This window comes from Lampetra fluviatilis, chromosome 26 (genome assembly GCF_964198595.1).
Source record: "Lampetra fluviatilis chromosome 26, kcLamFluv1.1, whole genome shotgun sequence".
NCBI classification, from domain to species: domain Eukaryota; kingdom Metazoa; phylum Chordata; class Hyperoartia; order Petromyzontiformes; family Petromyzontidae; genus Lampetra; species Lampetra fluviatilis.
In genome coordinates, this window is record NC_136300.1 from 3,977,317 (window position 1) to 4,121,495 (window position 144,179).

The 144,179-nt window shown below is 45.4% G+C and overlaps 3 protein-coding genes and 2 long non-coding RNA genes across 5 annotated transcripts; 4 read left to right on the forward strand and 1 right to left on the reverse strand.

Annotated features, from left to right (window-relative positions):
- Window positions 1–2,588: 2,588 nt before the first annotated feature.
- On the forward strand, window positions 2,589–22,646 carry LOC144942135 (uncharacterized). Its single transcript, XM_078868895.1, has 14 exons — window positions 2,589–2,680; window positions 4,232–4,354; window positions 6,883–6,960; window positions 7,953–8,126; window positions 9,006–9,166; window positions 10,302–10,514; window positions 13,327–13,999; window positions 14,939–15,101; window positions 17,691–17,805; window positions 19,248–19,338; window positions 19,657–19,743; window positions 20,660–20,812; window positions 21,780–21,909; window positions 22,555–22,646. Exons 1-14 carry the CDS (start codon window positions 2,663–2,665, stop codon window positions 22,644–22,646), a joined length of 2,271 nt encoding a protein of 756 aa, XP_078725021.1. The 5' UTR covers window positions 2,589–2,662.
- A 2-nt stretch (window positions 22,647–22,648) lies between these two features.
- On the forward strand, window positions 22,649–24,304 carry LOC144942175 (uncharacterized). Its single transcript, XR_013639324.1, has 3 exons — window positions 22,649–22,713; window positions 22,908–22,940; window positions 24,278–24,304. It is a non-coding gene; the product is annotated as an uncharacterized LOC144942175 (long non-coding RNA).
- A 42-nt stretch (window positions 24,305–24,346) lies between these two features.
- On the forward strand, window positions 24,347–27,412 carry LOC144942176 (uncharacterized). The gene is made up of 3 exons (XR_013639325.1): window positions 24,347–24,375; window positions 25,504–25,587; window positions 26,333–27,412. It is a non-coding gene; the product is annotated as an uncharacterized LOC144942176 (long non-coding RNA).
- A 3,231-nt stretch (window positions 27,413–30,643) lies between these two features.
- On the reverse strand, window positions 30,644–41,947 carry LOC144942177 (receptor-interacting serine/threonine-protein kinase 2-like). The gene is made up of 10 exons (XM_078868935.1): window positions 41,746–41,947; window positions 40,124–40,559; window positions 39,047–39,166; window positions 38,362–38,513; window positions 37,814–37,863; window positions 36,993–37,154; window positions 36,067–36,146; window positions 33,980–34,043; window positions 33,254–33,328; window positions 30,644–31,627 (listed from the first exon to the last, which is right to left on the reverse strand). The coding sequence occupies exons 1-10, from the start codon at window positions 41,940–41,942 to the stop codon at window positions 31,326–31,328; spliced, it is 1,638 nt and encodes a 545-aa protein (XP_078725061.1). The 5' UTR covers window positions 41,943–41,947; the 3' UTR covers window positions 30,644–31,325.
- A 10,783-nt stretch (window positions 41,948–52,730) lies between these two features.
- On the forward strand, window positions 52,731–85,042 carry LOC144941977 (receptor-interacting serine/threonine-protein kinase 3-like). Its single transcript, XM_078868558.1, has 15 exons — window positions 52,731–52,754; window positions 58,109–58,321; window positions 61,209–61,506; window positions 62,377–62,522; window positions 63,139–63,188; window positions 63,741–63,899; window positions 64,395–64,477; window positions 67,673–67,949; window positions 73,871–73,959; window positions 76,081–76,150; window positions 77,728–77,804; window positions 79,085–79,127; window positions 81,388–81,485; window positions 82,685–82,712; window positions 82,883–85,042. Exons 2-15 carry the CDS (start codon window positions 58,146–58,148, stop codon window positions 83,008–83,010), a joined length of 1,722 nt encoding a protein of 573 aa, XP_078724684.1. The 5' UTR covers window positions 52,731–52,754; window positions 58,109–58,145; the 3' UTR covers window positions 83,011–85,042.
- Window positions 85,043–144,179: the final 59,137 nt, after the last annotated feature.

The following is a 144,179-nucleotide window of genomic DNA, read 5'->3' on the forward strand; positions in this document are numbered from 1 at the left end:
CATTATCCCGATGCATACATCCATCTTGTAATACGATGCACCAAATTTCATTGTACCAGCGAAGTTTGTTTGACAGTTCAATATTTGACAAGTCTAACACATTTAAGTTACCAACCAAGAGCCCCGATTTCGATTCCCAGCCATGGCGTTCACTGGTGACGAGTGAACACATTGTCCTGCGGAGGGAGCTGGTAGGAACGTTGGGTTGCTCGGTCAATGGCCAGGGTCAACGGCGGCGTGGTGTATTCCGCAAATATGCCCGACTGTGAGGGCGGGCACAAGCCGGCGTGAGTAGGTTAAACGTTGAGTTTTATAAGGGCACCACGGGGTGACCAGCCCCTCCCCACCCAGCCCCACCCCTCCTACCCCCCACCCTCCCCACCCAGCCCCTCCCCACCCAGCCCCTCCCCACCCTCCCCACCCAGCCCCTCTCCACCCTCCCCTCCCTACCCAGCCCCTCCCTGCACGCCCGACACAATAATCCCCTGTGGGCTTGTGTAACCAGGAGGTTCCTACCAGTATTATCTAAAGCGGTTCTGGCTCCCCACACAATCTCTACCATGTGCAGCACTGACGCACAGCGTGGTGAAACATCATCGTGGTCAAATAACCTCCATAACCCACACGATGTGGGAGGACTTCATCCAGCAGTGGATTGACAAAGCTCTTTGATTTTTTGTTACTTATTTAATTTACGATGTTCATGTAAAGTGAGATTTTTGTTGGTGTAAATATGATGTGACGTGAATCCATCACAACAGGCAGAGTACTGGCAATTATTTTTAGAGACACGTTTAGCTTATTGCATTACATTTGGTGAGAGTAGAGGAGTAGAGGGTTTTACCCACGCTTTTTCCTACCTCGAGTGTGCAATCAGTTAGGGGGTTACCCCACGTGTTTTTAAATAGCGTAATGTATGCAATTGCATAACACAACGCTGTGCATTTCGCAAGCACGGAGGCGCATCGATTCAAAATGATCAGCCAATGACTGGTGTCTATAGCGTGTGGAAGCAAAACGTTGTAGCCGTGGAAACCCCACACGAACGAGGTGGTGGGCAACACTCGACTCCACACAGATTGGACAGAGATGGAGATAAGTCCACATTCTCTGGACCATTTTCTCCTCGACCACCTACGGGAAGGGAGTTTCGCAACATTTTGCGTGGTCCACCAACCCTCGCCTACACAGCTGTGTGTTACAGGCATGTGTCCTCACCGCATGCCTCGTTTCATGTTCGATTTCACGATCGTTTTTCTGTGGAACTTGACTTTTCGGGCAGTTGACTAAAGTTGGCGTTTCGTACAGCTACACTTCTGCATTTCAGTCACAGCGGAAACCAAGCTGGTAACGATATACTGTCATTAAAGAAGCAGATGACTGGAGATATTTTGCTTCTCTGCCATGGTCAGAGATTAGATCATCATCGTCGTCGGCCATGATTAACGCTCCCCAAGCAGATGCTGCATCTTACAAAAACACAATAGACAGATGGCATTCATGAGAAATGCATGTTTATGAAATTCACCCCTCATCGATAAGGGATATTTAAAAAAATGTTCACTATTGTTAATTGATGATGGTGTTGTGATATAAATTGTTATGATGTATTGACTGTTGGTTTTCATATTTACTGTTTTTGTTTTGGTAACCCGGTCTCCCTTTAAAATGAGACTTTGTCTCGGTGGACTCCCACCCGGTTTAAACAAACATTGCATTCATAAAATGAGTTAAGCACTTGATAAAATTCTGATTAAGTGGTACTGGTCTCTAGATGTTGCGTGTGGGGTGTAGTTTAACATGCAGTTCACATTTGTGCGTAGTGCAGAGTGTAGGGAGCAGTAACGTAGTGGTTAGAATGCTGCGCTACAAACTCAGTGACCTAAGTTCAATTCCCGTGAAAGGACAACACCAATGACGATAATTCTAACCGGTTTTGGGCCTCTCTTAGGTCGATTCAGCCTCAAAATGAGTACGATGTGTAAACATTGCCAAGAGGGAGACAAAGGCGGCTAGGCGTGGTACTGGCCACCCACTCCCTTGTGTACTATGCCATCCTTCGTAGGTGCTCGCTCACAGTGCTTGCCCCAATAGTCTGTTAAGGCTATACGGGGGATCTTTGTCTTTGTATTGATACTGCAGTGAGAAGTGGCGGTGCAGGAAGTAGTGCCCTCTGCTACGAACCCAGAGACCTGAGTTTGATTCCCAGCCACTGTTAACACCAGTGCCAAGTGATGCCAACATCAGTCCTGGGCTTACCCTCGGTCGAAAAGAAAAGTGGCTGAATGTGGTGCTGGCCTCACTACCTCCTCGTGTGCCGTCATGCCCCAAAGGTCTATGTAATCTATACGGGGGATTCTAGATTTGAAGCTTTCGTGACTGCAAGGATTCATACTCTTAGGTTTTTTTGGTAAAGTCACATAGGTAGAACAATAAAATTACAAATTACTAAAAGTAATAATAGAAATAAAATAAAATAATTATGACTTTTAGTAAATTTTTATTTTATTTTTCTACCTACGTGACTTTGCACGGGACTTTACACGGGGATGGGATCTTTGTCTTTGTGATGCTGCAGTCGTGCCGGTCGCTTCGTCTTCACACGCCGCTCGGGTAGAGGACTCACAGGCTGGAGCTGCAGCTCAGAACTGACGGGGTCGCGATGTCTAAGCGCAATAAGGTACGTCTTTGTTGAACTCAGTATGTGCGTGCGTGGTGACGCAATCTCCATTTCTATAAAAGGCAAAGTTGTGATTATGTGTGTCTGTTCAAAATGTTTAGCGTACTTCCCGACATGCAACAATCTGGAAATTTGCCATGTGGGTACTTTCCAGACTGTACACCATGCACAAATAAAAATTAAAAACTTTTTTTGGGGGGGGGTGGGAGCTCAATAATGCATCTTATTTTTTGCACAGCAAGTGAGCTGTGACGTCAAATCTGTCACGTGACCCACGCATGTGGAAGCGTAACGCATTGTAGTGTCGTGGTTAGCGCGCTGCGCTACGAACCCGGCGACCCGAGTTCGATTCCCGCTCACAGCCACCGCCGGTGACGATTATTTCAACCGCTCCTGGGCCTCCCCTAGGTCGACTCAGCCTCAAACGAGTAATTGCTGTGGTGTGTGAACATCGCCACTGGGGAAACAAAAGCGGCCGGGCGTGGTGAATCCAAGTCCCGGACGAAGCTGGGTAGTAAAGCTAGTCAATGGGTGACCCAAATATTTTTCAGAATATCAGAACATTTATTAACGAGGGGGGTCATTCGATACATCCAGTTCAGTAAGGCAGGAAACCACAGACAAGTTGGAAGGCAGCCAGATACCCGCAACAACAATTTCCCGAGCTGTGATTCGCTATTCGGGGGGTGGGGGGGTTGGAAACGAGATATCTCGAATGTTCCCATTTAGAAAATGTGAACTGTGAGACTGGCGCACAATGGCCGACTCTTTGCGAAATACATCGCGGGATCTTTGACGTCCACTGCGATGCAGGTGGCGCATTAATTGTTTTGATTTGATTGTGGTTAATACATCGGCTGTATTAATCAGGGCGGCCGCTGGATTTGAACCGTGCAACGAGCAGTTGAACGCCCAACCGCAGGATGTCGCCACCCGTTTAATCAACAACTGGCTCTAAGATGTTAAAACAATGACCTAATGAGTCGGTAGGGGCCCCACTGCATTGAATTAAAAGGACAAAATGAAACATCTCGGGTGGCACATCTTGCGTAATTCGTAAGCAATGAAAGTTATTATCCAAGAGCAATCATGATTAGCAAGGGTATTCTTATTAAATGTAAGGTGGTTGCTGAGGTGGGAATTCACCATGTGACACTTGCCCTCACTCGAATGTCTGCTATTCCTCCTCAAAGGAGTGATTTGAGAACTGTTTCGCTGTTCCTGACTAATGGGGTCCTATGTTTGAAAAAAAATGAATACAACAAAAATATGTGTACGTGACACAATTGTTTAAAGTGCATAGTGAGCTCTCCAAAGGAAATCATTTGATCGAACAAGAAAAAAAGCACGATCGTTTCCGTACAACTCAAACGCCACACGGTCTCATGTGGCCCATTAACTGTGCCCGATGGCTGCCATGATTAAAAACCAAATGGTTACACCGCTCACGTCAGGCGCTGACGTGTTTTTCTCTCTTTCTCGCCCTGCATTGTAACTGACACACGCGCACGCTTGTCGCGCGTGTTTTTTGTTGTTGTTGTTGTTGTGTAGCATCCGCTGAACAATGAGGAACAGATCCAGCTGCTGGAGGCCGTCAAGATGGGGAAGATGACGGTGGAGGAAGCCGTGCGGATGGCCAACGGCCTGGAGCAGGACAGCAAGGCGACTGACATGGTCAACGGGCTTTTGTTGTTGTTGTTTAAACCACACGGAGACATTCCTCCCCCCCCCTCTTTCACGTGCCCCCCCCCCCATCACTGGTCAATGCATTGTCAAAAATAGCCGCTCTAGAACAGCGAAGCACATCACCAAACTTGGAACCTCGGCACGGCTTCTCCCTCCTGTGGGCATTGATTTAATGACCATCCAATTCGGGCATTCAGACTCCCCCTTCACCCCCACCACCTTTTATTTTTCCTCCTCCTCCTTCCCCCACCCAGTCCTTCCCCTAGAGCAGGGGTCGGCAACCAAAATAACAAGAAGAGCCATTTCTTTCCAATTCGGTACAAAATTCAGTATTTCAAGAGCCGCAATGCATCTGAGTACATACTGTACATACGTACATATCGTCAAGAAGCAGCCCGTAAAGAGCCGCATGCGGCTCCGGAGCCGTAGGTTGCCGACCCCTGCCCTAGAGGATTATCCGAGTTAAGGAAGTAGACCCCAGTGATGCACAGTTTAGTGAAACACATGGCACAGAAAGGTTCAAAACATAAACCGTTGGTAAATAATAAAACTAGGCTTTCACAGCTAATTTCATCCATGATACAGGTGTTTTTTGGGTTAGATCGCGTAAATATATATATGTTGTTAAATCCGCAACAGCAAACTAGTAAGGTTTGTCACGTAAACAGAACGTGCCAATTCGTCACTAGTACAGCTCACCGTTGTGTTGGAGAGCCAAGCCACAACATTTACAATCTGAGTACGACGTGTCGCCAGTAATTACAACCAGCTTCATCGGGCGGACAGCCAGATTTGTGAAGTCCTCCCGTTCCTTAATAATAATAATTTCACTTTGCATTGCGTCTTTGCTGGGTGTCAATTCCCACGCGTGGCCTCTCTCTGTGTCTACCTGAACCGTCTGTTCGATTAAATAGTTTTTATTTTTTAAGAGTGGCGGGAGAAGCTTCCCATGCCGTGCCGCATGGGCGCGTTGTTTTTTTTAAATCCTTTATATTAAGTTCGATTGCTTGCTTACGACCGTGCAAATCTTTCGGTCGTTTTTTAACCCACTTCCCGTGATCCAATCGAGCTGACATTTTCCACACAGACTCGTTGTGCGTGACAATTAATGTTCGTGAAATTTTTTTTCCAAAATTTCACACTTTTAGGACAAAAATATTATATTTAATTACCAATTGCTTAATGGTGCAATGCAATCATCTGACCCATATGTGGCAGCCATCTCAAGCCAGAGGACGAGAGGACTCTAGCCGCCATACATATAAAAGATTTATAGTGAAACATTTTTTTTACGGGTTATACTTGTTCCCGTCGCTGCGCTCGCCCCACACCTTTTTATTTTTCCGTCTTAAAGGTCATAAAAAAAATTGCACGCCGTTCATTTCCCCAAAGCTGTATTGTACAATTACATTGTGTGTGTTTTTTTTTCCGACTCGCTACGGTGTTTCTCACACGCGTGGGTCCTCGTATATTGATCAGGGAGAAAAGCATTCTGTCCGTCAACAGTGCCTTCTTCACTTCCACATGTTATCACTATAGGAAATAACAAAACACATATCAACACAGTTACCTACTGTCACTGGCGGAGATAGTGCGGGGTGGGGTGGCACGTGCCCCCCCAATGATCCGATCGAAATCCCTAATTTAGATTGGATCATTGGGGTTTATTGGTAATAAATCAGCATTTTACGACCGCCACTGCCACTGTGTAGCATATTATTAAGTGCCAGGGACTCTATGAGATGATAGGACAATAGTCTGAGTCCACAATTGGTAATAAGTAACGGCAAAGCGGTTATAAGTGACTCGCAGAAATGTGCGCAGTTGCGTATACGGCACACGACTTCCCTGACGGCATTCACCTTCAGCGAGCGCGATGCCGATCACACAATGCGGTTCGAATTCGCCCCTCAATCGATGGCTGCGCCATCGCCACACACGCGTCAAATAAAAAGCAAAGGACAAGTTCTTACTTACTAACTCCTATAATTTTTCATTGCTGGAGGGGTTCATGTCTGTTCATGATCTATGTCTCTGTGTGCGTGTTTATTAACACTTGTACAAAGATCAGCCTTAATAGATGCAGGATTGCAGAGCTTGGGCAGTAGTTGGCGGCGGTTCGTTGCCCGACCTTGCCACTTCGTCCATGGTTCCACCTCGCACCTCTTGAGGGCGAGTGAATACCGTGCGGCAATTTACAACTTGAAATGACGATGACGATTATGGACGCACATTTTGGCTTTCTCAGGAACTGCCGTGGCAGTGGTGCAGATACACAGGCCGCAAATACGTCGCAGGCTGTAATCAACAAGCACGCAAACGCTGTCTCGCACCGTCACTACAACCTCGTGGCGTGCCAGTTTCATAAGTTACACCCGCCCACAGCACTAGCCTCAACAGTCTGTGCGGTGGAATTTTAGATCTTATCGAGGATGTTGTCGTACCTTCGCTGTTTTTTCACCCTTGGCACACGCCGGTGTGCTCACCACAGCGAACGTGTCCGTTTTCCCCGCCAGGTGGGAGAAAGCGACGTGTACAACTTCAATGTTTACAAATACAACAAGTTCCGGCAGCGGCAGAAGAGGATCCTACAGGTGGGAGGACGTTCTTTCTCAAAGCATTCACGAAGGCGGAGCATCGAATAGCACCGCAACAATGGCATTTGGTATCTGAACCTGACTTGGGCTACCACTAGATCAGCTCAGCCTCAAAATGAGTACACGGTGCAAGTGAGGCGGAGACCAATATGTAAAGCCGTCTCTGGTGCTGGCCACACCACCTCCTCTTGCACCACGCCGTCATTGATAGGTGCTCGCTAACGGCCTGTTTGCATTTTTTTTTCGATTCGTTATACTTGAAAGCGTCTGCACGTTAGCTCTGTCTGCCTGTCGCGTTGCTATTAAGGCTTTACCCGATAGAACACCAACCAAATTGGTCAAGGGGCCTTCTTAAACTTTGAGACACAGACCGACGCAAAAACGGAGTCGTGGCCCTGTCTAGAAGAGTCACGATCTGAGCCCAATTGTCTCATCGCGGCTTACGGCCATACGACGGCTTCTTTTTGCCGCTGGTGTGAGCGCTGTCACTCTCGAGGCTGAATAAATAAATAAATACTCCTGAGAGACGAGCGCATAGTTGGGGGCAGTATTACGTGATCCGAGAGTGCGTGGATTGTTCTACCTCGGTAAGATTGAGCTTCGCGTCGATTGTATATCGTCAAGGACTCTGTGAATGAAAAGCACTGCAGAAGCATTTATGAATGATGAGCTCCTTTCTGCAGCCATCTGGAACGCTCTTCCGATATTAGGCAGCCATTGGTGCTATACACTTTTAAATCTTTCTTGAAAACTAATTTCCTTAGAACTGCTTTTTGTGTTTAGTTTGTTGCCCTTTCCCCGCATTTCCGATTATCACGGTTGGCTACGTACGGTGCGAAAGAAGTTCAACATACGTACACACGTGCATCCGTGCGCCGTACGCAGCCAACCCGTGCTAAAACGTAAAACAGTAACTAAACGACGGCGACGATTGACGGCAACGTTCTCTCACCGTGTGTGCGACCGGATGCCCCTCCACCCCGCCCCAGGTGGACTTCTTCGAGAAGGTCTTGTGCAACATCTCGAAGGGCGCTGTGCACAAGCGCTTCCCGTTTGCCGAGCTGGAGTCGTGCGAAGGCCAGGAAGGGCTGCGCCTCACGCTGTACTTCACGCAGCACCACGAGTACGAGCTCGAGATCACCTCCGACTTCGACAAGGCCCAGGTGCCCGCGTCTCCCTTTTTAAATCCTTTATATTAAGTTCGCTTGCTTGCTTAGGACCGTGCAAATCTTTCGGTCGTTTTTTAACCCACTTCCCGTGATCCAATCGAGCTGACATTTTCCACACAGACTCGTTGTGCGTGACAATTAATGTTCGTGAAAATTTTTTTCCTAAATTTTACACTTTTTAGGACAAAAATATTATATTTAATTACCAATTGCTTAATGGTCCAATGCAATCATCTGACCCATAGGTGGCAGCCATCTCAAGCCAGAGGACGAGAGGACTCTAGCCGCCACGCATATAAAGGATTTATAGTGAAAACCTTTGTTTTTACGGGTTATACTTATTCGGTTGCCACAGGGCTTGATCCCTCCGCCAAGTAATTCCCAGCCATGCCTGGTGGTGGCGGCAATTGACTGGTAGCCGCGGCCATGGTGGGAAGTAGACTCGATGCTGCTGGGAGTAGAAGGGACTTGAGTAGTAGCCACGGCCGTAGCGAGAGGTAAACTGGACGTTTGTGCGCCGGGTGTGGACATTTTTTTTCCAGGTCGCTGACCCGGACCGACATGTCTGGAATTTTTAAGCTCTCGGTGGGCGCCGGGTAGGCAGGGGGTAACGATTCGTGGATTAAAATCGAATTCCTGTGGTCACAATGAATGCGTTGAATAGTGCACGCACAAATCGATAATTCTCTACGATGTATGGAACTGCTATTTTGTGGTCACCTCTCGCAGCCCCAGTGCATTTTGGAGTTTTACACAAACTACTTAACCCACCCGCCCTCACCCAAAAAGTTCTGGCTCACAGCAACACGCCAGCACACCTTGTGGCCACGTGACAGTTCCGTTTGTTAAAACTTGCCGTTGCGCGTCCATCAGATCCTGCGACTCGCCCACCTCATCCTGAACCAGAACAAGGCCCTCTGCCAGGAGCAAGAGGTGACTTTGCCTGGTGCCGAACCCCCGACGAGTGCGAGGGTGGTCAAGGAGGGGCAGGCCCTGCTGAGAAAGGGAGGCTTGGCTTCGGTAAAGTGGGTGAGGTGAGCACCGTTTACGTCCCGTTCATTTCCAATGCTCGTTTCAATTCTCGCCGAAGGAACTCTGCTGACGTTTTAGCGGCTTTGTGTGAATTGTTTTGAGGTTGGCGGTCGCAGATTTGTTGTCAAACTACGTTTTGTGTCAGTTTTTCAACTTTGTTAAAGGTTTGGTGTTCATTACAGTTCCAAGCGTTTTGTTGATTACACGTAACAATTACCTTTGAACATTGTGAATTTGTGTTTTTCCTCTGGTACCAACCGTTATCACAAGTCTCCCTTGAAATATGAACACTTGCAAGTGTAGGTCATTGTGTGCAGGCATCGTTTGTCCAGCCTTGTCAACTATGAAAACCTACCCACTAATGACTCAATTGGAATGTACGTGGCAGTCATCGTCCCCATGCTCTTAGGTTTTTTCGGTAAAGTCACGTAGGTAAAAAACAATAGAAATAAAATAATAAAGAATGAAAATAAATAAATTAAATCACGACGTTTCGGAGGCAACACAAGTCTCCGTCTTCAGGTGGGACCATCACAACTAAATTTACTGCATCAAGATTTATTTTCATTTATTATTATTATTTTATTTCTATTGTTTTTTTACCTACGTGACTTTACCGAAAAAACCTAAGAGTATGAATCATTGCAGTCACGAAAGCTTCACATCTATCGTCCCCATGCTCTGAAAACTTGCCGTCGCGCACCGCGACCGGGGACCGCTACGCAAAGCCGTGGGCCGATGACGCAATACCCAGTGAGGCTTTCCTGGATCCACAGGCGTGATGCAATTGTGAAATATGTAAACAGTGTTTAAATCACTACATGCGTCAGACGGTAAATGTTTTCAGGGTATAATTGTGTTTTTGCAAATATACATTTACGCAATATATTCAGATCGTCAAAACTTTGTCCCATTGACACAGCGGACTGGTGCCCACGTATGTACGTACGTAAGCACGTTGAACTTAATTCGCTCTGTACGTAGCCGACCTCGCTCATCGGAGGTGCGCGGGAAGGACAACAAGAAGCATCACGCAGACAGACGCCGGAAGCGACGGCAGCAAATGCGATCACGCGGGCCATTTAAAAAAACAAAACTCTGTATTGTTGTCATCGTCTTCATTGGGAATGCGTGCAGGGTGTGGCTGGAGCTGTCTCGGTCAGACCTGAGCTTCTACCCGAGCGAAAGGCGGCAGGGGAACCTGGGGAAGCTCGTCGCCTTGACGGGAGAAGCCCCCCCGGAGGTCTGCGTGGCTCCGTGCATCGTGCACCTGTCCACGCCGGGGGTGGAGGCCTACGCGGACAGCCTGGCCGACTCCTTCTGCGTGTCCACCAACAAGAACCTCTACACGTATGGCAGTGGCGGCGCGCGTGCATTCCCCGTGTGTTGTAACGTGGGGCGCCGTAGTGGCGAGATGTTAACTCTCTCGCCTGCTCTCTCTCGCCATGGCCGCGTGGATTTTTCTCCGGGTCCTCCGGTTTTTCCCTCCATGATTAGAATCGACATCACGCATTCTAGAGTTTTTGGCTGCTATAAATTTCCACGTGATGAGCCGCTTCAATGAGCGATCATTTGTGGCCAGGTTGCTTCTGAAAATAGCTATACAGCTCAAATGGGCCTTACCTGGTAAAATAAAAATGTGTTTAGTTTAGTGTGCACCCCTCCCCTCCCCCACTGTTGTGATTGTATACGTGGAGTTAGGAGACTTAGTTTGATTGTCTGTCGATCTATCTCGCCATCCCTTGGTCGCACCACCTGCTCGAGTAACCTGCCTCATCTCCACAAATGTGGACTGGACATTTTGACCACGGCAAAACTTATGGGGTGTTAGAAATGTACGAACTCTCATTAGATTCCGCTTAAATTGAAGGTTATAATTTAGTAATCCTATTCTGTGAAACGATGCCAAACCCAGGATTTATATATGGGGGACAAATGGAGTCTTTGGAGGTAAAATCTTGCATAATGCTTCTTGTCTAATGAGGTTATTACTTATTCAAGATGTCATATCTACACAATGTATAGCCCATTGTCAATCACAGCCCTAATTCCCAGCAATGGCACCACGGGTTGTTTTCGAGCGATATCTGAAATGGTCTTAATTCTAGATTTGAAGCTTTCGTGACTGCAAGGAATCATATTCTTAGGTTTTTTCGGTAAAGTCACGTAGGTAAAACATCAAAATTAATGAAAATAAAATAAAACAAAAATCACGACGTTTCGGAGGTAACACAAGTCTCCGTCATCAGGTGGGACCGTCACAGCCGAATTAGCTGCATCAAGTGAGGCAATGATTCAAGATGTAATCCCTCATAAGCAAGTTGAAGGGGGGAGGAGAGGGGGGGGGGCTCATCAGAATGTGGTAGCCAATGAATGGAAACGTATCGGGAGGGAGGGGGGCGGGGCTCAAAGACAGCACGGAGTGCTCAACACATGACGACACGGAGTGCTCAACACATGATACACATAATAGACAAAAGAACGAAAATGCCCATGTTTATACCAATGCTGGCTGAACAGTGAAGAGAGTACTGTTAAAAATAACTGGGGATGTTAACACTCGGTAAAGTAAAGTAAAATAGTGCCTGTCAGATAAGATGGTCCAAAAAAGTGTAATTAAGTCTTTTTTGCATGGTTGATAACATCTTTCCAATGATTACTCAGTTTGTACCCATCATCACGGTTGAAATTATGTCTGTGTTTGTATATTTGTATGGCTTCGTGTACAAACCTTTGATGGTAGCCGGGAGGTTTGCAGAGAACCTTGGTCTCGGAAAAGACAATTTCATGAGAGCCCACCGAGTTGTAGCAATGATCGGCAACGGCAGAAGAATCAGTTCTGCCGTGTTTCAGATCTGACTTGTGCTCGCGGACACGATCAGAAACATGACGTTTCGTTTCTCCAATGTAGCAATCACCACAAATGCAACTCAATTTGTAGACTCCAGGATACTGTAAGTCAGGAACGACATCCTTCACAGATGGAATCAGATCACGGATTTTATGCACTGTACTGAATCGGACTTGGATCTTATGTTTGTTTAGAATTTTGGAGATCTTTTTGGTCACGCCTGCTATGTATGGTAACGTGATGGTTTTGGTCGGAGTTTCATGTGGCTGTTTCTGTGTGGTGGGAGAGACAGCTTGGCGGATAGTACGGTCAGAGTATCCGTTCATCCTGAGGGCCCGATGTACCTGTCTTAATTCACCGGTCAGGTGGTGTTTGTCAGAAATGCCATGGGCTCTGTGGTATAGCGCTTTGATGAGAGAATTCTTTTGAGATGGGTGGTGGTGGGAATCCGGTTTCAAGTAGGAATCTGTGTGGGTGGCTTTCCTGTAGACAGAATGTCCCAAGGATCCGTCAGGCCTCCTCTCAAACAGAATATCCAAGAATGGTAGTTTACCGTCTTTCTCCACTTCCATGGTGAATCTGATGGATGGGTGTCTAGAATTGATGTGGTCCAAGAAGTGGTTCAATGCTGGGAGGCCATGTGGCCAGATGACGAAAGTGTTATCCACATGCCTCTTCCACAGGGAAGGACGCAGGGTGGATGTCTGGATGGCGTCTGATTCAAACTTTTCCATGAACATGTTGGCTATAACTGGTGACAAAGGGGAGCCCATAGGGGTACCCTCATTCTGTTTGTAGAAGGTGCCATTCCAGGTAAAATAGGTGTTGGTGAGGCAATGCCTAACCAGCACAGGTGCATCAGAATTCAATCCATGTTGGACTAAGTCCTCAATTATTGTTAGGGTGTCCGGTACTGGGACTTTGGTAAACAAAGATACTACATCAAAGCTGACGAGGATGTCATCAGGAGATAGTACCATGTCCTTAACCATAGAGACTAATTGGGTTGAGTTGAGTACTGCCGAAGAGGTCTTGCCTGTGAAGGGGAGCAGAGTATCTGATAGAAAACGGGCGAGTTTGTACGTAGGAGAGTTTATCATCGACACAATGGGTCGTAGCGGGGTGCCTTCACCTACGTGACTTTACCGAAAAAACCTAAGAATATGAAATGGTCTTGGTTGTGTCCTCGCTTCACCAAGCCACATCGACCCCGGTAACTCAAACAGTCCTTTATCCCGCGTTCAATCGATAAAGAAGTTTAATGGCGGCAATTTTTATTGTGAAGATTGATTTCTTTTCTGGTGGGGGCAGATTTCGCCTGGCTCTGAACAGCGCGCACCGCGATGACTTTGCCGAGGAGCGCGACCACTGGGTGCGCGAGATCGAGTCTGTGTGCCGGGGCTACAAACGGATGTCTCACACCCCGACAAACGCCTCCGCACAAGACTGCACCCCCGCCTCCGCCCCCGTCTGCGACGACGCCACCACTGGCAGCACGGTCGCGCCCCCAGCGGCACCGCCCGCAGGGGAAGGTCCCGGAGTACCGGCGCCCGCCGATCCCGTCCACGGCAACGAAGACGGCGGCTTGAAGATCCCGGCGGCGGCCGGGAACGCGGCTCCCGAAGCGAGCTCGGCAAACGGCGCGCCAGGCTCGGCTACTCCCGAAGCGCCGAGCTCGGACGACGAGCTGTTGTCCGGCACGCCCGCGGCATACCGGAGTGACCGCGTTCCGGGCGTGGAGCCGCCGTACGGCGACGACGGCGGCGACGGCGCGCGGAGCCAGGACCTGGACGAGCCGGACACGCCGCTCTTCTCCTGCTTCAAGCCAAACGAGCCCCGGGACGCGTCCGCCATCGTCCCGTTGCGCGCCGCGCCCGGGCTGCCCCCGGTCGCGCCGCCGCCTCCGGTGTTCTACGTAAAGCCGCGGGCCGATGACGTGGTGCGGACCAAGGCCCTGCACTGGGACCCCGTGCAGTCCGACAGGGTGAGGGACGCGCGCAGGCCTCGGTGCGAGCGTCGCCGCCCCGTTGCCGTCCCCGGGCAGGAGTTGAACGCCGCCTCCCTGGGGCCGTTGACCCGCGGCGTGAACCACCGCGTCGCCAACTCCCAGGCCACGACGAAGCCAATTGTCCCCTATAGAGCCTGGACAGACTTTTGGGGCAAGTGATGTTGGCGAGCACCTATGAAGGCCGGCATAACGATTATGATAGCTTCATTTTATGCAGTGCCATTCATATCAACAGCATGGCGCACGAGATGGTGGGTGGCCAGCACCGTACCCAGCTGCCTTTGTCTCCCATGTGGTTATATTTATACATCGCGCCAGGTACTCATTTGATTGCCGGGTTCATAGTGCAGCGTGCTATCTCTCCCCACCACTGCATGCACACAAAGATAAAGATCACCCATATAGCCTGAACAGACTGTTGAGGCAAGTGCTGTTAGCGAGCGCCTATGAAGGCCGGCATGGCACATGAGGGGGTGGGTGGCCAACACCACGCCCGGCCGCCTTTCTCTCCCCAGTGGTGATGTTTACACACCACACCAGGTACTCATTTGAGGCTGAGTTGATTTAGGGGAGGCCGATTGCTGGTTCAGATATGTAACCATCACTGGTTTTTCTGTGAGCGAGAATCGAACTCGGGTCGCCAGGTTGGTAGCGCATCGCCATAACCGCTACACGACCGCTCCCCACTGCTGTTTGCAACAAAGTGGCGATGACATCACTCACGGTGCTCATGCCATGCTCGGTGAACTTTTGATGCCACGTGAAGTGTCCAATGCTCACTGGCAGGAGGTCACGGAACAAACCCCCCCAGGTGCCATGGGTTGACTGACTGAGATGGCTGGCAGATGCACCTCGTGCGCTCCCACACAACATACACGCGCACACTCGCTGATACGGACGCGTGTGTCCATACAGATCGCTAAGTCCATGTGGGCTCAGATGCGCGGAGACGTTGGTGCGCTGGACCTGGTCCGCCTTCGAGATGCCTTCCGTCTGGAGACAGTGCAGGTGCCCATCATCTCCACATCCCAGCCAACGGCACAGATCTTGCTGAACTCCAAGGTGGCGCAGAACTTCTGTAAGTGTGACCGGCGGTGCCAAACTCAAACACAACGGAAACGCCGGGGAGGGGATTCCAAATTCCAGCTCGTGGTGTGTGCGGTGCATGCAGTGTGTGGCTATGCGTGGGGTATGTGTGCGGTGTTTGTGGTGGTGTGTGGTGGTGTGTGGTGGTGTGTGGTGGTGTGTGGTGTTTTTGGTGTGTGTGCTGCTGCTGCACAGTAGACCCCTGACTTCCGAGAGCAGTCCCAAGAGTACCGCCCCATCCGGTTAGAGGTCTTCCTCGTGGTCAAAGAATTCGTGGAGACGAGTCCAACGCCTGCCTCGGCAATCGGCCCTCCCCGATCCTGCACACGTCCCACCCAGCGCATCGTTATTGTCTGATCGTATCTGCAACCCCTCACCTGCCATGCTATCTTCTTGACTTCCTCATCGGCTTTCACATCTCGCCACAAATTTCCTCGAATCCGTTGCGGACACCTGTGGCCCAAATTGCCGACGACTTCCTGTTTGAGTTGCTTAGCATCCAACCCTCTCCTCCACGCAGTAAAGCAAATGGCTCTCCTGCCTCCAATACCAGTTGCAATTACACTCAGACTTGTCTCTGGACATTACTGCCCGAGTACACAAAGTCTATCACCGCCTCAACCTTATCGCCTCCTATCGTGGCTTGCGAACCGAATGCAAGAGTGCCGTTTCTAACTACTGCCACTCACTTTGTCGATGCTTGCATCTTAACACCCGATTGCCCGGCGTCAGTACCTTAGGCAGCTGTGCAGCTGCAGCCGGAGTTCTAGCCAAGCAAACCGGTTGCACCGCTGTGCTCTAACCCCGTTGGTGACGTTCATCAAAGATCAAAGATCCCCCGTGTAGCCTTAACAGACTGTAGGGGCAAGTGCTGTTAGCGAGCACCTATGAAGGCCGGAACGGTACACGAAGGGGTGGGTGGCCAGCACCACGCCCGACCGCCTTTGTCTCCCCAGTGGCGATGTTTACACACCGCACCGGGTACTCATTTGAGGCTGAGTCGACCTAGGGGAGGCCCGGGACCGGTTCAGATAATCGTCACTGGTGTTGGCCATGAGCGGGAATCGAACCCGTGTCGCCGGGTTCATAGCGCATTGCGCTAACCGCTGCACCACCGCTCCCCATGTCCACATCATCAAGCACAACATTCAACAACGTGGGAGACAAAATATGAACACCTGTCTTGCCATCAATCAATTCTGATGTCTCGCCTATTTCTATGCAAGGCACATCATACGCCTTATTGAGCAAGGTGACTTCTCTCTCCTGAGATGCCAAAGCAGCCAAGGGGGTTCCCCTCCTAGCACATACAGCCATACCCCGAGTTAAAGTCTGCAAATGATAATCAAATTTCCTCCATATACTCCAAACGCTTGGTGTCAAGCGTTTTCTATGCTGGCTTGGGGTGGCTTCTGACATTCAAACCGTTATAGAGCTTTCGTGACTGCAAGGATTCATACTCTTAGTTGTTTCGGTAAAGTCACGTAGGTAAAAAATTAAATTAAAATTAATCAAAGTAATAATAGAATAATAAAAAATCACGACGTTTCGGAGGCAACACAAGTCTCCGTCATCAGGTGGGACCGTCACAGCCAGATTTGCTGTATACCTACGTGACTTTACCGAAAAAACTAAGAGTACGTTATAGAGCCTTGAGACTCGGCGAGGCTTTTGCCGGCTAACGGCCATTCTCTGTGTTCGTCATCAGCCCTGATCGACTCACTGCTGGACCAAGGCCCCATGAAGTCGTCGCCGTCCCTCACGGTTCTGCGACGGAACATTTGTCGGCATTGTTGAAGTTAATCGTAACATAGGCACGTGGCATACCATGCGCCCCGATTATTTCTCGAATGGAGCAGGACAGTTTGCGACGTCTGCCTGTTAGAGGAGAAGTGGTTGTTGGTCTTTGATTGGCAGGGACTCCCACGGTGAAGATGATGTTTAATGACCATGTCGAGTGTTAAATATCGCCGTTCATGTGGATCACATCTCACAGCGCTGACCAATCACTGACAGTATTCTTAGGTTTTCGGTAAAGTCACGTAGGTAAAAAAATTAAAATTAATAGAAGTAAAATAAAAATAAAATAAAAATCACGACGTTTCGGAGGCAACACAAGCTTCCGTCTTCAGGTGGAACCGTCACAGCACGATAGCTGTATCAAGTAAATGAGAGATTACAAGAGATACCATCCCGTATACTATCCCGTATCTCTTGTAATCTCTCATTTACTTGGTACAGCTATCATGCTGTGACGGTTCCACCTGAAGACGGAAGCTTGTGTTGCCTCCGAAACGTCGTGATTTTTATTTTATTTTTATTTTACTTTTATTAATTTTAAAATTGTTTTACCTACGTGACTTTATCGAAACAACCTAAGAATATGAATACTTGCAGTCACGAAAGCTTCAAATCTAGAATCAATCACTGACAGGCGGAGTGGCAGCCAGCCGGCGATGCAGCGCAAACATTTGCTCAAGCTCTGCGGCCCTCTGTATTTTAAGACGACGTCGTTTCCAAGCGGCCAACGCGTGTATAATACTCAGGGCGACGGGCGTGTGTGCCTGCGTTGCACGCGCAGGCATTTTTCTGCGCGGGTTCCGAGTTCAGCCGGCGCAGCTCCGCGAGCAGCTGCTCGTCCTTCGCGGCGACTTGGAAACGGGAATCACGGACGAACAAATCGCCGAACTGCGGCGGTGAGAGGCTCTCACCACCCTGGTCCTCCTCCGCCCTTGGGCACTGCGAGATGTTAACTGCTTCGTCTGGTATGCAGGAGGACGTGGGTTCAATCCCGACCCTGACGCCTGCTGTATACGTGGAGTTTGCATGTTTCTCTCCCCGTGGTCGTGTGGATATTTCTCCGGGTCTTCCGGTTTTCCCGTCCACATTTAGAATCAACGTCACAGGTTTGGAGTATTTGGCTGATATACATTTCTACGTGATAAGCCACTTCGTAGAGCAATTATTTGAGGCCAGGTCGCTTCTGAAAAAGAGCGATATAGCGGCCTTAACTGGTCAAATTAACGTTGTTTTGTTTAGTGCTAATAATATACATAACAAAACAATTGTTAGTCATGGAATCAGTTTGTCGGTTACGGCACTAACTAGTAATTTTCATTTTAAAGACGCGAATAACTTTTTTGTTTTCAACTAGAGAGAAGCAAAGAGCCATGGCATCGATGATATGCGATGTATGACTTATGGCCTTTGAGCTTGGTAAAAAAAAAAATTTGCCAGACATGTAACCATATACATTTCATGGGGTTTTAGAAACTCCCACTGATTTTTTTGAGATATGAGTTGAGATTAGTTTTAATAACGATAATAATCTATAATAATAATAATCATTTACTTATTCATACATGGAAGCCACACTGAGTTGTAAGACTCGTTTTAAAGAGGGTCCTTCATGGGGTTTTTATTTTATTTTAAGATATTTTTTTTGCCAATTAGTGAGCATTTATAAGTGTGGGAAAGAAAACAGTGCAACCGAAATAAAATAACATGAGCAAAGGGGGAAAGGCTTTATCTCCGTACAGATGGAAACAGATGGCGATTAGTTCACTGCCTTTTCCTGGCAAGTCATGGTATGGCACCTCGAAGCTCACGGGAAGGGAGCTTTATGGACATTTGTGTGATCCACCAACCATTGATTGCAGGCCACGTGATCCATACCAAGGGCCTAGATATCCACCCCGTATGGAGTAGGATTGGTTGGTGGCAGATCTGTATTAAAAGTAAATAAGTGTTTGTCTGACAAAGTAAAAATTAAAACAATTAGTCTATCTATAGGCCATTGGGACCAATATTTTCGAGTCAAATTTGCCAAAGCAGAAAACACCCGGATCTGTTTAAACATTCCGAGTTTCGTGACAGTCGGGTTCATTAAAGGCATTCTGGCGGGTTGCTTGATGTGAAACTGTCGTTCGAAATGGAGAAGTCCTATTTGAATTAACAAAAAAAAGCACAATATTACGAACCTAAAATAATATACCAAAGTGAGAAGATAAAAGACTTGAGCGAACGGATACGCCCATCGTGGTCACAGTGGCAAGCAGGTGGCTTGCGATACCTGCGGTCGAACCGATAACCGCGCTGACGGCGGTGCCGCCTGCTGCCGCCCGGTTGCTGGTCACAGATTCGTGCCGACGACGGAAGACGTGGAGATGTACAAGCCGCATGTGAAGCGACGAGCAGTCCTGCACCAGGTGGACCAGTACATGCTGGAGGTTCGCTCGTGACTGCCCTTTTCCGCACCTCCAACTGGCACGATTGGCTACGTACGGCGCGTCGTTGCAATAATATTAATATCCTAAACGTGATAATCTTGTTGGGTGGCGGAGGGTGAATGACAATAATTTTGCCATCAAACGACTTCCACGTAGCCTCACTCACAAACACCTGCGATGAGCAAGGTTGGCTACGTACGGTGCGAAAGAAGTTCAACGAACAAACATAGACACACACTTGGCTCCCTGCAGGCAGTTGGGGCAAGGCTTTTTGTCTCTGCGCATTGTTTCGTGCGTGCGTGTTTGTGCTTTCGACAGATGTGCAGCATCCCCTTCCTTGGCGAGAGACTGGAGCTGCTGATGATCGTTCGTGAGTTCCCGGGACAGATCAGGGAGCTGAAACCGGTACGAGAGCCGGCGAGCACTGTGACCACACACCGACGCCGAGGGGACACTCGATGAGAAGGCTTGGCGCCTCTGGCTAGAGGGGGGAACGCTCAAGGGAGCCACCGGTGTGTCGATCGTAAATCCTTCGGTGACATTTAGCGAGTGAATTTAAGCATATTTTTAGAACAGGTCGATTGAGCATGTTTTATGACTTACCACTGGGTTTTCATTAAATAGTATGAAAAATAACAAATTATTAGAATAAAAATTGCCCTGTTTTTTTAATTAAGTTGAGTAAACACACCTTTTCCTAAATGGAATTGTCACGTGATCAATACATTGTGTTTTTTTACAGTAGCCTCCAGATTATCACTTTAATTGGATATAGTTGATCGCGTGCAGCTTATTTTGACTTAAGACATATTCGCTGTGTCCTCAATGCACATATTCAACGACGTTTAAATGTTCATCCTGTTGGTGAGTGCAGAAATCAATGACGTATCAATGTTCGTCCTGTCAGCGAGTACATGAAAAATACCTGTTTCGGAAGAATGCATTGGTCATTTGTGCGCATGTTACGCGGATTTCGATTTAAAGCTTTCGTGACTGCAGGGATTCATCTTCTTGGTTCTTTCGATAAAGTCACGTAGAATGGAAATAATAAAGTAATAAAAATTAAAGATAATAAAATCATTCTCACGACGTTTCGGCCACAACGCAAAAAGACCTGTTCTCCACCTGAGGACGGCTGCTTGCGTTGTGGCCGAAACGTCGTGAGAATTATTTTATGATGTTTTATTTTTATTATTTTCTCATTTCCCTTCAACGTGACTTTACCGAAAGAACCAAGAAGATGCTACGCGGATATTTTCCAAACGACTCGCGGAGTTCGCAACGTGTGTGCGCCCGTCGGCGTGTTTCCCGAACTGCGCAGCTCATCGCGCACCAGCTCTCGCGCTGCTCCCAGCTGGCGGCGAGCAAGAAGTTCCCTTGCGTGCTCGAGTACGTGCTGCTCGTGGGCAACCGCCTCAACGAGACGGCCGGACGGAGCCCCATCAAGGGCTTCTGCCTCTCGACGCTGCCCAAGGTTCGCCCACTCGTACGCGGGTCAGAGGCTGCTGCGATAGTCTTGACTCGTTCTTGGGCTTTTTTTGGGGGGGTGTTTGCAAATCGTTTTGATTGTGAAGCTGACATTCTCTTTGCAAAAGTGCGATCGCCGGAGGGACTTACTTACTTTTTTTACGTGATTTCAAATCTTGGACCACTCTCATTGATTCATCGTTCCTGTTCTTCCTTTAAAGGAAACTTTTTAGCTTTTTAGCATCGGCAGGCTCTCATCTGGTTTTAAATAAAGTGTCTCTACTCAGTGGCGCTTTGAATGCACTAATAATCATTATTACTAATATCGTCATATCTGCTTGCTAATTCACTTCTCGATGAAGGCTTCCCCCTGCCACGTGACTCACAGGAGCTGTTTGAGCAATATGGAATGACGCTGCTCAGTGCCGATTGGTGGCGGGCAGCCCAGCAACTGTTGTTGTGTCACTCGCCACTGATGGTGTAGCGGTGGCTGAGAATCCAACTCAAGCTGCCTTGGGTTCATAGTGCAGTGTGCTGATGACGGCGTCACCACACCCCGCCCTTTAAAATAGCTCGGGCTTTAACGGTGAAAAATGACGCGTTATTATGATTAACAATAATAACAAACACTTCCTGCTGTTAAACGTGATTATAATAATGATCCCCCCCCCCATTCACAAGAGCTAAAGTATCTCGCTTGCTCACCGTTTAACCAAATGAAGTGGGGGGGGGGGGGGCACAGACCCCCTCCCCCTCCCGTTTCCACCACTGTCATGTCACCTATGAATGATCATTATGACGGTTTATGATGATCATGACGATGTTGGTGGTGACAATCAGTGCTTTTAAGACCGGACTAAAAAATATTTATTTTCTGTTGGCCGAAACATGGCATGTTACAAATCTTGAATTGATTGCACGATTGTTGTTGTTGATAATGTTTTTTTAATATTGATGGTTTTTGTTGAGTGCAGCTGATGGAAACAAAAGGCCAGAACAGGAAGTACACTCTGCTGTGCTTCCTGGTGGAGCAGATTAAGGTGCATCGCCCAGAGCTCCTGGACTTTGCCCAGGAGCTCCAGAGCCTCAAGTCTGGCTCGACTGGTCAGTGCATGGGGTGCTCGCAACACGCCCGAGACAAAGGCAGATATCCTGAGTTTAGAGCACAGAGCAAAGGGTTAGCCAAACGTACTCGGCTTACCGCAGTCTACAAATAGCCGAGAGCCGCAGGTCAAATTTTGATTTAAAGCTTTCGTGACTGCAGGGATTCATCTTCTTGGTTCTTTCGGTAAAGTCACGTAGAAGAGAAATAATAAAATAATAAAATAAAACATAATAAAATTATTCTCACGACTTTTGTCAAGGCGCTCTTCCCCCTCCAACCCAGCTTAAATATACGCTCCAAGCCTGGTGGTGTTTCATTCAGATGCTTTCTTCCCGACAGACCTGTTCTTCACCTGAGGACGGCTGCTTGCGTTGTGGCCGAAACGTCGTGAGAATTATTTTATTATGTTCTATTTTATTATTTTATTATTTCCCTTCTACGTGACTTTACCGAAAGAACCAAGAAGAAGCCGCAGGTCAAATCTCCGTCGCGTGGGATGGTTCTGCGGGGGTGGTAATGTAGGGCGTGGTCACGCAGCCACCGGTTGGCTGTGGAAATTTTGGCATTTAGAAATCCAAGGGAGCATCCCGGGAGCGCTCGTGTCTGGCTACCGCCACCATAGACGAGTTGTTACTCTCTTTCAGGTAGCCACGTTGAAGGGTTGCACGTTAGCTGCGTCTCCGTCGAATTGCACTTGAGCTACCCGGGTGCCGCGGTTTGGCCGCCCGTGCTTTAAGACAGACTCTCCGGGATCAACGCTGGGTAGCGAGCAAAAACCGATGGAGGCTGGGACACAACACAAGGTGTTTTATTACGAATAAAAAAAACGCAACCACGCATTTGCCACGAGAATAACGTTCACGTGCAAATGTGCCTCGCCTTTTTGTGCCTGTCTATGCGGTGTCCGTTAATTTGGGCGTGTTGCCCGCGTCAAGGCTCGCGTGTGTTATTTTACGTTTTGCGATCATTAATTTCTTTGCGATCATCTCTCCCACAGCGTCCATTAAGGGGCTCACGGCAGAAATGGACGGTGAGTGAAGAATCGTTACGCAACGCCGCGCTGACAGCGCTCCCTTGGCTGATTTAATCATTCATTGCACTGCCCTGACTCTAGGCTTTCAAAGGCAAACGTGTTAGCACTTGCGTAGAGGTGCGTTGTGGGTTTTTTTGTCGCATACTTCTCGGTGTCTTGTGACCAACACAACCGTAGAGATTGTCACTCACAGTAAAATTAATCGGTCTCACTTATTTGTGAATGTAACTCGTGATTTCTTTACACAGAGATATATTATGATGCAACATTCATCAAATGTCTGCAATGTTTTATAGCCAATTTTTTAAACTAAAATACCGTTTATATATATACAGGGACTACTCTACTTACGAACGAGTTAGGTTTCAGAGGTCTTTCATAAGTCGATTTTGTTCGTAAGTCCAACTTTACTCCTATCGATTCCAAACGTATTGTACAGCGTGTACACTTAACACGGGAAATGGCCTTAAAAGTTGTATAATCTCCTGTAGATGCGACTGGTTCTTCACGTCCTGCAGATGTAGATGCCACTGGTTCACACAGCTTTATAATGTCCACTTTAGTTTCCATCATAATAGTGCCCCCCTTCTTCCTACCACCCTCAAAACTTTCACCAGTCTTACGCTGCTTCGGAGACGCGATGGGGTTTGATAATGTTCGTGAAAAGCAGAGAGAACGTTGTAGTGAACCGCACAGCGACAATGCAACAACATCAGACGATGGTGGCGGCCCAGGTGGAAATGCTGGGAATGCTGGGTAATGACACCGAACAACCACGGCCATCTACTGCGTGGCGGTTGAACTTTTACGACTCTCGGTCTGAACGGGCAACTGGATGACATACGGACAGGCTTGTTCGTATCTCTGAAAGTTGGTAAGTCGAATGTTCACAAAGTAGAGGAGTCTCTTATGTTGTTTATCTATAGCTTTGTTGTTTCTTACAATGGTCAGAACAAAGGGAATGCATGTGCCACACTGTAATTAACTTGTTTTTATATCATCACAAGTGAAGTGTGGATATGGCAATTTCACTCTTATTCATATTCTTAGGTTTTTTCGGTAAAGTCACGTAGGTAAAAAATGTAAATTAATAAAAGTAAAATAAAAATAAAAATCACGACGTTTCGGAGGCAACACAAGCTTCCGTCTTCAGGTGGAACCGTCACAGCACGACAGCTGTATCAAGTAAATGAGAGATTACAAGAGATACCACTCCGTAAGAATATGAATTTTTGCAGTCACGAAAGCTTCAAATCTAGAATTCACTCGTATTGTTTGGAGACGGAGGGAGGGTTAGAATGTTTAGTCATTGTGCGTCTTCGCTCCGCCCGCAGTGCTAAAGCAGTCGCTGGTCAAGCTCCAACAGTACCACGGCATCCTCAAGAAGTCACTCAAGAGCGAGTCTGAGACCAAGTTTTTGGTGGAGCTCAAGGTAGACTGCCTCCAAGCGCTGCAACGTGCAATCGTTCACATCGGAAGCTGGGGGACATCGATGGATAATTAATTAATTTACAACCGACGATCTTGCCTCGTCAAGATCAGTACATATGGGTCATGTCACATCTCTTATTTCATGCTGTCTATTGTTTTCTCCGATCCCGTCACACATTTTCCAAACAACCTTGTGTTAGCTGGATGGTATCTATGGGACCCTTTTTGCCAGCATCAAGATATTGAATGATAAAAACGGGCTTTACTCCTTCTGCCTTAAGTATGTGTGGTTAATGCAAACTCGATGTCTTGTGACAGGTGTCCATTTGGTGTTTGACCCTCTAAACACCTCCTGTATTTATGCTATAAATAGCCGGATTGTCTTTCATAAATTTTTTGTTGCTACGGACAGAACATTGAAATGTCTTCGGCAGTACTGTACATCCAGAAAGCGAGATCACAAACGCTCGCTCGGCTGTTTTTCTTGCTCGTCATCCAGACTCATTCTCTAGCCACGCGGGGCAGTGTCCGTTTCACCACCTCTGACGCAACGTATGGGCTTTCGCAGCTCCGTGTGGCACGACTAAGTTCAGTTATATATATTTCTACATTTAAACTTTTTCGTGCCATCATTGAAGATTGGGCTGAGACTATACGCACAAAAGCCCTTTAACACTTAGGAGCTAGAAGCTAATATTTCAGTGGTTTTGGCTATACGGTCTAATGTCGGGTTTAGATCCTGCAATGGCATCAACAAAACACGACAAAATATTTTCATTAAAGTTTGGAGGCTGTCCAGGATGATCAAAGATTGTATTCTATTAAGTGGGGCAGTATCTTGCGAGGTGCAAGGCGTCATGGTGCATCACAAAAATTGTGCAAATGCCCCCCACCAGCCCCGCCATCACCATCATCACCACCGCCACCACCATCGCAATAACTACCATCCCCAACACGACCATCGCCAGTAACATCACTGTCCTGAGATTGTGTAACACCATACGGTTATTGTGCAATTGCAATGTGGAAATTTCAGGGATCACGTGGTCATGTGCGCCGGGGATTTTTGTGCTAACGTACAGCAGACAAAGTTAACGACGCAGTGGTGACGTTCATCGCTTTTTTGCAGGTAATGATCAACAAGTTCAAGGGAGAACTCAACGACCTGGGGACGCAGATCAGTGACTTGCGCAAATCGTACACGGCCCTCATGGTGAGACGTCTCTCGTGCTTTTGCACCTGCGGTTATCCCTTGCGGGTTTAATGATACATTTATATGTATGCGATCTAACCCAAACACCTCTATTATGGATAACAATATATATATTGGTTCGACAGTGAACTTCCATATTCTTAGGTTTTTTCGGTAAAGTCACGTAGAACTTCCAGCAAACTGGTACTGGAATGGTTTTAATGAAGGTTCTAGCTGGCTGGCTCAGAGGCCAGGGCAGCGAGTCAACACCACGGACATCGTGGACTTAAATCCAAGCAGCCGCGTGCAATTAGATAAGCTTCCCAAGACTAGCGAGCTGATGGTCTTGACAAAAAGAAAAAACACCCTTATTTAATTTGCTGCTGCATTTTGTTTTGGCTATATTCCATCTCGTCAGAATGTAAACCATCGGTCTGTCACGCACTGAATAATTCTGTGCAGCAACGCGGTTGGGGAGGTGTTGCTTCATTGCGTGGATCGTAGATTACTTGAAGGCATCTAAAAAAATAGATCTGTGATATCTGCTCCCAAATGCCGCTGCCTAACACTCCTTGGTGCGAGCTCCGAATGGCTATTTTCAACTCGTCACATGACACCAATTGCAAAGTCGGGGTAGAATTGAGGAAAAAAGAGAAAAACGAATAAACAAAATGTACGAGAGCTAACCATGTCGTATAAAGAGGCATTCGCTGTCAACATTCTCCGTTAAAACGTTTGAAATGTGGCACTGTGTTTAACCGTGCAGGTTAGGTTTGGAGAAACGACTGAGCGGGACTCTGAGCAGTTCTTTGGTTGGACGACGGAATTCATGGATGCATTTACCGCTGCGCTCAGGAGCGGAAAGTCTGTGGAGAAAGAGCGACTTTTTGCCTTCTGACCCGGCAGACGGGCCATCTGGAGTGCTGAGTCGACTTCCAACAGGCGTTTGCATGAAGCAGCCACCGGCGATATTTTTGAGCATCTTTTGCCAACATGCATTTCATATTTTTTGGATAATAATTTGAGTTGCACACTGAAGTCTATTCAAGTAGCATTTTAAATTAACTTATTAGACAGAACAAATGATAGCTTGTAATGGATGCAAAATAAATTCACCCCAGATGAAAGTGAATTTGATTGAAGTGAGTTGGTCAGTGAAAAACAGGCCATGAAATAATTTCTCTAATAGAGGTTGTTTGGGTTAGATCGCGTAAATATAAATGTGTCGTTAAACCCCGTCACCGCCTGACACAACCAATTAGTAAGATTTGTCACGTTAAGCAAAACATGCCAATCCGTTACTTGTACAGCACACCGGTTGTGTGTTGGAGAGTAAACCCATTTAAAAGATGTAAAATAATCATCTCCCTTGCTCTTTTGCTGCACCCTGTTGCAGCGGTATGAACACGCTTAGCAGTGTCTTTACACGTGCATCATGCTCGAGATCGTGCCAAATTGTATGCATTTATTTTTGCAGAGGGTTCACGCTAAATCCACATCGCTTACATTTCACTGCAGTTATGTCCTTCGCAAATGCGCGGACAGTGCTGGTTCACATGAAAAGTAAAACAATTTGTACGTTGGGTCACAAGATGCGCTTATTGAAGAAACTGTGACCTAAATGACGTGCGGCCACGCAATCTTTGGAGCCCTTTGGAATCGGGCATTTGTAATGTGACCAGTAACATTACGAGTAATTCAGCAGCGATTTCCTGCTCAATTGGGAATTGAACATTGAGGCGGTGCTCATCTCCTTTTAAACAGCCTTGATCCAGTGGTGGGAATTCCACATTCCTATGGCGAGGGTGAGTCATTCCAGAGGACAACCTTCAACAAAGTGGTACCATTTTATGGCACCAAGTGGGATAATGGGCTGAGTGAACCCCCAATCAGGATTTGAAGTCACAACCCCCTGATTGCGAGCAGCTTGCTCTACCACTGAGCCACAGTCGTTAAACTAAAAACTTAAACGAAACTATTTTTATTTTACCAGGTAAGGCCCACTAAGCTATATAGGTATTTTTTAGAAGCGACCTGGCCACAAATGATAGCTCAATGAAGTGGCTTATCACGTGGAAATGTATTGCAGCCAAATACGATGTTGATTCTAAATGTCGTGAAAAACGGAAGACCCAGAGAAACATCCACACGACCAGGGCGAGAGACTCCAAATATACAGCAGCAGGCGTCAGGGTTGGGAACGAACCCACTACCTCCTGTATACCAGGCGAGGTAGTTAACATCTCGCCACCGTAATTATCAATGCGAGTGGTCATGAGAAAGTAACGAGTATTGTCCAAGGAACAACTGAAGCTCTGGACAGAATTGTACACACAATTGCTTACCAAATGAATGAACTGTGCAAAACGAGCAAAGTGATGTTGGTCCAACCATAAATGTTCAGTTAAATGTGCCTCTTTCGTCATGGCTACATTGTATAGTTTTATTCATTATTTACACGAGGTTTTCGTTAAAGTGACATGCAAACCGGTCTTCTTTTGTTGGGTTTCGTTGAGCAAATAGCTAGCACTTATATTTCTTTGTTACGAGATTTAAGAAATCTCCATTCGAGGCCGATTTTTTAAAAAAACAATCGTGCATCAAGTACAACTGTTTGAAGTTTTCTTTTGTGAAACAAACTATTTTATAATTTCAGGAATAGGCTGAGCTTAATCACATTTTTATACCGTGTGGAATTTTTTAAATCTGTACACTCTGTGTACATGCAAAATATCTTAGCATTTTTATAAATGAAATGTTATTTGAAAGTGATTTAATTGTGTTACGAAATTAAATATAACTCGCTTTTTGCCCGTTCACGTGCGGGTGTATATTTCAATAAATCTGAAACTTGCAAGCGAAAAGCAGATCGCGACGTGACATATTCATTGCATCAATTCGTGTGCAATTTGTAAGGCCGCGGTGACACAGACCTATTTCATTTAAAGGTTATAATCCCTTGTTGATCATGACGTCACTTTTACTTCTATGTCTCAATAGCGTGACGGAGATCGCGTGACGTGAGTGTTCTGCCGTTGTAGTGAGGGTTGTAAGTTGATGCCGAGGGGGGAGGAGGGGCCTCGCCCCCCATGTGGAGTGACGTCACCCGCTAATTATTATTAATGGAGGGGGTGTCCATTTGGAAGACGTCACCTCTTAATGATTATTAATGTGGGGGGCTGTTCGATGTGGAATGACGTCACCTGCTCATGATTATTAATGAGGGAGAAGGTTACATGTGGAGTGACGTCACCTGTTCATGAGTATTAATTAGGGGGGCTGGCCGACGTGGAGTGACGTCACGCACAGGACACACAGACATGCTTGGCTCATGATAGTAGTAAATTACAATTACATCCCCGTGTGTCGAAGTCTAGCTGGATGAGGTGCCCTGCCCTTGTCATGTGGAATGTTAAACCATCCTTGACCGCCCTGGTCAAAGGTTAGCCATGGTGGGAAATTCCACTCAGGTCACCGGGCCGTCTGCTGCAACGTAACGTAAACATTGGTCCAGAAGGCCCATAAGTTGATGGACTAAAATGTAAAATGTGAGTTATGGGAAATGTTTCTGTTGTATTTTAGGAAATGCCAATGCTCCCATTCAGCTGATTAAGTTGAAAGAGTTTCTAAATTAAGAGTTTAGAAATTCAGTCGTAGAATTGTAAACAAACTGAATCGTACACAAAATACAAGTCATTAATAAGTACAATGAAATAATATTTGCAACAAATAACTTTCCATAATTAGAGACTGGCAACAAAACATACCGTCGGTTTATTTTGTGTTCTTATAGTACATGCATTGCATACCACATTTAAAAACTTTCAAATGTATTCTCAACAAAACTTACAATCGATCCATTACATTCAAAACCCAGATATGTATCATCACAGATATTTAAGAAAAGTCCTCTATGCTAAGGTTTGTTTCTGACAAAAAGCTAATGCATTCTCATTGAAGAGAACTCGATTCACCATCTCATTTCTACCAAATTCTAAGAAATAGATGTAGACATGCCATCAAATACGCGAAAAAATAATCTTCATCTATAAAATGGTCCCCGAGTTCTGACCATTTACCCTAGTCCTGTTAATTTTCTGCTTTCCACGCATGACACGCATTGCGATCTACGGATGAAGTGCGCCTTGCAAGTGTAAATTATAACTTTTATTAGTATGTGTCCTGAGCAAAGCAGCAAGGCGTTGTATCCAGCTGCCCAAACTAGTCAGGATATGCATGTCCGGGGGCTGCGAATTTCATACTTCTAAAGTGACGAGAAGCACACGCTTATCGCAGAGAAACATGTCACGCACGCAACGGACGAAAGTCCACACGTTGAAGGCGTTTCACAGTGCAGGTTCCATATCGAGGCTTTTGAGGTTTCGTACTGGTATCGTTGCGAGTGGCGTGCAGGGCGTGGTGGGTCACTGGGCAAGTGGCTCTCGTGAAGGGCCCAGTGTGGTCCGTCGGCTCCATGGGACACGTGTCGCATGGCTGTGGTTCCTTGCAGCAGCTGATCAGGAGTTTGCCGTCGTCAACATATTCCGGCGATGACGACTCTTAGGCTGAACTTGAAGGGCGCAGTTTTCTGCACCAAGCGTTGCAATCTTTTTTTTTTTACACCTCTTTGGCATCGTAATTACAATGAATCTTGGCCCTATATATTTTAATATAATACAAGCCAGGATGGCCTACAACGGTTGGAGGTTGAGCTGCTTGGCTGTGCAGCAATGTCCAGTGAGCTCCCAGCAATACAGTGCGGCAAAATGGAATTGAGAAGTCTAAAAATGCTGCAGAAGTACGTGGATTTTAATCTAGATTTGAAGCTTTCGTGACTGCAGGAATCCATACTCTTTGGTTCTTTCGGTAAAGTCACGTAGGTAGAAACATTAAATATATCACGACGTTTCGATTGCAACACAAGCAATCATCATCAGGTGGGAAAACCACAGCAAGAACATTGTTTTTTACTCTTACCACAGCAGCTCTATCTCCCACTTCAGCAGAAAAAAATTCTTGCTGTGGATTTCCGACCTGATGATGATTGCTTGTGTTGCAATCGAAAAGTCGTGATTTATTTTATTTTAAACCTACGTGACTTTACCGAAAGAACCAAAGAGTACGTGGATTTTACGAACAACAAAAGTCTGCCCACTCGGCATGAATCGCCACAGCCATACAATGGGAAAGGCAGCAGAGCAGCAGCAGAACGAGGGTCATCAGACCACAGTCCTCGAATGCTATTTAGAAAACGGTTATCGTAACGCTACGGCTGCGAAGACGTACACGTTACCCAAACAATCCAACTGAAGGCATGCTAGCAGTGAGAATAAATTCTGTGGAGATAAACTGCCCACTTGGAACGCAAAGCTGACGCGGCAGGTTGTTAACTCCCTTGCCGAGTATGCAGGAGGTCGTGGGTTCAATCCCAACCCTGACACCTGCTGTATATTTTGAGTTTGCATGTTCTCCCCGTGGATTTTTCTCCGCGTCCTCCGATTTTTCCCTCCACATTTAGAAACGTGCGTTTGGAGTATTTGCCTGCTATACATTTCCACGTGGTAGGCTACTAAGTTGGGCTATCGTTTGTGGGCAGTTTGCTTTCGAAAAATAACTCTATAGCTCAGTGGGCCTTACCTGGTAAAATAAAAAAAGTTTAGTTTTCCAAGAGTTAGAGAATTGGGTTGTTTTTGTACGGCGAAATCTTTCATCCAGCAGAGATTAAAGATCAGGCCACGATAAACAAGACTTTAAGGGTGTTACGTCTGCCAGAAGATGTCATCAGTCATCACTTTGGAACTCTTGAGCACCTTCATGAGGGTTGCCCGAGTGGCACTACGGCCCTCCTTTTCACGCCAGCTCCTTAGCATCTGGTAGGTCACCTCGTCCATCCCATAGCAGTGGTAGTTGTGCTCCAGGTTTTCCAGCTGTGCCTCCCTGATGCCAAGGGCTCGGCCAACAGGTTTCCATTTTTTGCCGAGCAGCTCGGCGATTTTTGGCAAATCCTGGTTGGTCACGGTGACGTTGAGTGCGTCGTCCATCGCGACCTCCGGAGTTGCGCCTGGACACGAACGCAGGCAGAGTTTGTGAACGATCGTCACTGTCAACGACGCGTGGACATGCAGCGTGGCATTAATTGTGTGAAGACCGAAAGAACAGACCAACGTGCCTGACGCGGTAGGTGTGCAGACGGACAGTCGGCAAGTGTGTTAGGGGCCTCTGATTGGTGCAGGGAGGCCTCAAAGGAGGATTGATTACGGTCAGAGAATTTAACTAATTGGAAGAGCAATTCAATCGTAAAAGGAGGGGGGGGGGGAAACGAGGGTTGACTGTCAGGGGTTAAGGGTTGACAACCATGAGGGAAGGAGGACGAAGTTTGGCCGAGGGACATGGGGGTGAGCGAAACCTTCGAGAAAGGGGGGCTCGATAGATATGAGAGGGGAAGAGAGCACGAGGTGAAGGGACGCTTGGAGAGAAGACGTAGTTCGAGCATCAAGAACCGAAGCCCGGTCCTAGGAATAGTGTCGGTGTCCAAAAGAAAGGCTCTTAGTGAAGCAAGAACACGTGTTGGTGTCATTGCAATTGCGTTGGAAAGGAAAAAATTAACCAGTAAAAACAAAGTTTTTCACTATAAATCCTTTATATGCATGGCGGCTAGAGTCCTCTCGTCCTCTGGCTTGAGATGGCTGCCACCTATGGGTCAGATGATTGCCTGCCACCATTAAGCAATTGGTAATTAAATATTAAAAAAAAAAATTCCTAAACAGTGTTAAATTTTGGAATTTTTTTTCACGAAAATACATTGTCACACACAACGAGCCTGTGTGCAAAATGTCAGCTCGATTGGATCACGGGAAGTGGGTTAAAAAACGACCGAAAGATTTGCACGGTCGTAAGCGCGCAAGCAAGCAAGTGAACTTAATATAAAGGATTTAAAAATGCAGAGTCTGTGGCTCAACAATACTCGTCACCCCCACCAGGAGTATATCCACATGGCCTTGAATGAGTTTGATCTCGGAAGCTATGTTGCGTTGAGCGTGGTGAGGACGTGTATTGTGTGACTTTGGGCTGCCACACGTCCAGAAGATGGCAGTATAAAACAAAGGGTGGAATCCATCTGTGCGAAGCTTCGAGTGTTATCGCCTCGTATGCGTTGCTTTTCTTTTCATCTGCACACTCTAGTTTAATCCCGCGTTCCAAACATCTCACGAATGGAACTTAACACATATAACGATGCTGGATTCTGTTTAAAAATAGTTGTTAGACTCGTATTTTTTTTTTAAATACACATCATACGGTGCAAACGTGTACGTTGACTAAATTCTGCAAAAAAAACCCAACTGATTCTCTGACAATGCCTTTATTCCAAACTCCAAGATATATTTGTCAGTTGAATGTTTTATAGAGATACGTAGGGTTTTTTTTGTGTATATCCAAAATAGAAAGTAATAAATAAAAAAGTGAACGAGCTTCCGTCAAAAAATTTGGAAGGCAGGCGGCCAAGTGGTCGGGCACATTCACAAAGTGAGCCATTCTCAACGGATTTCTCGACGGTTCGCCCCGGCGACTTCCTGAGCAATTCGCCTCCAACGCTGGCAAATGCACGTGACCGAAAACGGTGACATCATCCCGCGAGAGGAAGTCACCGCGTGGCAGTGGCGTGCAGTTCAAGGTTTGCAGAATATACCGTCTAGAGGGGCGCTGCGCGTCAGCTTCCTGGAGGACTCCGAGCACGGTGGCTTAGAAGTCTCCTGCACGGGACCTTCGATGTAACACACGTGCACGGAAACACACACACACACACTTACATACAAGTGTGCCCACAGCATGCGCGCTAGGCTGCTGTGCCCAGTGTAACATCCCGTCGTGGTGGTGAGATGTTATCTGCCTCGTCTGGTATTCGGGAGGTCGTGGGTTCGATCTCGACCCTGACGCCTGCTGTATATTTGGAGTTTGCATACTCTTCCCGTGGTCGTGTGGATTTTTCTCCGGGTCCTCCGGTTTTTCCCTCCACATTCATAAACGCGCATTTCGAGTATTTGGCTGCAATAAATGTCCACATGATAAGCCACTATCATTTGTGGCCCAGGTCGCTTCTGAAAAAAAGCTATATAGCTCAGTGGGCCTTACCTGGTAAAATAAAATAAAAAAAAGTTTTTTTAGTTTTGGTGCAGTAGAAGATAAGTTATCGCTCTCCCACACAGCGCTCACAGCTATATTTCTATTCAACTCTGTACTTGCAGCATCACTCGGCATGCCCGCTGCCTTCCCTCCCCACGTCAGAGAGTCGATGAGATCACGTGTGAAATGGTGGAATTTCCCACTGTGTGTGTGTACGCGACGGTGTGTTTCACTTGTACTAGACGCACACAAGTGTCACTTCGTGGGTACGCACAACTCTGCCGCGACTTACGGAAAATCTTTGTGGTCATGTTTAACTCTCCCCACTCAAGTTGCTCTTGATCAGGTTGTGACAGCTGAAATGAAAGTACAGATTACGCTTCAGAAATGATAGTTTCAGCGCTGCACAGTGCTGTGTACATGAGGAACTCGTCCTAAACTCGTACACCGAAAGCGTTTTACCCCGTGACACACCACGTGGAAGGGAAGCAGAATCAGAGAATCACAATATTTATACTGGCGGAATCTGATGAGCTATAAAGCTCTTTCACACAGATTTCCAGTCGGGGCAGGACAGAACGTTACCACAACAAGCAGTACAAAAACACCATAGGAGTGCAAAGTATAGGAAATAGAAACAAATCTCACGCAGAAAAATTCTCACTGAGATATTAGCTTCGTTTTCAGAAACGACCTGACCACAAATGACAGATCAACAAAGTGGCTGAACGCGTAGAAATGTATAGCAAGAGGGCAGACGGGGGAAAGTTGACGGCCAAGAGGGCGCCTATACTTAATTTGGAGCTTTCGTGACTGCAGGAATTACTCTTTGTTTCTTTCGGTAAAGTCACGTATAAAGAGAAAAGAATAAATTAAATACTAGCATACGACGTTTCGATTGCAACACAAGCAATCATCATCAGGTATAAATGAAATAGAAACACAAATCTAGTATACTTAGAAATACTTAAAAATGTAATGTAATACAACAGAGAGTCGGATAACATAACAGTCAACAACCTACCTGGTTGATTACGTTCTTCCTGAGAATGTTAAATTTGAGAGAGAGATCAAACACAGAGATACATGTGTCTCTGTGTTACATCTGTCTCTACTTATATGTCTGTCTAAATATCTCTGGTTCTGTGTTTTTTTCTCTCTCTCAAATTTAGCAGAGAGGGCGCCGTTTAAGATGAGCAGCAGGAAGAAAGTAGCACCGGCCAGGAAGAGGCGGAGTGCGAATGACGGGGCCAGGGTGTCGGGAATGAGAGGGCGATGTAGGGCAGAGGTCACAAACGGGTTTTGATTCCTTACCCGTACCCATACCCGGCCGCACCAGGGTCACAAACGGGTACCCGTACCCGTACCCGGCCGTACCCGTACCCTACCCGTACCCGGCCGGGTACCTGATTGCGACCTTTGGGATGAAGCCATGTTGCAGGCGCGGGTGGGTTGATTCTAGGAACTTGAATTGTGAGAAGAGACAAGACGTTGGGAAATGAGTGACAAACGGTTACTCACCAGTGACTCACGGCCTACCCGTACCCGTACCCGGCCGCACCAGGGTCGCAAACGGCTACCCGTACCCGTACCCGGCCGGGTACGGGTACCGGGTACCCGATTGCGACCTCTGATGTAGGGGAGCGAAGAGAGGGAGGGGGAAGGAAGGAACAAGGATCTTTGTTTTCCTTCCCCCACACCTCCGATTAGCACGGTAGGGCTATGTACGGTGCAAAAGAAGTTCAACGTACGTACATAGGTCCGGGAACAGAATCAGAATCGTTATTTATTCTGGAGGAATGCTTCACTCGGGGGCATGGGGTCAGAAAGTAAAAATGACAAACGATGCAGGGGGTGGGGGAGCGCGGAGGGATTCAGTGGGAGTGGCCACACAGATGTCACGTGATTTACTGGAGGCTTTGATCTCATTTAGATAATGTTTCTATATTTGTATTCAACTTGCAGTATATAGTGCATATATGGCAAGCCATGCTGAATACAGATGACAAGGCATGCAAGTATATTTAATACGTATGGATGCAGATATATGTTTGTATTTAATTCTAGATTTGAAGCTTTCGTGACTGCAAGGATTCATATTCTTAGGGTTTTTTTCGGTAAAGTCACGTAGGTAAAAAATTAAAATTAAAATTAATAAAAGTAAAATAAAATAAATAAAATAAAAATATTTTATTTTACTTTTATTAATTTTAATTTTTTACCTACGTGACTTTACCGAAAAAAACTAAGAATATGTTTGTATTTATTTACACATTTGCCATGTGGTACATTGGCAACCATTTTAAATGAGCATATTAACCCGCAAATGGTGTACCGTGACTGTACAAGTGCGATGAAAATGTAGAAAAAAGCCCATACCATGGCTTGCAGCTCCTGCCTTGCTGTGAGAACATTATCTTTGAAGGAGTTAAATACTGGCTCCGTAACCTTGATACATTCTGTAAGCACACGTGATACGACAATTAAGGCCACTAGAACAATACATTTCAGCGCTTTGTAACTTCACTGCTAGAAGAAGGTTTCTCCATGCAGTGTCGGTCATCATGGCGGGCAGTACACCAGCAACACGGATCATCTCACGTGGGAAGCAGGTTTCAATTGTACATTCCAGGTGCATCATCATTATCATTATCATCATCATCATCACGCAAGGTATTCACAGTAACATTAGAAGTTACTTTCCAAAAATTTGATTGCTGAGACAAAGGTTAACCGTCGCATATTTACTGACGACACGGTCGTTATAACAACGCACCGGGAATTGATTGGCAAGTAACGGGAGAGACGGCTACAAACTGGGACTCCAGTGTGAACAAAACCAAATTCGTGGACAGCGAGCTGGTTAAACAACTAAATAAATCAGTTGGAGGGATACAACTGGAACACAGAGTATATATACCGAATAATATATTAATATGAATTAATGTTATCAAATATTACTAATTACTAATCGTAATATGATACACGTTACTAAAATCGTAATTAGAACTTACGTTATATTAATAACTTACCTTAAATGATTAACAAGAGTTCCTATGAATATTATTCACAAACGTCTTATATTGTTAGGCGTTGGTGAAGGCAGACTGGGAGCGAAATCATGAAACAAAAACTAGACTCAACAATGTTTTATTTTACCAGGTAAGGCCCCCCTATAGAGAGGACAGGCGCAGTTTGCATTGCTGTTGGAAAACCGCTTTGAATGAAACCAAAACTTCTTGCCAACGCGCCTGCGAAAGAAGATGGAGTCGAGTGCGACAAGCAAAAAAAATCGCTGCTTTCACCGTAAAACGAGGGACGAGCTTTGTGGTTACAATCCCAGCATTTCGTCATGAGGCGGATGAGGCTGTCTGCCTCCCGCGGCCGATCCTCTGGGATGTCGTCGGTGCTGGGCCGTTGGTTTTCCTTCACCACGCACTCGACCACGTGGAGCGAGTTGACAGCGTCTGCGGGTTTGAAGGGGCGGGCGGGCGAACACACTTAAGAGCAGGCGGGAGGCATTTCATGGCCAAGACCTTGTGCAAGCGATAGTTCGTTTCATTTGAGTCAATAATAAACATACTCTTTGGTTCTTTCGGTAAAGTCCTTATCAGGTTGTCCCACCTGATGAGGATTGCTTGTGTTGCGATCAAAACGTCGTGATTTGTTTTATTTAATTTAATTTCTACCTACGTGACATTACCGAAAGCACCAAAGAGTATGGATTCCTGCAGTCACGAAAGCTTCAAATCAATATTTAACGTAATAAGACTCAGAACAAAGCGTTATTGTAAAATGCATACATTGTTATGGGCAGCTGTAAAAATGTGAACCGAAATTTGTACTTAATATGTACATCGTATTGTTCGTATTTAATCTGAATCTACGTTTTAAATGATAGGTGAATGGATACACAGATATATATAGTTGCATAAGAGTGTATACATATATTCAAACTGTGATTTACTGCTATTAAAAAAACAACCCAAATCAAAACCAATTTTATTTCATCTATACACTGGACAGTACTGTACTCCAACTCGTACAACTGAGCATGTTTCAAAAGGAACAACCAACGTAGATTTAAAGCCACGTTTTCGCGATTAAAATCTACGGCCTTCCTTACTTGCGTAGGGGGTGGTGAGTGTTAAGATCTCCCACACGACGATGGCGAAGCTGGGAAGAAAGCAAACATTCGTGTTGCTTATTTCGTAAGCACCAAACTGAAAAACAAACAACTCAAAAAAAGACACGTGGCAAGTGCACGTGGATACAGAATGGCAAATACAAAACGCAGTCAATTGGCATGAGCTGTAATGACCGCTAAGCTGACATGTTTATGCTGGTTTCGTCAATGGAGCTTGAACCGTCATCACGCATTAGCGGCTTTTGGCTCCTGCCAGCGAACCATGACGGTGGTGACCATGTCGCGTGCTTTCAGGTTCCCTTCTGCGGCCGTCTGGAACGCTCTCCCTTCTGATATGCCACTGGAGCTATGCACTTTTACATCACCCGAATTGAAAACGCATTTCTTTAGAAGCGCTTTTTGTGTTTAGTTTTTACGCCCTTTCTCCGCACCTCCGATTAGCACGGCTGGCTACGTACAGGTGCGAAAGAAGTTCAACGTAGGCACATCACACTGGCCTGCACATCAGCATGCACGTGACGAGGCACCTGTAAACGTCGAATGTGTAGTGAGGTTTCCGGTGGGTGTCCCGTAGGTACTCCGGAGGCACGTAGGGAAGGGTCCCGAACAATTTGGTTGACTCTCCATCGCTCCACTTACTCTTCGTTTCACGCCACAGCTCCAGCTCAAGGTCTCTTCCCTGCGTCGGCCAGACAAGCCCACGGCGGTACCGAAGTAAACCCGTGAAGCACGCCGCCTTAACGTCGATAATTGTTTTTTTACCCTTCTATCTGGCAACAAAACTGACACCTTTTTTACAAGGAGTCATGTTTGCATTGACCACAATACCTGCAGTCATAATGCAAACAAAAAACATAACTCTGATAATGTGCACTGTCGTTGAAGTTGATTTGTCCACACCCGAGACAGCTTTCCTTAGAGCCTAGTCTCACATGGGTTGGACCAGATCAATATAATACGTCCCAAGTCTCCCTGGCTAAAGAGGTGTTTCCCAATGTGCTATTAACATGTGATTCTAAACAAAGGATAGTAATGAAAGACAATGTTGGTTGTGTTAATGATATGTGTAAAAAAAGGCATTTTATCATTTAATAGAATGTAAATTTAGACAAGGAAACATGGGATCTGGGTTGAACAACACTCAAGCTATGCAAAATAACACACATGCCATGGAATTCCTTGTTCATTCAACACAAAACCATGCATCCTTACCGTTTTCACTTGCCCGTGAGGTTTTGCGTGTGACTCATTCAGGCACAAGGACTCGATGTATGTCGGCGATTCGACGTTCCCCGTGACCTCTCGCCACTTTGACAACCCAAAGTCACAGATCTGGGTTCACAACAGCAGCAGTTGCAGGCGAAAGAGGAAACGGATGGACACGTGGGCAATGAGAATTAGGGAAGTCGCATAGTTTGTGCTTATAATTATTATTATCAGCACAAACTATGCGACTAATTATAAAAACGAATTCTAATTAATTAAAGATAATTATGATTAATTATAATTAGTTTTTATGCAGGCATGTACACAAAAATCGCTTTCAAAATGCTTTCAAACTGAAATTAAATGCGTTCATATTTACATTTTACACGTATGCTGTTGTATGAAATGGCACATATTTCAGATAGAAAACCGACACTTGTTCCCGCCACTGCACGCGACCATGACCGGCTTCACGTATCACCACCGGGTTGCACAATTTTCTCAGGGCTTATCAGCACGGCAAATGCAATAGTTTTCATCACTACGCAAGAAATGTGGAAAACGTGGCACAGAGGTGATCACGCGGCACTGAGAACCCTGGTAAAGTGGGGTTTTTATTCCCGTCCATGATAACCTCGGTAGTGAACCAGATACGAACAGGCCCTAGCAGCCCCACTTTCACCAACCCGTATTGACCAGCGTGGTCAAGTATGGCCAAGCAACATCTATAACCAACGCAGCATGGGGAGGCTTTCACCCAGCAGTGGATTAACAAAGTGCTATAAATTAAATTTCTATTTAAAGCTTTCGTGACTGCAGGGATTCATCTTCTTGGTTCTTTCGGTAAAGTCACGTAGAAGGGAAATAATAAAATAAAATAAAACATTAAAAAACACATAATAAAATAAAATAATTTTATTATGTTTTATTTTTATTCTTTTATTATTTCCCTTCTACGTGACTTTACCGAAAGAACCAAGAAGATGCTATAAATTACTTAACTTATTAAGCTCCGTTCCCCAGAACCGCGAAACGCTTTTATCATTTGGGTCACAGGCAGCGGCCGCCCTCGTCACCACGCACCTTCACGTGGTAGTCATCGTCCAGCAGCACGTTCTGTGGTTTGAGGTCGAGGTGCAGCAGTGGATGCGGCTTGAGCCCGTGCAGGTAGTTCATGCCGTGCGCGATCTGGTCGACGAAGCGGCATCGCAGAGGCCAGGGCAGCGACGACGATTCTCCCGGCGTGTCGCTCGCTTGGCCGCACCTCTGCAGCAGCCCGTGCAGCGAGCCGCGAGGCATGTACGGCATCACCAGCGCGTGGCGGAAGCTAAACTCGGGCTTGATCGCACACGAAGAGATGCCGCCACTTTGGAGGATTTGGCTGCACAAACCCAGGTCTACCGGGGCCAGGTTCAATTGCGCGCTGCTGATGCCCGGGACGTAGCCCCGCAGAGGCAGGATAAAGTCGAACTGCGCCATTTTCATCTTCTGGGCCTCCTTCAGGAGGTCAGCTTCATGGCTTGGTGCATGGGTTGATTGGAGAGAAGAAAAACATGTATTCATAGTTTTTATTATATTCCACCCGATTTTATTTTAATTGTTGTCGGCATCAAATCATTGCAGGAAACTTCGTTTGGAACACACAGTGAGCAGTGCACCGCTGGAACGCCATGTGCGCATACTGCTTTAACAACAATAGAGGCACGTCTTTTATAAGCACACCAAGGAGTGTCTTCACAAGTCAATCAAACCTAAAATGTTTAATTCACAGCTATGTAATGACCGAAATTAACAAGCACTCACCCCGAGCCAACGTGCAGCCAAACGGTTATTCAAACGTCGGCGAAGGACTCCGATTGGTGGAAAGAGGCCTCCGCGTGGTGAGGCAGGGCTTTTGAAGCGATTGGAGGAAAAGGTTTGAACGAGAATAGGCGGGAAACAGAGCGGAAAACCCAGAGGCTATGGCTGGGAGCCGTTACAGGGACAGGGATTGAGGGATTGGCTAGGTGGGGGGGGAATCAATGAGGGAAGATTCGAGAAGGGGGGGCTCGAGCTATGTTAAAGGGGAGGGGAGACCAAGCACAAAGCCCGGACCTCGAGTTGTTACCGTGTCATGATAATAGAGGCTCCTAGTCGTTCGCCGTTCGAGTAATTTCAGTCACATTAACTGCAAAACCAAAGCCAGTTGCTTTTTTTTGTGTGCAGATATTTGTGACTGGGCTGAGAACATTCATTCAAAATGGTTTAGTTACAGGTGGCTGCCGGGACTCTAACCTATGATCTAGACAGTGCCCTCTGAGTGCCCTGACACGGCAGGAGGCTTCATACTCTTTGGTTTGTAAATGTACAGACGCAAATACCTTCATCATGGCCATATATCGGGAGCTCCATTTTCATCAAGTTCCACGATAAAATAACAAACAGATTACACGACAAGCAGACCACACTCTTCATAATCAACGTTTTTGGGTTTAGATTGCGTTATTTATAAATGTGTCGTAACCCTCCACCACCCGACACGGCCAATCAGTAAAAAAGTGTCACGTTGACAAAAGACAAATAGTTCACTGCTTTAGCCCACCGGTGTGTTGAAGCGTGAAACCACAACATTTACAATTTGAGTACAACACACTCTGATGCGACTATGAAGATGCATCACCTGTGCCCGCTAATAGCCACAGGCCCCCGGGGGATAGGAGACTCACCTTTGTGAGAGGTGTCCACTCGATTTCGCACATTTCAGGGCCACCTGGACACACCAGCGCTTGTGCGTGGCCTTGAACACGATTCCGAACCCGCCGCTGCCGATGAAGCTGATGTCTGTGAGATCCTCAGGGCTCACTGCCAGGCTTGGTGTCAACGTGGGTTCAGATAGAGGCAAGGCATCCTTCCTCACAGCCATAGCTGCCCAGCTCGCAAAGGCTGTGTGTGCTTGCTCTGTGAACACGCAACATCAATTTGGCGTCGAATAAGACTGTGGTGAAGAAGGTTAAAACAAATGCATTTCACGCCTTTTTTTCAGTTGCTCAAAAAACATGTGCATTATGCAACTGCAGCTGCCAAAACGGAAGTGTGGAAGTGTGGGATCAGTGGGTAGATCGTGTCGATTGATCAAGTGCTTCCTCGTTTGTAATGATCATGTGCACACAAAAAAGCCTTACTTTTTCACGTTGCAAAAAAAGCACTTGGGTTTTTCCATTTATGTTGCCTTAGTTATGAATGAATAAGTGAACCATTTGATCACCCCCAGTGTATTCCAATTGTGTTGTCGGCATCGTGTCATCTCCATATATATAAAAGGCAAAGTTGTGAGTATGTGTGTCTGTTCAAAATGTTTAGCGTACTTCCCGACATGCAACAAACTTGAAATTTGCCATGTGGGTACTTTCCAGACTGTACACCATGCAAAAATAATAAAAATAAACTTTTGTATTTTTTTTTTTGGGGGGGGGGGGGCTCAATAATGCATATATTTTTTGCACGGCAAGTGAGCTGTGACGTCACATCTGTCACGTGGTGACCCGCGCTTGTGGAAGCGTAACGCATTGTAGTTCAAGTTCAAGTAAATGTATTAGGTATAGCCCTGTGAGCCATTCGGCTCTTGAATCGGGTGCAAACGCAACAAACAAAAAACATGAACAAAAAACATCTTAAAGTGAATATGTAACTGAGTGCAAACAGAAAATCCAAGAAAAGACAGCAAAATATTGCAGAAAAAAACACCGTACACCAACGCTGTGTGCACAAATCCCAGTGGGATGCAAGTCAAACAACCAACAACAACCACAAGACAACTTAGATTAAGGCCATCAGTCTAACTCTGTACTACAACAAACAAACATGGCTAAACCGATACACTTGTCGAAATCACCAAAATAAAGCCATGAAACCAACGAAACAGTGATGATAGGAACTGTGACGGAATTTTCACAATAAATGGCATAAACAACATGTACTACCAAAACCCTGCAGCCATAGCTGGCTGCATGAGTCACTCCACAACAGCAGGAGCATCAATCGGAGTATTATAATTTAGTAGTGTCGTGGTTAGCGCGCTGCGCTACGAACCCGGCGACCCGAGTTCGATTCCCCGCTCACGGCCACCACCGGTGACCATTATTTTAACCGCTCCTGGGCCTCCCCTAGGTCGACTCAGCCTCAAACAATTAACTGGTGTGGTGTGTGAACATCGCCACTGGGGAGACAAAGGCGGTGGATCCAAGTCTCGGGCGAAGCCGGGTAGTACAGCCAGTGGGGTATATAATTAATGAGAAACCCTCGCAGATCAGTAACATCACCCTGTACGAGAGGAAAAGATCCTTCAAGTTGCCATGTTACCCTCTATACACTCGGGGTCGCACTTTCCCCCGCACTCTGCGACGAGGTTGTCTCGCGAGAGTCCAACCAATATTTTCGGTTTATTCTCAAAGATGGAATTTCGCCAATTTAGGTAACAAAAAAAAAACTCATATTCTTGGTTCTTTCGGTAAAGTCACGTTAGAATGGAAATAATAAAAGAATAAAAATAAAACATAATACAATAATTCTCACGACGTTTCGGCCACAACGCAAGTAGCCATCCTCAGGTGGAGAACAGGTCTGTCGAGGAGACAGAGTCTGAATGACAAGCCCCAGGCTTGGAGCGACTATTTAAGCTGGGATGGAGAGGCGAAGAGCGCCTTGACAAAATAATTTGCATATACAAATGAGTGTATTCTTACTCAAGGCGCTCTTCGCCCCTCCATCCCAGCTTAAATAGTCGCTCCAAGCCTGGGGCTTGTCATTCAGACTCTGTCTCCTCGACAGACCTGTTCTCCACCTGAGGACGGCTACTTGCGTTGTGGCCGAAACGTCGTGAGAATTATTTTATTATGTTTTATTTTTTTTATTTTATTATTTCCATTCTACGTGACTTTACCGAAAGAACCAAGAAGATGAATCCCTGCAGTCACGAAAGCTTTAAATCGAAAAAAGAAACTTATTTAAGATCTATTCGTGCAGTGGTGACCGAACTGAGACCGTATTCTAATGGAGGACATCCACTGGAGGACATAAGCGGTTACCTCTAGACTAAGATGTCAACATGACCAAAGCCGTTGATGCCACCACGTCTCGCCAGACGCGTTATATCTTTCCGACAGATCACGCAACGGCTGCGCAGTAGACATTTGAACGCCCAGATCGACCTTTTAAACGGTCTCCCACCATCTCTTCTTAGGTCTTCCCCTCATTCGTGAGAGATCGTTCCACCTTGCGACCCACTTCCCGGTGATTAAGCGGCTCTCTTAATGTGTAATGCAAGGATTGGCTTCTTGAAAATACACACCCTTGGCTTGGGAGTAAGAATAAACGCATTAATTAAACATTAACCGGTGCTATCGGTTTCAGTATCCCTACGCAAGCTTGTCACCAGGGGTGTCCTGTTCAAACTTGATAATTCACACAATTGTAATTGTCCGGAAAATCGGATTTTGTTCAAAGTATGCGGAATAATCGGATGGAAAAGGGTAATTTATTAGGTTCACTTCTTCATTAAATGGGCTTGCTCGACCACACATCCAAGAGTTGATTCAGCCACACACTCCGCTCAGATCTTTGAGATCCATCGTTACGCACGACTCAGCGTAGCCGGGCTCCAGGCTTCGAACCATACGGTGATGACCACCGAAGTTTTGACTCTCGCACTTGGGAGGTCAGGAACTCGCCGTGAATGAATAATTTCGACGTCCATGATACCACCAGCTGTTTATCAAGCCCCCCCCCTCTCTTCGAGTTAGTTATCTATCCTCGTCTCTTTAGTCTTTCTCTGCCCGGTTCCTTCTCGCTTATTTCCCTTCCTTTGCATGCATGCAGCTCTGAGATACATTGTTTAAGGACGCCCCATAATTCGAAATTATTTTTGTGCAGGCAACCTAATAAGAACCATGCGAAAGTAAACTTTTGCGTGTTACAAGAAAGCATTCTGCTACGTTTAGAACACGGTACACGCGCAATTACGCCGAAGAGAACATCCAAACGTGGCACACAATGTAGGCTAGCAATCTACTTGCTCTACTGTCAATTTTATTGTTACTGCTCCCAGCACTCCCAACTGTGCAATCACACGCTGAACCACCAACCCACGCAACGCTTTTAAGGCGCTCCATTGCAGGCGCCAAGCCCGGACAAACGCATCATCTTTAAGACACTGCTCGCTCATAAACTTCGTTGGAAAGTCATCCAACTACGAGTTAAATTTCGATTTAAAGCTTTCGTGACTGCAGGGATTCATCTTCTTGGTTCTTTCGGTAAAGTCACGTCTGTCTTTCCGACAGACCTGTTCTTCACCTGAGGACGGCTGCTTGCGTTGTGGCCGAAACGTCGTGAGAATTATTTTATTACGTTTTATTTTAATTATTTTATTATTTCCCTTCTACGTGACTTTACCGAAAAGAACCAAGAAGACAACTACGAGTTGTCAGTGAGCTGGCAACACGGCCAATGCAGCCTTCGTTTGCTGTATACAACGTCGGCATTGATCCCACGTAGAGCCTTAACAGACTGTTTGGGAGGCAAATTACTGTTCGCCAACACCTATTGAAGGCCGGCGCGGCACACAAACGGGGGTCTTTGTGTGTCCAGCACCACGCCCGGCCGCCTTTGTTCCCCAAGCGGCGAAGTTTACACATCGCACCATGTGCTCATTTGAGGCTGAGCCGACCTAGGGGCATGATGCCCAGGAGGACTTGTTCAGATAATCGTCACTGGCGTTGTCCGTGAGCGACTCTTCGTTAAAGCGCATCGCACGCGTATCGTTCCCCATGCAATGTGAGTGTCACACACACACACGGACACGCGCGCTTATCGTTCCCCATACAATGTGAGTGTCTCACACACACACACGTGTATTGTCCCCCATACAATGTGAGTTTCACACACACACGGACACGCGCGCGTATCGTCCCCCATGCAATGTGAGTGTCACACACACACACGGACACACGTAAGTACTTAAACTGCGTTGACTCGAACAAGTCGGGTTCCAGTTGTTGTCGTAGCAGCTGTCGTAGACACTGGACGCGGGGTCTTGCTTCTTTGACAAGGAAGAGAGAGAGAGCGAGAGAATGAGTAGGGAGTGCGGTGAGTTGGAGGTGGCAAGGGGGGTTCCTCCTCCGCTGCGCGTGACGTATCCCCGCGACGCTGACGATGACGTTTCCTGCCACGCGCCTCTGGCGGGATACAGGGGGCGTGTGAGCTGCTCCACACAGCAGAGGCTTGATTGAGTTGGCTGTGCCGTGTGGGTCACGTTTGGGCTGGCTCGTCATGTAAGCCCACCCAGCCATCGCATTCCCAAGCCAGCTTTTGTTTGAGCGGCTGAGAGGGGGATAAACGGACGCGGCACGGGCTAGACTCTAGAGAATTGGATCTGGGCTGATGGCGTACAGAAGGATGTGGAGGCTGAGTGGACTTGCCGATGTCTGGTTACAAGCGGTGTAAAAATCTGCCTCCGTGGAGGAGGATCGTGAAGGACGCTATCTGGGTCCGTTGGAGGCAGTCGCCCTCCAACAACAATGGAGAGCGGAGGAGGAGTGACGCTCACAACAACGAGCAGAGCGCCGGGCGGATTACAGCGCAGCATGTTGGCACAATGGCACAGGTGGTGCATCTGACAGTCATCTCAGTCAGTCAACCTATGGCACCTGAGTCGCTCCCGTGGCCTGCCAGCAGTGAGCCTTCGACAGTTCACGTCACTTCAAAGCGCACCTAGCCTGGCACAAACAGCAATTGCAGGGCATTACCTTTATTTTACTTTTTTTTAATTACTTTTTTTGATTGTCATTAGTACCTTGCTGGGTCCCTCCTGCCAATGTTTGGTTGGCATAGTCATTGCTTAACCACGCAGGTGTGTTTTGACATGATGTGAGGCTGGGCGAGACGCGACGTCAACCTTTTGGGAACCAGAAGTACCAGTTCCAATCTGTGACCAACTCAACCATACTTGGGACATTTTATACAAAGCACAACACTCGGGCTGTTGTTGTCGATTTAGTTGTCATCTTTTACGTCAGTGTATTGGTGCCGTTTTCTCACTATGTGTGGACTCTAATAATCTTAAGATAATCAGAGTGTGTGTATGGTGTGAACACAGGGTTAGTTGAATAAGGGTTCATCTTCTTGGTTCTTTCAGTAAAGTTTTTCGGTAAAGAACAGCTCTGTCGAGACCTGTTCTTCACCTGAGGACGGCTGCTTGCGTTGTGGCCGAAACGTCGTGAGAATTATTTTATTATGTTTTATTTTATTCTTTCCATTCTACGTGACTTTACCGAAAGAACCAAGAAGATGAATCCCTGCAGTCATGAAAGCTTTAAATCGAAATTGAATAAGGGTTGTTGAGTTAGAATGTGGTGCTTTTTCGTTGGGGTTTTGCACGTGTTGGTGTAGTTTGTGTCTGGGGAGCGGTAGCGCAGCGGTTAGAGCGCTACGTTTCGAACCTGGCAAACCGAGTTCTATTCCCGCTCACCACCAACACCAGTGACGATTATTTCAACCGGTCTTGAGCCCCTCCCATAGGTCGACTCATCCTCAAATCAGTACCCGGGTCCATGTGAAAAATATCGCCACGAGGGAGAACAAAGGCCGCTCGGTGTGGTGCCGGCCCCACCCACCCTCTCGTATGCTGTGCCGGCCTTCATAGGTGCTCGCTAAGAGCATTTGCCCTAACAGTCTGTTAAGGCTATGCATGGGAGCTTTGTCTTTGTAAGTGCAGATCTGAAGCACGAATGATGTTGTGCGAACTTTACATGCAGCGCTGTTAACTTTTGATGGCATAGTGAACACTAAGTATGTCGCAATGGGTCAGACACAGCTAATTTGCTTATGACCAAATCAACTTCAATCTAGAGTTATTGTATTACATTTATGGCCTTCGGCCAGGAAAGTCACGAAAACATTTTTTCACACGAACGACGCATTCACGCAGGCACCCGATGCTCCGTTTTGAAGTTTTAAAATGAAACGTCTTTGAATTGTATTATGTTTTGAATTAGAAAATTGTATTTCCTCATTAAAAGCTTATATCATTTAACATCTGGAAGACTTGATTGAAAACGACATTTCGTGTGAATGTTCTCTCGTCGTTAAGTAGATGGCCTTGCTGGGGGTTCGTTTTCGATGTGGACTTTCACCTGTTTGGGATTGCGGGATCGATATCAGGTGACAGAGAGCTGCTGGCCGTGCGAGAAGACCGCCGTCTGCAGATCGATGGCAACGTAATCGAACGTCTGTCCCTGCGCATCTGTCGTTCAGGCAGGGGGCGCGTAGGTTTGCAGCGCCCCCTGCACTAAAACGACGGAAAGTGCAGCGTTCATCAGATAAAGTTGTGAGCTTATATCATCAGTACGCTTGTTTACCCAGGAAAGCTTGACTCAATCTCAAGATTATTTTTCAGGAGGGTCCTGTCAAGTTATCGGAGGAGGGGATGATCTTGCTACTGTAATACAATTCACTAATTTGTTGAGCATGTTGTTGGCATTGTTATCTTTTTGGTCAATACTGGTTACATTGTGTGTGTGTGGTTTTAAGATATGGAAGGAACCCCATGCAGAAGAGGGGGAGAATATACAAACTCTACACAGAAAGGCAGCATACTCAGGAATCAAGTACAGGGCCTTCTTGCTGTCAGGCACAAGTGTCATCATTGCTCCACCGTGCCTCACCCGATCTTGAAAGCGAAGAAGGCTTGAGGCTAGGTAATAATGGGAAGGGAAACTAGCTGGGGAAATCCCAAGTGATGTAGACCAAGGCTGAGAGGTGGTTAGGAGATGGCAGTGCAGCGAATGTTACGGAGTCTAAATGCAACCACGTCTCAAAATTGATTGATAAAACAGTGCTAATAGTAAATGCCGAAACGTGAATGTTGTTACCCCGTTGTGTTTGTCGGTTTTGTCGAGATGCTTCGCTTTTATCCCACATACCAAACAATTATGATAAAATTATCCAAACATCCAATGTAAGATCCTTATAGAAACTATGAAGCCTTGGGCTGTCTTCTTTAAATGATATTATGGTTCTCACTGGCCGGTGCATATTTTAAGTGTTTACCCATGAACGCCTGAAAAAAAAAACACTCGATCGTCCAAAATTCGCCCCCTAGTGGGCAACTGGGACGATAACTTACAATCAGATCGCAAACAGCTCAGGTTCATTCTAGATTTGAAGCTTTCGTGACTGCAAGGATTCATACTCTTAGTTTTTTCGCTAAAGTCACGTAGGTAAAAAATGAAATAAAAATTAATAAAAATAAAAGAATGAAAATCACGACGTTTCGGAGCTTGTGTTGCCTCCGAAACGTCGTGAATTTTATTCTTTTATTTTTATTAATTTTAATTTCATTTTTTACCTACGTGACTTTACCGAAAAAACTAAGAGTATAGCTCAGGTTCAGCTCTCCATTTGACAAAAAAACCCCCGGTATCTTTATGTACGTGCATGAGTGGGATCGGGACGTGATTGTGTGGTTTGATGGTGTGTGGCATGATAGTATGATCGGCTACGATGGCCATGAATTTTCCACCTAGATGGTAAAATTGGGTACCACGCTACACGCAGAGACAATTCTTAAACAGGGTTGTGGAATGGCTCGTGATACCTTTGGGTACATTTATTTGTCCAAACCTCATCGACGTGTCTACATATGCATTGACAAGTTCTCTCTGAACTTCGTTTGCGTTGATTAGTCATACTTGGTGATGCTTGGTTATTGTGTTCCGTTTACTTTAAGCAACCAAATTTGCTTAAAGTACTTGGTTCTTCCTTGATCATTGACTTTTGAACTGTGTTATTTGGACAAGGATACAGCTAATTACACAATGCAGACCATACGTGCATGCCTATCCGTAAAAACAGTTTTGATTAATAACGTCACATGTAACAACGAGAGTGCTGATATCGCAATAGACGTTAAAGCAAAGAGAAGTTTGTTCTGTCTGTGACATGGATGGTCCCGTTTAGTCAATTTCCCGGTTATTGTACAAGGGAGATCCGTGGTGCGTGAGCACAGCAATAACAACACAACGAACAGAGTAACTGGGCTCCGTGCCGAATGTATCCGTACTTTTTACGCTTGTGGCACCGTTAATTTGTATTTCAGTCGAGGCATTGGGATGCTTTCTCTACGCCTTCTTTCATTCATAATTGGCTTAAATAATATCGATTTAAAGCTTTCGTGACTGCATGGATTCATATTCTTGGTTCTTTCGGTAAAGTCACTTAGAAGGAAAATGATAAAATAATAAAAAATAAAACTTAATAAGATAAAATTCCCACGACGTTTCGGCCACAACGCAAGCAGCCGTCCTCAGGTGAAGAACAGGGCTGTTGGAAAGACAGCGTCCTAATGGACAGCCCTGTTCTTCACCTGAGGACGGTTGCTTGCGTTGTGGCCGTAACGTCGTGATAATTTTATTTTATTATTTTATTATTTCCCTTCTACGTGATTTTACCGAAAGAACCAATAATATGGCTTCAATATTGTCGAGTAAAAAATATATATATTCAATTGGTAATAAACAAGTGGAGAAGATATCGACCACCTCATATTTGGTGCTGAGGATGGTCGGAACAATCAATGGAATTCACAATTTGTGTCTGCAGCTTGTCAGACCAATTGAACGGTTGTCCTCCAGCAAGGCCCATCGTTGGCACTGTCGTAGTTGCGTCAGCTGTAGAAACAGGCAACGTCAAACTGTTTCTTCTTTCGTACGTCTGCTAATGTAGATGCAGAGCGACAAACTACAACGTCACATGCATGTGGTCGAGTCAGACAACTGCATCAGGAGCAGCGGAGTGTATCGCTGTGATGTCTCCTTCGTATTTGTGGATCGGGCAATGCGTCGTGATATGTTGTACGCTAAGGTTCTGGATGACCACAGTCGCACGCTGGAGAGTTTTTACTTATTTGTGGCGTAGGTATCCGCATCTACCATGGTTTGTGTGGATGCGTTTTAGGGTGGACCATGAGCTTCGTGGAAGATCAAAACCAGGGATCTTTTGCATGCGTTGGATCTTTCACAAGGTGTTTATTTGTGAGTTCGCTTGAATACAATTCATTTTTGTAAGCTTTATGGATTTAGTATTGAGTCAGGTTAAGCGCATGGGTCCAAAATGGACTTCAGGTACGACAATAGCCCACGGACGCGCGACGACACGTCACTGAAGCCCCCGGATTGACATTCTTTAGAGTGGAGTTTCCAGACAGGAACTATGCGAATATAACTATTGAGACCCCTTAAAGGCAGTAACCACGCGTGTCTAGAGTGTATGTCACCGTCTGGCGTAATTTCACCTGCAACCTCAGGGCAGGCGCACCCCAAGTAGGCGTGGGAGGTCCTAATAAAGAAAAGGTCGTGTCATTTTTCCCCTACAATCTATTGAAGCCACGGCATTGCTGACTCACCCTTGTACTTTTGGATGTTTTTTTTTCTAAGGATGGACGCGGTATTGAGACCAGGCTGACAGGGACACGTGGCTGACTTGCCTCCATGCTTAATTCCTCTCGCGTGTTGTACTGCGTGTGCTGGAAAGTCTCAAGTTGTTCAATGAATGAACAGAGGGGAATTCAGTTTAACACGCAGTAGGCTTTCGCGACCAATATCATCCATAATACAGGGGTTTGGGTTAGATCGCGTACATATGTAAATATGTCGTTAAACCCGCCACCACCCGACACAGCCAACTAGTAAGGGTTGTCACGTAAACAGAACGTGGCCAATTCGTCACTAGTACAGCACACCGGTGTGTTGGAGAGCCAAGCCACAGCATTTACAATTTGAGTACGACGTTTCGCCAGTAATTGCAACTAGCTTAATCAAATCGAGATTGGAAGTCACCTTAACGGAGGAGTGAATTGCAAAACTACACGAACTCTTAAAGGTTGTATGCGTTAGATTGCGTAAATGTAAATGCGTCGTTAATCCAGCCAACACAGCCAAATCGTAAAGTTTGTCATGTAAACATAACGTGCCAATATTGTTGGTTCTTTCGATAAAGTCACCTTAGAAAAAAAAACATAATACATTTATCTGTACAAGAATACGGGTAAACCGTATGGGTTGACAGCGATGTATTCTTGTAGATGGAAATTGGGTTTTCAGGTTCATACGGCGTAAAGTTGTTTCAATACGGGCAAAAAAATAAGTGTCTATTTTAAAATACGCTGCCAAGCTTAGCAGTGTTCATTAGGACGCTGTCTTTCCGACAACTCTGTTCTTCACCTGAGGACGGCTGCTTGTGTTGTGGCCGAAACGTCGTGAGAATTGTATTATGTTTTTTTCTACATTATTTTATTATTTCCCTTCTACGTGACTTTACCAAAAGATCCAATAATATGTCTATTTTGTGTTTCTCATTGTGATTGAGACTTTGCAGGATGAACGTTTAGATTTATAAGGGCACGGAGTGACCAATACAGGTTGACACGAACGTAACGGGTGCCTTTAAGAGCGAGTTAAGGGAGGGGGTTGCTAACTGTGACAATCCGGCGGGGGTCCCTTTAACAAAACAGCGCCTCGGCTGCTGGGATTTACCCCCGTTACGTCACGCCACGGTGGGCGGAGTGAGTGGGCCGCGTTGCGCCCCTCCGATTGGCTGGGCCCAGGGGACGCGTCATCGACTGCGGAAGAGAGGCGGGGCCACAGCGCGCACGCGTTTCCAGTAAGCGACGTGGTCAGCGAGGCCGGTAAGCGAAGCAGCGTTTTCGTCTTTTTAACCCTCCAACTGTGTTTTATTGTTACAATTTTGTAATCATATTGTCATCCAAGCGGGTCCTTCGAACGGCGGCAACTCGAAGTGGCTCCATTTGCCGGCGAGTCTCCCACGAGTTAAGGGTGAGCGATGCATGGGTTGCACTGGACAGACCCGTTTCGAGGGCTTAACTTTGTTCGTACTAAATTTTGGTGTAAAGCTTTCGTGACTGCAGGGATTCATATTTGTTCGTACTGTACGAGTTAAGTGTGAGCGATGCATGGGTTGCACTGGACAGACCCGTTTCGAGGGCTTAACTTTGTTCGTACTAAATTTTGGTGTAAAGCTTTCGTGACTGCAGGGATTCATATTTGTTCGTACTGTACGAGTTAAGGGTGAGCGATGCATGGGTTGCACTGGACAGACCCGTTTCGAGGGCTTAACTTTGTTCGTACTAAATTTTGGTGTAAAGCTTTCGTGACTGCAGGGATTCATATTTGTTCGTACTGTACGAGTTAAGGGTGAGCGATGCATGGGTTGCACTGGACAGACCCGTTTCGAGGGGTTAACTTTGTTCGTACTAAATTTTGGTGTAAAGCTTTCGTGACTGCAGGGATTCATATTTGTTCGTACTGTACAAGTTTTTATTTTTAATTTAACGACGCTTAAAATCGGCAGCGAACGCGTGAAAAAAAACGACTCGACCGTGTGATGAATTATTAGGCGACGTTTCGGGCAATGCCCCTTTTTGTCGCACACGCACACCATGCCGTACGCACGCTGTGTGTGTGTGTGATGAATTTTCGTTTTGCAAAAGCACGTGGTTGTTGATAGGAACAGAGCGATTCGTGTTGTGTCGGCTGTGCCGACGCAGTGTCACCAACTCGCTTCTTTCTTGGAGTGGGCTACTGTCTAGCAGTGGGTTCGCAGCGAGGGCACAACGCTGCCCTTCAATAACAACAATAATCATCATCATAGCCAGAGCCATCGTTGTTACAGTACCGTGAAACTGCAGCGGCACCAGCGCAGCGAAAACAACCACCACCACCATCACCCCGGCTTGTGCAGCCAGGCCCCTGGCCATAAGAACGGCGAGTGTATCACAGCCGTTGGCATGGGGAGGTGTACAGGGGGGAGGGTGGTACGGGGGGTGGGGGGTAAAGAGGGGGAGGAGGTGTACAGGGGGGGGGGTGGTACAGGGGTGGTACGGGGGGTGGGGGGTAAAGAGGGGGACGGTGGTACAGGGGGGGACGTGGTACAGGGGGGGGGAGGGGGGTACAGGGTGGGGGAGGGTGGTACGGGGGGTGGGGGGTAAAGAGGGGGGCGGTGGTACAGGGGGGGGGGGTGGTACAGGGGGGGGGGAGGGGGGTACAGGGTGGGGGAGGGTGGTACGGGGGGTGGGGGGTAAAGAGGGGGAGGAGGTGTACAGGGGGGGGGTGGTACAGGGGTGGTACGGGGGGTGGGGGGTAAAGAGGGGGGCGGTGGTACAGGGGGGGGGGTGGTACAGGGGGGGGGAGGGGGGTACAGGGAGGGGGGTACAGGGAGGGGGAGGGGTGTACAGGGAGGGGGAGGGGGGTACAGGGAGGGGGAGGGGTGTACAGGGAGGGGTGTACAGGGAGGGGGGTACAGGGAGGGGGGTACAGGGAGGGGGAGGGGTGTACAGGGAGGGGGAGGGGGGTACAGGGAGGGGGAGGGGTGTACAGGGAGGGGGGTACAGTGAGGGGGGTACAGGGAGGGGGAGGGGGGTACAGGGGGGGGGGGTACGGGGGAGGTAGGGGGAGGTAAAGGGGGGGGGGGCTTCCTTTTCATTCAGCGGTGGGTTGACGAAAGGGCCACGGGAGGCTTGCATCGTGACCCATCTTCCTGTTTAAATGCAAGCCACTTGAATGATGACGGCGCAGAATGCTGCTTCCTTGGGGTTATTGTGGCTTGTTTAGTTTATTTTACTTTAAACGTCGGCAGTCCGTACACATTCCCATTGTGTTTCGGCGTTGCCAATTAACTTTCTACGTATTTAAATCCGCTCCATTGTTTTTTTTACACGTTTGGTAGCGTAAGCTAGCGGTGGAAAGAGCATGGCTTATAGGGCGGTAAATCGATGTTGATGAAATGTTTTGGCTTGCGTTTGGTTTCAGTTTATTTTTTAAAATGAGGTTTCAAAGGTCGCCCTCTTTGTACGTGTACACGTTCTCATATTTGCAGGTTTTTAAATCGTGTATTTTGTTTGGGCGCATTAAGTATGGCAATGCTCATGAGATAATCCTAGTTTGTCAATGCTACAAGTCGTGTACCTGAGGGTTTTTTTTTCTACTCCAAAGCGGACATGAACTTTGCATAGTAGCGACACAAATGTTTGTTGCTAAGCGAGCAAACCCATTCAAATATCACGTTCAATATTGTGCAATGGGCCTCATGCGGACAAATACAGTCATTCGCTCCAATGCCACGTAAAAGAAGAACACATTGTCCTACGGAGGGAGCTGGTGTAGGAACGTTGGGTTGCTCGGTCAATGGCCAGGGTCAACGGCGGCGTGGTGTATTCCGCAAATATGCCCGACTGTGAGGGCGGGCACAAGCCGGCGTGAGTAGGTGAAACGTTGAGTTTTATAAGGGCACCACGGGGTGACAAGCCCCACCCAGCTCTACCCCACCCCACCCAGCCCCACCCAGCCCCTCCACCCAGCCCCACCCCTCCCACCCCCCCACCCAGCCCCACCCTCCCCACCCAGCCCCTCCCCACCCTCCCCACCCAGCCCCACCCTCCCCACCCAGCCCCTCCCTGCACGACGGACACAATAATCCCCTGTGGGCTGGTGTAACCAGGAGGTTTCTACCAGTATTAACTGCTATGCCAGCACTGCTGAATGCTGCTATACTGCACAGTATATTCGTCATATGCAAAAGCATGTTCAATGTGGGATGCATTTAAACGTACTAACTTTTCCCTTAAGACTGTTGTTTGTTTGAGACCTGTTTTGATCAATTCTGCAACAATACAGGGTGGTCCCTTGCCATATTTTTCATACTACAGCAGCTATAGATTAGAAGAATAAGAACAAGTTTTGCTAGCTGCGTGCCAGGCGTGCGTGCGACGTCACCGCGCACATGTGCGTGATGACGTCAGTCGTCACCTGGGTTCCACAGCTCCGAGCGTGGTGACGTGACACAGAATCAGAATATTTATTGCTGCAGGAGAAATCCGATGAGCCATGAAGCGCTTATTCACAGATGCCCAGTAGGGGTACGGGGACAAGAACGTTACATCAATAAACAGTTACACAAATCACGATAGGAGTGAAACGTATAGGAATGGTAAATAAATCACAAAAAATAGCTCGCTGAGCTATTAAGCATCGTTTTCAGAAGCGACCTGGCCACAAATGAAAGATCATCGTAGTGGCTTAACACGCGAATCGTGAAACTGAATGGCAACGTTTAGACTATAACCTCTAATGCGAGGGGAATGTAGCCCTGCATGAATCACTACAAGTTATAAATCAAAGTCCAATGGACAATTGAAATATCCAGTATTTCGACTTGACCAGGTTCAATGCAATCTATTTTGTTCTGATTTTTTTTTCTGTTAATGTTTTAGATTTATCTTTCTGCAACCTATACAGTATTAATAAAGTTCCGTATACTTTATTTCTTGAATGTGTTTTTTGCATATGAGACGCGTTACAACAAACACTTTAGTTCTTACAAATAAATTGGGTCTTCATTAATTGCGGTGTGTTCTTCTGACTCGTCTCATTGCAGAGCGCATTCAAAACTTTTCGTGCCGGAGTCGTGGCAATATATACATCAACTTGTCACATTTTCAGCAGCTCTGAGACTTAAGCTGATTCACAACAGAGTAAAACATAAAGTATTTGTCAGAGATTAATAATACTGTAATCATTCTCATTGATCTGAGTTTTATTCCAGGCCACGTCTACTTTCAGTGGCGAGTGATATTTCGACAGGTCCTGGGCATCCCGTATACCGACCTCTAGCGTGGTGAAGTACGGTCAGACAACCCACATGAGCAGCATGGCGTGGAGAGGCCTTTATCGGGCAATGGATTGACAAAGAGCTCCAAGAAAAACAACAACATTGCTTGTTGATGGCAATTCAGTAGAGTACTGCCTGGCTACAACAATTCACGAGGTTAACTTCGACTTGCCCGAAATAACTTTGATGTGTGACGCTAACACGGAGAAGTTACACAGCTTTAAAATAACGCACGTAACTGTGGTTTACAAAGACTGTTGCCGTGCCCAGTTTTATAAATAGCAATGGAATAACTGCATTCAATTCTGTCGGCAGTAATTCATGAGCCCTGGAGCATGTTGCTTTAGTCGAACATGGGCAGATAGATAAGGGAGGAAGTGTCTTTTTGTGAAAGTGTTGAACGTTTTCGTTTGGTTAGTTTCTGCTAGTATGTGTAACTCTACATAGACATTGTAGAGTGCACACTTCCTTTTGCCTATGCACTAGTGTATGAAATATATTCAGGCCCAGACCACCCCACCATCTTGAGTTCTTCAAAAGGTTGTTAGTCATGCTTTGGCAATACAGTATTGTGCTGTATAACTTGGCTGGGCGTGGAGATAAATGAGAGCCAAAATAGGCAGAACAAATAGTATTCTTTGGCTCTTTCGGTAAAGTCACGTGATCGTTCAAAGAAAATAACATCATCAGGATGACGGTCGCTTGTGTTGTGATCAAAACGTCGTAGGTTTTTGTTATTTTCTTCGAACCTATCTACGTGACTTTACCGAAAGACCCAAAGAATATGGTTTCCTGCAGTCACGAAAGCTTTAAGTCAAGAGGAAGACCAAAGTTTATAAGATGGTGGTGTTTACAGGTTTTCTTCTCTTGTGTAATCATTTACCCCAACCCAACGATTTGACAAAAGTCAGGACTGTCATGAGCTTGAAAAAACGGATTTCTTTGGTCTCATTTTAACCATCTTGTTTGCATTGCTTTTAGTTTTGTTCTGTCCTGTTTGTGCAGGCTCATTCACTGCTTTGGGCGAAATGTAGCTTCTAAATGATACATGTTGACTTAAAGCTTTCGTGACTGCAGGAATTAATATTCTTTGGGTCTTTCGGTAAAGTCACGTAGATATAAAAAGTAAAAATGATAATAACAATAATAACAATATCACGACGTTTCGATCACAACACAAGCAATCGTCATCAGGTGAAGGTTATATCATATTTTCATGCACAGTTTGACGCACGTATCATGAGCACAATAATCGATTTTAACGTGCATCGTTGCATGCCTCGTGTTGAGCATTCGCTTGTGAGTTGGGACGCGCACGCACATGTCACAGCAGCGGAAACTTCTCTCTTCCAGCAGAGCGCCGCGGTATCAGCGAGAGGCTGACCCTGACGGCATGGCGGTATCGAGTGCGTCATTAAGCAGTGACCTCTGCAAGGTCAGGTGGGAGGACCTGGAGAACAAGATTAAAATTGGCTCTGGAGGTTTTGGAATTGTCTACAAGGCCAGGCACAAAATCTGGACCATCGATGTGGCGATCAAGTGCCTGCTGCCCAACCAATCCAGCGACAGGTTGGTCACCTTCTTCTTGGTTCTTTCGGTAAAGTCACGTAGAAGGGAAATAATAAAGTAATAAAAATAAAACATAATAAAATAATTCTCACGACGTTTCGGCCACAACGCAAGCAGCTGTCCTCAGGTGAAGAACAGGTCTGTCGGAAAGACAGCGTCTGAATGAAACACCACCAGGCTTGGAGCGTATATTTAAGCTGGGTTGGAGGGGGAAGAGCGCCTTGACAAGAGGTTGGTCACCGGCTAATTTCGGCTAATTGCTTTTTCTTGCACGCGTACCTCGCGTTGGACCATTGCAGATTTGGAATTTTTCCGTGCAAATCTTTAATGTTACGTGGGTATGTGGTGCACATATGCGCGTGTGTCGTACCTTGTCTACCCATGGCACAAATGACCCGTGCCCTGCATCACGCTCAGCAAGCTCGGCTGGAGTGCTGCTCAGGCAGCCAAGGTTTTACCTTTGTTACATGTTAGAGCACTCACAACTGTGTAGCAGATGATACATTACTGTATTACGTGTAATTAAACCTGTGTAAGTGTACATTGTTTGAATTATATACGTGAAGGTACACGTATGTATATGAAGGTAAGTAAGTGCAATCTGTTTATGCATTATATTCAATTTGACCTTTACACCCCTGCCTTGATGGCACACTGTTACCCAGTAGGTGTCATCGCTGAGCACACGCTAACAGACGATTTGCTAGAAAACCATCAAAGTTTCCATTTACTATAGAGCGCCGCATGCCCCCTCTTACAACACTTCACATTCCTCTTTTGTAAGAACTATTGACAGTGCGCTTGCGTTTACGCCCCTTTCAGTTTTAGTCGTTACTCATGTGCAGGGGTCAGCAGTGTGCGGCTGCGGAGTCACATGCGGCTATTTAAGGAATGCTGCTTCGTGACGTCGTTTATTAAGGGATCGCCGTCTCGTTTTCACATTGCAGCTCTTGAGACACATTGATGTCAATTTTCGATTTAAAGCTTTCGTGACTGCAGGGATTCATCGTCTCGGTTCTTTCGGTAAAGTCACGTAGAAGGGAAATAATAAAATAATAACAATTAAACAGACCTGTTCTTCACCTGAGGGACGGCTGCTTGCGTTGTGGCCGAAATGTCGTGAGAATTTTATTTTATTATGTTTTATATTTATTATTTTATTATTTCCCTTCTACGTGACTTTACCGAAAGAACCAAGAAGACACATTGATGTGTTTTTTTTTTACCGAATTCAGTAAAAAATGTCTCGTTTGCCGACCCCCTGCCCATGAGCGTGAGCTTTCACTTTAGATGCATTGAAAGTAATTTAGCGTTTAAGTCTAGCTTTAGCATGACGAGAGGGCGGAGCATTGGCGCAGTGGTATTTGGACAATGCGCTATGAACCAGGCATCCACAGTTACATTTCTGGCCATGGCTAACATCTGCACTGGCCTTTCTCCGACCTGCCCTTTAACCGACAAGGCATGGGGAATTGCAATTAGATCAGTTGACTCATTGTTTTATTTTCCATTTTACTTAACAATATCTTCCTTATAATAAGGCAGCTATTGAACAAAAAATTATAATATATTTAGGCATATTAATTTGATTTTATAATTTTTCTATTTTTTGTAGTTCTCATTTGATCAGTGCCATCATAGGTAATGACAATGGACCAATCGTAACCTTTTTAAATAACTTAGTTCAAGAAAATCTGTGAAAGACTGAGTTAATTGGGAGAAGTTTTGTTATTTTACTTATTACCTAAGCACTTCAAGTAATACATTGGCAACTAAAACCCTGAAAATATTTGAATTAAAAAAAAAAATCTCCTTTCCAAATTGCAAACACTTTTTTTGTGAGGGCATTACCTGACCTGCCAAGCTGGAAAACTTGTTTCAATGCCTGCATTGATGCATTGTATAGTGCTCACTACGGTCAACTTTCGAGTATACAGCACGACCACGAAAATATACGAGGAGTATTATTTACCTGTTTGCTGCCCGTTCTCATTTCCTGTGCCGGCATTGCAGCCACCTATTTTGTTCGGCATTCCCACTGCAACGCAGGAAACCTGCAATGTATGCAGGGACTCATCCTCGTACTATTTGTGGTTCTCGCGTTAATAGCTGGATGACGGATAAACATTTTGAATACATCAATAGTAGGTAGTGCAGTTAACTCACAGTTATGCTTGGGTGGGTTATATTATTCATCATTATTGCGGATTAACCACGCTTGCAGAAAAACATCTGACACGTGCTGATTGTATTATTATTAATCGATCTTCACTCATTGGGGGGTCCATGACTCGGTGCACACATGACCACAACCATGTCGGTAAGTGAACCGATTGCTTGAATAAGCGACAAAAAACAGGTGACAGATTTTGCGGTGTTAAACAATTAATACTTTTTATCCAGTGTATTTTCAAATGATCTATTTCTATTTGTATCCAGACAATCACTCTTCGCACGCCCGCCCACCCGTCCACCTGCGCTCCCCCCCCCCCCCCCAATTAAATGTCGAACAATGCGCAGTAATCTTCTTGGTTCTTTCGGTAAAGTCACGTAGAATGGAAATAATAAAATAATACAAATAAAACATAATAAAATAATTCTCACGACGTTTCGGCCACAACGCAAGCAGCCGTCCTCAGGTGAAGAACAGGTCTGTCGATAAGACAGTCTTATAAGACAGTCTTATCGACAGACCTGTTCTTCACCTTATCGACAGACCTGTTCTTCACCTGAGGGCGGCTGCTTGCGTTGTGGCCGAAACGTCGTGAGAATTATTTTATTATGTTTTATAATTTTATTATTTCTATTCTACGTGACTTTACCGAAAGCTTTAAATCGAAATTTAATGCGCAGTAAATAACGCGTTTTCTTTAAAATCCTGTTTCAGTGCCCGAGAGAAGCTTATGGATGAGGCAAAGAAAATGTGGCGCGCACAATTCCAATTTGTGTTGCCCGTGCGCGGGACCTTTCGCGACGAGCACAACTTGGGCGTCGTGATGGAGTTCATGCCACACGGCTCCATCGCCGGGCTGCTGGAGCGCCTGGAGCCACCGTGGTCGCTCCGCTTCCGGCTCCTGCACGAAGTGGCGCTCGCCATGAACTTCCTGCACAGCCTGGAGCCCCAGCTGCTGCACCTGGACCTGAAGCCTCAGAACGTGCTGCTCGATGAGGATCTGCACGCCAAGGTTCACACGCGCTTTCCTTCAAACGGCTCCTTCGTAGTCGTTATCGGCACCTCAATTTCGATTTCAAGCTTTCGTGACTGCAGGGATTCTTCTTCTTGGTTCTTTCGGTAAAGTCACGTAGAAGGGAAGTAATAAAATAATAAAAATAAAACATTATAAAATAATTCTCACGACGTTTCGGCCACAACGCAAGCAGCTGTCCTCAGGTGAAGAATGAAACACCACCAACCTTGGAGCGTATATTTAAGCTGGGTTGGAGGGGGGAAGAAGAGCGCCTTGACAAAATAATTAGCATATCAAGAGGAATTTAGCATATTTATGGGAAATGCGTAGGAACGTCGTGATAATTATTTTATTATTATTGTATTACTTCCCTTCTACGTGACTTTACCGAAAGAACCAAGAAGATATCGGCACCTCCTCAAGTCCTTCGCGCTTGTCGTCACCATCATCGTCATCGCCCTTCAATCATGACCGTCGTCGTCGTCTTCGTTAGAGATGCAGATTTAAATAGTTTTTTAATCGATTCTCTACGCTCACGATACGCACGTCAAAACTACGCATGTAAAATTCAGTTACGTGTGAATTTTGCAAGTTGTATGATAACTACCCAACAATTATACTTTTAGGCTAATGCAGCAAATAAAGTTGCATACTGCTAGATTGGAAAACAGTGGAAACAATGCAATCGTGACGTTAAAAAAACAAGACAAAAAAAAATACGGGCTGTTTTCTTGAATCTAAATGTGATGCGTAATGTTGCCTATTTTGGGGAGTGGAGCAGGGGAGTGTGAGGGGTGAATGATGACATGTGTAATCGTCATCGTCTGCTCAAGTGACCGCAGTGGGGTCAATCTGTGCTGTCTGCAGGTCGCTGACTTTGGCTTATCCAAGTTCAAGAAGACTGAGGCCTCCCATCGGAGTGATGTGAACGTGTTGGGGACACAGGAGTACATGCCCCCTGAGTCGCTCAGCGACATCAATCACCGTCCCAACACAGCCTTTGATGTCTACAGGTCAGAGGCTAGGCACTTGCTCAACCAGATATCTAAGGAGCTTAGACGCGAGGTTCAGTCGTGCGATATTCTTGCAATTACTTTGTGCGTAACAATCTTCTTTTTATCGATTCTCTACCAGTTGAAAGGGTAAAAACCTATTACTATATTTTGCCACTGGTAAAGGAGGTCTCATAGTATAAATGCTTACCCCGAGCTCTCAATATTCTAATAGTGCGCTGTTTTTGAGTTGTACGCCTTTTGGCGTCATCTGGTCCAACACCAATGGAGACTAGGCTCTAAGAAAAGCTGTCTCGGGTGTGGACCAATCGACTTCAAGGACAGTGCATATCATTATCATCATCACAGTTGTTTCTTTTTGTTTGCATTTTGACTGCTTGTGTTGTGGTTATTGCAAACATGATGCCTTGTATAAAGGTGTCAGTTTTTGTACCAGTTGAAAAGGTGAAAACCTATTACTAAATCTTATTTTTGTATTACTCCGTTTAACAAAGGGTGAAGCACTGGGGTAAATAGCATTTTTTGTCTGCCACACACAGCAAATTTGTTCAAAGATTCTGTTTGTTGGATATCTGGGATGACAGAAGCCCATTATAATACTGTGTGTGTCCAACAGCTATGCCATACTCATCTGGGCTGTGCTTACACGAGAGGTGCCCTATGAATGTAAGAAAACCACTCGCACGCATATCCTACAATATTTGAAATAATGTTTTTTTAAAACAAATTTTAAGGTGCTGGCTTAATTCAGTTTGCTCTTGTTTCTCACATTCTCTGTCTTCATTAGTGTTTTTCAACAATATTTGTCCGCATTTAATTCTTATCTCATTCTCTTATGGCATGGTCTCTCGTCTCAGTTATCCTCTTTCTGTTTTGGTTTCTCTCATTTCGTTTGCCTCTGCATCCCAATTTCTGCCTGCTTTGCTGTCCAGTATTTTTAGGGTTTTCTGTCGAATCTGTCTGGCCACCTATTAGCATCATGTGATACAATACGCTGTGTTGTGTCTGTCTGTCTATTAGCATCCTAAGTTATATGTTTAAGTAGTATTGTGTCTGCTATCATCCTACGATACAAATCTACGTTGTGTTGTGTCTGTCTGTCTATTAGCATCCTAAGTTATATGTTTAAGTAGTATTGTGTCTGCTATCATCCTACGATACAAATCTACGTTGTGTTGTGTCTGTCTGTCCATCTGTCTGTTTCCATCTTCAATACAGATGCACCATCAGACTTGATCTTACTTCTTGTCCCTGAGGGTCAAAGGCCAGACCTGATGAAGATACCAAAGAATGCAAACGTGGCAGGGATCGCAAAATACGAGGATCTCATGAAGCTTTGCTGGGACCATGACCAGCCTAAGAGGCCATCCTTCAGGGGTCAGTCAAGCAACTTGCTGCTTTTCTACATAACGCCCTTGCGCTGTATAAACAAGTAATAGTGGTTCGCTATGCACGGATTTCAATTAGCTCGAATGAGCACATGTGAAACAGAGCAGCACTGTTGAATGGTGTCGTGCACGTGCAACTTCTGTTCATTGAATGTTGCGAATTGTACGAGTTGCCTTTAATTCTGAAACTCTGAACATTTGAAAAGCGAATATTCTCAATATGTTCTCGCGAAAAGGAATTGGCCAACATATGGAACAGAGGCTTCTTGAAAAATTATGAATATTCCATTAGGCTTTCCTGGAGAAATAAATAATTATTTTTGTACATTATCAATTATTTTACGTGTCAAATCACTGGACATATCTCCAAAGTAATACTTTAGACCATTATGCTGCGTTATGTTCTAAGCACACTGTGTTGTTATTTGTCAATGAAAAAATATGACTCGTCTCATTCCTGCTTTCCATTCGTTTACGATGACAGACATTTTAACAGAAACGCGAGTAATTTTGGACACGCACAAGAGTGATTTAACCTCAGACGTGCTGAAAGTAAGGAACATACTGGTAAGTGAGAATCGATCGTGAATGCATTAGTTGACAAGCAAATAAGCCAATGATCAGTTCTGCAAATCATGCCTTATGAATACAGAACTTTCCTATCCAGTTAAAGGCCTGACCTCGACTTTGTGATAATGTACTATCTATATGTACAAGCAAACTTAAAAAATACACACCGATTTTGCGGATGCTATTCGCGAATCCTATAATCCACGACAACCCACAAGAAAAATTGAAAAAATGTTCGTGGATATTTGTGCCAAAACCCACATTTTAGATTTTAACACCTGCAGAATTTAGGAGTTGCTGCAGATCACAGACTTATCGTGAATCTTAGGATTCGTAAAAGTGGAGAGCACAGATTTTTGGACTTTCACCCTTAATAGTTTATTAAAATGTACTGCCACTACTCACTGCTGTACCTCAAACTTCAAACCCTTATCCTTAAAAGTCATGCACAAGCTCACCAAAACAATGAAAGCTGTCTCAGAGGAACACAACTGGAAACACGTCAGAGTATGTATACCGAGGGCATTTACTGACAGTGGACAGGAATCGAAATCAAGTCATGAGTCAAATTAGAATAAAATGGGAGTGGGGTTCGAAAAATGCGCTTGATAATGAAAATTAACATTGCGTTGTGCATTAGAAAGAGGTTTTTTTTAATCGGTGTATGTTTCCTGCTACGAAGTAAGGATTGGACGTGAGAATTGATGAAGAAAAATTTAACCAAGAGCTGAGAGTTTGTAGAAAAAAATCACGGGAGAGGTGCACACTTGAAATTGTACTGAAAATATGGGGAACGCGTGGATCGGAGAGCGAACACGAGTTACAGCCACGATATTTGGTTCTTGAGAAAAGCAAAGCGCGGGGGCCTGGGCAGGTAACATCGCTTGAAGGGGGGAAAACGCTGGGATTGTCGAGACTTAACGGTGCAGTGGCAGCCAGAGGGATGGAGCACGCCAGAAAAGGGGTACGCGGTCACTCCGGAGATGTTGCGAGGAGATCATCTCGTGTGCAGGAGCCGAGTCGTCGTTGCATCTGGGGATCATGAGGGCTGAGTTTGGAAGACCTTCATCCAGCAGTGAGACAGCTCATGGCTGTTGATTGATGACAGCCGCTTAATGAAGGATAAAATGTGGCCATGACCATTGGAACAATTCTAATTATCTCAACAATAGTAGTTTGGGAGACTGTTTAAATGCTGACTGTTACTTTTACAACTTGATGTTATGCCAAAGTATTTCTATTTCCATAAGATATAATGTATTCATGAAGAGGAAAGATGACATTTTTTTTCCAAATGCAATTAAAAGATTAACATGGTTCAAACTTGAATACAATAATTAAAGTGATTAACAAATAAGATTCAATTAATTTATGCATTTATTCCTTTATTTCATAATCTGTTGCATTAACTCCTAAACTGACTATTACTATTTCCATTTGAAGCTTTCGTGACTGCAGGGATTCATCTTCTTGGCTCTTTCGGTAAAGTCACGTAGAATGGAAATAATAAAATAATAAAAATTCAACATAATAAAATAATTCTCACGACGTTTCGGCCACAACGCAAGCAGCCGTCAGTCTTATCGACAGACCTGGTCTTCACCTGAGGACGGCTGCTTGCGTTGTGGCCGAAACTTCGTGAGAATTATTTTATTATGTTTTATTTTTATTATTTTATTATTTCCATTCTACGTGACTTTACCGAAAGAACCAAGAAGATGACTATTACTACTCGAATTCATGTAGTGAATTTGTCGTTGTGTGTAAAGCACAATTCTAATTTGGTATTATAGATTGTTTTTAAAGGTAAAAGTGCAGGCCTGCAACGACTTGCTCGCAACGTCTTCTTCCACGCGTTTCTCCCACTCGTGGTGGGGTCCACTGTCCTTGCCATCATTCTCCACGCTGCCCTGTCCTGCGTCATCTCCCTTTCCGCTCCTCGTGCCATCATGGTCCGATTGCACCACATTGCCCCACCTCTTCTGCCTTCCGCTTGATCTCTTCCCTTCCACTTGCATCACTTGCAACTTCTGACCCACATTTTCCTGTCGTCTCTCAACATGACCGAACCACACCAGCTTTTTCTCTCCCATCCTCTCTGTGATTTCTACCACGTTGAGTCCTTCCTCCGACTTCGTAATTTCTCACCCTGTCCTTGTTAATCCCAACATGCACCGCAACATCCTCATCTCTGTCACTGGCATAGCTTGGTCCTCCCTCTTTCTAGTGCCCCAGCACTCGGCCCCATACCACAGCACCGGCCTCACTACCGTCTTGTACTATACACTACACTATACACTACACACTTTTCCCTTCAATCAAACTGGGGGGGACCCTCTTATCGCACACCACACCGGCCATCTCTCGCCACTTCAGCCGTCCAGCCCTTGTTCTTGTTGCCGACTCTCCTCCTGGTGACCCATCAGCACCGCGTCGTTGCACCCAGGCACTTGAACGCTTGCTCGCAACGCTTGAGGCAAAAAGAAAGGCGTCCGTTAAAGGCATCTCTCGAGAGTCCCTCTAGAGCAGGGGTCACCAACCCCCGGGCCACGGACCGGTACCGGTCCGTGGCCTGTTAGGAACCGGACCGCACAGCAGCAGCAGCAGGAGGTGAGAGTGGTGAGTCCGCGCGTGGCCCGCCCCAATTATTTTATTATTTACCACTTCCGTCCGTGCCTCTTTCCCGCACTGCGCACTTGTCTCAGTCACAGTTTTGGTGAGCCCACAAGCTCTAACCCCTAGTAGCCACAATGAGTAAAAAAACGTCACTGGAGAGCTGCTTTGAAAAGGGGGAAAGACCCATTGATGAACCCCCCCCCCGCTTCGTGAAAAAATTGTTTTCCACGAAACCGGTCCCTGGTGCCAAAAAGGTTGGGGACCGCTGCTCTAGAGGTGTATTTTGGCCTACTCTTCCACACTTAGAGGTGGTGGGAGTACCTTCACTTTATCCCACCACATGGAAATTCGCTGATCTGTATTGTATCAAAATAGATAATCAGACAATGACTCCTTCATATGTCCATCTCTCCACATTTTTTGTTATTTTAATGCACAGCCCATTGGCGCCATGGCCTTATGGGAGTGCATACTTTCAGCAGCATTGATTCAGTACAAGCAAACTCTGGACCGATTGTCACCGTATTGCAGGCATTTGCTAATTTATTCTATTTCCTGTCGCCATTACCGTTGCAGGAAAGAATGGTGTCAGGTGACCCGGTTCGTGGGGATTTGCCCCCTTGGCCTGCGTTGGGGCCACAGGACTACAGCTCAGTGGGCCAGGACCTCCCGCTCACCCTCAGACATTGTAGCAGTGGGAGGGAGGAGTTGGACTCTGGGAGGCACTCAAGAGAGGAGGTCCCACCGCAGGTCTCCGACACATTGCAATCTTTCCCATCGTTGTGCATATCTGAAGAGGAAACAATGTTGGCTGTGGGGCGCTCGCAAATCAGAGACATCGGAGTACCACAGGGTAAGTCATCGCTGATGCACTGATCATTTTCACAAAAAAAAAAGAATTGTCATTAATTTTTATCACCAATTTCGAGTGAATGCCGTACTCCCTTTATTACTGACCCGGGCAGCCTCCATTGTCAAAGTACTTTGTACCAAACCAGTTTTTTGTGGATTTGATGGTTTCATTTCATTTATGGATCAGAATTTAATGTCGGGCGTTAGCAGAGTGCACTTGCAGTTATAAAGTGATAAATCTCAAATTTGAAAATTACTCGGTGACAGAAACCTAGAATTTATATTTATAATCATTGCGATTGAAACATCCATATTCAAGTTGGTGAATGTCTTAAAAAGAATATAACAAATTAACATCTAAATCTTGACTTAAAGCTTTCGTGTCTGCAGGAATTCATATGCTTTGGGTCTTTCAGTAAAGTCACGTAGATAAGGTTCAAAGAAAATAACAAAAATAACAGTCGTTTTTTGTTATTTTTGTTATTTTCTTTGAACCTATCTACGTGACTTTACCGAAAAGACCCAAAGAAAATTCACATCTCTCTCGTGTGCTTTCGGGTTGTACCACATGCTGTTCAGCATGACGTCCAACGTTCCGATGCTGGTGCTGGGAGAGTTTTTCAGAAATGAAATAGGGCAGCTCACATTCTCCCTCGATCATAGAGATGTTGGCTACTGCTGGCTTTGAATGTAGGCCAGCCAATGTTATTTATTCGCTTCATCACCTTCACACGGCCCGCTCTGTTAAGTGAGAAATCACGACTAATGCCATCACCAATCCTGCGATGAAACATCGATCAAAAGGCCTTCCCAGTCTCCAGAGCAACAACTCAATCACGTGCGTACGTGGCAGAGAGGGGAGAAGGCTCACCCCAGTGGATACCAGGGTGTGATAGCATTCTGTAACAAAAACACAAAGTCTGCTAAGCAGACACGTTGCCAATCCACTAACCCTACTTCCATCCATATATATATGTCTCTGTTTTTTGTTTTTATATGAGCTTGCGTGCGAGAGTCTGGAAAGGCACTTAAATATTCACACGTATACATATACTCGCATACAGTCTACAAAGAAATATAAAGACACGGGCATAACAACAGCCAAACTCGTACGTATAGAAATGAAAATACACACACAGCCACACTCATATAGCCTTAAAAAGAGATCCCCCATATAGCCTGAAAAGACTGTTGGGGCAAGTGCTGTTAGCAAGCGCCTAATGAAGGCTGGCACGACACACGAGGGGGTGGGTGGCCAACACCACTCCCGGCCGCCTTTGTCTCCCAAGTGGTGATATTTACACATCGCATCAGGTACTCATTTGAGGCTGAGTCGACCGAGGTGTTGGCCGTGAGCAGGAATCGAACTTGGGTTGACTGGTTCATAGTGCAGCGTGCTAACCACTGCACTACCACTCTCCACAGACACGTAGACGCACGCAGACACTCGTACATACACACAAAGACACATCTATGGAAGTACAGCAAATGGGTTCCTAACGTGTCTGTTTAGCAGACTTTCTTTACAAATGCAATGGTTAGCTTTTCTGGTTTTCAAAATGTACTCACAAAGGTGTCCCAGTACCAGTTCAGACATCAAAATGAACGTCCACTTATGGTGAGCCATTGCCAGGAATCGAACGTAAGTCGCCGGGATAATATCACAGTAATCTCGCCACCATTTAAAACATAATGGAGGTTGGAATTGAGACTGATGTCTGAACACGTATGGGGAGCTCACCAGGATGATGCTTCTCCACTCGTATGGAAATGAAAATTTGGTTGGAGAAAAGTAATTTTGGTGAGATTTATCCTCACCCATTATTGTTGAGACGTTCACTCCGCCACCACTGTGCCATTGTCCCCACCACCCCCAACACCCCCAACAACACAATATATAACTATCCAGCGGTGATACAATTATTGGCAAACTGCACCACGAACCTGGGGACCTGAGTTAATTTACCAGCCATGGCTTATATCAGTGGCACGTGATATCCGCACCGGACCTGGGTTCTGCATTCACCAACCCGCACCGACCAGCGTCGTGAAATCTGGTCAATAACCTCCATGACTGACTTTGGCATGGGCAGGCCTTCGTCCAACAGTGGATTGACAAAGAGCAGTACACAAACATGTTTGGATATTATTCTTGGTTCTTTCGCTAAAGTCACGTAGATAGAAAATAATTTTTTTTTATATATACATAAATAGAAAAAATGTATATATAAATAGAAAATAATAAAAGCAAAATTTTTTTTTTTTTCTACGTGACTTTACCGAAAGACCAAGAATATGAATTCCTGCAGTCACGAAAGTTTTAAGTCATATTTGGATATCCAGGTCTACCTTACAATAGGGATAATATAAATTGTTCCTTACCTGCCTCAATAAAAGTGCATGTTGAATAAAAAAAGTTTAAAATAAAAGTTTAGAATAAACTTTATTCTAAACTTTTAATTAAAAAATGTTCCATCAAAATGCAGTCTTCGAACATTTGTTTCCAGAATCCAACTTTCAATCAACAAGAGAAACAGGTGGCCTATTTTTTTTTATGCGTGTGGCTGCGAGTTGACAGCACAGCACTAATCAGAATTTGCTTAATTGGGATGACATTAATTAGGGCGTGCATTTTACTTCATGTAATCCACTGCACATTTAGCAGGAAAGTAGGACTCGTGTAACTCACATTCCTTGTCTGGCTTCTTTTGAATAGAATTAGTATTGCAGCATTAAATGCTTTGGGAATAAAACATTTAAGCTGCTTAACAAATCACAAAGAATTTTATACAGGTCGTGGGGCATTGCTGTCAGAGGCATAACATTCGTATTGAGTATTATAATGAACGAGAAAAAGCAGTAATTTTCATATTATTTCCGTAACAATTACCGTGATTTTTAAACGGCCCATAATGTGAAATAACAGTGTCGTGAAATAATGGAGCTAAAAATGTAATGCCTTGACTGTGCGAGTGCTGCAAATGGTGTAGTACCTTTTTCGTAAATTAACCTTATGGCGGGACCCCGGGGTCCTGAATGAACGGAAGTCAAAATCGCAATTAATACATTTATTTTTGGCGACTCCGTCCCACCGCGACCCACCAGAAATCAATCCTCTCGTTCTTCACCGAGCACCCGTCGTTGCCAAAATTGCCGTAGACGTAAACAAAACTTTTAAACTTTGATTAGCGCACCGTGTAGATCTCGTCGAGAGGAAGAGATTGCCGTGTCGTTCGCCTTTAACGGACATAAAATGACGTCGCAAGGCAGTTTATGGGAGAGCCGGGGGCTTATTGGACCCCGAGGTCCTGCCATGAGGTTCAAATGATGACGGGGAACGTACGTTTGTCAAGCCTTCCATTACTTAAACGTTGTATTATAATCCAGAGCACAAGCATAGCAATATGAAAATTCAAATCTTCATGGAATTATTATCAACGTCTTAATTGACTTTCACCATGAATGTCTGTTATATATATTAAAAAAACAGCCCATGGGTATTAAACAGATGCATGCGACACAATTTGAAATTTTACATTCGGACCTCTGCTCTTGAGTCTTTGCTATTGTTTCTAACCGATTTTCTAGTAACATCTTATGCTCAATCTAAAAATGGTTTCTTAAATTCTCGATTGATATTTTCATGGGAAATTTTTAGTTTTGGGTGGCCTGGAGTGGCTCTTGGTCCAGGGTGATGTTAATAGATTGAGGGCGAAAGGAAATTCACTTCCAGGTCACCGGTAGGCGCAACATCTGCTTACGGTTCATATGCCGTATTTTCGCTATCAAGTGCATTTACGATAAATGAGGGTGCTAATGAAGGAAAAGTCGCGTACAGGAAAAGGGGACATTAGGTTGGCAGATTGTACAATGCGAGATTGTGTACCAGCAGGTGGCGATATCATGACATGCGAAGCCTCTTCACAGTTGATTTAAAATGCTGATGGTGGCTGTGCTGATTGTGACCTTATCAGGAAGGGGGAAAAAAAACTCCACAAATCAACAGAATACATTACAAATCGAATTCTTAAAGCATCTAAAGGCTATGTGACATCTCAAAATGCTGTAGAAAAAAGCTACACTTTTTTTTTTTAATCCTCGGGAAATTTGATTTTGTTTCTCCTCAAACGTTTCTCATTTTCCCAGAGTTTTATCGCGTTTGTTCCGTCGGCATCGTGTGTTTTGAGACGAAGTGTTCGCTTGAATCTCCCGCAGAGCAGTGCGACCCTTCATGTTAGAGGACAGTGCGTGGAAGCACATATAATAGAGCTGCCTCTTGGGATAATTTCAAGTAATCCGGTGTGAGGTGAAAATCTGTTTAAATAATATGTTTCGATTAAGGGGCAAAGTTAGGAACATCAGGAATGCCGGCAATATAATTGTAGTGCTGATCAAGACATTCGAACAGATGGAAATTGCCAGGCATCGGCAGAGCACAATCCTGGACTTGAAAAGGGGGATGGAGCCGGCAGTCAGATTGGCCCAAGAGAGTTCCAGACTGTAGGGGCAGCAGAGGAAACTGAGCCACCACCCATTGGATGGTGGTTTGACTGAGGCCTTTCACAGGAGGCCATGATTGCTGGAGCAAGGAGAGCATCTGGCAAGTTAGGGGTGAATCTGCAGTTAAACCATGTGCAAGGCTGTTGATGGATTATAATATTGGGTAAAAACTGTTGTGATAACAACGCACGACAAATGTTAGTATTTTCAGGGTCTGATTGCTGTGTCTGTAAGGGCTCTAAACACTTGCACCCACACAACATGTTATACGCAGCTTTGGCTGTCCTGCTTCGTGGGATCGCCACCTCTTGTCAACTTCCAGCCACACCAAAAACCTGCCAGCCCTAATTAGTGCGCTGCTCTTTCGGGAGTCCTCGCAACTACACAAACAAATGTAACACCGCTGCTCCCGCTCAGGGGGGCAGCGGTGCAAGACATTTACCGCAAGAGCGTTCTATTAAAGCGGTGGTGAAAACATGTCCCCGTCTGCCCTCTCTCCTTTCCATATTCGTCATTTTGAGCGCTTCCTTTAGACCAGGTCACGCACACCCTCTCCTGTCGTCTTTACCAGCCTCCTCGCCTTTCCTCATTCGCCCTCTTCCCACGGCGTGTCTGCGCGCCTCTTTGTGAACAAAAGCCACCGTCTGTCTGCCTTCGCGCCCGCGAAGAGGTTGCGGAGGTTGTTTAAGAGACCTTGAAAATATCATGGGAAGAAGAATGTCTCGCAGTTCCCGAAGAGGAAATAACCACACGTTAATGCATTGTCCCCGAGCGGTGGATTATTATGCATTTGTCAAAAACTAGAAGGAATTACTAATTTACTAATTTCCCAGGACAGTTGTTCACAACGAGGACATCCTGGAAAAACCAGAACAGGTGGCAACCCTACCTAGAGGTGACTCCGTGTGATCTGTTTGAGGGCTGGTGGCCTCTCTCAGGTCAGCTTCACTTGAAATGAACAGCCGGCGATAACTTCTCCCAAGTTTATTCAATTTCCTTAAAGTTCCGAGGCCTTAGGGAACACATTACAGAGGGCTCTTGAGGTCAAACTATGGCACCATGGTTGTGAACAGGAGCCGAGACGGGAGATGGAAGACAATCTCTCAGACAAGTGGTTATCTTATCCTTCACTTAAACAACTCGGTCGGTGGCATGTGGCCAAGTTTATAGAGCTATGAAACAAGCCAACGTGCATGTACTCTGTTAATTACTATGTCATCAGAGACGTTGGTGGCTTGGGGGGGGGTCATTATCCAGCAGTGGATTGGCAATGGCTGCTGTTGCTTCTGCTGCTGATGAGTCGGTTTACTTTTTAAATTCACAAGTGATCACCGGATCCATGGTGTGTACCCTGTGTTGACTGCTGTATAATAACGCGTTGATTACATATTTTTGTTTGTGTGTGTTTATAAACCTCTGCAGCGGAAACAAGAGGCAACAACGAGACTCATGTCGAGGCACCATTTCAGCAGACGAGAGTAGGAGAGAGCTTCGCTCGGCCGGAAACGCAGGTATGGAATATCGTGCAAGTCACTTGCGTCTTGGGTTCTAATCCAGGCTTCTATCTGTGATCAAAACAGTTTCTAGTGTATAGAAAGTTTGGTCGACTCAGCCCTGCCACCAGTGTGCTCAAACAATTCCCAACACATTAACTTAAAATGTGCATTAAATGTGCCGAGGTTCCAGCTCTTAAGAATTACAGATGGTGTTTTTAATTAAACTTTTTTTATTTTAACTGGATAATCCCTTTAACTGGAACATCTCATTTGAAAAAGGTATCCAGGGTGCCAAGTAAGCACGTAGCAAAAAACTTAATGGCAAGAATGCAAACTATTCCATATCAATAAATTGTACAGTACGCATTTATACAATAAACATCACGCAGCAGTCAAATAAAATAAATGTTATTGTACACACAATGCCAGTTCAGTATAGAATATTCTCTAGTGCAGTAGAGAATATTCTCTAGCTATAACAGGTGTCTGTCGGTGTTCTGCCAGTTTGTGTTCGGTTAAAGATTTAAAATGAGTTGAGACAGGCAGCACACACTTTTTAGTGCGTCTCAGAGATTTTTTCGATATTCATGGATTGTCTTTGGACTGCAATGCATCACACACACACACAGTCTCATAGTAGAGTGTCTGGCAAACTGGGCCCTGCTAACTTTGTGGTATCTATACTAGAGAGATTTTTTGGGGGCTAGATCACGTAAATATAAATATGTCGTTTAGCCCGCCACCACCCGACACAGACAATTAGAAAGGTTTGTCACGTAAAAAACAAAATTCCAATTCATTGCTAGTTCGTCAGCGCACCGGTGTGTTGGAGAATAAAACCACAATGTTGTGGGTTTACTTCAAAATGGTCTGGGTTTACGCTCCACGATGGGGTGGGTTTACTTGTAAATGGTGTGGTTTACTCTCCAACACACCGATGTGCTGAACTAGTAATGAATTGGCATGTTCTGTTTACGTGACAAACCTTACTAATTGGCTGTGTCGGGTGGTGGCAGGTTTTAACGACACATTCATATTTACGCGATCTAACCCAAAAACCTCTGTTATGGTTAATATTTCGGTCGCGAAAGCATACTACTTGTTAATCTACTTTGTGGAAATAAAGGGTTTTTTTCTAAAGTCCCGTGAAAAAAACGTTTTCTGCAGCTGTCCTGATACAAAAGCACCCACCACTCTGAGCTTTGTCCAGTGAAATTCGTTATCTCTTGAAGTGTGATGGTGAGAGTCCAGTTGGTATAAATATAGAGATTTATCAAAAAGTAAAAACAAAAATTCTGACAGTATCACGAGGGACGCAGTGATTCATACCGGCCCTGAATTTGTGAATTGTCACATTGTGATCACTCTTTGATTAAAAAAATGTGTTTGTCTTTGCATCATAAATGGATAGTATATTGATGTTAAGGTGAGCATAGCTGTTGATGTTAATGTTAGTTAGACATTTTAATTTTACGAAGTGAAAACCAGCTTAGGCAATCGGTGCCTTTCCCTCTTTGAACTTGTGATTGTTTTTGTGATTTGCGTATTGCGTAGTTAATCCATCCAGTCGTCTGAGTCATCTTCTAAAGTGCCCTCTTTGCTCTTTGTTTAAAAAAAGTGTGTACTGTGACCAACATTTTAGTGAAAAACAACAAGAAAAAAAATGGATTTATAAAGGCCGCAATATTGAAGTTGTAAAATACAGATTCAACTTTAAATATCAAAAGTTAGCAAACCCATGGAAATATATGTGTGCGTTGTGGTTGGGAAGGGGAAATAATTAGATGTGCTAAATGGTCAATTCAGGGAGGCAATTAAATGGCCAATTAAGTTTTTGTTAGAGTTTTAGACAACTCATTGTAATGCGCGTGAGCCCCATTACGCCTGCACTCTTAATAATTTGTTTGTGGGTAGGTTAGAGTACTTTACATCCTGCATACACATACAGTCTTTTTAAAGTGTTACTTTTAGTGTTAAACTGCTCAGTGAGTTAATTACATCATTTGACCCATTCCTGACCAATACTCTTATTTTTCCACTGTTAAGTTTTGTCCTGTGTGCCCGCGCGCGCACACGTGTGTATATGTCTCTAAGCGTGAATCAAAAGTATTTTTTTTGTTTTGCTTTGTCAAACAGGGAGTCTTTCCCAGGCACCAGGAAGGAAATATTCCAATTAATTCGGGAGCCGTTCCAGTGGAGCCCCAAGGTAACCGCATATTTTTTGTATCCTTTAATCTCATTCCCTCATTGGGTTGTTATTGGTTTTTTTTTTCCTCCTTGATTCATGTACTCATCAGTAAATCCAACCGTCCGTCGACTAAACTGTCCTTTCATTCATTTATGCTGTTTGTTTCATTATGCAAAAATCAATCCAACTCATCTTGCATGGCCGAGCCACTCGCTTTTATTTTTTTAACCTGCTTCCTGGAAGCCACGCGAAGGCTGCCAACCATTCGCCACGCTCAAGATAACGCGCCAACCCTCGCAAAGTCCCGAGTTTTCATGAATTTCCAATTCAAATCTGATTTTGTAAAACAACCTTGTTAACGTGTGTGTCGTGAAGGAGTCGCGTCCATTTGGCCCGACCTTTGCTTCTGCCGGACCTTTTCATTTTCTGGAGCTTGTTAGGGGGGGTGGCGGGGGCGGTCGTGAATACATTTTTTTGCAAACACTTGCAATGCTGCATTGGGCCATGGTAGTGTTGTGTCCCTGCAAGGCTTAGTTATTTCCAGGGCCGCCCCTTGCCACCTTCACACGGGAGACGACATAGCTTCTCGGGAGGAAGCAGCAGGATGTAGCTTTACCGGTGGATGGTTTTTATTGTCGTCTACGTTGACTGTGCATCCTGGCTCCGAGGAGTTCCATGTTCTATTTTCTCGAGGTATTGACATGGTTCGTTGTGCGAAGAAGTCTTAACAGGTGGGGGGACAGTGTTCTAATGAAGGTGGGATTCAGGCGGAGGTAAAGACCGTTTGTTCTCTTTTAAAATGTTACATTTCACTTTTTAACTTGGCCCCTTAAAAACGTGAATAGAATCTCAATCTTATTGCATCCGAAGGCCTACACAACCGTCGACCATTGTTCTTATTACACAGTACTTTAACACGAGTAATTAAATATCAGTATACTGACAAGGTTATTGTTAATTAAAGAGGCACGCATACACCATGGTGGAGACAGCGCCATTGCCGCCCCCCCCCTGCCGTAAACCATCGCCCCCGCCAGCCGTCATGGCCATCCCCCCCCCCCGCACATCCCTGCCTGCTTCTGGCGATCCTTCCCAAAAACACAAATAAAGGGACGGAAACGACGGAGAAGCTCGGCAGTGGGCGCCCACTGTGCGCTGATGGACTTGCGTGCGTGCGTGCGTGCATGTGTGCGTGAGTGGGGAGCGGTAGTGTAGCGGTTAGCGCGCTGCGCTATAATCCAGGCGACCCGGGTTCGATTCCCGCTCACGGCCAACATCGGTGACGATTATCTGAACTGGTCCCGGGCCTCCCCTAGGTCGACTCAGCCTCAAATGAGTACCTGGTGCGGTGTGTAGTAAACATCGCCACTAGGGAAACAAAGGCGGTCGGGCGTGGTGCTGGCCACCCACCCCCTCGTGTACCGTTCTGGCCTTCATAAGTGCTCGCTAACAGCACTTGCCCCGACAGTCTATTGAGGCTATATGGGGGATCTTTGTGTGTGTGCGCGCGCTAGGTGCTCACTAACAGCACTTGCCCCTACAGTCTGTTAAGGCTATACGGGGGGATCTTTGTCTTTGTGCGCGCGCGTGCACAGGGCCGGAGGCATGGTCGGCGGGAAACCCATTCAACCCCTCCGCTCAACCCTATAACCGTCGGCAAACGCACCCACACGTACGTTCACTGCACACCGTCGGCACGCTCCCAAATGTCACCACGTAAATTGTTTAATCAGGATCCAGCGGCATCTTATTTGCGGCTCCGAAAGAACATGAAAACAAAAGTTTTTTGCTCGGGAAACTTGATATTTATTCAGGGTGTTTGTACTATATTACAAAAAATAACACTACAGATATGTATATACAATGCGATATTGGTACCTTGTCATCAATGATTGGTCTAATTTAGTAACCTATGTATGTTATACATTGCTATAATCGATGGTGGGACAATCCAGCAGCTGTTTTGCTGCCCACGTTGTTGTGTTGGCAGTAGAATCAATGTCATTTCTGTCATGATGTATTTAATATGGCACAATGTAGAAAATTCAGAGAGTTGGAATAATGCCGTCGATGTGGCCGTGCATTTTATATCGTCATCTTCATGATAGTCGTTAAGATCTACTGAACCTGATTGTTCTCAAATCGCAAATGGTGTCTTCCGTGAAATCAGCAGCACTTGGGGTTCGCTTGGAATTTTCTCAAATGCTGTACTGCTGCAGAAACACAATTTCGCACAACCATTTAGGCACGTGCCTTCATGTAGGATCCTGCTAATGGTGTCATGTTCCAGCACTAGGCTTGCAATTCAGAGGTCACCCGGTTTGATTCGATCTCATGGGATGGGACAGCAGTGGAGACAATGGGGGGCAGATTTATTAAATACCACCTCTGTCCACTCAGCAGTGCAGGTACTCCCACTTATGCCCAGACGTGTGGCTCGCATTGAAGAGTAGGCCAAAAGCGGTGGCTAGAGGGGCCGTCGATAACTCCCTCCGGCAGGGCTCTCTCAGAGAGCTGCTCCCCTTCCCGCCAGCAGCGTGCTCGCGAGAAATTGCAGGGCTGCGCACCCTTTGGCTCTTCCCCAAAGCCGTGGAGAGAGCGCAGTGTCTGTGCCCGTTGAGTGTCACGTACGATAAAAAATGAGTGTCAATTTAATTGGTAATGATAAAGGCGATTTAAAAATGTGTTTTAATGATTTGTCTATTGCGCAGCGCATTAAAGATACTAAAGCCTGGTTATGTAAATGCATTATTTAGCGTCGTGTCTGGGGTGTCATTCACGAGCCGTCGTGGTCTCCTGACGGAATGGTAAAATTTTATTTTCAAAAGCAAACATAATTATCAACTAATTACTGCCTCCATTGTGCATTCAACCAACGAATTAGCTGGAGAAAGTTTGCAGCTCTGAGTTGCAATCCCACTTTGACGGTTGCATTTCATTTGTTTTATTCAGTCGGTGCACCAAGCAACAGGACAACATCGACACCCATCGTCAGGTAAAAAGATGCCTCTTTTTCGATGAAGCCATGCAACCAACCTTTAATGAGAATAGACATTACATTCTGTATGCATTGAATCGTCTCGTTCCCCTACTTTAACAAGTCATGTATGTGGTTACACGCTGTTCTTTGCCAGATAACGGAACAGCAGGTCATTATGCATCTAGTATTGCAGCACGCACCTGGGCCCAGTAAGATAGGGTTCAACTCCACCATCTGTGCCGTCCGTGATTGTGAATTAAGAGCCAAATCACAGCCCAATTCCACTCAGACCGGTTGAGGGCCTGAGTCAAACAGTGAAAGTTGTATTGTTAATCAAACCAATAATAAAAATGTTGCTGGCACATTGCATCGGTAAGCGAAGCGTTTTTCCGTTACTCAATAGCTACTTTTAGGCAACTACGCCTTAAAAAAAAAAATTAGAATGTAATTCTCACCGGACCCTGTGGTGTTGTTAAGTGTCATCTCCAATCCTTATCCACTCTGTCTCTCTAGCCTCTCTATGTGCTATGAAGAAGAGCCATTGCCCGAAACGTCGCCTGATATATATTCTTATACGGCAGTGTTATCTATTAAAATATATATATAACATTATGAGATATCATTAACAAAATTGTATTCGAACATGATGGTTTTGCTTATGGAGTAAATAAAACTGTACAAGACACAAAAATGAGAAGCAATGCAAATGAGACGACGAAAATGAGACGAAAGTATTTGATTGCTCCTTTGATCGAATCACAAACCTGAATTCGGACGGTTCTTTTTTGACGACGGTTTGCCGAGCAAAGACCCAGAGGCCCAAAATGCCACAACTGTCCAACAACAATTTCGATTTAAAGCTTTCGTGACTGCAGGGATTCATCTTCTTGGTTCTTTCGGTAAAGTCACGTAGAAGGGAAGTAATAAAATAATAAATATAAAACATAATAAATTCTCACGACGTTTCGGCCACAATGCAAGCAGCCATCCTCAGGTGAAAACCAGGTCTGTCGAGGCGACAGCGTCTGGTTTTCACCTGAGGACGGCTGCTTGCGTTGTGGCTGAAACGTCGTGAGAATTATTTTATTATGTTTTATATTAATTTTTATTATTTCATTACTTCTCTTCTACGTGACTTTACCGAAAGAACCAAGAAGATGTCCAACAACAAACAGCACTCTTGTAGTTTTCATTGACAAGGTGTCGTTACGATTCACCAATTGAGCACGATTCTAAGAAATGGAAAGAGAGACGGTGGGGAGTGAATTCCGTCATCGAGCAGTGCGGAGAAAGAAGCTGAGTGATCTGACGTACGCCTGGAAGTAAATCGTTAGATCCTCATCGGTAGCATTGTTGTGTTGGTTCACCACGGCTGAGCAATTCGATGAATTCTCGTGATTTGGCATTAGATTTCGATTACAAAGACGTCGCTGTTTTTGTCTCGGTTCTATTATTTCTCAATCGTTTTGTCTTGTTCTGCGTCATCGGTCACTGTTATTGGCCTCAATGTAACATTGGTTTAGAATTTTTTTACATTGGAAATAATTGATGGTTACAAGCACAAATTGATGCGATAAGAGAATCATCAGAATTATATTTAAGTAGCTTTTTGGACACCCTTGTAAACGAGACGTTTGCAAAGAGATTACATTTAATAAATAAACAAATATGCCTCTACTTGATGCGGGCCTCGCCTAGACCGACTCCGGGAGACCTTTGCGGTGAACTCGCACACTCGCCAAATATTGTTACATCAAAAGAAACAAAAGTGTGTACCCGTGGTGCTTGCTGCTATGGCCTTTTGATTTCAACCACAGTGATGGAAACCCCTCAGAGTGTTCACCTATTCACACAGAGGTGCTATGAAACACGCTCTCTTCCCTCTTGTTAGATATGACAGAGCTTAGCGTAAACAAGTGACTTACATGTGCGCAGCATTTCGGTTGATTAGGCCCACTTTTGTTTCTGTACAAAATGGCACTTGCTAATGTTCCAAAGTGACAGTTTGCAAACGTCATATGGGATTCAACCATCCGTTTTTGAAGTGGATACAAAATCTTTATGGAACAAAAATAGGCGCGCACACAAATATAAATCTATTCGTAACTCCGATGGTTTGTGCTTGTTTTAATATTTGCCTTGAAAGAAATGTGCATTTACATTTGAACATCGCTAAATTTCAGGTTGGCGTGTACTGTTTAGTGATTGAATGCGTGGTAGACTCAACAAGCCTGTGTAAGCACAATGTGTTCACTTTATCTCCATCCTGGAGTAGACTGGAGAGGCACTGGAGAACCGATGGATGGTCCATCAGGAGCACTGCCAAGTTTTCCCATCCATCCCCCCCACTACCACCCTCCACATGTGCATCCAGTAAGTCCTTAACTCCACTCCTCAGAGCTTCAACTCCTTGCGGCCAGACATACGACCCGTCATCCTATTCATTGTTTAGCATTCTACAAGAGGGGGCAGTTAACACGACTCTTTTATAGCAGGCCGGTTAATTGTGGTCCAGGTATATGCATGTACATAGTGCTCACTTTACTACAAGCAGAGGGGAAAATAATCCTGCAGAAGCTGTACAGTGTAAATTAACCGGTTCACATGATGACTGTGCTGACGATGTCGTGGCACCTACTTTAGGACCTGGATCAAGAAGCTCTTTCACGCGAGAGCTGAGCTATTGTTCAACACTCGATGGTCCTGGGTGTATTTCCAGCGAAAACATCGTGTAAATAATTGGCATAATGTTGCTTGCTTTTCAATATTTCAGTTTTACTTATGAACCAAATCAATTGGTCGATTTGCCCATGACATGATAACTTGATTTGATTGGCTTTGTTGGGTGGTGGAGAGCTACTTAAAAACATTACATATCTACACAATTTAACCAAATGGATCCAAATTATGCACAATAACTATGCCTTTTCTTTATCCAAGAAAGCCTCACTGGGTCTGACGACTCTTTTTCAGGAGAGTCCTGATTTGGTGATGCTTGGCCATTTATTACGAACAAATGTTTGGCATGTGGGAGAAAACCTGTAGAAAACCCATGTATAGCACAGAGATAACACAGCTCTGCTGAGATAGATTCCATCCACTTGTTATACTGCCACCCTCTGGAAATTTTACGGGCCAAAGGGTTTTGGGTATCACAGATTTTAGTCGGCCACAAACCCTGCTTAGTACCGGATCACAGGCATGCGCCACCAGGGAAACCCAGACTCCTGGAGGCCTCGGACAGAATGCCACGTGGGTCCCCCTAATTAATTTGTGATAAAAACAAACAAAACACAGGGCCATTGTGGGGGGGCCCCTCTTTTCTCTAAGATCCGGAGTACATTACCTTTGTTGCCGCCGCCCACCCACCCCCACCCACCCCCACCCCTCCACCCATCCGCACCCCACCCAACCACTCACACCCCACCCACCCAACCACCCCAACCCCATCCACCCCTACCCCACCCAACCACCCACACCCCACACACCCCACCCACCAACCCCACCCATACCCCACCATACCAACCAAACCCACCTCCACCTACTAATGAAACTGTTGTGTTTCTTTGCAGGATCAATTCAACTTCCCTGCTCCGACTCGTAAGTTACTTTCTGTTAACTAAAATCTACAATTACTATAATATTGCTTCTAATAAACAGTGATCGAGTGTTTTTTACCTACACTAAACTTTTCGTCTATAACATTTATCTTTTAGTTTTTTTATATAAATCAAACCCAATGCAGTAATGATATTTGTTTTCCTTTCCAGATTCTTTCACAATTGTAGGCTCCAACTTGAAAAATACTCAGATTGGTAACAACAACAAGATATACTATACAGATAAGTCCAAAAGACATGCATCTGGAGGCAATACGTATTCAAAACAGGATTCATGAGAGAAGTGTCGATATCTGTAATCATTGGATTAAGTTGTTATTTTAAAGTGCACCTCACGAAGCTGCTGCTGCTGCAACAACACACTTTACACATTGGATGGTAACATGAATTGAACATTAGATTAAGACAAGATAAGTTACATTTTGATTTAAAGCTTTCGTGACTGCAGGGATTCATATTCTTGGTTCTTTCGGTAAAGTCACGTAGAAGGGAAACAATAAAATAATAAAAATATAAAACAATAAAATTATCACGACGTTTCGACTGCAACACAAGCAATCGTCATCAGGTGTGAAATCCACAGCAAGAAAATTTGAAAAAAGTGAAAAAACCGTCACTTTAAAAAAAAAAATATTGCTGTGGATTTCACACCTGATGACGATGGCTTGTGTTGCAGTCGAAACGTTGTGAGAATTGTATTGTTTTATATTTTTCTTATACAAAACAAGTTATTGCAATTTGGATAAAATGTAATAATTTGAGGTTTGGGGGGGGGGGAGTTAAGATATTTGATCAAATTTGCAGCGATAAAATCAGTTTGTATTGTATATTTTATTTTAATTATTACATCACATGATTATCTGGCAATCGTTTGATCATGGATGATGATGATTGTAATGATTACGTCAGAAGAGATGACGCATGCACCCTTAGTCTCACTGTGTACTTTACAGAAAGGGAAGAGTTTGAGAAATTCACATACTTTTTAAATCCTGTGGTACTTGAGCAATATAAATGAGAAGCCATTAAATATATAAAACTGTAAATTACATTATCTCCTGGAAACAGGTGGGTAATGCCTGAGCTTCTCAGACCATCACGAAGGGCTTTTTAAAAGGCGTTATTAGGATCGAGCGGTGGTGCAGTATCCAGCGCACTGCGCCGTGAATTTAACCCGATGATATGCGTTCGGTTCCTACCTATAGCAAACATCAGTGTTGAGTGATATCTGAACCAGTCCCGTGCCCTCCACCAACGCACACTTGAACCAACCGGGTGAAATATGGTCAAACACCCCCCCCCCCCCCATGACTGACCCGGCATGGCGGGAGGCCTTCATCCTGAACAGCTGTGACTTCTAAAACTATTTTTATTCAACCCTTTTGGGGCGTACATTTCTTAAATGTTCCAGATGCCTGTGATTGTCCGTGCTTAAGCAGGGTGAATAGTTGTTGACTCACCGCGGGGTTGAGTGCAGTGACAGTGGCTATCTTTTAGTGAATTCCCAGCTGTGAATTCAATGTGGATCAGCGTTACGCGAGCAAGGAGATTCTTTGGCAAACCCAGAAACAGCAATTCTAGATTTGAAGCTTTCGTGACTGCAAGGAATCATCTTCTTAGGTTTTTTCGGTAAAGTCACGTAGAAAGTAAAACAGAAACAGCAAATTTAGCATCGTAAAGCATTGCAATGTAACATTTTTTACCCCCCCCCCCCATCATCCCCCCCACCAAGGGACATTGTTTTTTTTTACTGAATTGTTCCTGATGAAGGGGCTTCTGTTAATGGGTTGATTTGCACTGCCGCTAGGTAATTGATAAAAACATTGTGGGTGGCAGGGGATGTGATTACGAAATAGGTGTAAGAGATAAAAAAAAGTCTAAAAAGGGAAGCACGTTTTTAATGGTAGCTACCACTTTCTCGATAATGAATTGAACCAATGACTCCATGTGACCCATACATTTACTGTCATTTGCCATCGCGAATGTTCGCCAAGCTTACACCGCTGACAGTCAAACTCTTCTGTTGATAAGCAAATTGAGGATGTGTAAATATTTTAGCATTTTGAAGCTGTACAATAACTTGACGTTTTTTAATTCACCAGTTTATAAAATAGTAGTCGCTTGCAATTTCATACTGTAAATATTTGTATTTTTTTCAAGGGACGTTGAAATTATTTCTATTTTATAAAAAAAAAAGTGTGTGTTCTATTTGCCACATATAAAAGTTTGTGCAATTTGTAATGCCTCATTGGCCATATTCTTATGTAATCTTAATGCTAATGTCTTTGTACATACCCAAAATAAAGAGTCTTCCAGTAAGTTGTACCAAAGGTTTGATTTCTTTGTAAAGCGTTATTGTTAATAAAATGTGCACCTGTGGTGATGGTCTCCCTTTACAGTATTCCTAATGAATCAATTGGTTTCTTTTGGGTTAAGTCACGTGTAAAAATGTGTTCCGTCAACCCTCCTCTACCCGACAAAGCCACTTAATGAAAGTGTCACGTGAATCAAACGTGCCAACTTTATAACTGCTTGGAGAGTAACAATCTCACAACATTTAAAAGGGTGACGACGTTTCGCCGGAGATTACATCCAGCATCAGGTGCTCAGATCTCCGAGATCATCAAAAACGGCGTTACATATTTGAATGTCACGAGATGTTTACCCTCCAACACCACCACCACCACAGGTGTGCTGAAGCAGTAAAATAATTGGCACGTTTGAGTCACGTGATACGTTCATTAATTCTCTGTCGGACGGAGGAGGGCTTTACGACACACATTTTTGTATGTATGTTGAACTTCTTTCACACTAATCTTGAATTGAAGCTTTCATGACTGCAGGAATCCATACTCTTTGGTTCTTTCGGTAAAGTCACGTAGGTAGAAATAAAATAAAATAAATCACGATGTTTCGGGCACAACACAATTGTCCATTATCATGCTTTCCCACCTGATGATGGACGCTTGTGTTGTGCCCAAAACGTCGTGATTACTTTTATTTTATACCTCCGTGACTTCACCGAAAGAATCAAAGAGTATAAGTTCCCTCTTAATGCCGAATAGGGGGCGTATTAATGAGATGCTTAATACAGCCGCTAAAAACGTATACATATTTAATGGTTTTTATATTTCAATATTTTTAGACGAGGGTTTGATTCTGAGTGGACTTTGATACCATTGTGAAGGAAATATGCCAGCGTTCAAAGGCATCCGTCTCTTATTGCACGCACGGCCTGTTTATAATTACAATCAATTTTGCCTTTTATCTTCACGATTGTTCTCTTGAGCAGTTGCAAACCTCCAGTGGCCGGATTTCTTTTCCTATTTGGCAGACCACACACCTTTGCAAAAAGGTATTTGAGTTAACGTGGAATTTATATATGCCTTCTTCCAAGCAGCATCCCATTACCAGGGCTCTCAAAATAAATAATGAAGCAACAAAGACTTTTCAATGTCGCGTGGTATTATTTTTGGCTAAATAATAATAAATACGTATCTGACCACCTCCCACGTTCTTGTTTTACAACGTAATGGTAATTTTATATAGTTTCCCCACGTGGTCCAGTCAGCTAACGGTAAATTTATGGCATTAATTTGTAATTTCTTAAGTGCATTAAAATTGACTTTTGGAATTTACTGCAAAGTCAGTAGATTCTGAAAAGATTTTGCTCCGCGTCTCCTATGCTCTTTACCTCCCACTCTCCGCTCCGTTCTCAGTAACTCTTAATCCCTAAATTCACTAATTCCCTTCTCCCCCCCGCGCCCGCCCTCACTCTGCGGTGCCGGCTATTACCCCCAACAGTGGCTCTTAACGCGTTCCAAGACAACATTGGCACCATTTTTAATGCCACAATTAAAACGTCCGCCTTAAATCACGTGCCTCCTACAGAAACACATTTCCTCCCTGGGTCCCGATTGTTGATCGTGCAAACGTAAGCAGCAGGAACGAGGCCCAGTGGCCCTGCCGAGACCACAATCCCTGAGTGAATTCGTTCAACGATTTAGGGATTTGCCGTCTGCCGCGTGACTCGCATGCCTGCAGGCAGCCTTATAGCCTGCTCCGCAAAGATCGCCCTTCCCTCTTGGCTGTGGTGGTGCGTGTGGCGATGCAAACTCGTCGTCTGACCACTTGAGGTGGGTGTCTCACTTGGAGGTCAACTCTTCGTGAGTCAACCATTTTTACGGTAACCTTGTTGCGGTACAGCAACCAGAGCACCGTATTTATGCTGGGGTTGTATAGCCTTTCGCGGATGTGGGGTTTCTTCGGATATTCACATTTCTTCTCATCTGAAACAAAATTACTCAAAAGGAATGGCCCAAATATGCCAAAGCGAGACCTTTGTAAAAAGTGCTTCAGCTCAATAAATAATGTGTTAACGGTAACGGTAAAGGTGCAGCCCTGCAACTGCTCGTTCGTGCCACTACTGGCAGAAGAGCTCTGCAGAGAGCCCCTCTTGCTAAGGTCTGTCAGCCGAATCTTCAACATTTTCCAGGCATCTCGGAAGAGGGTCGGAGACAGAGTCGGCCCAGCCACTAAGCGACCCTAGCAATTGCAAAGGGCCCCGTGGCCAGCAGAGGGCCCCCTAGAGTCACTGCTAGCTAGTGGGTGAAAAAAATCATACATCAAAGGGGCCTCCAACCAAATTTTGCTTAGGGCCCCCAAAGGTCTAGGGCCGGTTCTGGTCGGAGAGTACCCCAGTTTTACGCCACCACACGCAAGCTGCCGACCGACTCAACTTTTTAACGCATTTCCCTCTTTTTTAAGCCCAGTGTGCTAACCATTAACATCACGTCGGCGCCCATGGGATAAAACGAAAATATATTACTCGTACTTTATAAAAGAGGTTTTAAGCACCACTATGAAAACGTGGCTTCATTATGCAATCAAGGAACTTCGTCCCTGTGCTGTGGAGGTTGCGAGTTTTTCTGATGCCGAGCAGCCAACTGATTTGATCTTTTTGTCCATCGGCTGATTGGAATGCCTCATTCACGGTTTGCTTATCCCAGAGCGCACACGATGGGACGCCCGCGAATCTGTTAACAGCATCGCGTCTTACCTCCCGATAGGTTGATTGTTGTACGGTGCTGTATGGCGTTGATGTGGCTATGCGGTAAGCGAATTTCGATGTATTGGCGGTACACCGGTCCTCGTAAATAAGTATAACCCGTAAAAACAAAGTTTTTCACTATAAATCCTTTATATGCGTGGCAGCGAACTTAATATAAAGGATTTAAACATATATTCGCCTGTGGAGGACGCGGGGATCGATCCCGCGACCTTTGGCATGGGAAGCAAGGGCGCTACCAACTGCGCTACTCCGCCACGACCTGTGGAGGGGTTACGCTCTGGGCTCTTATACTGTGACGTTCAGCCAAAGCGATGAATGAGTTCTATTTGAATATATGTAAAATCATTTATTTTTTCCTAAAAAGTGTAACATTTTTGGAATTTTTTTCTTCACGAACATTAATTGTCTGGCACAACGAGTCTGTGTGGAAAATGTCAGCTCGATTGGATCACGGGAAGTGGGTTAAAAAACGAGCGAAAGATTTGCACGGTCCTAAGCAAGCAAGCACGCAAGCAAGCAAGCACGCACGCAAGCAAGCAAGCAAGCGAACTTAATATAAAGGATTTAAAAACAGTTTTGACGACGTCCGCTGTTGCCTTTCGAGTGAGCTTCAGACTCTGAATGAGAAGTTGCAATTTGGATTCAACAGCCGCTCTCCCATTCGAACGTGCGCGGTGGGGGCCGTCCATAAATGACGTCACGCACCTGGGGGGGGGGGGTTCAGACATTTGTGACGATGTGTGACGAGGGGGGGGGGCGGTTTGAGAAATGTGACGTCACATCAAAATGCGCAACTTTAAATAAATATAGAATGGTTATAACAACACTAATTGTTATAACAACACTCCTACAACATCAGAGTGCAGCGCCACATTAAATACGCACTACAATGACAATAGTTTAAAGCGATTTGAAGCATGTTTTATTTTCAAAATGGAAATATGGTTTTGGGGGGGTGGGTGGGGGCAGAGCTTTGTGACGTCATATTTGAGGTGGGGTCTGACTTTTTGTGACGCCGTGTGACGAGGGGGGTGGGTCAAAAATCGTCCAAAATCACGTGACGTCATTTATGGACGGCCCCGTGGTGACAACGCGAAGTCGAAATCTGTTGACGTCACCGTCCCGTTAGCAAAAACTGATTGCGGAAACGAGAATCGAGGAACCGTCCAGGGCACGAGGGGTGGAATTTTCGCCTTTGGAACACGGAGGCATCGTCCACTCGTCACCACGACCCGGCGCTTGCTAAATACGGCAGCGGACTGCGAAGCTTCGCGTTCAGCTGCTCGAAAGCGTTCGCCTTCCAGACTGTTCATCTTCTTGGTTCTTTCGGTAAAGTCTTTCTGACAGACCTGTTCTTCACCTGAGGACGGCTGCTTGCGTTGTGGCCGAAACGTCGTGAGAATTATTTTATTGTTTTATTTTTATTATTTTATTATTTCGATTCTACGTGACTTTACCGAAAGAACCAAGAAGATGAATCCCTGCAGTCACGAAAGCTTTGAATCGAAAAATTCCTGACTGTTGTTTAGACGCCACGAGAAGTGGCGTTGACGCACCGCCAACCCCTGCAAGATGTTCTCACCTGGATTGCGAATTGCGGTAAAGTAAATAATTATTGAGATATATATTTTTTAGTTTTTAACACAGCGCACCACCACTGGGTGGTAACCGCCAATGCGGCAATTAGCCGCTTGTCGCAAAGGTTCCCCAAGTTCACCGTTCGAGATGGGGCGAAATTATAAATCGCCATCAATGCTCGCCATCTGCTGCACAGTTTGACTTTCGACAGCCTGCAAATGTGTGGTGGAAATGAGCAGGCCACGTGTGCGGGGACATCGCGGGTCCAGATTTTTTTGTTGTTGAAAAAAATTGAAGAAGATGAAAAAAAAACGACCCTCAAGATGACCTAACTGGTACAGGTGAAAGGGTAAAAAACTACTACTATATTTTGCCACTGGTTAAGGAGGTCTCATAGTGTAAATGCTTACCCCGAGCTCTCAATACTCTGATAGTGCGCTGTTTTTGAGTTGTACGCCTTTTGGCGTCATCTGGTCCAACACCAATGGAGACTAGGCTCTAAGGAAAGCTGTCTCGGGTGTGGACCAATCAACTTCAAGGACAGTGCATATCATTATCATCATCAGAGTTGTTTCTTTCTGTTTGCATTTTGACTGCTTGTGTTGCGGTTATTGCAAACATGATGACTTGTATAAAGGTGTCAGTTTTGTACCAGTTCAAAGGGTAAAAAAACTACTACTATACTGGGTACTGCCACGCCACAACATCGACGCCTACTGTCAGGCACCACTATTCCGCGAAGCACGGTGCCACAGGGAGGGCCAGCTAGTTCGTAGATGCGCGTGCTGTATGTTTGGCAGCTTACGCATGGGGAACGAGGAGGAGGAGTGGGGAGGAGTGGGGGTTGCATGTGACATTTCGTTGAAAATGTCAAAAGAAGAAATATGTGCGGGTCATCGTGTTTAATCTTATATGCAGCTGCAGCAGTGTTAAGCACTTTAACCTAACACGCTATTTACTTGGTGTGTGTCACGTTGTGATAATCCATGCGAATTATTTTTGTTTTATTATCTCCCCTTGAGCACCGGTCCACGACTTTTCCGCTGCTGGCTCGGACGTACGTGAACAGCACGAGGCAGAACCTCGGATCAGTCCATAATAGATAGGACCACATACAACACATAATGCATGAAACTAAAAAAATAATTTATTTAATAAATCAATTTTAGAAAGAGCAAAAAAAAGGAGGAAAACTTTTAACCGAAAGTATCTGAACCCTTCTATCTGGCAACAAAACTGACACCTTTTTTTACAAGGAGTCATGTTTGCATAGACCGCAATACCTGCAGTCATAATACAAACAAAAGAACATAACTCTGATAATGTGCACTGTCCTTGAAGTTGATTGGTCCACACCCGAGACAGCTTGTGGACCAATCAACTTCAAGGACAGTGCACATTATCAGAGTTATGTTCTTTTGTTTGTATTATGACTGCAGGTATTGCGGTCTATGCAAACATGACTCCTTGTAAAAAAAGGTGTCAGTTTTGTTGCCAGATAGAAGGGTAAAGAACCAATTATCATATTTTAACTGGCAAATGAGGTTCCCATAGAGTATCTGAACCGTTTTGGTATAAATACCTCCCACGGTGGCAAATGTAAGAAAACTGTTTTCGAAATATATAATCAACAATTTTATAGACGAATGAGGGCAGCGCGCAATGCACACACTTTCCAGCAATGCCTTATAAGGAATTGATTTAGCCGGGCAGTGATGGTGCGTACATGACTGGACTGTAATCCAGCGCTGTTGGTGGATGGCACAAATGTTGTGAAACAGTCTTTCTGTAGGTGTCGAGCAGGAGCCCATACCCTGGCTCGCCAGCAGAAGGCAGTACAGCAAACATGTGGACTCCGCCTGTTTCGTCTGTATGGGATAGAGTGTTTACCCCTCGCACACGTGAGTTTTCTCCGGGTGCTCCGGTTTCTTTAATATGTAGAGAATCGCAGAGCTTAGGCAATTGGTTGCTGCCTTCCAGCTTGGCTGTGGTTCCTTGTGCCTCCGAGTCGTTTTTTTTCTCGACAACGGCGAGTTAATACTATGTGGGGCATTTACATTTTGTATTACTAATCCTATAACATAGGGAGAACCCAGAGCATGCTCTGGAAGTATTGCCCGTGCTACGCAGAGACAGTGGACCGTGCGTGTTTCGTAATGCCCATAACCCTCGGCTCAGTAGACTTTAGCCTACCATATTTCGCAGTCAAAAAAAAAATTATGCAATATTCTCATAAAGATTAATGTTGGATACATATGAAGGAATTTGTTGCCCTTTGGGGGAAACCCCAAGCCATCGGCCCTTATCTTTTGTACCCTCATTCGCTGTTCCTCCTCCTCCTCACGCCCCAACCACTCGCACAAAGCTGAAGCCCACTTAAACAAGTTACTTGCGCTGTCCACGATGACTAGAATGCAGTATTCTCAGTCGAATATATCAAGCGAATGAGTTCACCAAATTAGTCCAGCCAGCTTAACAGCAGTTTATAGCAGGCTTAACCAGCTTAGCCTGGAACATAATTGTAAAACCAACCTAATTGACAACATGTAAGTCTCAAACGGCAAAGCCCACAACACATTGTTGTTGTTCCATTTGTTTACAAAAAAAGCCCCGCAGAGTCTCAAGAATGTTTAAGGAGGGTCCTGCCAGGTTTTTTTTCCCAGTAGGAGGCTATGTTGCTATGTCTAATCCCCAATAGAGTAATTTGCATGTAAATGTTCAGCATTGAAATGTTTGACCAATATACGGTTACATTGTCTTTCCTTAAGCTTCATAAATCATCTTTGCCCACAACAGGGCATTCTAAACCAACCTAGTACACAGCAGATAATTATTACAAAACCAACCATTCCAGCTGCTACATAATAATATTGGTCTGTAAATCCAGTAGTATCGTGGACTAAAACACATGTTTTACATAGGTATATGTTCGATACAGAACGTAAGTTTTCTCATACTGTTTATGCTTTAACCCACAACGATCCGTGGAAATGCCTAATAAGTTTCTAGGCCACTACAGATAATTCGAAAACACACTAGGCAACAATAGATCATTGGAACCAGCCTAAGCCACAGCTCAATCTTGCACTGCAAGGCACAGAGAAGATGGCAGTATGCCTTCCCGAAGCCAGGCCACCCAAGATAAGCTAAAAACCAGCTTAACCCTGGCTATAACCCTGCATTACCCAAACACGTCATAGTTGTATACATTATTAAAAACAGCCGCTGCGAAATCAAATTTCCCCAAATTATCCCAGACCAGATAGGGGACCCAGACCGGTTTGACTGGATAACCAAGCTTTGGGTAACAACACCCGTGCATAATGCTGTTACCCACAGCAGACTTCCGATTGTGTCATGTCCCTATTTCCTCGGGAGTGCGTTCATGTGCATCGATGCAGAGCGGGCCAACTCAATCGGAATATCAGCAAATTGCCGCTGGCTCCGTGGAACAGCGTAAGAGGATTGGGTTTTTTGTGTGTGTGTAATTTCTTTCTTTTCTCGTTGTCTTTTTAAAGGAGCCAAGCGCTACCTACAGTGTATTGTTTATGCTTTTGTTTAGGGCTGCATGAATGTTACACGATGTTTTCCCGAACAGATATCCAACGTTAAATTTCAATTTAAAGCGTTCGTGACTGCAGGGATTAATCGTCTTGGTTCTTTCGGTAAAGTCACGTAGAATGGAAATAATAAAATAAATAAAATAAAACATAATAAATATATATAATATTTTTATGCAAATTTTTTTTTATTGTTTTATTTTATTATTTTTTTAATTATTATTTCCATTCTACGTGACTTTACCGAAAGAACCAAGAAGACGATATCCAACCTTGTTCGCTCTCTTCCAGCGCAGTAAAATGAACTTGCAATGGCTGAGTGATAGTAACTGAGACTTCCCCCTGCCCCCGCGGCCCAAACGTAGTTTCAATTGAAAGGAATTTGCATTGCCTGCAGAACACTGTAATTATCGCGAGAGAAAATTTGCGTTGTGTTTTTAACGGTGCCGAGATGAAAAGGAGACTGCAGTTTTGTTAAACTCTCGGATGGCCTCATCGACTCAATGTAGCGCCACAAACTCGTGTTTTGACAAAACATCTACCCTCGTGGTTTGTAAGGGTGGAAGCAGTAGAGTAGTGGCTAGCGCGCTGTGAACCTGGATACCCGAGTTCGATTACCCCCAAGGCCAACACCCAGTGACGATTATCTGAACCGGTCCTGGGCATCCCCTCGGTCGACTCAGCCTCAAATGAGTACCTGGTGCGGTGTGTAAACATCGCCACTGGGGAGACAAAGGCGGCCCGGCGTGGTGCTGGCCACCCATACCCTTGTGTGTCGTGCCGGCCTTCATAGGTGCTCGCTAACCGCACTTGCCCCAACAGTCTGTTCAGGCTATACGGGGGTGTTATATATTTAGTTTCATATTTACTTGCACATCGAGATTTTTCAACTTTAGCTTCGCACCATTAATTAAGGATGTCGTCTTCCCGCATTTGTGCAATGAAAGCACCACGATTCCATAAATCCCAGGGCTTTACCGCGTGGGCTGGAGCTCCTCGTGACTGTATCTGTATACGCAGTCCATGGATTTAAGTGAATTAAGGCAAATTGATTTCAACCAAGAAGTGACGAAATATAGAGTGCGGCTGCAAAACGCTCAGAAAAAAAGCAATTCTAGCGTAGTTAAGACAGCAAGTAGCTCAATACACGGATTATGGAGAAACAAAGAGTGTATTAAAGGGAGCGGTGTTGCAGTCATTATCGTTTGAGAGGTGAGAAAGTTGGGCCAGACAAGGAAGCAAGGCAGAGAGTGTACGTGCAGTTTCACCAGCTGTGATCACAAGCTTGCACAGCGCAAATACCACGCACACGCAAGATTTCCCGTCGCCTCGACACACTGAGCACTCTGGGTCTTTCGGTAAAGTCACGTAAACAGGTTCAAAGAACTTTTTAAAAAACCACGACGTTTCGATCGCAACACAAGCGGTCGTCATCAGGAAAAGGGGGGTTAGCCTCTAAAGGCAAACTGTTTATAAAGGGTTTCAGCAGCATGGGCGGGGCAGCTAATGTTAATGTAAGGGATGGTATTAGTAGGCAAGGACGGTGATGGTGGTGGGTTTCCACCAATTAAAGGGCTTCCAGGTAAACATTAGCATGTTAATGTAAGATCGGAGAGCGGCCTCCACCGCGAGCGCGCTGAGGTGGGAGATTTAGCGTGTTAATGTAAGATCGCAGGTGGCTGTGTTGGTGCGAGAAATTAAATCTGTTAATGTAAAATCGGAGAGCCGAAAAAAACAACTAACATCGGAAGGTGGCAGGATGGGAACATCACAGCCAGTTAATGACTTAAACTGGTTGATAACGTCCTTCCAATGATTGGTCAGTTTGTACCCATCTTCTCGGTTGAAATTGTGTGTCTATATATATGGGTGGCTTCATGAACGAATCTTTGTTGATAGCCAGTGGGTTTGCAAAGTACCTTCGTCTTAGAGGAATACATTTCGTGTGAGCCCACCGTATTAAAACAATGATCAGCCACGGCCGAGGTGTTGGTCCTACCGTGTTTCAGATCAGCCTTATGTTCACGAACACGGTCCGAGACATGTCGCTTAGTTTCTTTGAACCTATCTACGTGACTTTACCGAAAGACCCAAAGAATATGAATTCCTGCAGTCACGAAAACTTTAAGTCAAGATATTCACACAGGTTTCTTATCGCTTAACCACATTTATTTTCAATAATAATTAAAAAATATTCCTCCTTTAAATAAAAAAGACTGCTAAACTACAGCGTGTAGTGGCGCGGTGTAGATAATTTGTTTTCTCCAATCGAGGAAATTATTCTCGGGATGCTTCCGCAGATGATTGCATTGTCATTGGGTCTCCAGCAGGCGCCAAGTCCGCGAGCGAGAGCTGTCATTACCAGCCAAGAAGAATTGCCCACGTAAAACACGTGGATTTAAAAGAAAAAAAAATAATGATGTATGGATGACATTTGCATGCAGTTAAGCCATTTAAATTGAACCGTTATTTAAAAAAAAATGCTTCCATTGCACATTCAATCCCGATTTTTTTTTTAAACGATTTCATAAATGTATAATCCGGCAACGTAAGTAAATACTGTAAATGATAAACTATTCATCATCACGCCATCACTCGTACGTATCTCAAAAGCTTTGCGGAGTAGAGGGGGCGCACTCGGGTCTGCTGAGACAACACACGGGCGACATTTTGTCAGTGGTCTCGGAAGAAAAAAAAATCATTGCGCGTGCCGGAGCCAAATTTTTCCTCCGTTGGCAACGCGGGGCGGATATCAGACGGATGGAGCGGAGGAGTGGCACGAAAACGTGCTGTAATAGAAGGCAGTTGGGCAGAAGGACATATGGTGGGGAGGCAGAGAGAGAAAGAGAGGAAGATGGGAGCAATAGAATTGGGGAGCAGGAGGAATTGTTCGCCAGCGATGGGGAGGAGGGTGGATAATAGGCGATGGGAGTTGGGGCAAAAACTAAAATAAATAATATATTTGAAGAAGGCCCAAAGGGATGGGTTGAGATATGTTAGGTGATGAGAAAGTGGCGGCGACGGCAGTGGCAATGAGAGGAGATGTGGGTAGTTTTGGTGTGAGATGGAACGATGATGAGATGTATAATCGCCGGGAACGGGGTGGAGGACTAATTGAGCGAGTATAGGTGTGGTCGAATTACGGGAAATGAAAGCAAGAAGACATCGTACGGTGAGGGGGAATAGGGAAACGGGAGACACGGACGGACAAACAGAGCAGCAGACAGAGGGAGGACTGCCGGAGTGAGAGAGAGAGAAAGACATATCCTAGCGCTTGGCACATCCCTAGTATGGCCCCGTAATTGTAAATCCCGTGCGAGAGTGGTGGCTGTTGATTGTTGCACATCAGGATAACACATTAATCTTAGCTCGCTAGGGATGCGGACGTAATTGCCCTGTTCCGGTGATACAGCTTTCCAGTGTAATTGGCTAAGGGGAGAAATATAAAAAAAAAATCGGCAGGGATTATTATCTCTGCAGCCGTCAATTTGGTTCCACCACGACTGCGCCTTGGCCTATCACCCTTCCCCGTCTAATTAAACGTTTAATTAGCATTCTGCTTAAAGCTGCGGCGGCGGCGGCGGCGAAGGTGGATTGCCACTTGTTTTTCTTGCAGCAACACGATTGCTCAGCGCAGCCACGCCAAGCCTATCTCCTGCCACAGCGTGCCACCTGCCTCCCAAGGAGATGCTGACACGGGCAATTGCGCTCTGGCCGAAAGTTCATAGCGATTTTTTTTTGTGTCCGTGAAAGGTCTCAATGCAGGAAATATCTGTTTTGTTTTTAAATCTGGCGGCTCGATTTAGGAAAATGACACGTTGTCATGCGCTCGTCCTAATGTTGAGAGTGCCGGAGAAGGAGGGGAGCAGTAGGGCAGTCTAACTCGCACAGATGGATACAATCGAGGCTTGTGTCTTTCCTTCAAATTGTCCGAGTTATTGACATTTTTCTTTTTCTCCCACAGAGGTGAATTGCGTTTAAATGTGTCATGACGACTTGGACGCACTTGTTTTTAGATGATTTATTTTGCTAAGGAGCCACGTGCTCACACTCGAACTGGCGGAGACCCGCACTGCAACAGCCCCGAGTCTCCCACGCATCTCCCTTTTATACGGTCCGAGGTCACGCCCCCATTCCCGAACCTTCCTCCCTGGTTCTAGACCGCTCACTCTACCGGCAGGCTCCACTGTCCTCTTCCGTCACGTGGCCACGCTCCTGTTCTCAATCATTCCCGCAGCCACCAGTCCATTCGCACTGCAGGCTGACTCCCCTGTCATTACCTCCCGTGGCCACTAGTCCATTCGCACTGCAGGCTGACTCTACTGTTCCACCATTGGAACCTCCTTTGCCAGTAGCAAAATATGATAACTGGTTTTTTACCCTTTTATCTGGCAACAAAACTGACACCTTTTTTTACAAGGACTCTACTGTTATTACAATTGTAACGACCGCATCTGTTTGCGTTCAAGTAAAATCCGACTTTTCCTGCCGCTGGACATTGTAAAACAGAGCCTTGGGCTAATGAAATCAAATAATTGTGGTCTCTCCCAGCCAATCCTGTTGTGTTTATGCTGCAAGTTTTAAGCCAAAGATGTGGACTTTGACTTTATACTTGTCAATGGAACCGAAGGGCACTTTTTTTTTATCTGAACAATATATAAGTAACTAAAGGAATGATTCTGCTTTGCGCCTATGAATGTATTCTTTTTCTTCTTGTGAACCCAGGAAAGGCTCACAAAGCCAAACGATAGTTTTAAATCGGAGAGAATCCTGCCAAGTTTTCACAGTCGGGGCGAAATGTCCGCTGTCTGTTATCCCATTCGAGTGATTTTTGCAGGGATTTATTTTTTAAGCATTGGGCCAATATCTGTTGCATTGTACAATATGGGCTTTGTTTCTTTTAGCTATGGGAGGAAATTGAAAGCCCTGGAGGAAACCCCATGCAAAACAGGGGGTTGGGACACACAGAAAGGCGCGCTGGTCACGAATCGAACCCAGCCAGGCCCTTCTTGCTGTGAATCACAACTGTTACTGCTACGCCATCCTCCCGCTAATAATAATAATAATGTAATACAAATTTAATGATAAAGGAATGGTGTTGTAATTAGCCCCAGTTGAATTCAATTTAATACCCAGTGTCACCCTAACAACGGAGTTCGGGTTCCCACCAGTCAGTCTGAGTAGGCAATCCGAACACTGATCACATATTACATCTCTTAGTATTGCGAGGAGAGGGGGCGGGTCTGTGAGAGAGGGGGGGGGTGAACGCATTTATTTATCCAGGGTGGGCCAAAAGTCAGGACACATAGCGTTATTTTAACAAATGTTCAATCGGACAACCGTTAACATTCGTGAAGAATGCATGAATTATCGTTTGAAACGAATTTCGGACTTGTTTTTTTTAAAGATGCCAGGTGTAATATTTGAGCATTGATCGGTGATCAGAATCAGCATTATTTATTCATGGATTTATCCTGGAGGAATCCCATGAGCAGTGAAGCTCTTTTTCACAGATGTCCAGTAGGACATCATTCTCTGGTCTCCATTACAGTTCATTCCGTGTTTAAATGTCATCTGAATAAGAAGAAGAACATTTTATATTTAAATAACATTTATAATGTTTTGCACCGTACGTAGACAACCGTGCTAATCGGAGACACAGTCCAACCGTTAACTTAAAGAATAAACAAATAGACGCTCCAAGCCTGGGGTGTCTCATTCAGACTCTGTCTTCTCGACAGACCTGTTCTCCACCTGAGGACGGCTGCTTGCGTTGTGGCCGAAACGTCGTGAGAATTATTTTATTATGTTTTATTTTTATTATTTTATTATTTACATTCTACGTGACTTTACCGAAAGAACCAAGAAGAAAAATAAACAAAACGTTTCAACGCCAGTGTTAAAATAAATGAGACCATTTCCGACGTGCCCTCACTTTTTGGGCCACCCCTGTACACAAAGGGGGACGTGGGGAGCAGACGGCATTGGGGGGGAAGGGGTCACGGTAGAGGAGTGAGTCGAAGAGATTTGTCTCCGTGGGGGGGCGCGGGGGGGGGGGGGGTCTGCCCCCTAGGTGGCCTTCACGCCGCGAGGTGTGTGCTTGCAAGCCATGTCCCAATGATGCGCCGGCCACCGTGCGCGAGAGAGCAGGGGACGCGTGCACCAGGGTTAATGTCAATGCATCAGTGGCAGCATTATTCTTATTAGATAAGCAATGGCTTTGCACCGTGCGTGTGCATTCACGCATGTGTTAATGTGCGCGTATGTGCGCTGCGCGTGCGAACGAGTTGTACGGAAGCTGTGGTGAAGCGGGTTCGCGCGCTGCATTACGACCCGGGGAACCCCAGTTCGATTCCCGCTCGTGGCCAACACCAGTTGACGATTATCTAAACTGCGTCCTTGGGCCTCTCTTAGGTCTACTGGGACTCATGAATACTTAGTGTGGTGCATACACATCTTCACTATTGAGACAAAGGCGGCCGGGCGTGGTGCTGGCCACCCACCCCCTCGTGTGCCGTGCCGGCCTTCATAGGTGCTACTCGCTAACAGCACTTGCCCCAACAGTCTGCCTTTGTCTTTGGCAGCGAACGGTGGCACAGTGGTTGGCACACTGTGCTATGCAGACCCGGCGACCCGAATGCTCGTCGCTGCAATGGCTAATGTCAGTGGTGCATGAAATCTGATCTCCTCCTGGACCTCTTCTAGATTGACTCAGCCTTCAGTGAGTACCTGGTGTATCGTGTAACGTATTCTCTTTTTTAAACGTGAAGGTGGCCTGCAGGCGCGCACGGGTTCTGGCCACACCATCCACTCGTGCGCTGCGTCAGCCTCAATAGACATTCGCTAACATCACTGTTAATCTATTAAGGATGCATACGGAAATATTGTATTTGTTTGTCAATTAGTGTATGTACCACGTGTGTGTGTGTGTTGGGCTCAGTGCAATGTTTCGTATCGGACGTGTAAAATAATTATAAAAGTGGTCAGTCTTCTTGGTTCTTTCGGTAAAGTCACGTAGAAGGGAAATAATAAAATAATAAAAATAAAACTTTATAAAACATTTTCTTACGTATTTTATTATGTTTAATATTTATTTGTATTTGTATTATTGTATTATTTCCCTTCTACGTGACTTTACCGAAAGAACCAAGAAGATGAATCTCTGCAGTCACGAAAGCTTTAAATCGAAAAAGTGGTCAGTGTTGCACTTCGAATATATTTGCTCCCCATGCACACTCATGCAGCAATTATACTGGTAGGAACGAAGTGAACCAGCCTACAATAGATTATATCGTCCGTCCGTCCGATGTCCGATTAGGTGTAGCAACATCGCCCCCTACTGCAAACACTTGGCAGGACCCTACAAAAACCTTTAGACTCAGTGAGGCTTTCCTGGCTAAACAAGTGTAACATTCCCTTATAATTCCCTGAGATAGTTTTTAATTAAAACATTTAAATTAAAAATTAACTCACAGTGGCCTAAAGCCTACAGCTAGGCCTAAAGCCTAGAACTAGGCCTCAAACTCTCCCTTCGTATTGTACCCCCGCCATTTCATTTTATTATAGCCATTCATTTGTTCGTTCCTACCAGCCCACCCCGCAGGGACCTGTTACCTGATGTCGAACGGCGCGGATGTCCAGAATAAACACCTCCATTGAGATCCAAACAACACATCTTCTGGCTTCGAAGACATTTGTGCAGGGGCGGTTTCTTCATTAGGGCGATTGGGCGACGCACCACCAATGTCATTCAACCACAGAGTCACGCTAGCCGTCACTGTCAGCCTCTGGATATAGTCCAATCAGCGTCATGTCACGTTCTGTGGAGTACTGCCTCTTTTTGGGCGATTTCACTACGGCTGAGAATCGCCCCGAGTGGCCCCATAGACTTACATTCAAAGATGTTTTTTTTTCGAACGGGGGCGCTGCAATGCATTCTCTATGGCTTCCGGGAGGGCTCGCCCTAACGTGCTTACGTCATCATACGTGCTTACGTCATCATACGTAAGCACGTTTCATCCAACAATATAATTTGTCGCCACCTAGTGGAATATTTAATAAAATAAACTTGAGTGGTTTGTTTTAATAGTGAGTATATAAACAAACAAGATGTATTGTAAGAGTCACTTTATTTTTCATTAATATTAAAGAAGTGAAGTTGCCTTTACATGCTTAAGCTGTTAATTTATTCATTGCATGGGTGGACCTTATCAATCATCCAGACATTTGCCCCCCCTGAGAGATTTTGCAGGAGCCGCCACTGCATTTGTGTAACCATCAAGCACAACGGCACATCAACAGTCCGATGTGCACATCGCCTTCACAAGTGGGAAATGTCAAGACAGTGGGACTGTGGCTATGCAAACCCAATTATGTACGATATAGTAAACCACTATAGTCTGTGCGCCTTCGATGGAGCAAGAGAAACACTACAACGAACTCTTTCCTGAAGCCCTCTCGTGACAAGCAGACCTCGACCATTGGCATTCATCTCCTGAACATATTTGCCACGCGCAAGAATTTGACAGAATGGAACGCGACGGTAGCTTGAGGCACCGTCTCTGTGGCCACACTTCAATGTCGGCTGTTAAGTTGCGTTTTGATGTGTAAAGTTCTGCAACGGGACACGACGAGGTAGGCTCTGCCGCATCTCCACGTGTCATTTGGGCCAGATGCGTGCGATGATTTGGCAAAGGCGGTGCTTGCGTGCGAATAATGATGTCGCCTCAAGAGCCCAATGGCTCACAGGGCTATACCTAATAAATGAACTTTGAACTTTGCCTCCCTCGTCACTGGCAGCGATGGTAATCCTGTGGCTGGCGATTTCACATTTGTCGAGACATCCTTCACCTATGCAGGGAGCAATGGACGTGGTGATTCATAGTCGCGTGGATTTGGACCCCAATGATGCTATTTTAAGTAATCGCTCGTCATGTTTCAACCACTTTGAGGTACTGAAGTGGTGTTTAGAATGGGTTGTCAGGGGGATCTGCAAATCCCTGAGAATTTTTATTGCGCCTTTGCTGCTGATTTAAGCTCACGCACAAAAAAACCCCACACACACACAATGGACAGATGTGCAGTACTTCTGGAGGCAATTGGTTGGTGCAATGGTAACGGAATTACAGCACAGGACGCAGCCTGATAGTCACAACATTGAAAATAAGCATCGTTAGAAGGGCCTTTATAGCTGCTGCATGTTCTTACACGGCAGAGCGGTGCATCAGATAACGAGCCAATGTCAACAATGTCCGAGACAGCACACGGGGTCGCAGTTATTCTTGTCATGCATTTGCCACAGAATTGGACCGTACACACCATATAAGATATACACACACACACACGTGTACAATTGTGTTGTGTTAAAGTCTGTGCAGAACACGCTATCGTTACCATGTTACCATCGTCATCAATTTAACACGTGGGATTTCGCGACCAATATCATCCATAATGTTTTTTTTGGGTGAGATCGAGTAAATATAAATGTGTCGTCAAACCTGCCACCACCCGACACAGCCAATTGGTGGCGGGTTTAACGACATATTTATATTTACGCAAATCTAACCCAGAAACCTCCATTCGAAATGCCTACGTATTAAACTGAGCATCTGAAATGTACAGTGATAGGGATACACTTCGCCGCTGCACCACTTAGATTCGCACGTGTGGAGTCTGGCTGCGGAATTCAAAAACATTCATAATAACTGCACTTTGCAGTTATCTTGAAGTGTTCCCTGCGGAGCGTGTGTTCACACATGCCTCCCGCACCAAAAGCCAGAGACTGCAGGCAAAAAGGGAGCGAAGCCACCGCTTTCAAGTTAAATATTGTCTAATTAAAACTCTGCGAGCAGCCAAGCTTTGCTAATCGCTGGGTAATGCAGGCTTTGCCGCAGGCATTTCTCTAAGAGGGATGAATTTCTCTGCATCTCCTAATGGGTCGAGATTGCTTTAAATATCACATCGTATGGCCATCGTGTGGGTAGCAACGCAGTGTACATTTTGAAAGTTAAAACACTTTGACTGTTTGCAGCTGAAGGTTAATGCCTCTATCTCTTTTCAGTCTAAAATTAGATGGTCACGGCGCGTGATGAGAAGAGACAAATACGAAGGAATTTAAAGGGTATGAAGATGAGAGACCCATCGACTCGCACAGAGACCCACAGACTCAAATAGAGACCCACACTGGCATAGAAAACCATAGACTTACATAGAGACCCACATAATCGCATAGAGACCCATAGACTCACATAGAAACCCATAGTTCCCACTGAGACCCATAGACTCAAAGACCTGTAGACTCACACAGAGATCCAATTTTCCCACATAGAGACCCATAGACTCACGTAGAGACCCATGGACTCACATAGAGACCTATAGACTCGCACAGGGATCCGTAGACTCGCACCAGAGACCCATATACTAGTAGGGAAATGGAGATGGTCAGGGCAGAAGGAGCAGATGGATGCCGAGTGTGAGGTGGGAGAATGTGGTGGGACTATTTCGATTTAAAGCTTTCGTTACTGCAGGGTTTCATCTTCTTGGTTCTTTCGGTAAAGTCACGTAGAAGGGAAAAAATAAAAATAAACATAATTAAATAATTCTCACGACGTTTCGGCCACAACGCAAGCAGCCGTCCTCAGGTGACGAACAGGTCTGTCGGGGAGACAGCGTCTGAATGAAACACCACCACGCTGTCTCCCCGACAGACCTGGTCTTCACCTGAGGACGGCTGCTTGCGTTGTGGCCGAAACGTCGTGAGAATTATTTGATTATGTTTTATTTTTATTATTTTATTATTTCCCTTCTACGTGACTTTACCGAAAGAACCAAGAAGGTGGTGGGACTAGCTACACGGACTGGGCCTGTGAGTGAGTAGAGAAGAGATGCAGATTAGAAGTATCAGGAGAGAGCAAAATCTGAGCAGCCAACCCCACGCAATGTGGGATTTTTGAGTAAGAAGTAGTAAAACTTTATTTTGTACAGCAATAATCTAGGGTTGTAAGGTTTTTGTAAATGATTCATCAAGCAGGTTAATGTGCTGTGATAGCATTTATATACTTACAATTTTAGTGGTTAGAAAAAATGCCTCCAGTTATTAGTGAGTACGGTACGTTTGAATCCCAGTCAGCTATAACGTCATCTGGTTCCATTTTTTCTCATCAGTATTTAAAACTTCGCATATGCTGATGACTGACTTCATTTTAAAATGCGGGAAGAGTGCAGAGGAGTGGACTGCGATGTCGATGAATATATCTGTGTTAAGCCTTGTACCATGCTGCTGCATGGACTACATTAACTCTCTTAGTGGCAATTTTTATTGTTCAGAGGTGGATGTTGATTCTTGCCCCGAGGGTGAGGGAGTGTGGATATTTATTAATACATTAAATTGATTGTGTATGACTCTATACTGCAATCATCTAATCATACACAGCGGTTTCATTTGTCTGCACGAAGCCTGTTCATTAGCTCAATTGCCCATGAGCCAAGGGAGTTTGTTGGTACCAATATTGTTGTGGCAATTGCTACCAGGATCCACCATGGGCGGAAATATGTTGCATATACGGTATGTTTATTTAATCTTCTGGAGATGTTTCATATTAAAAAAATGTATTTCCCCCAACGAACGATATTCTCTATCAAACACACGACGGTACCATTATTAAGAACATTTATCTAATAAAAAGCGACGAGGGTAGCCTTACTCTCATCAATATTCATGATCTAAAGATACAATGCTTAACGAAAATCATTAGTAGCATTTGCCATCTTCAGTGGTACTGATACGCCATTTCTAGGCTGATGGCTCAATGACGTATTAGTGAGGAATTTGACACTATTGCCGACACAAATTTGACCACAACCTCGGGTCATGATGGTCTGGCTAAATGCCCCCATCTGAGAAATGCACACCGATTGGTAGCGTGCTTGACAGGGAGGGCTCATTCTGGTAAACGAGAAATGTCAAGAAAAGCGGCGAATTCTTCACCGTTTAGTCTCACGTGGCACTCGCCACTCATTGATAAAATAATGAGCAGTAAGCATTGTGTTAGATAATGAATTGCAACTCCAAGCAGAATGATACGAATTTGTGATGCAAATAAATCGCTGTTGCTTCGCAGAGCATATGCAGATGAATAACTTCGATGATTAATGAATGATATTTTATGAGGAGAGAAAAAAAGATGGCAGTGTGTTGTAAATGAGACGAGAGGAAGAGGATAATGTTTCAGCTAAGAGGCCTTTCTCAAACCCACACTCATTTTCCGAGCTGAAATGTTGACATTTATTTCGCATTCAGTATTTTTTCACCAGTTTCCTTAACAAAGGCCTCCGTTAGAGTTTTACCGTGGCATTATCACTTTAGTGCCTTACCCCCCCCCCCCACAAATTCATAAAAGCGCAGTATACTCGTTCTCCTTGTAAATTTAGAAAAAAAATATCTACATAAATACCATGGATTAAAATTTCATTTTATTTTTTACGATCATTTTGTGATTTTTGTGGATTTTAATTTGATAACCTTTTAATTTTTTTTACTATTTTCAACGTCCTTTTGCTATTTGTACGTTCTCCCCTGTTACATTGTTCGCGAGGTGGCTTGCAACAAAGACTTGTTATCATACTGGGCTGCCACCTGATGTTCAACAAAGGTGATCATGGTGGTGATGGTGATTACTATGTGAGGCGCGGTAGGGTAGCGGTTAGCACGCTGCACTACGAAGCCGGCGTTCTCGAGTTCGATTACCGCTCACGACCAACGCCAGTGACAAATATCTGAGCTGGTCCTGGGCCTTGTCTAGGTCGACTCAGCCTTAAATTAGTACCTGGTGCAATGTGTAAGCATCGCCACTGGGAAGGCAAAGGCGGCCGGGCATGTTGCTGGCCAAACCACCCTATTCGTGTAACGTACCTGCCTTCATAGGTGCTCGCTAACAGCACTTGCCCCAACAGTCTGTTTAAGGCTATATGCGGAAGGGGGGGGGGGGTGGAGGAAATCTTTGTTGTTGTCTTTGATGGCGATTATGGCAAATTATGTGTCCACATCACGGGAGATAAGCGCTGCACCTGCATGGTGCATTTCATGTGACATCGCGAGCTTGTCGAGAAAACCCGAGCAACATGCACGTGTGTTCGATATGCACATTTGTGTACACGCTGAAATGATGGAGCAATACAATTTTGAAGCGAATGCTTCTACCCCGGGAGGGGTATATAAAAAAAAGGGAAATGTCACGGAAAAGTCAGTTAATCTTTATTTTATTATTTTAAAAGGCCAGAAGCGCGTTTTGTGCCATTTGACGCTGTCTTCGTCTATATTGCATTCCTGCCAGCTGCTTTATGACACACCAGCCTCGCTCCAACCGGGTTATCTCTGTGGCTATTGAACAGGCCAAGATGAAGCATTCGCTCCCTGTGGGCATAAGTGTGGGTTTATATTATATATTAAGTTAGCACGTGTTTGCACTATAGCCCTAATGCAGGCATCTCTCCAGTGTCTTACCTTCTGTAGAAATTAAACATGAAAGCGCTGTGCACTATGTGTGTGTGCGTGTGTGCGCGTGCACAGTACTGTCATATTGTTGTGCATATATAATGTGTGTACATGCTGCATCCAGAATGACCTAATGCATCCGTTGCAAGCGTGATGCAAGATAATTATATTTTAATATGTACACATATATAATGGAATGGCATTACCCCGGTGCCATTTTTCACGTCTCGAATACTATGCTTTGTGCAACAAGTTTAACATCGTCCACCATCGACGGTCATGATTTATCCGCCGCTGGCTGAAGGCCTCCGCAGGCTGTCACCGTTTGTCGCGGTCACGTGATGCAACAATGTGCTCTGCTCCTGCACGTGAGCCGTGCCACTTGCTCCATCTCCAGAGTGGTTGTTTACTCAGCCGTGCAACCCTTCTGCTGGCCAGCCGCTACATTTGTCCGTTCCGACCGATGGTCCGTCATCTTCTCGAGCAGACGTGTCCTGCGCTAGCCAACTTACCTTTTGGAGATCAATGCGGTGGCTCTAACCTGCATTTGTTTTCTGATCCACGTTGTTAATGTCGATGGCCGATTAGGAAAAACAAGGACCAATATCAAAGAAAATGGAACTCGGGATGAAAAATGCGCAAAGTTGCGTGGGAGAGGTACATGCTTAGAATTCCACTGAGAGAATAGACGCGAGGTAGCACTATATCTACCTTAAGTTCCATAGCACACCCGTAATAGAAATACAGATGGATATCATTTATATCCTGGTGAGACTCAATTCAAAAGGACATCTCTGACAATAGAGACTTGGGATCGTGTAGTTCCTTACAGAAAATAGCAAGCAAATGTTATTGTGTAGATAAAATGTAGAAAACACAATTTGAAAAGTGTTACAACAAAAGAAGAATATATATAGAAAAAAGTACAATTATTAAGCATTCAACATCATTCACTTTGGGCAATCCACTGCTGGATGGAGGCCTTGCCAAACCACCCCCACAATGCAATAGGCCACCTAGCATCTGCGCCACAACTGACTCCATCGCGCCATTTCTTTATTGGAATTAAACATAATTGTCGCAAAAAATAAAAATAACTAAATAATTCTAATAAGCCTTGTTATCTACGAGGCTTCTTTCAGATAATTATTTCTGCGATGAATTACCACCGCCGTGTAGACACCGAGAAGCCTGCGACATAGCCTGCAAGAGCGTGGCGTTGCGAATCAATGCCACGCTTGGAACGGCCATGGCGAGGGCTACAAATATGCATCAAACCAACTCTATTAAACTGAACGAAACTATCTCGCTGATAAAAAAAAACAAGTAATTAAACCTGGGTCACGAGTTATCGCGGTCAGTCTTTTGCAAAAGTCCACGAAACATTAATAGATACTTACTTGCCAAAAGCAAAGTGCCCTGAATTGTAATACGAATGAAATATGGCAGTGGAAGTTGACATACTTATCAAGGCACACACACACACAGTCTAGATTTGAAGCTTTCGTGACTGCAAGGATTCATATTCTTAGGTTTTTTCGGTAATGTCACGTAGGTAAAAAAATTTAAATTAATAAAAGTAAAATAAAATAAAAATTAAATAAAAATCACGACGTTTTGGAGGCAACACAAGCTTCCGCCTTCAGGTGGAACCGTCACAGCCCGACAGCTGTATCAAGTAAATGAGAGATTACAAGAGATACCACTCCGTATATATAATGGTTGAGGGGGGGGAAGGGCCAGGAACGGCCCACTTTTTATTATTATGGTAAGGTGCGGCTTGAGACTATGAATAGACTGCATAACAAATGACTGAGCCTTTATTATGGAGAGGTGCGGTTTGTGACTACGCCTAGCCTACATAACAAAATGCTGCAAATGAGACCGAGCCTCTGCCATGTAGATGGTAATAGACTACATAACAAATGACTGAGCCTTTATTATGGAGAGGTTCGGTTTGTGACTACGCCTCGCCTACATAACAAAAGTGTGAAAAAAGAAGCTAAACCTGGTAAAACAAAACTGGCTGTCTATCAGTAACCTGTAATAGTTGTCTGTCAAATAAGATGGTCCAAATAAGTGTAGTTAAATCTTTTTTGCACGGTTAATCACATCTTTCCAATGATTACTCAGTTTGTAACCAACATCGCGGTTGAAATTATGTCTGTGATTGTATATTTGTATGGCTTCGTGCGCACACACACACACGGCACAATTCTTCCATACATCCGCAAACGAAATTCAGGCCGCACAACCTTTACCCCAGCACACCGCCAGCTTATAAAACACCAAAAGAGGTGGAAAGAAGGAAAAACAACACAAGAAAATCGATGCGAGCTCCCTCGACAAGTGAGATTGATGGAGGGCCTCGGAAATGCATGAACGCAATATCAGTGGCACGCGCGCACAGAGAGGGTCTGCTGTGAGTGCGTGGTGGGTGAGATAAAGGCGCGTGCGTGCACGTGAACGCGCGCGCGCGCGTTCGTGTGTTCACGTACCCGCGCGCTTAGCGCTGCGCTCCGAAGCCCGGCGAACCGAGTTCTATTCCGCCCACGGTCAACACAGGTGACGATTATCTGAACCTGTCCTGGGCCTCCCCCTAGGTCGATTCAGCCTCAAATGAGTACTTGGTGCGGTGTGTGAAAAACATCTCCACTTGGGAGACAAAGGCGGTCGGGCGTGGTTTTGGCCACCCACCCCCTCGTGTGCCGTTTCAGCCTTCATAGGTGCTTCGCTAGCAGCACTTGCCCCAGCAGTCTGTTAGAAGGCTATAGGGGGGATCTTTGTCTTTGCGCGCGCGTGTGTGCGCATGCGTGTGCGATGGCCAGATCCATTCGTATTTATTCAATTAATTTTCGCCTCACTCTTGAGCGATGAATCCAAGTTTTAAACTTCGCCACGTTGTTTCAAAGTGGTCACCAAATGCCATCTGCTTGGGGGAAATGCCACCCCCTCCGTGTGACTCTTCATAAGCTCTATATTGCAAAGAGAGATTCACACGTGATTAGAAGTCGTAATATTGTTTTTGTCTGATACGGTTTAGTATTATTGTGATCATCCAAGGATAACCTTATTGGTTTAAAAGAGAGAGAGAGAGAGAGAGGAAAAAAGTGCATTCAGTCCAATCACAACTATAATGCATTAACACAATATTCCCTGATGGTTAATGAACGGAGAAGTGATTTCGTATAAATTATTCAGCTATTCGGAAGGATAATTTAATGCTTATTGTGCGGCTACATGGAGAGCAGTTTGTTTTTTTCCTTGCAGACAATGAAGTGCTGGTTAATATTGCATTTGGGGTACAAGATCACCGTCGGCACCAATGCAGATGGTGACCACTCAAATTGGAGACGGTGTTTACTCAAAGCAGTAGCAAGCGATGCTCGAACCCGTTCTCGGCACAACTTCACTCATCCACGCTGACCAGCATGGTGAAGTATCATAATTGGTTTATTACCCTTCTATCTGGCAACAAAACTGACACCTTTTTTATACAAGGAGTCATGTTTACATAGACCACAATACCTGCAGTCATAATGCAAACAAAAAACATAACTCTGATAATGGGCACTGTCCTTGAAGTTGAGAGTTATGTTTTTTGTTTGCATTATGACTGCAGGTATTGTGGTCTATGTGAACATGACTCCTTGTAAAAAAAAAGGTGTCAGTTTTGTTGCCAGATAGAAGGGTGAAAAACCAATTATCATATTTTTACTGCCAAATGAGGTTCCAATGATGGTGAAGTATCGTCAACCAAACCCCCCTTGTGGCTGATGGGATGGTAAAAGTCATTCATCCAGCAGTGGATTGACAAGTCCGTGCATTAATACGTTATTACGTTACACCAACATAACTTGCAATAACTGTACAATGCGTTTATTGATATTCTTCACATTGGTTACAACTGCAGGTTTGACAATATTTTAGGACAACATTACCAGCCTTGAAAAGACAATAAATTCAGGAACAATTTTTCGAATTGACACATGAAGAGTTGATCGACCCGAATGTCACGTATGGAGGAGTAAACTGGGCACTCCCGCCTCTTGGAAGACGTGACTATAATAATAATAATAGTTCAATTTGTAACGCGCGCAAATTTGCAGACGTAGTGGCCGCAACTCAGAGGCGCGGAGCCAAGCTCAGAATCGCTCAAAAGCATGATTGTAGAGGTGAGTTTTTAAGTCTCTCTTGAAGGAGGCGATTGAGGTGATGCTGCGAATGCGCAGAGGGATATCGTTCCAGAATGTTGGGGCTGCCACCGAGAAGCGGCACATAGACATGACCATCCTGGATCTTGGTAGCAGTGAAGGCCTTTCCACCATTGTGGTGTGTGGGCAAGGAAATGCAGGGATGAACCTTTACCCTTAATTGACAACTATAATGCAGGTTTTTCGCTCATTTGTCCGACCGTACGAATGCACACCGCGGGCGATCGGGCGCAGATCTGCACGTACTTTTCTCAATAAATATAACGAAACCTAACCGTTGCCACGCATCGCGAATAATAAAAGTGCAAAAAAATATATAAATATAATAATAATACCTCCGGCTCCTCGGAGGCAAATGCAAAATAATATTTTTTGTTGCAGCTGTCGGGAACGATGACACCAGGGTTGGCTGGGTTTGCGGGCACGGGGGGGGGGGGGTATAAACAGACATGAGGTTGTTGTTGGCTGCGGGGGGGCTGGGGTGGGCTGCAGGAGGTTTGGTGGGGGGGCTGGGGGGGGCTGGGGGGGGGCTGGGGGATGCGATGGGTTTTGCGAACCTCGTCTCTCGACAGGCGCTGGCCCCAGCAGATGCCCTGTCTCATTAGGTAGAGTTCACCCAACGCATCTGGGCGTGTTCGTGCCATGGCAACGCGAGTGGGGACATCTCAAAAGTTTTATTGAGGAAGAAGAGAGAGAGAGAGAGAGCGAGCGAGAGAGAAAAAAAACCCCGCCGCATGGCGTGAAAGGTCAGTCTCGGGAGCTTTTTTTTTGTCGCCTGGCAAAGATATCGCAGCGTGGTCCATGCAGGTATTATTCATTACCAAAGAATGATAATTAGGACGGCGGTTTGAGCTGCGGGCTCGATAAACTACTCCCACACGCACGATTGGTTAGAGCGAAGATCCGTCCGTCATTAGGGACACTCATCGTCTCGAGATTTGAGTCTCGGTGCGATTGTTTCAAATGTTTCTGTTGCGTTGCACTTGTAGATAATCTAAGGCCTTGTTGTTATTGTTGTTGTTGTTTAGAAAGCGTAAGTATGTGAAGAATCTGTTTGCCAACATTTTAACCCGGTAGGTCTCATTCTCTTTCATTATAATTATTCAATAATGGCTGATATGGACACCCTTTATGGATGTACTGTACACACACATGTCCAATGCCTTAATACGAAATAAAATATCGAAATTATCAAAAGCATGACTAAAGATGGAACAAATATTCCAAGATTACGTGTAAAAAAATAATGCAAATCAAAAGAGGAATTTGTGAAGGGTACATGCTCTCGCCAAGGTTATTCACAGCAACAGGGAGATGTTATTTTCCAAAATTAGGTTGGCAGCAATGAAGACGTGACGCATGAACCATCTCAGACTCGCTGCTAACAATGTACACGAACTGATAGATAAAATTGGTAGTCAAGATAATTACGAGCAAAACAACCAAAAACTGATTGAAGGGCACAGCTGGAAAACACAGCAGAGTTGTATATCTCTGGAATTATTGAAGGCAGATCTGGATCAAAATGATTGCACAAGTGGGGAGAAATGTCTCACGAGGGAACATTTTTAATCGGTGCATCGTGTCCACGATAACATACGGTGTGGAAACATTAACAATGCAGAGGCAATTGAACAAAAGCCAAAGAGATGCACAAATAAGCATGCAGAGAGTCGATTTCTCTGGACACACACTGGGAGACAGATCGAGGTACACTTCAGGAAAGTTGAGTGGGCTCGGGCAGAACACAACGCTCAAAATGGATGATGGCCAATGGATGTAGCTGGTCGTTGAATGGCAGCCAAAATTGGGAACATCCAAAAGAACCACTCAACATGGAGATGGAGCGATGGCACCAGATCATGTGCAGAAACGAAACGAATGTTTGACCTGCAAGACCGTGACGAGTGGCAAAATGATGCGCAGAGCCTTCATCCAGCAGTGGACTACTTTTGGCAGATGATAGCGATGTATGAATGCATCTGCACGTAATTACTCTTGACCACACTGCCAGGGTGTCCACAGTAGGCTGCATTTCATGAAGAAGTAAAAACGATGAAACGATTTTATGTATTTATTTATTTGACCAGGTATGGCCCACTGAGCTATGTAGCTCTTCTACAGAAGCGACGTGGCCACAAACGATGGCTCAACGAAGTGGCTCATCACGTGGACATTTATAGCAGCCAAATCATCTAAACGCCACACGTTTCTAAATGTGGAGGGAAAGACCGGAGGACTTGGAGAAAAATCCACACGACCACGGGGAGAACATGCAAATTCGAAATATGCAGGCGTCAGTGTCGGGATCGAACCCACGACCTATGTTTCACGTGAAGAAGTTAATACATTGCTACCCTGGCGCCCAAAGAACGTTTAAATTGCAGCAAAATCGTAGTTATCATCGGTTTGATGCAGTCACATCTGTATCGCTTACCACTTAGTTCCAACGAGATAGCCACACTACAATAGATAGGCCTGAATATAGCCACGATGCAACACATACCAGTGTGTAGCATTTAACTGGAAGGTATTTATGAGAAAATTCATGCATTTGATTTCTTTATGTAATTAAACAAACCTTCTTACTGCATCGTATGTATTTATATATTACACCTGAGTTTGTGGGTAATCAAATAAATGGAGTTACAATATTCATTTTTTGCTACATATGAACATTCCCTCCTGTGATTACCTTGCCTAAAGGGGTAATTTAGATACCTTTTTCCCTCTGTGGTATATTATGAAGTGGTCATGCAGAGTAATGTGCATTAAATTTATTTTTGTTTGGCCTAGCCACCACTGATATAAGTGCGTCCGCTTAGTTGCAGAATAAAGGACCTTTCAAGGGTAATCATAATCGTACACTCCTGATTCAAAGGCTGTCCAGCAAGATTAAGATGCACGCCAAAATTAAAGCAATGAAGAATCTATTAATTGAAATATGACCAGACAAAATAATCAAATAAAATGAATTTGGCATAAAAATCTGAAAAGCCAATATCCCCCAAAAAAATCTATATTAAATTAATCTCTGGTTATTGGAAAGGTTTCAGAAGTGACGACAAAATGATTAGGCTTTCTTCTAAGTCGTCTATAGATGTCACAAGATAGTTTTGATACACTGTATTTGGTATGGCATTCATATGTTGACCTCTTATTAGGTGTAATAAAGTACTGGGTTCACAGTGGCATTTGTCTGCAACATTCACTCTGAGTAGAAACATAATATATATCTGAGAAAAGTAATATTGTTTTCACAGACAGGAATTTGACCTTGTTCCGTGGATATTTTTTTTTGGTTTATGTTTGGAAATGCTCGTGCAAATATGGAGCTAAAGTGCTGTCATTAAAATGCTGAGTTTTTGGACAGCCTCAATTTAACGTGAATATAAACTGAAACAGAAAATGTTCCTCAAGGTGTTCAAGTTGCAAACTCATTGCTGAAGTATTTGCAATGAAAAAAATACCATGTAAAGTGCAGTAAAAATGCAATCTACTCGGATGTATAAATGCGAAAAAGGGGATGGGTTATGTTTGCTTAAGGCAAAGAGTTTATGCGATTCCTAAATTCAAATGAATCCACAACGGGGTGTTTATTGTGATTTCAGGAAATACTCATTATAGGTAAAAACCATTCCTTTGCAAATACGCTCAACTTTACAATCAGCCCAAGATAATAACGCAAGCTGCCAAGTCACGCGCAGACGCGGGAGGTGAGAGAGGGGGGGCAGGGGGGAACACGCGGCATGGCGCTCCAAAGGGAAACATCCTACCGCCGAGAAATGATGACGCCCGTGATGATGATGAGTCATAAAACCACAATGCAAAACGGAATGCTTTGGAGGAAATGTATTAGCCCTTTGGCGACAAACGGCGTGCCAAGGCACACACGTCAAGTGGCGCGCGCGTGTGCACGTTTACGCACGCGCGTGCGCGTGTGCACGTTTACGCGCGTGTGCACGTTTACGCGCGCGCGCGCGTGTGCACGTTTACGCACGCGCGCGCGCGCGCGTGTGCACGTTTACGCACGCGCGCGCGCGCACGGTTATGAGTAAAACATAACTACGCAGCTTCGCGCGCGCGGGTGTGTATGTATGGATATATGCGGTGAGAGGTGGTGTTGCGGTTAACGCGATTCGCTAGGAACCCGGCGACCCCGAGGTCAACTTAGCCTCAAATGAGTACCTGGTGTGGTGTGTAAACATCGCCACTGGGGAGACAAAGGAGGCCGGACGTGGTGCTGGCCACCCACCCCCTCGTGTGCCGTGCCAGCCTCCATAGGTGCTCGCTAACAGCACTTGCCCCAACAGGGTGTTAAGGCTATAGGGGGGATTTTTGTCTATATATGCACACATACATCTTCCCGCTCACGATCAACACCAACACACAGTGACAATTATATGAACGAATTTCTGGGCCTCCCCTAGGTCGACTCGGCCTTAAATGAGTACCTGGCACGATGTGTAAAATATTGTCACGCTAGGGAGACGAAGGTGGCCAGGCGTGGTGTTGACCACCCACCTCGTCATGGGCCATGTTGGCCTCCATAGGTGCTCGTTAACAACACTCGGCACAACAATCTGCAGAAGGCTATATAGGGGGTCTTTGTCTTTGTGTGTGTGTGTACATTAGAGATATATGTTTAAAGATGCACTGATTTTCCAATATACTGCACATTTGCTTGATCCATTTTTCTGAAATGCTTTGGAGATTGTACCGGAATTTCCAGCTCAGCCAGATAATTTTAGTTGTGTGTTTTTCTTAACGACATTAGGATTTGAAAATAGATTTCAAGTTCAACCTAAAGTGACCCCGACACTGACACCCATTGGCCTCCTTTTGGAAATCATCGCACGGATTTTAAACGTCTGCTCTCTTAATAAAGGCGCAGCCCTGCAATGCCTTGCCGCCGATACCACTGCTGACGGAATTGTCTCCACTCGAGGGAGCACCATTGGGCCCTTCTACAATGGTGATGTTGGCTCACGAGCCACATCTCTTGGATAAGATACACACATTCTACCTCGCTGGTGCACCAATTTTAGACTGCTGGGCGGAAGGCAGGGGGATTTAATCTTTGGTAATTCTCCCAGTAATGTGGGAGGGTGGGGGGGGAGTTTGATCTATTTCGCAAGCTGCTTCAGTATCTTGCATCCCAAACGCAGCCAATTATCGTATACACATACTCTTAAAAGTAATATATATTTGACAAATTTTCGTTTGTCATTCTGTTGTCTGTAGGACTCCGTTAATAGCTTCTTGATGGCAACGCAGAAGAAAAAAAAATCAAGAAAACTCCAGCTGGTTAATACACTGGTTTAAAAAATCGTTGCAGAGCGCAAATTACAAGGTACGGGGAAAACACGCGCAGAGTGAATATAGCGATGACACCTGACTGCACCCACAAAGGTCCACTCCGTATCGATGGGATGTTGACGTAGAACGGGTTGAATGAATTCAAGATGGTCTTTGGGGACTGATCTTTGCCTGCTCTTTCTGAAGACCAATTCTCGTGCTGTTATATGCAGCACAAGAAGTATGGATGGAGGCAGTGTGTCAGCGATGCGACGAGGGCAGTGGTCAATTTGAGGAATTCACCAGCAAGAGTTTTAGCTTCAGGTTGAGTGTACTCATGCGTGCCAGGGCCGGATACATTCCCAGTGCTCATGGCACCATTTCCACTCCAGGCAAAAAAGAAATTACATCTGATCCTGGAACTTAGTGAAAGATTATATCCGTTGTGATGTGAAGTTGTACTCTGGCACAAAGCATAACAATCCCCAGCTTTCTTGTAGCCCTTTTGTCAGGAGACTGCAATTCGAGGAAGTCGCAATCTGTTAGGATGCTGCCATGCTTGTAACGGTTAGCACACCGGACTTGCAATCCAGGGGTCACCGATTTAATCTCCTGACACAGCAGTCGAAATAATGGAAGAGTGTCTTAAATTTCCGCGTTTCTGTGCAACCAGCGGTATATATATATGGGTACACACCAGGTCATGTTGGCCTCCATAGGTGCTTCAAATCTAGAATTACACACCAGGTATTCGCTCGGCGGATCTCGTATCGTCAGGGTAAAGGTTACTCCCACCTCTTCCAAGACGTTTGGCCAAAATACCCAACAGAGGGCCTTCTCCAGAGCTCTGTGTGGTCATGGCCATTTTGACAGCAGTCGAGTGAGCTTTGGCAGGGTTTCATATTAACCCTAATGAATACATTATTTGTATTAATCATACTCTTATTTTTTTTTCGGTAAAGTCACAAAAAATAATAAAAATAAAATAATAAAAATCACGACGTTTCGGAGGCAACACAAGTCTTCGTCATCAGGTGGGACCGTCACAGCTAGATTTGCTGTATCAAGTGAGGCCTGTATTAATCATGTTTTACAACAGTCTGGTACAAAAGCATACTTGTACAAATATGCTGCTGTAATATATCTGGATAAAATGTTTTTTTTCATGTTGCATTTATACACGCTGATACAGGAACTTGCAATGTTAATTTATTACCCACAATTGCGTTGCTTTGCACTAAATATACCCCAACTGTGTTCATGAATCGCTCGTGTCGCCAACATTCGGCAGTTGGACGGCTCTGACGGCTGATGAGATGGTGAAAGTTGAAACGGTCCAGAGTTTGCCCACTTGAACAAACAAAGTTTGCCGGAAAGCCTTGGTCCAGAATGCCTAAAGGCTGCGAGACTTCAACATACATCGCTCGAAGCAACATTGCAAAACTAACTTAGTGCCATTGGAACCTCTTTTTCCAGTAGCAAATTATGATAATTGTTTTTTTACCCTTTTATCTGGCAACAAAACTGACACCTTTTGGCGTCATCTGGTCCAACACCATGTGAGACGAGGCTCTAAGAAAAGCTGTCTCGGGTGTGGACCAATCAATTTCAAGGACAGTGCATACACTATCAGAGTTGTGTTTTTTGTTTGCATTCCGACCGCAGGTATTGTGGCCAATGCAAACATGACTCCTTCTAAAAAAAAGGTGTCAGTTTTGTTGCCAGATAAAAGGGTAAAAAAACAATTATCACTTCTCGTGCCAGTCGGAGCGAGTGGCACGTGAAGTGATCCGGCACGCACCTGCACCAACCCCTTGCACTGGCCCGCGTGGGGAAGCATGGTCAAAACAACCACGGGGTGGGGAGGTCTTTATCCAGCAGTTGACAAATGGCCGAATATTAATATTAATGTATACATCACCTATTAATCTGCGCTTGCTAGGAATCAGCACATGCCCTACAGCTCTGTTAGGCTAAACGGGGGAACCTCACTTTTTGTAGTAAAATATTCGGGTCATTGCCTGATCATTAACTTTTCATACACGTGTATTACACACATATTTCTATCACCTCATTATGTGTACAGTGTATGAATTAATGTATGTAGGCCTGTGTAATATGATGTGGCATATATTATGCATAAGCGTGCAGTTTCAATGAATGTGTATAGGCCTCTGCAGATGTTCATGCCTCACTCTCTTCTGTTTAAAGCATTCATCCATGTATTATGTATGATGCATATGCATCCTCCCCATGTATTAATATGTGCATACATGCCCCCATGCATTATTAATTCGTGTTCACGTTGCCGTGGTACATATGTATTGTGCGTGTATATATATATACATTTACAAGGGGGTGCAGCAGCGGTGCAGTGGTCAGCACACCGAGTTCAATTCCTGACTTTGGCTAATGTCGCTGACAGCTGGACCAGCCCTGGGCCGTCCCGCTCAACCAACCCGCACTGACCCACGTGGTGAGGTATGGTCACGTGGTGAGGTATGGTCACGTGGTGAGGTATGGTCACGCGCGGTGCAAAAGAAGTTCAACATACTTGCATGCAAAATGTGCTGAATTCTGAACCCCACACCATTTTAACCAGCAAACTACTGGATCAGAAATGCATGTTCCAAGCACAGCATTAAAACACATTCCTGCGGAGGGAGCTGGTAGGAACGTTGGGTTGCTCGGTCAATGGCCAGGGTCAACGGCGGCGTGGTGTATTCCGCAAATATGTCCGACTGTGAGGGCGGGCACAAGCCGGCGTGAGTAGGTTAAACGTTGAGTTTTATAAGGGCACCACGGGGTGACCAGCCCCTCCCCACCCAGCCCCACCCCTCCCAACCCCCACCCAGCCCCACCCTCCCCACCCAGCCCCTCCCCACCCATCCCCTCCCCACCCTCCCCACCCAGCCCCTCCCCACCATCCCCTCTCCACCCAGCCCCACCCCTCCCATTTTTAGATGCACGATGGACGGGCAGACACAATAATCCCCTGTGGGCTGGTGGAACCAGGTGGTTCCTACCAGAAACATCCTTCTGTTTAGAACACACGAAGCGGTACACACACACCTGGCAGTTTGAACAGGGAAACTAACAAACAAACAAACAGGAAAAGGAATCCTGCTGTCTCATCAATGATGGAGTTTGGTACAGCGGGATGGCAAGTACCAACGGCTGCTAGTCGCGCCTCCGATTAGCACGGTTGGCTACATACGATGCGAAAGAAGTTCAACATACATACATACATTTCTCCAAGACAGAGGTTCTTTACAAGCCATCTGACTACCACGAGAGGTTCGCTCATGAGGCTATTCACATATACAAACACAGAGACAATTTCCACCGAGAAGATGGATTCTGGCGTAGCAATCATTGGAAGGATTTGATAAAGAATTTCGGGTCTGAATTGATTGTGTTCACGCTTACGGTGACTTTGAGACCGCATTCCATTTTCTGCTCCCCCCTCCTCTTTTCCGAACATAGATGGACTCGCCCATCTGGCCAACTGCCAAATCGCTGTCCGTGGTGCTGACGTTAAGAAAAACCGCCACTTTTTTCAATTTTTATTGCTGTGGATTTCACACCTGATGACGATTGCTTGTGTTGCAGTCGAAACGTGGTGAGAATTTTTATTGTTTTATATTTCTATTATTTTATTATTTCCTTTCTACCTGACTTTACCGAAAGAACCAAGAATATGAATCCCTGCAGTCACGAAAGCTTTGAATCAAAATTTAAATACATTAACTCGTTAGTTCTAGCTAGAAAAAGGGCGAGCATTTGGTAGGCAAGTGTCCTCCGCCCACAAACGACTTGTCCTTCCGGTGCATTGCGACGTGTGGATTTCGCCGTTTTTGTCCACCGCTAAATTCTGGTGTTCATGGTGCCAATTTTCTAAACTCTACAAGAGATACGAGGTTGCCGTGCGCAATGGACGCGTGCGCCGTTTACACGTTGCCATGATCTCGATCGAGCGCGGATTAAATTCCTCTCTTTCCCGTTCCCCCGCTGGGGCCCCTAATCGATGCGCCGAGCGCTCTGACCTCGGTAATTAAGGCAGTTACTCAAATCTCAGCGTACGCCTGCGCTGACCGCTGTCTGATGGGGGAAAGTCCTGGAGTGTTTGCATCGGGCAGGCTGGTCCCATGCACCTAGCAACAGCTATCCACAAAACCAGCTTTTCTTCCACCCGTTCAACCAACAGACCACCCATCTAACCACGCATCCACTCGCCAAACCACCCATTCTTCCATCCATCTGTACAATAGTAACCCACTGAACCACAATGTCTTTCACCCCCCCACCCACCACCACCTATCAACATGGCCATCGATCTACCCAGAAACCCACCCGACAACCCAACCACCCGCCCATAAACTCATCTACACACAGACCCATCATCTACACATAGACCCAGCATCTACACATAGACCCATCATCTACACATAGACCCATCATCTACACATCGACCCATCATCTACACATAGACCCATAATCTACACATAGACCCATCATCTAGACATAGACCCATCATCTACACATAGACCCATCATCTACACATCGACCCATCATCTACACATAGACCCATCATCTACACATCGACCCATCATCTACACGTAGACCCATAATCTACACATAGACCCATCATCTACACATAGACCCATCATCTACACATAGACCCATCATCTACACATAGACCCATCATCTACACATAGACCCATCATCTACACATCGACCCATCATCTACACATAGACCCATCATCTACACATAGACCCATCATCTACACATAGACCCATCATCTACACATAGACCCATCATCTACACATAGACCCATCATCTACACATAGACCCATCATCTACACATCGACCCATCATCTACACATAGACCCATCATCTACACATAGACCCATCATCTACACATAGACCCATCATCTACACATAGACCCATCATCTACACATAGACCCATCATCTACACATAGACCCATCATCTACACATAGACCCATCATCTACACATAGACCCATCATCTACACATAGACCCATCATCTACACATAGACCAATCATCTACACATAGACCAATCATCTACACATAGACCCAGCATCTACACATAGACCCAGCATCTACACATAGACCCATCATCTACACATAGACCCATCATCTACACATAGACCCATCATCTACACATAGACCCATCATCTACACATAGACCCATCATCTACACATAGACCCATCATCTACACATAGACCCATCATCTACACATAGACCCATCATCTACACATAGACCCATCATCTACACATAGACCCATCATCTACACATAGACCCATCATCTACACATAGACCCATCATCTACACATAGACCCATCTACACATAGACCCATCATCTACACATAGACCCATCATCTACACATAGACCAATCATCTACACATAGACCAATCATCTACACATAGACCCAGCATCTACACATAGACCCATCATCTACACATAGACCCATCATCTACACATAGACCCATCATCTACACATAGACCCATCATCTACACATAGACCCATCATCTACACATAGACCCATCATCTACACATAGACCCATCATCTACACATAGACCCATCATCTACACATAGACCCATCATCTACACATAGACCCATCATCTACACATAGACCCATCATCTACACATAGACCCATCATCTACACATAGACCCATCATCTACACATAGACCCATCATCTACACATAGACCCATCATCTACACATAGACCCATCATCTACACATAGACCCATCATCTACACATAGACCAATCATCTACACATAGACCAATCATCTACACATAGACCCAGCATCTACACATAGACCCATCATCTACACATAGACCCATCATCTACACATAGACCCATCATCTACACATAGACCCATCATCTACACATAGACCCATCATCTACACATAGACCCATCATCTACACATAGACCCATCATCTACACATAGACCCATCATCTACACATAGACCCATCATCTACACATAGACCCATCATCTACACATAGACCCATCATCTACACATCGACCCATCATCTACACATAGACCCATCATCTACACATAGACCCATCATCTACACATAGACCCATCATCTACACATATACCCATTATCTACACATAGACCCATCATCTACACATAGACCCATCATCTACACATCGACCCATCATCTACACATAGACCCATCATCTACACATAGACCCATCATCTACACATCGACCCATCATCTACACATCGACCCATCATCTACACATCGACCCATCCCGACACGACCATTGCTTTTCATCTCCTTTCCTTCAGCCGCTTCCTCCTTCCCCCTCCCACCCAATCCCCCTCCCCTCCCCCCCACCAACTCTCCTTCCATTGCTCTCCATCACCCTTATACATTTTTTCATGCGGGAGAACTAAATTAAAAATATAAAGAAGGTCCAAGGCGGGGGGGGGGGGGGGAGTCGTCGTTTTGAAGGCCGCGATGGATCGTCAAGAGCATTTCACGTGAAAAAGGATATTGGCAATTGACGTCTGGAGAGCACATTAATAACAGAGATTAGGAGGAGCGAGACGGGGCACAGAGGATTTTGTAGCCCCCCGCAGATGCCGGTCGTATTTCACCGACGGGATTTAAATTTACACACCGAATATAAGCAGGGAGAGGGGTGCTCACGAAGTTTCCTGGAACGGAGTATTAAAAGTAAAGAAGGGATCAAGAGTTATTGCTTCATTATTTGGAAGAGAGTGGTCCCCTCACATCAATAACCCCGTTTTTATTACATTATATAATGGGATATAAATAATCCATATAATATAAAGCCCCCGTTGTCATTCCGCTGCTGGATGACGGCCTTCGCATGTCGGTCGTGGTTTGTTTTGAGCATGCTTCACCACGCGGGGCATTGCAGGTTGGTGGAAGTTTTTGAGAGGGGGGAGGCGTGTGGGGGGGACTGCTTCATATATCTCCACTTAGCCATGGTAGGGAATCAAACTTTAGTGGGCCAAGATCACAGCTCGGTGCGCTAAGCAGTTGCTCCACCACTGAATGCGAGCTTCAAGTAAGCCTATCGTTCATCCGTGCATATATCGTTTTGTCCTTGTTATTGTACGCTTTATTTATTGCACGAACTTTGTAATTTTGATCCTCTCGCCACGTACGAATGCTTGCGACGTTTAAGGGCGACGTTCTTTAAATCGCCGAACTGACAAAGTTGACCTCCCTCTAACCCCTTGTTCCGAAAGCTTTACGTTGACTAAAGTCTTACCGGATAAAGATAGCGCGTGCCACGGAAGGGGACGTAACATATGTAGAGAATTATATTATTTGTATTATTTTATTACGTTTTGTTTTTATTATTGTATTACTTCCCTTCTACGTGACTTTACCGAAAGAACCAAGAAGATATGTAGATTACGATTCTTTTAACACTGTTTCAAAAAAACTTTTATTTCCTAAAATTTTGACGCGCTGTCATGTTGAAGATCATAAATCAAAGCACGGTTGTTATTATTAAATAGTGGTGATGTATCGTAATGCGATTATACACGAGCAGTTTTGTTCAGGAAAAGGTTAATTACGCTGCTAATGGCGATGTGCATAAGAAGACTCGCATCCTTGTATCACAAATTAATGTAATTGGTATGAATCGCATACCCCGTAATTCACGTGCAAAATAATTGCCAAATGCTTGTGAATTCACCGCGTTTCATTGAGTATACTTTAAACAGGAGTGTTAGAATTAAAGTGATATATTATGAACCTGGTCGCTTTCCAACTGGTTGCGAACCCATTTCAATTGTACGCCTTCATTTGGGGCTCCATTGAAGGTCCTTGTAGATGTTCAGACACTTCTTAAAGGGTCCATTCGGCTATCTATTGATATGTTTTGAAAATAAAACACTATATGTCCGTCTCTACTATCCATTTTCACATATTTTCATAAAAACTACAACATTCCGTTGTCAATCACTGTGAAACTGATCACATATTAACCATTACCAGTGCCCAGATCTATGATTGTATTGCCAATGACATACTTCAATCGGGTGAATGTGTCGTACTATGTTAGATACATGTTTTGCTGGCTGGCTGGCTTCCTGGCTGGCTGTCGCACGGGCTGAGAAGTGTGAATGCGTGGTGGTGCTGCCCTATGACGTCACGCCTCCCCCCCCCCACTCGTATTCCATGCATATGCGTGGGATACGCTATCATACTATATTAGAAAAACAAGTTTTTTGCTGGTTTCGGACGGACACACGGAAGGATGGAAGGACACGTCCAAATGATATGCGGGCTGCTATTTATATAAAAGTGCATTTAACTAAGATTATGCTGAGTAAAAGCAATTGCCTCGCGTGTGTGTGTGTGTTAATGTGTGTGTGGGGAGCAGTCGTGAAAAGGTTAGCGCGCTGCGCTACGAACCCGGCGACCCGAGTTCGATTCTCGCTCATGGCCAACACTGGTGGTGATTATCTGAACCGGTCCTGTATCTCCCTTAGGTCGATTTAGCCTAAAATGAGTACCTGGTGCGATATTAAAACATCGCCACTAGGGAGACAAAGGCGGCCGGGCGTGGTGTTAGCCACCAACCTCTTTGTCTGCCGTACCGCCCTTCATAGGTGCTCGCTAACAGCACTTGCCCCAACAGTATGTTAATTCTTACGGGGGATCTTTGTCTCGTGTACATGTACCTTCGACCAGCGCGATGGACAGTGAGCAAAGCAGCATGGAGAGAGATTCATGATGCTTGACATTACACTGAGAGGCGCGATTAGAAACACACAAACCAGATTGAGCCATCACAATGAACGTCAAGGACAGGAAGCGGGCCTGGGCAGGACACGACGTCACTGGGAGGCGATGGTGGCCGATGGACGAAGCTGATGATGGAATTGCAGCCCAAGGAGGGCGACGCACAATGAGTGATGAAACCAAGCTCGAGCAGGTGCGAGATTAACTGTTGCATTGCAAGACGGTGAGATATGGCGACAGCATGGGATGGTTTTCCAGCGGTGGAGAGAGATTTATGGCTGATAATGATGATGTGCGCACTACCGTGTCGAGTGAAATTCCCGAACAAAATAGAGGCTCCCTTGTTGTTCTGGCTTGCCAGCTTGTTTTATTTTATAGCCATTTTGTTGATGCGTGTGCTTGTGAATTATTAACAGCTTGTGGAAGGGAGTTCAAATCGGCTTAATAAGAAGTTCGTCCGCAATGGAAGAGTTTCCAGTAAATCAAATGTCAGAACATTTTAAGATAAAGTAATGGCACATTATGTAATCATCTGCACGATAACATTGCTTGTCTGGTTCAGCAAGTAAACAGGTAGGAAATTGGTGCAGCTTATTACATTAATTTGGTGGTGTCAGCCAAAATGCATTTCCACTATCTGCACTTTTCCTCCGAGCCTGAAATATTGCTGATGTACGTTGAACTTATTTTGCACCGCACGTAGCAAACCACGCTGATTCTTACCCGCGTTTGTTATTATACTTGCAAAGTTTTTTTTCCAGCATAGTCTGTGGTGTAATGGTCGGTATTCTGGACATGTAAACCAGAAGTCGTCAGTCTGATTCTGACTTGTGGCGCTGCAGTTGAAACAACGGTGCCAGTTTGGGTACAACACAGCCAAGCTGGTCAGCAGGTCGTGTGGCGGTGTGGTTCAGTGCGGACAAGTCCCTACCCTTCCTTTTCCAACACATTTGGTGAACGTAGAAGAATAGGCCAAAGACCCTCGAGATTTCACGAGTGGATGCCATTTCGCGTGCAGTGGCGTGATCAACCAATTTCGGAGCACGGACCTTTTTCATAATCATTGTTTTTGGGTTAGATCGCGTACGTATCAATGTGTCGTAACCCTCCACCACCCAACGGGGGGCCACTAAGGTTTGTCACGTAAACAAACGTGCCAATTAGTTGCTGTTTCAGCCCACCGGTGTCTTCGAGAGTGGTGGAGGGTTACGACACAATAATAAATAACGCGATCTAACCAAAAACCCTTTATTATGAATAATATTGGTCGCGAAAGCCTACACGTTACACGTACCTTTATGTTTGTTTTGTTTAAAGTCTGTTGTCATGTACATGCTTACCTTTTTATTTGACCCGATTCACCATCACAAGACGTGCATCACCCGGAGAATACTGTACCGTCCGTCAAGGCTGTCCAGTAACAACGGTAACGGGCAGCAGTTTTTAGGAAAACGCTTTAGCAAAGCCCGCGGTATTGACTTCAAAGAAAAGACAAGAAGATTTTTTTGACACGATAATAATAAAAAAAAACTTTTACAGCGCCACTGCCACACAGTTTTCTAAATTCCACGCGTGTGTGTTTTTGACCGCTCGACAGATTTTGATGGGGCGCAGTAATGACATGAACAATCGTGCCTCTCCCCCATTGATACGGGATCTCAACCGCCGTGGATAATGCGAGACGGGTAAGAGAGAGCGAGAGACGCTGGCGAGACGTTGAGCACCTCGCCCGGTATCCGGGAGGTCGTGGGTTCGATCCCGACCCTGACGCCCCTCTGTTGGAGTTGTCACGCACAACGAGTCTGTGTGCAAAATGTCAGCTCGATTGGATCACGGGAAGTGGGTTAAAAAACGACTGAAAGATTTGCACGGTCGTAAGCGCGCAAGCAAGCAAGTGAACTTAAAAAAATAATGCAAACGCGCACCATGACATTTCCCGTACGTCTCCTTTGCAGTTCATCTCAGAGGTCATTCGTCGGGTTCAGTAAAGGAGTCAATTGGTCAATAAATTCCTTGCATTTGCACAAGAGCCAATTGAGGCCGTTGTTTTTTCACACGGACAGCTTTAACTTCCTTAATGGAGAGCGCTCCCCTTCAAGCGAGCTTTGAGGTCTGTGAGTCGTATACTCTGATGGCTCATGCTGTGCTGAGTGCGTAACCCACGTGTTAATTAAGCGCAATTGAATTGATTTTCAGAGAGAGCGAGAGAAAAATAGAACAATCGTAACGTATCGTGGTCAAACAGCCGTTTGATGCATTTCGCAAAACAATCGGGGGACATGCCGTTTGATTTCGTTTTTAGGTTCAACGCACGCGAAACACAAAACGCCCCCAAATATCCGGGGTTGTTCAACCATTTGTTGTTTGTGTATCTTTACATTTATTGGCATTCTTGGACGCAAAAAAAACGCACCGCTACAATACATGCAACAAGCCCTGTTGTACATTCAACAAGAATGCTACTGCTGTAAGCGTGTTCATGTTCAGGTGATAGGATTGTGACATTCATAACACCGACCCTTAATTAAAAGGTGTATGCGTGTGTACACAGGACATATATATGCTATGTGTAATATGTCAAATGTGGGGATGGATTTCATATGTACGGGGCCGTAGGAGAGGCTTGCAAATTGTCCCCGCTGTCACAATAAGTGGATGGTAACCCGGGCTGTGTGGCTCTAACACTAAACTCTTATTCGATGTTCACTCACCTCGTTGATAGATTTCTCTGTTAAGAGTGAAGGGCTGCCATCTCGCTCATGGTCCACCCTTAACCGCATCCCCATAAACCATGGCTAAAAGATGCGGATACCTGATGCACAAATGGAAACGTGGAAATCTCCAGTGTGCGACTGTGGTCATCCAGAACACACCGTAAAAGGCATAAGGACGCAGTGCCCGATCCACAAATACCCAGGAGACATCACGGTGACGACACTCAGCTACTCCTGACGCGGTTACCTGCTGGCTTGACCACCTGAATATGAAATTGTAGCTGTTGTTCGGCATCTACATGAGCCATACCAAAGAAGAAGAATACTAAAATATGTACAATGTCTCCCTACGTGCACTTCCCATCCATCATCATCATCAGCCATGGACAGGCGATTTCTGGATGAAGGTCTCCTCAAGACGCCTCCATCTCTCTCATTTCTGCAATATAATAATGCACTTAGCACATGCACACGATGTGATTTCATCGCTCCATCTCCTCCGTCGAAGTGTTCCCAGATGCTTTCCATTCATTGGCTGCCACTTCACCGTTATCCTTGACCATCAAGTCAAACTTAGTTTTCCTGGCAGTTTGAACAATGTCTCCAACTGTCATTTTCTCGTCCACGTGTCAGTTGGTCCCCCTTTTTGTCTTTCAACATCATTTCAAGCATGCGATCTCGCCATGCTCCTTTGCACAGTTTTCTTTAGTTTTTTTTTTATTAATACCCCCTTCCATGTAAAGAAAATCAAACCCTCCCAATTCCCAATGACCACCGGTATGTGACAACACCACACCCCCCCACCCCCGCCCTCCTTAGGCGCTGTTCAGCTCCTCCACACAGGCGACAGGCGTCGGTGAATATTTCACGGCAAGAACTTATATGTTTGTATATATGAGTGCAAATTTGACATTCCGCTCAAGTTTGGACGCGGCAAATGGGACCCCTCGTATGTTTGTCGATGTTCGTGTCATGGTTGCCGGTTCTTAGAAAAATGTTCTGGCAATAGCCGAGTAGCTCACTTGCTATATAATTTATAGAATAACATGCAGCTGTCACTTGCCGAATTCTTGAAGTGGCCAAATGACTGCGAGCTGAATTCCTCTGAGCCCAAACTGTCGCGAGGCAAAACTTGACGCAGGGAATTTGCCAGATGCGTAGTCAATTGACACCCGCAGAAATACTGGCACATCGAGGCCTACATTTTCACAGATATTCTTAGGTTTTTTCGGTAAAGTCACGTAGGTTAAACATTAAAATGAATGAAAGTAAAATAAAATAAAAATCACGACGTTTCAGAGGCAACAACGTCGTGATTTTTATTTTATTTTACTTTCATTAATTTTAATGTTTTACCTACGTGACTTTACCGAAAAAACCTAAGAATATGAATCCTTGCAGTCACGAAAGCTTCAAATCTAGAATTTTCACAGATCTGTCTTCGTGAGACAATGCCAGCATTACATAGCTCCCCTGTGCTCTTTGGGTTGATCAGATCTCCGATATTCTTGGTTTTTTCGGTAAAGTCACGTAGAAGGGAAAAAAAATAAATTCTCACAACGTTTCGACTGCAACACAAGCAATCAACATCAGGTGTGGATTTCGACTGTTGCGGTCGAAACGTCGTGAGAATTTTTATTGTTTTATATTTTTATTTTTTTATTATTTCCCTTCTACGTGACTTTACCGAAAAAAAACAAGAATATGAATCCATGCAGTCACGAAAGCTTTAAATCAGATCTCCGATGTGAGACTAGGCTCTGAAGAAAGCTGTCTCGGGTGTGGACCAATCAATTTTAAGGACAGTGCATACATTATCAGAGTTATTTTTTTTGTTTGCATTCCGACTGCAGGTATTGTGGTCAATGCAAACATGACTCCTTGTAAAAAAGGTGTCAGTTTTGTTGCCAGATAAAAGGGTAAAAAACCAATTATCATATTTTGCTACTGGCAAATGAGGTTCCAATGGTGTAAATGCTTACCCCAAGCTTTCATACTCTGATGGTGCATTGTCCTTGAGTTGTGCGCCTTTTGGCGTCATCTCGTCCAACACCATGTGAGACTAGGCTCTAAAGAAAGCTGTCTCGGGTGTGGACCAATCAATTTCAAGGATAGTGCGTACATTATCAGAGTTATGTTTTTTGTTTGCATTCCGACTGCAGGTATTGTGGTCAATGCAAACATGACTCCTCGTAAAAAAAGGTGTCAGTTTTGTTGCCAGATAAAAGGGTAAAAAACCAATTATCATATTTTGCTACTGGCAAATGAGGTTCCAATGGTGTAAATGCTTACCCCAAGCTTTCATACTCTGATGGTGCATTGTCCTTGAGTTGTGCGCCTTTTGGCGTCATCTCGTCCAACACCATGTGAGACTAGGCTCTAAAGAAAGCTGTCTCGGGTGTGGACCAATCAATTTCAAGGATAGTGCATACATTATCAGAGTTATGTTTTTTGTTTGCATTCCGACTGCAGGTATTGTGGTCAATGCAAACATGACTCCTCGTAAAAAAAGGTGTCAGTTTTGTTGGCAGATAAAAGGGTAAAAAACCAATTATCAGATCTCCGATGGTTCACTGCACGTGCTAAAGTTCCCGAAGAAGCTCCCCAGCTCGTAGAGCGAAACGTCGGACATCGTACCGAACGACACGTACTGTAGTGGTACAACCCGAAAACAAAGCGCAGATCTGCACAGTACAAAGCGCGAAAATCTACGCAGTGGAAGAGCCAGCGTTATAAAGGAATTGGGTGTTAATTTAGTAAAAGAAAAAAAAGCACGATTGGACATTTGGACATGTCATTTATAGCCCTCAAATGGTAACAATTATGAAACCTTTTCAATAAATTAACAAGGTTGAGTTGTCAGATTGTTTCAGCATGGTTGTCGCCCCCCCCGCCCCCACTATACTTGTGAAACATAAAGGTTTGATGATGAAATTCTGAATAAATTTTGGCTCGCACGTCCAATATGAAGGGCTGTATCGGTTGAAGTGCTGTCTAATTTCACGTACTATATTTCCCTTTAGTCACACGCCTCCCTCGCAAAAGAGAGAGAGAGAGAGTGCATGCAAGAGTCATTTGAGATACAGTATCTAAATTAAGCGCCAATATATTATAGCCACGGAGCTCATTCTTGCCAAAGCAATGGGATTATTGCATCTTAATAAAGGGCTCTTTGCCACTTTACAAGTGGAGGGTGGAGCTTTTTATTTTTACAAAGGTCTGCCTTAGTAATAGGTTTTTACCCTTTCAACTTGTACAAAAACTGAGACCTTTATACAAGGCATCATGTTTGCAATAACCACAACACAAGCAGTCAAAATGCAAACAAAAAGAAACAACTCTGATGATGATAATGATATGCACTGTCCTTGAAGTTGATTGGTCCACACCCGAGACAGCTTTTCTTAGAGCCTAGTCTCCATTGATGTTGGACCAGATGACGCCAAAAGACGTACAACTCAAATCATTATCATCATATCATTATCATCATCAGAGTTGCTTCTTTTTGTTTGCATTTTGACTGCTTGTGTTGTGGTTATTGCAAACATGATGCCTGGTATAAAGGTGTCAGTTTTTGTACCAGTTGAAAGGGTAAAAACCTATTACTATATTTTGCCACTGGTAAAGGAGGTCTCATAGTGTAAAGGTCCGCTTTGCTATTTTATATTTAACCGTTTTCTTCGCATGTTTATTTTTTTGCGTTTTGGTAATTTAAGTGCACGTTAACTCTTGTGCAATGGCGGCACAGTTGTTAGCAAATGGGACGACACGAATCCCTGGAGAGTTTGATTCCCATGTTCTTAGGTTTTTCCGTAAAGTCACGTAGGTAAACAATTAAAATGAATAAAAGTAAAATAAAAATAAAAAATAAAATAATAAAAGTAAAATAAAAAAATCACGACGTTTCGGAGGCAACACAAGCCTCCGTCTTCAGGTGGAACAGTCACTTTTATGAATTTAAATTTTTTACCTACGTGACTTTACCGAAAAAACCCTAAGAATATGAATCCTTGCAGTCACGAAAGCTTCAAATCTAGTTTGATTCCCATCCACGGTTGACATCAGTGGCGAGTGATATATGAGCCGGTCCTGGACCCTACACTTTACCAGCATGGTGAAGTATGGTCAGCCAGGCTCCTTGACTGAAACGGCAAATAGGGGAGGCCTTCAAACCAATAGTGGATTAAGACAGGGTGGTAAATAGATCACAAATTATTCTAAGTAATAAGTGTTATTAAGTCTTTTTGCTGCAATCTGCTATTTGTAATGATGATTTTCTTACATGTATTTCTCTAGGCGAGTCTCACTAAATAAGGAGGCCCTGATAGGGGCGTTTGACCAATTCCGATTTGAGAATCCGTACGTTTATTGGCGTTTGTCCACACACCAGGGGCGCCACTAGCAAGCAAAGGACAGCAGGCTCGGGAGTGTCCTTCGATTATCATTAGAAAATTGAGTTCATTTAGTTTGGTTCAGTGCGTTATTTAAACGCATGGGCTGCAATTAAGGCACTGCAGCTGTAACGGAAGCGTTAATGGCAGCAATTACGCCGAAACCGGATGATATAATTAAAGCTGTAGGTAGTTCTAATCACGGGCCAATCACAGCAGGGCGATGCTGATCTCGCAGATCACAATGACAGAACGGTGTCGCGATTTTGGCTCATGGGCGCGGGAGGTTTGATGTTGTCGCTGTCGGCGCAAGCTCACGGCGCCTGTCAAGGTTTGCCTGCCTTCTGATGTGTCACTCGCAGCGCCTCGCAAGTGAACGGCACACGCCTAGCTAAAGCGTAATGATTCATGCCTCTCCTGTGTTAGGGGTGCCTCGATGACGAGATGTTAACTACCTCGCCTGCTATACAGGAGGTTGTGGGTTTGATCCCGACCCTGACGCATGTTCTCCCCGTGGTCGCGTGGATTTTTTTTCTCCAGGTTCTCCTAGTTTTCCATCCACATTTCGAGTATTTGGCTGCTATAATTTTCCACGTGACAAGCCACTTCGTCGAGCGATCACTTCTGAAAAAGAGCGTACATAGCTAAGTGGGCCTTTACCTGATGAAATAAAAACGAAATGTTTAACAAAATAGGCACGCATTGTCATCATCCTTTCTGCAAACCGAAAATGAAGGCTGAGCGATGCGTACTCTCTGCAGGAGGTCTTGGCCTCCTGGCAGTCGTTGAAATGCCACAATATCATAGCGGGGGGGGGGGGGGCAAATATCACAATGGGGATCATTGATGTTCACTTTCTGCCCAGTGGGGATGGACCTAATCTTACTGAAGATGGAGCTGAGTTGACCCTGGCCAGGATTTGAACGCGTGCCAAAGACTCTGCGCGGAGCTGCGCTGGTCTGCTCGAATGGACTACAGTCTGTCTCAGCTATTATAGACTCCGTGTGAGCGATATCATGCAAAGCTAACATGAACGATGCAGCGTTTATCTCGCGAAAAAAAATGTAAAGGGACATAGGAAAGCCGGAATAACAGACACAAAGAAGTTGTAGAAGCCTTTCCAAACGCTCACGCGCTTTGCAAAACGCATTTCCGGTGAGCAATTTAATTAAATGCGTTAGAGTGTACTGTGTTCAGCTGCTTCTAAACAGGCTCGCAAATTATGCATGGTCTATTTGTAGGCAATAGATGTAACGTCTGTTGTGGCATTTCCCCTCGTCTGATTTAATAATGGTTATTGCATAAACACACAGTTAATGGGTATTACATGGCAAAGATCTTTGTAAACCTACCGCAAAGATCACGAATCAAAATTCTTCCTTATAGGTTATTGTGGAAAAAGCTATTGAGGGAATTAATTTGAACATGAGCCAACCTAGGTAAGGCCCTATCCAGATGCAGATACTTATTTCAGTTGGAGTGCATGATCATGAATCAAACCCCAGGCGACACCACTTCCAAAAATGTATGCGCACGCACGAACGCAAACAACAACAACGGTTGACATTTTCTGCTTTCAGTCACGGTGACACCACTGCAGCGCTTGTTCCAGGCTAGGTGCACTTTGAGGCCACGTGAAGTGCCATCGGCTCGTTGGCAAAGGGGGGGGGGGTCACAGGAGAGAACCCGAGGCTTGTGGAAACAACTGACTGAGATGACCAGCAGGCGCGACACGTAAGCACACACTCGGACACACGCACACACACACGCGTGCACACACATATTGGAGATAAAGATGTACCGTATAGCCCTTCAATTGAACATTGGGGCAAGTGCAGTTAAGCGAGCGCCGTGTTGCGCAAGAGGGAATGGTTTGGCCAGAATCACGCCCGTTTGCCTTTAGCTCTCCGCTGTGGTGATGTTTAGACACTGCAGCAGGTGCTCATTTATGGCCCAGTCGACCGAAGAGAGACGCGCAACCGATTAAAATATCACTGGCCACTGATATCAGCCACAGCCAGCTTCGTCGTGCAGTGCACGAACCACAACGCCACCACTCTTCTCACACACAAACACACCCGCACACACAAAAAAATCACACGTGCACACGTACAGAAATCGAGCTTATAGAATTTTTAGGATTCATAGCCAGGACTGACAAATGATATGGCTTCCCAATGGGCCATGTGAGGTGACATTAATACACAGGATTCCCAGCATTCTTATAGGATTCCAATGTAAATTCCTTATATACGTGTGCAGGGAGGAATGATGTGAAACCCCACTGGGTCAATTCGCGTGAGAATAGAGAGGAAAGTGGACTCGAAGGGGCCTGCATTTGTTGGGATAAAGGTCGACACATTCGAGCGAATGAGCTCAGCTGTGTAGAGGTATGTATTCAACTAATCACCCGACACTCACTTTACAATTGATCGCGCCTTTAAAGGGATTTCTTGGTCCTACGCGGACCACTTTATTACGCCTGCTCGCTGATTTGAAATTGGCATGGCGTGGGAATGGCCAACTGCTGTGCAATGTATGCCCATAGCAATAGTTGGACGGGCGGGCAACGAAGAATATTATGCATGTTCCCACACGGGTGTGACTGCATAAATTAACCCCGCGTGGGCTGTAATTGAGGCCACACATTTTAGGCACGGTGGGTCACAGTGGTCACGGAAATTGAGACGTTGAATAGAGTCTTGAGAAATCTTGGAGACTGTGCAAACCGGGCAGCCACATTGTGATTATTTTTCTTAATTGCCACATAATTAGCCACTTGGTTGAATAAAAAGGAAGTGCTTTTTAAAAGTAGAATTTTAACGGTTATTATTAAAATAAATATAACGTGTTTAAATAATCAAAAATCACTTATTTTGGTGGGGCACCACCGATAAAACAATTTGTACACTGTCATTTTAAAAATGTTGACATGGGAGGGTATTTATCATCCACTTTACAGAAGATTATGCTGTTTGGTTATTTCTCACCAAGTTCAGATATTTGAATGTATCCGGCTTCTCATTGGCGTCATCTCAATCGACATTTGTTTTGCACGTCCGCCGTTTGATGGCCATGTCCTTTCTAAGATCCAGTCCTGTCCTTAGCCTCACCAATTATGACAACATACCACGTACACTGCAACATTAATACCGATCCCTCGCTCTGCACGTGGGTAAGATTGTCTGGCATTGGAAGTTGAGCAGCATGCGACATGACAGCGTGGTAAGACGGAGTGTGCTTTCGCATCTCGCCACCGCGTGACGCCACGGGGGCGAGATCTTAAATCCCTCGCCTGGTATGCAGGAGGTTCGTACGTTCGATCACGACCCTGACGCCTGCTGTATATTTAGAGTTTGCATGTTCACACCGAGGTCAAGTGAATTTCTCTGCTTGTCCTCCGGTTTAACCCTCCTACGTTTAGAAACATGCGTTCGTGGTATTTTCGCAGCTATAAATTTCCACGTGACGAGCCACTTCGTTCAGCTGTTTTGTGTAGCCAGGTCGCTTCTGAAAATTAGCTCTGTAGCTCAGTGGGCCTTACCTGGTAAAATATAAATAGTTCAGCTTAGATCCACGTTTGGAAACTATGGCCAAGTATATTCACAACTAAGTTGCGTAATATTGTAATGTATTTCAAGTGTCCTTGCCTTATTGTATCGTGCATGCGCGTGCAAAGTAGCTTATCCTTTAACAGGCTTTGCATAACAACATTTTTTTTAAATGTCATCCAGAGGCAGCGTAGATGAACTGGCCTTTTCCGTGAAGAGCTACACATAAGCCCAAGGGAGAACATAAGTTGAGACTTAATCGCAAAAGTTGAGCTCCGTTTGAGAACAGTTTGGATATCCTGGAGAGATGAGGAAGGGGGGAGGGGGGTTACACAAACAGACCCCCGCTGATACAAAACACTCTGTGCCTTCCCGAAGATTGAACTTGCGATGAACATAAATGACTCATTCCGCTACTCGGCATGCTAAGCCTCAGTTTGGCTGACAATGACAGGGAGACCTACCTTGGAGGAGTCCCGCTTGCTCTAATTAACGAGGCTGGTACGGCTTGGTTTGATCGCGGTAAAAAAAAAATCGTAAAGCAAAAATACACAAGTGGAGTAATGCAACCCTATCTCATGGGATATGCATAGCATGTTTCATACCGAAAACTTTTGTAATCATCGTACGGTGATGTATTACAACATAACAACCGTCGTTCACTACGAGGTTACCATGGCGCTCGTGACACTTTGAGGCCACGTGAAATGTCGAAGGCCTCTTGGCACGAGGTCACGGAACAGACCCGGGTGCCATGGGATCGACTGAGATGACTGGCAGATGCACCAACTGTGGTTCCCATTGTGCCAACTCTCTGCGCTTTATCCGTCCGGCGCTCTGCCCGTTGTTGTGAGCCTAACTCCTCTGCTCTCCGCTGTCTCCTCCAACTCCTCCTGCACAGTACATCTGAAGGCGCCAGAACAACGAAGGGGGCATTTCAGATAATTACTCGGTCAGAGGAGTGCTTGCAGACCAAAATACGAATGTTCATCATAACCAACACGGGAGGACGGGGGGTGTTGTTATTTGTGTGTGCGTACATTGCAATAGGCGATTCGCTGGTACAGCAGCACTTGCTACAACACTGTGTATATACAGACGGAAAGGGGAGCTTTGCGTACATGTGTGTGTGTGTGGTTTTATTATGCGTATGATTTGGCTCGCTGCACGGAGCGAGATGGAGCCGCTGAGACTCTAACGCTCGTGATGATTCACGCTGGGGTCGGGACTCAGCAGGGGGCGTGAAGAAAGCGGCCTCGTGAACGCAAATTGGAAGCAATGTGCACTTCCTCTTCTCGAGGGTCAAACCTGGGGGGGGGGGGGGTTCGTAACCTCTATCCAGCCTCGAACAGCCCAGTACAACCCACAAAGACAAAGATCACCCGTGTAGCCTCGACAGACTGTCGGGGCAAGTGCTGCTAGCGAGCACCGGTGAAGGCCGGAGTGGGTGGCCAGCACCACGCCCGGCCGCCTTTGTCTCCCCAGTGGCGATGTTTACACACCGCGCCAGGTACTCATTTGAGGCTGAGCCGACCTAGGCGAGGCCCAGGAACGGTTCAAATAATTGTCACTGGTGGTTGGCCATGAGCGGGCAACCCGTTAATGGCCGGGAATCGAACCCGTGGTAGTCGTAAATCGAACCCCTGGTCGTCGTAAATAAAACCCGGGATCGCCGGGAATCGAACCCGTGGTTGTCGTAAATCGAACCCGTGGTCGTCGTAAATCGAACCCGGGATCGCCGGGAATCGAACACGTGGTAGTCGTAAATCGAACCCAGGGTCGCCGTAAACCGAGCCCCTGGTCGTCGTAAATCGAACCCGTGGTCACCCGGGGTTGGTGGTGCAGCGCTATCTGCTCTACCCCCGTGTTGTACACGCGCGGACTCGCTCACTCGCGTCCTCGCAAGCCTCCCCTGCAAGGACCCCGTCGTGAAAATGCTATTACCGTTATTGCCAGCTACCCTCATTTATAAAAGGTGGGGCTTGATATAACTATGGGTGTGCAATATATATATACCGTATATATGTACACCTTCAGACACACATATATGTTGCACTAAGGGCAGTGGTGCTTAACCTGGGCGTTGCGAGACATGCCAGGTTTCTTTAGAAGCTAAATAGTCGAAAACAAAAAAGATTAAGCACGGCCACATAAGTACAACCTCGGGCACGTAAGTACAATTAAGTATTTATGAATATTATACATGTTGTTTTTTTACTATTGAGAACCAGGCTGCAGTCAAGGTTTGAGTGGTGTGGCGCGGTGTTTGTCCGCACTGCGCTCGGAACCTGGCGAACTGAGTTCGATCCCCGGCTGTGGATAACATCGGTGGCAGGTGACGTCTGAATTCGGTTCCGGACCTCAGCATCACCAATCCACGTGCTGACCAGAATGGGGAAGTATGGTCAAAGAGTGGTAGAGTTTAGAAAGGGCTGTACTCTTTGTTTCTTTCGGTTAAGTCACGTAGGTAAAACATATTAAATAAATTAAAATGGAAACAAATAATAAATTAAATCACGGCGTTTCGGAAGCAACACAAGCAACCGTCATCAGGTGTTGACTGCTCCAGCAAAAATTACTGAGGCTGTACTTTATTATATGTACTACGCATAGGGGGTTGTGGGAATTGAGTGGGATTAGTTGGTTAGGAGATAGAATAAGGCTGAAGGCAACGAGACTTGTGAGGTCGATGTCTGTGTAGAGATGTTTATGTTGCCAACGCAGCCAACCCTGGCTGCGTTGGCTGGGCCATGTAGCCTGCATGCCCAGCCACCGCCAAAGCCTAAATAGCTTTTGTTGCGCCGGGTCGAGGGGGCTAAACGGGCGCGGCACGGGCTGGAGAGGAGATGGAGTGATGTGGTACAGGAGGACGTGGAGCTGAGTGGACTTGCCGATGACTGGTACCAGCAGTGTCAAGATCGGCCTCTGTGGAGGAGGCTCGTGAAGGACGCTACTGGGCAGTTGGAGGCAGTCGCCCTCCAACAACAACGGAGGGTGGAGTAGCGACGCTCACAAGAACGAGTGGAGCGCCGGGTGGCGAAAGCACAGCAAGTTGGCACAGTAGGGGGCACAGGTGGTGCATCAGCCAGTCATCTCAGTCATCTCAGTCAGTCGACCCGTGGCACCTGGGTCTGCCCAGTGACCTGCCAGCGGGCGTTCGACACTTCACGTGGTCTCAACGTGCACCTAGCCTGGCACAAGCGCCGTGGTGACGTCACCGCCACTTAGTGGCGAATGGCGGTTGTTGTTGTAGATGTTGTGGGGAGCGGTAGTGTAGTTGTTAGCGCCCTGCGCTACGAACCCGGAGACCCGAGTTCGGTTCCCGCTCATGGCCAACACCGGTGACGATTATCTGAACCGGTTCTGGGTCTCCCTTAGGCCAACTCAGCCTCAAATGAGTACGTGGTGCGGTTTGTAAACATCGCCACTGGGGAGACAAAGGCGGCCGGGCGTGGTTCTGGCCACCCACCCCCACGTGTGCCGTGCCGGCCTTCATAGGTGCTCGTTAACAGTGCTTGCCCCTACAGCCTGTTCAGGCTACACGGGGGATCTTTGTCTTTTATGTTGTGTAGTGGTCAGCGTACGACGCTACGAACACGGCGACCTGAGTTTGATTCGTGGCCAACACCGGTGATGGACATACCTGAACCGGTTCTGGGGCTCCCTGAAACGAGTACCCGCTGTCCTAAGCAAACATCAGCACTGGGGAGACAAAGGCGGCCGGGCGTGTTGCTGGCCACGTGTGCCGAGCCGGCCTTTATAGGTGCTCGCTAACAGCACTCACCTCAACCAGTTACTGTACCAATTTTTGTTTCATTTATTCCACATATATCGGTCTGTACTCCCAAAGGCAGTGCTCATTGTGAGGATGCATTCCAGGAGATGTGAATGAGTTTGTAATGGAGGGGGAAGGGGGAATTGAACAGCGAGAGAAAGATGAGAAGTGGCTCAGAGGCTGTGGGACTGGCACAATGGCCGTGTCAAAGCCCTGAGCCAGGACAGCTGAGAGCCCTAGGTTTGAACCAAAGGTCGCAACCGGGTACCCGATACCCGTACCCTACCCGATACCCGGCTACCCGTACCCGGACAGGTACGGGTACCCGTTTGCGACCCTGGTGCGGCCGGGTATGGGTATGGGTAGGCCGTCAGTCACTGGTGAGTAACCGTTTGTCACTCATTTCGGGTAGGGTACGGGTACAGGTAGGGTACCCATTTGCGACCCTGGCGCGGCCGGGTACGGTTACGGGTAAGGAATCAAAACCCGTTTGCGACCTCTGGTTTGAACAGAAGTGGCCCATCCGTGATGAAAGCGGCTTCTCGAATGTAACGATTGATTTCAGCAGCGGCGCGCCACCTCCGGCCGAACCGGCAAAAGGCCGCGCAGATGTTCCGTGCACTTTTACACTCATTTCGTTCGGGAGTCTGAAGGGTAACAAATACAGACCCGCATTCTGGAGATTGTGTGAAGGGTTTTTCGTTTCGTCGTTGCTTACAAGGGAGGCTCGCCGGCGAGAGGTGTAATGAAGCAAGTCACGTAGCGTCATCTTCCAGGGTGAACCGCGATCGACAGGATTCCCGCAATGACATTCGTCTTTCATCTCGTGACGTGCGCGACTCCACTAACACAGCTGGGAAATTATTGGCGATGCGATAAAAAATTTTTTATAAGTGTTTATAAAGCAATAAATCTCGCCTGCCTTGCGCGTACGTGTCCGCACAGTTCTGAATTCTGTTCCCATTATTGCCCTGTCGCCACATGGGGTAGGGTTCTTGCAGTATTGCCTTATCGCTTTATACAACTTCATGCGCTCTTATCGCTGCATCTCGGCAACACTTGTTATGTTTCTATGTTTAGCTCGTTCGCGGGCGAGCTCTGGCAACATCTATCACGCGCGCATTTGATCACGGCATGGGTCCAGAGTAATATACGCAATTATATACACGGTATATTTATAAAAACTGATAATCCAAATTTGGCAAACTAATGCTAGTCCTCTACATTTTTTTAAATTAAAAAGTGACTCGGGGCCACGTGCGTTATGTTTGCGTTGATCACATTGAAATCGGCTGATCGGCAGTTCGTGCATGAGATGGGTAGAGTCGGCGTGCTCACCCCTCGTGCCAAGTCGTCGAGTCGGCGTGGAAGAGTCGGCGAAAATGCCCTCTCAGAGGAGTCGAGAGCTAGCTCGTGTGGAGACCGCTCCACGAGCATTTGCGTAAGAAAGAAATTGCTGGGTTACACCTTTACCTTTAAAACAGGATCATTTTACCGGCAAATGAGGTTCCAATGGTGTAAATCCTTACCCCGAGCTCTCATACTCTGATGGTGCATTGTCTTTGAGTTGTGCGCTTTTTGGCGTCATCTGGTCCAACCCATGTGAGACTAGGCTCTAAGGAAAGCTGTCTCGGGTGTGGACCAATCAACTTCAAGGACAGTGCATATATTATCAGAGTTATGTTTTTTGTTTGCATTATGGCTGCAGGTATTGTGGTCTATGCAAACATGACTCTTTGTAAAAAAAAGGTGTCAGTTTTGTTGCCAGATAGAAGGGTAAAAAAACAATTATCAGGATCATAATGTTCATCAATAATCATTTCCAGTGTAAAATTACTGACCAGGTCGTTCATTTTCATTGTTCTTCTACGGTTGAGTGTTGGGTCTGGTTGAGCCTGATGAGTACTTGGATGGGTAAGTACCAGGACTTTGCCAAGTGCTGTCGCCTTAGAGCTGTGATGAAGTAGCCAGGGGGTTGCAGCGTTGAGTTGTATTCTCCTGGTTATCTCGTTTCCTCCTCCACGAAGCCAAACACTCACGAGTGATTCTTTTTTCTGCCAAATATCTCGAAACAGGACCATCGTGAAAAAGAGGCCTGAGACTCAGCGATGCTCTCCTGGGGTGAATCCTGTAACTTGGCATCTTTTGTTGTTGCTTAAATTATAATCGTAGTTTACAAGCGACTCTTGTTTGTAGCGATAATTCGATCTGGAGCGATGCACATTGCCCGCCAGTAATCGTAAACGACTCCGCATTGCAGCAACAGAATTAGCCAAGATCACAGTCAAGTTCATTATGACCGTGACTTTAAGTGGATTCACAGCTCGGAATACAAGCGCCACCTCAGAAAGTGTGCGGGACCCTTTGGGGCGTTCTGTACTTGACGCAGACGCCGCTCGTAATAGCACGTGTCGTATTCGTGAATTGCCAGCGCGCGCTGGCGCGTGTGAGTGGTTGTGTTGGTGTATGCGCGCGCATCTAAGTCGTAGAGCACTAAGCCTGGTTGACATGGAAGTTTGAATAACCCATACTTAAACTTGAAATGTGGGGGAGAGGAGCGAGTGAGCGAGCGAGTGTGAGAGGATGCCGCTGTACGTGTAGCGCGTGCATTATACATGTGCTGCGTCCGTGTACGGGAAACGGATCGTGGTGATTTTAGGGGGCCTCGCAAGGATGCTTTCCTTGTATTTGTTGTCGTTGTTTTGCAACGCCGATGTGAATGTGTGCAGAGTCGGGTGAGTGTCGTCAGACCGTAACATTTTCATGAACTCTGGAACACCTTGACAACGACAGTTATTGTGTTGCATACATAGGGCACGGTAGACTTTAATAAAAAAAAAAGTTTGTTAATGAAAAAACTAAGCAAGCAATCACAATGTGGAACTATATTGGGTTTTCCCTCTCAATTACCACTCGGGAGTAGGCATTCTGGCTTATGCTGAACCAAATCAGCAAGGTCATTTATGGTGCGATGGTTTGTGCTGTTTTTCGTAATGTTACGGTTTCAGTTTTGGCTGTGGCTGTTTCGTGCAGCCAATCTCTAATTCAGATGTCATAAAGATAACAATACAAACCACAAAGCAAAATTGTAAATGGCGATCCGGAAGCTTATACACGTAAATTAATCGATTGTAACAATGATGCATTTCTTGAAAGAAATGTTTACCAAAATATCTGGACTGATCATTCCTCTACCCAAAACAGCTGCGACATCGTAACAATACACATTTGACCCCACCTGTTTTATGGAGTCTTAATACTGTCCACAGAGGATGGATCGGCGGTGCAGTGGCTCAAGCTAAAGGGGCTTGGCACCCTAAAACCCATTCTCAAGCTTGCGTTCAAATAATCTCGTTCTTCTTTTTCTTTCGTACGGCTGATGTAGATGCAGAGGAACAACTGCAATTTTGCATTCAGGTGGTCAATCCAGACAACTGCGTCAGTGCATCGCTGTGATTTCTCCTTCGTATTTGTGGATCTGACACTGCGTCGTTATACGGTCTGTTCTGGATGACCACAGTCGCAAACTGGAGAGTTTCTAATTTTCCACTTGTGCATCAGGTATCCGCATCTGCCATGGTTTGTGCGGATGCGATTGAGGGTGGACGATGCGGTCAAATGCAACCGATAGAGTAAAACCTCTCCCGAAGCAGGGCTTGGCGAGAGAGGTGGAGAGAGAGAGAGAGGTCACCACGAGTAGAGCACGGAGTAGTCTGGCGCAGTCGGTGAAGCTGTGCCCTTGGGTGGTGCGTCAGTCTGCCGCTCACTGCGTTAGTGGAAACGTTCTGCTCTCTCATGTCACGATTATAATTTTCTTTAAAATATACATACTTCTTCTTGGTTCTTTCGGTAAAGTCACGTAGAAGGGAAGAAATCAAATAATAATTCTCACGACGTTTCGGCCACAACGCAAGCAGCCGTCTGCTTGCGTTGTGGCCGAAACGTCGTGAGAATTGTTTCATTATGTTTTATTTTTATTATTTGAATGCTTCCCTTCTACGTGACTTTACCGAAAGAACCAAGAAGATGAATCCCTGCAGTCACGAAAGCTTTAAATGGAAATATACATACTTCTTTTTGGAAATAATTTCTGTCAGCTGAGTAGACCTGCAACAAAAACGATTCTCACCTATTGCCTATGTGAAGAGGTTTGTGCATTTGCATCATGAACTCAATTACATGAGTTTGATTTCCGGCCATGGCTTACATCAGAGGTGAGTGATATCTGAACCGGACCTGCCATGCACTTTCCCTGCCACCCCACACTGACTAAAACAACCCCCGTGCATAAATAACTGACGCAACATGTGGAGGCCTTGACATTCGGGCTGTAAGCTATTATTAATTCTAATGCTGTTGAAACGCAGTGCTGCCAAATTTCAGAGGGAAACATAACCCATGTCAATATCATTAATAACGCAAGACTGTGTTCCCCTCCACACCCAAACATGTGTCAGGCTAGCGAGCAATCAATGGGAGAGGGCAAGCTGCCTTGTAATGCTGACTGTGTGCCTTTGAGAGGTTTCAGCACACCAGGCATACTGTCAGTCTAACGTGAAATAGCATTTTGCCATTTGGTCGTAATGACACGTGCGTGTCAAGGGCGTCTGCCTGCCAAAGTGGCTCCATTACTGAGCAATGGACGGTGTTGTCCGGAGACCGCTGGGCTCACGTCATCACTTGGGCCGGAGGGATTCTGTCATTTCCACGGATTGCAGTCATTCTGGGCCGTAAGCCAGAGATACCCTCTCGTGCCATCCTGGGGTTCCCCTTCCTTAAGTCCTCATGTCAATGGTGAACTTGTGTGTATGTGGCACATTAGGAATGGATCACTCTTTTAATTATGTCCTTGTGCAGCAAGGGAGTAAAGTGTGGTTCTGTGAAAGTCCTGATGTGCTGTGCAGTGCATCAATGCATGTGTGTACAGCAGCATGTGATGACTGAGTCGGGCCTGTGTAGGTGGCTGGCAGGGTTATTGAATGACCACGCGGATATACCAGTCACATGGTTAATGGCGACTTGGG

What these genes read in the sequence shown, in the direction of transcription:
- LOC144942135 (XM_078868895.1), top strand. An exon ending in CAAATCGCCGAACTGCGGCG is followed by an intron (nt 17,806 to 19,247) that starts GTGAGAGGCTCT and finishes TGCTGGTCACAG; the next exon opens with ATTCGTGCCGACGACGGAAG. An exon ending in AGATCAGGGAGCTGAAACCG is followed by an intron (nt 19,744 to 20,659) that starts GTACGAGAGCCG and finishes CGAACTGCGCAG; the next exon opens with CTCATCGCGCACCAGCTCTC.
- LOC144942177 (XM_078868935.1), bottom strand. Translation starts at nt 41,942, where the DNA reads ATGGCTGTGAGGAAGGATGCCTTGCCTCTATCTGAACCCACGTTGACA. An exon ending in AGTGGACACCTCTCACAAAG is followed by an intron (nt 40,560 to 41,745) that starts GTGAGTCTCCTA and finishes CCATGCACCAAG; the next exon opens with CCATGAAGCTGACCTCCTGA. An exon ending in ACTCACCACCCCCTACGCAA is followed by an intron (nt 37,155 to 37,813) that starts GTAAGGAAGGCC and finishes TCAAACCCGCAG; the next exon opens with ACGCTGTCAACTCGCTCCAC.
- LOC144941977 (XM_078868558.1), top strand. Translation starts at nt 58,146, where the DNA reads ATGGCGGTATCGAGTGCGTCATTAAGCAGTGACCTCTGCAAGGTCAGG. An exon ending in ACAGCCTTTGATGTCTACAG is followed by an intron (nt 62,523 to 63,138) that starts GTCAGAGGCTAG and finishes TGTGTCCAACAG; the next exon opens with CTATGCCATACTCATCTGGG. An exon ending in ACCCTCCACATGTGCATCCA is followed by an intron (nt 81,486 to 82,684) that starts GTAAGTCCTTAA and finishes GTTTCTTTGCAG; the next exon opens with GATCAATTCAACTTCCCTGC.